The sequence below is a fragment of the Peromyscus eremicus genome, chromosome 7, assembly GCF_949786415.1.
Source record: "Peromyscus eremicus chromosome 7, PerEre_H2_v1, whole genome shotgun sequence".
Taxonomy (NCBI): Eukaryota; Metazoa; Chordata; class Mammalia; order Rodentia; family Cricetidae; genus Peromyscus; species Peromyscus eremicus.
In genome coordinates, this window is record NC_081422.1 from 102,523,505 (window position 1) to 102,665,995 (window position 142,491).

At 45.1% G+C, this 142,491-nt stretch overlaps 5 protein-coding genes across 14 annotated transcripts in view; 3 read left to right on the top strand and 2 right to left on the bottom strand.

Annotated features, from left to right (window-relative positions):
• Nucleotides 1-8,734: 8,734 nt before the first annotated feature.
• Dag1 (dystroglycan 1) lies at nucleotides 8,735-75,902 on the bottom strand. 5 transcript variants are annotated; one of them, XM_059268638.1, is made up of 4 exons: nucleotides 75,819-75,902; nucleotides 62,790-62,841; nucleotides 29,862-30,258; nucleotides 8,735-13,549 (listed from the first exon to the last, which is right to left on the bottom strand). In XM_059268638.1, exons 3-4 carry the CDS (start codon nucleotides 30,144-30,146, stop codon nucleotides 11,147-11,149), a joined length of 2,688 nt encoding a protein of 895 aa, XP_059124621.1. In that variant the 5' UTR covers nucleotides 30,147-30,258; nucleotides 62,790-62,841; nucleotides 75,819-75,902; the 3' UTR covers nucleotides 8,735-11,146. The 5 variants fall into 5 exon arrangements, with proteins under 5 accessions (XP_059124621.1, XP_059124619.1, XP_059124620.1 ...); XM_059268636.1 differs by having other exon boundaries at nucleotides 62,785-62,841; XM_059268637.1 differs by having other exon boundaries at nucleotides 75,675-75,873.
• A 34,431-nt stretch (nucleotides 75,903-110,333) lies between these two features.
• Nucleotides 110,334-114,860, top strand: Nicn1 (nicolin 1, tubulin polyglutamylase complex subunit). 2 transcript variants are annotated; one of them, XM_059268642.1, is made up of 6 exons: nucleotides 110,334-110,600; nucleotides 112,488-112,658; nucleotides 113,228-113,341; nucleotides 113,730-113,801; nucleotides 114,196-114,300; nucleotides 114,374-114,860. In XM_059268642.1, exons 1-6 carry the CDS (start codon nucleotides 110,469-110,471, stop codon nucleotides 114,413-114,415), a joined length of 636 nt encoding a protein of 211 aa, XP_059124625.1. In that variant the 5' UTR covers nucleotides 110,334-110,468; the 3' UTR covers nucleotides 114,416-114,860. The 2 variants fall into 2 exon arrangements, with proteins under 2 accessions (XP_059124625.1, XP_059124624.1); XM_059268641.1 differs by having other exon boundaries at nucleotides 110,341-110,600; nucleotides 112,482-112,658.
• Nucleotides 114,861-116,027: 1,167 nt separating this feature from the next.
• Amt (aminomethyltransferase) lies at nucleotides 116,028-121,584 on the top strand. Of its 2 annotated transcripts, none has more exons than XM_059268643.1 (9): nucleotides 116,028-116,461; nucleotides 116,546-116,728; nucleotides 117,181-117,261; nucleotides 118,091-118,222; nucleotides 118,820-118,898; nucleotides 119,194-119,339; nucleotides 119,773-119,953; nucleotides 120,292-120,447; nucleotides 120,546-121,584. In XM_059268643.1, exons 1-9 carry the CDS (start codon nucleotides 116,372-116,374, stop codon nucleotides 120,722-120,724), a joined length of 1,227 nt encoding a protein of 408 aa, XP_059124626.1. In that variant the 5' UTR covers nucleotides 116,028-116,371; the 3' UTR covers nucleotides 120,725-121,584. The 2 variants fall into 2 exon arrangements, with proteins under 2 accessions (XP_059124626.1, XP_059124627.1); XM_059268644.1 differs by having other exon boundaries at nucleotides 116,029-116,461; nucleotides 116,561-116,728.
• A 487-nt stretch (nucleotides 121,585-122,071) lies between these two features.
• On the bottom strand, nucleotides 122,072-125,593 carry Tcta (T cell leukemia translocation altered). Of its 3 annotated transcripts, none has more exons than XM_059268647.1 (4): nucleotides 125,045-125,593; nucleotides 124,628-124,926; nucleotides 124,108-124,203; nucleotides 122,072-123,366 (listed from the first exon to the last, which is right to left on the bottom strand). In XM_059268647.1, exons 1-3 carry the CDS (start codon nucleotides 125,470-125,472, stop codon nucleotides 124,139-124,141), a joined length of 792 nt encoding a protein of 263 aa, XP_059124630.1. In that variant the 5' UTR covers nucleotides 125,473-125,593; the 3' UTR covers nucleotides 122,072-123,366; nucleotides 124,108-124,138. The 3 variants fall into 3 exon arrangements, with proteins under 3 accessions (XP_059124630.1, XP_059124629.1, XP_059124628.1); XM_059268646.1 differs by lacking the exon at nucleotides 124,108-124,203 and adding an exon at nucleotides 124,244-124,298 and having other exon boundaries at nucleotides 125,045-125,582; XM_059268645.1 differs by lacking the exon at nucleotides 124,108-124,203 and having other exon boundaries at nucleotides 125,045-125,590.
• Nucleotides 125,282-142,491, top strand: part of Rhoa (ras homolog family member A) — a 32,897-nt gene continuing 15,687 nt past the window's right edge. Inside the window, exons 1-3 of one of the 2 annotated variants that reach the window (XM_059268650.1) lie at nucleotides 125,282-125,458; nucleotides 134,656-134,732; nucleotides 139,490-139,691. The gene's annotated coding sequence lies outside the window, so the exon portion shown is untranslated. The remainder of the gene's footprint in view (nucleotides 125,459-134,655; nucleotides 134,733-139,489; nucleotides 139,692-142,491) is intronic. The other variant, XM_059268648.1, reaches the window with a different exon arrangement.

Here is a 142,491-nt window from a genome sequence, read left to right on the forward strand (position 1 = left end):
GTTCATGGTTTCCTTACCGTGGCTCAAAACCACTCCAGCTCCAGGGAATCCAATGCCTTTTCAGACACTTGCACTCATGTACATATATCCCTACACAAACACAAACCCATACAGATAATAAAAAGTTATAAAAATAAAAATTTTTAATTAAAAAATGGTGGTGCTGGGCAGTGGTGGCGCCCACCTTTAATCCTAGCACTCAGGAGGTAGAGGTAGGTAGATCTCTTTGAGTTCCAGGATCACCAGGATTACCTACAGAGACCCTGTCTCAAAAAAAAAAAAAAAAAAAAAAAGGAAAAGAAAAAGAAAAGGAAAAAATAAAAAAATTAAAGATGGGGAAGACTGTAACTCCAGTCCTAGGGGATCTGATGCCCTCTTCTGGCTTCCTCAGGCTCTGCATGAATGTGATGCACAGACATACATGCAGGCAAACCCTCCTACATTAATTTAAAAGATTAAATGGGGTAGGGGGGCTAGAGAGATGACTAAGTGGTTAAGAGCACTGACTGAAGCCAGGCGGCGGTGGCGCATGCCTTTAATCCCAGAACTCTGGAGGCAGAGGCAAGTGGATCTCTGTGAGTTCGAGGCCAGCCTGGTTTACAGAGCGTGTTCTAGAACAGCCAAAGCTACACAGAGAAACCCTGTCTTGAAAAACAAAACAAACGAACAAAAAAGAGCACTGGCTGCTCTTCCAGAGGACCCAGCTTCAGTTCCCAGCACCCACCTGGCAGCTAGCAACTGTCTGTAACTCCAGTTCCAGAGGACTTGAAACTCACGGTAAAACACTAATGCACATAAAATAAAAATTAATTAATTTTAAAAAAGAAAAAAATTTAAATGGAAAAAGAAAAAAACATATATATACAAAAAGAAAGACTGGCTGAAGACAACTTTGGGTGTTAGGGAGCCACAGATACTTTGGCCTGTTTCAGAGAGACTGGGAAAGCTCACACTTACCTATGAGACTCCATAAACCCCTTTCTGGGGCGTCTTGCTAAGGTTTGTCATACCTCCCGAAGACGTGCAACTCCCCACCCCCACTCCTCCCCTAGGTGAGAGAAATAGAATCCGAACTGAAAAGGAAAGAGGGAAGTCTGGAGGGGAAGATTGCCTTCCTGGCTTAAGTTTGCTAGCACTGCCCACAGACAAAGGGAAGCCGGTAGCTCCTAAGTAAGCAGGAGGCAACACGGGACCTTAGCCTTGCCTTGCCCAGGTGCGGGGGCCGCCGCCACTCCCCCCACTCCCCCCACCCCGCACCCCATAGCCTAAACAAGCTCATTTGTATAGTATAGTCTTCAGCTGGCCATGGTTCCTGGAAGAACAGGAATAAGAAGAAAGCTAGAAACTATAGAATTCACTCAATGTTTTGCCTTCCTATTGCACTATGCAAATCTTTTTTCTGGGTTTCTCTGGAATCATTTCTCTGGGTAGCTTTGGAGCCTGTCCTGGAACTCGAATCTGTAGACTAGGCTGACCTCGAACTCACAGAGATCCTCCTGCCTCTGCCTCCTGAGTGCTGGGATTAAAGATGTGCACCACCACCACCCGGTGGCTTGCAGTGTACAAATCTTTACTTGAATTATGAAGAGGCATTTAAAAAAAAAATCATCAAAAGAATTTGCCACCAGCATAACCCCACCGCCCCTGCACACTGTTCCAAGAAGGCTAATTAAGCCCCATTGCCATTAGAGTTACGCACTTTCGAAGGCTTGTTATGACAAGAAAAAATAATGAAGCTGTGGTTTCTAGAAGTTGTAAGCATCCAAGTCAAAACATGCTTCTCTCCTTGCCCCTCTGCACTCCCCCAGGCGGGCCTCTGGGCTGACTCTGCCTATCTCATTAATGCTCACCACATTCATCCTCCCCCATGCCTACTCCACTCCTCAGTGCCAGGCCCGGAGAGGCCCATGGGACCAGTCTTTGAGGAGCTGTGTTTGTAGGAGAAAGACAGACATACAAATCTTTACTAATAAACTACAGACAATGCCCAGCCTGAATCTCTATTTTGAGTTTTCTCCCCAGAACCCCAGTCTCCATGTAGTGCCCATCACCACAGGCAGCGTAGAGCAGGCCTCAATGAAAAGCTAAGTCCAACAGAGGTTCAGACGTGACTCATGCTAGCGGGGAGACAGCTTACTTGGCAGTCTCTTTCACACTCTTTCAGGAGGGTTTCTGCCCCCTCACCTCCCTTACACTTTCCTAATACAAAGCCAAGGCCATTACTGGGAATTACCCTTCCTACACTGGCAGTAGGCTGTAGGATAAAGCCACTCTCTTCAGAGGTCCACCTGTGTCTAATCAGAGTGGTTGGATTGCCCTGTTATCTTTACTGAGTGCTAGGAAGCTCCCAGGAACTGCCAAAAGAACTCCTGCCTTCCAGGACAGATGGACAGAATAAGGCAAGGATTAAAGTCACTGACAGCAAAACCGAACCCCAGGGGCAAGCAGAAAGATTCTAAGACCTTCATGGCAAAGATGCCCTAGGTCTCTGCCAGGACGGGTGATTTCTATCCGTTCAATGGGACTATCCTCGGAGTCAGGCTCTAGAGAAACAACAGAGAATCGAGACTGTTGAACCCAGTGCCTTCACTTCGGCTTGTGAACTCCAAGTCTGGCCTTTGCCAGTCTGCTGCTCAAACCAAGCCCTGGCCCTCCCTGCTGGACCACTGTCCTGACCTACAGTATAGCATAGCATCAGCAGACCAGACAGCGAGGGCTGACACCACACTTGGACAACGGGGTTGTCTGAGGAGACGCTTTCCTGGCTGCCCCAGAATCTGCGCTGGGTGGGAGCAGGTATCCGCTGGACAACATCTGGGTTAGCACTGCTATTTCTGTGTTGCTAACGCCTTGAGCTGGGAGGCCTGGTGTGGGCATCAGCGTCCTTTCTGACGAAGAGCTGACAGGGCAGACTGAGAATTCCAACAGACTCCATCTGCTATGAACAGAAAGGCCAAGTGTAACAGAATTGCCTTCCCCATTTTTACTAACACTAATTCTATACATGCTCACCCCTTCCCATTCCCAACTCTGCTCCAAGGATCTTCTTGGGACTCATCAGGTGTGTGCATTCTCTCCTAGTCCGCCCTGAGCTGAAATCTCTCTGAGAGGGCTGGAGTTCCAAGAGTGTGCTGTCTTAGGACCCACAGCAGGGTTCAGGGGAACAATGGTTACAGAGCCCAAGGAATCAGCAGTGCTTCCTCAAACTCTCATTTGCACTGTATTTCTCTTTTTTAAGACAGGATCTCAGTCGGGTGGCAGTGTCACACGCCTTTAATCCCAGCACTCATGAGGCAGAGGCAGGCGGATCTTTGTGAGTTCGAGGCCAGCCTGGTCTACAGAACGAGGTCCAGGAAAGGCGCAAAGCCACACAGAGAAACCCTGTCTCCAAAAAAAAAAAAAAAAAAAAAAAAAAAAAGACAGGATCTCATTATGTAGCCCTGGCTGGCCTGGAACTTGCTATGTAGACCAGGCTGGCCTCAAAGCCACAGAGCTCCACCTGTCTCTGCTTCTTGAATGCTGGAATTCAAGATATGCACCACTTACACAGCAGGGTAACCTTGAACTTTTCCTGTATTCACTAGTGCAGGGAGCGTAGGTGTTCAGCACCACATCTGATTTATGTGGCACTGGGGATGGAACCCAGGGCTTTATGCATGCTGGGCAAACACTCTACCAGCTGACCTACATCCCCAGGCCTCACTCTAATCACTGCACTGGACATGGGAAAACAAAGTGTCCTCACCTCATCCTCACACCTCCCACCCCACACTGCAGGCCATGTGCTCCTCCCTCCCTCAGCAAAGGACTACATCTACTTCAGAATCCCCTAGGGCCAGTTCCTTTGCGAGTTGCAACCTGAGTTCCCTGAGAATGAGTTCATCCAAAACAAAGCTAGCTTCCTCCCAGAAACAGGCCTAGAGATCGGTCATTTTCATCCCTCAGAGGTCCACCCACCCCCTGCTGTCACTGATTGGACCAGCTCCTTGCTCCACCTCTCTCCCAAGACTTTACAAGAGAAGGTCTAAGGCAAAGATTCTCATCCTGTGGGTCGCAACCCCTTGGGGGTTGAATGACCCTTTTACAAGGGTCTCATATTAGATATCCTGCATATCGGATATTTACATTATAATTCACAACAGTAGCAAAATTATTTATGAAGTAGCAACAAAAATAATTTTATGGTTGGTGGTTACAACATGAGAAGTGTATTAAAGGGCCCAAGCGTTAGGAGGAACCACTGTTCTGAGGGAAGTGGGGAGTGATCCTGGAGCACTAGGTGAGTCACTGCAAAGGTGGCAGGCTGACCTGGCTTGCTCCCATTTTGGCAAACTTAGGCTTTACCCTGTATATCCTGGGACCCTGTGGACAGAAGACAACAGCCTTCCTTACCTATAGATCACCTGTTTTCCCAGCATGTGTCTGGAGCTGTACTTTGTTTGTTTTCTTTTTTTTTTCTTTTTTTTTCTTTTTTTTGGTTTTTCGAGACAGGGTTCCTCTGCGTAGCTTTGCGCCTTTCCTGGAACTCACTCTGTAGCCCAGGCTGGCCTCGAACTCAGAGATCCACCTGGCTCTGCCTCTCGAATGCTGGGATTAAAGGCATGCACCACCACCGCCCGGCTTGTTTGTTTTTCGAGACAGGGTTTCTCTATGTGGCCCTGGCTGTTGTGGAATTCACTCTGTAGACCAGGCTGGGCTGGAACTCGGAGATCCACCTGCCTCTGCCTCTTGAGTGCTGGGATTAAAGATGTGCACCACCACCTGGCTAGGAGCCGTACAATTTGAGGAAGGGCGTTCTCTGGGGTTCCAGGGCACCCAGGCTCCAGGGTCCACTCAGAGAGTAAGTCACCAGTTGCCCTGTCCTCACTCGTTTCTCGTGTAGTGTCCTTTGCCCCGGAGTACAGACTAAGGGAACCCAACGGCACAGCCAGATGTGCCTCGCCACTAGCCAAGACTCTCCCAGATCCCACAGTACCCTATTAGGCTACCTCCCTGCCTCGGATGCTCTCGGGCTCGAGAAAGGAGAGACGAAGAATCCAACAAACCCACATCGTGGAAGTTAGACTCCATGGGGACACGAGGTCTAAAAGTAAGAGAGAGCTAGGAGAGGAGAGCAGGCAAAGGATGCGGTCTCCCCCTCCCCACCACCCCCATTTATTTGTTAGTTTAAATCAGAGAACAACTTGCAGGAGTCGTTCTCTTTCCAACATACGCATCATGGGATCGAATTCAAGCAAGCGCCTTTATCAACTAAGACATCTTGCTAGGACGGGTAGTTACAGATTCCCAAATCCATAATACACCAGAATTCAAAGTTTGCAGGCTGGAACCCTGCAGGCGGAAAGCCAGGGCCTGAATTTGCCACGCCCATTTCCCTGCAGGTTTCCTTTTAGGAGGGAGAATGGTGCACGCGAATAGATACACTTGCCTGAATCCCGCAGGTAAGCCTGTGCACCACGCACAGACTCGGCTCCGCCCGCCTCTCTGCTCCAGTCCTGCCCACATGGGGGATGGGAGAAAACTCCCCTCCCAGCTAGGCTGAGCAGTTCAGACCCTCCCTCCCTAAAAGGCATTTCCTTCCACAGCCCGAATCCCCTATGCTTGCATCATTCGTGACCCACCCACAGTTCACCTCATCAGCCCCGCCCTCTCTTAGCCGTTCAGTCCTATAGCGCCACCTCCTGGAAGTCGGCGACATTGTTCCTCTTTGGGGGCTGGGGCTGATCCACTCCCCGCTGGCTCCCTTGTTCTGCTTGCTGAGCCACTATCAAAGTGAGACCTAACTCTAGCCCTGACCCTGACCCTTCCTAGAAGCCTAGGCTTCACAGAACCCGCTGGAGACGTGGTCTCAGCTGAGATTCGAGTCACTTTCAGCAAATAAGGAGGCACTGGAGGACAGTGGGGCAAGTCTCCATGCTTAGGTGTCAGTGTTGCCCATACCCCAGGATGTCCCAGCACATGGGCACCCCACCTTTAAACTACTGTCTCCTCTGCATCTTCTAGAGTCCTCACAAAGAAGTGGCAGGACCATCCCTCCTTAGGGGACTTATTTAAACCCTTGCTCTTCTACCACATGAACAAATAATAGTGTTTGGGTCACACTTAGGGCTGCTGGAACCCGCCTTACTAGCTCCAAGTTTAGCCAACTTCCCACCTTCTGTGACGCGTCAGAGTGGTCTAGAAAGTGAAGTACGTCACTTTTCTTTTTATTTTGGCTTTTCAAGACAGGGTTTATCTGTGTAACAGTCCTGGCTGTCCTGGAATTCACTCTGTAGACCAGACTGGCCTTGAACTCACACAGATACACCTGCCTGGGCCTCCGGAGTCCTGGGGTTAAAGGCATGCACCATTACACTCAACATCTTTTCTTCTTAATGTTTAAAGATTTGTTTTATTTATGTGTGTGTGTGTGTGTGTGTGTGTGTCTATGTTAAGTGTATGCCATGTGTGTGAGTGCCCATAAAGACTAGAAGAGGGCATCCAGAACATGGTGAGCCACCAGATATGGGTGTTGAGACACTGAATTTAGGTCCTCAGGACAAACAGCAAGTGCTCTTAACTGCTGAGCCACACATCTTTCCTGATAGCCACCTACCTCCATCTTTTGAGACAAGATCTTGCTATGTAGTCTTGGCTGGACTGGGACTCCCTATGTAGACCAGACTGGCCTCAAACTCATATAGAGATCCATCTGTCTCTGACTCATGAATGCTAGATTACAGGTGTGTACCACATCTGGTTTTTTGTTTTATTTTTGGTTGTGAGCATAGCCTTTAATGGCTGAGCCATCTCCCCAGCCCGGTTGTTTTCTTAAGACCAAGTCTAATGTAGCCCAGACTAACCTCGAATTTGCTCTGTAGCCAAGGTTGTTCTTGAACTCCTGCTCCTAATACCGCCACATGACACAGGCCAGGGTTACAGGTATGTACCACTGTGCTGGGCTGATCTGAATTTTTAGGATAGCAATACTGAGACTGAAACTTAGACATGAAAGACTGGCACTTGAGATGGGCCTTCTGTCTGACAGGAAGCAGGGAAGAGCTTCTCCTAGGAGATCATTTGGTTGGAACGCGAAGAAACAAGCTAGAAGCTATAACTTGGCAAGTAGTGTGAAACCTCTAGAAGGTCAGGCTAGCCACAATTCCTAACCACACAAGGCTCTCCAGGATCTTGGCTCTCAAGTCAACGCCTTTACGTGAGATTGGTAAGAGTTCAGACCCCTCCACTTTGCTTTCTTCTCTCTTTGCAGGCTGGCTCAGTGACCATGATCCATTGTCTCAACTCCATTCCCTAGTTCATTGGGCATCCTAGAGTCCTGTGGAGACAGCACCGTCCTTACCTCAACACCACACTGGAAAGCCATGATGGAGGGGTCCCAGGAAGTGGCCCTGAGCCAAATCAAGTAGAAAAGCAGGTTCCTGAGTCCCTTTCTGCCTGTCCCCCACCCCCTTCTGTCACTTTGTGTCTAGCTCAGAAGACATAGGCAGACTCACCTCCATCAAGAAAAGATCACAGGGACTTGGCTGGAGTGCTGGGAAGCAGACGTCTACCGGGCTCAACAGATACTCACCTCCTGCAAAGGAGGCAGGGAGCAGCAGGCAGATCCGTCTGCAGCCTGCAGCGTCTCTTCTTCCTGCTCTACTGTCATCCCGAGTTAGACATTAAATTGGGCTTTCTGAGGGTCAGCTTAACTGAGAGCAATTGTAGGGTCATTTCCCGTGCTCCTACTGCTAGGTCTAGAAGGTTGAGGTACCGGTCTTTGAAGGCATGTCGGAACAGTCTTAACTGAGACAGTGTCTTTAGACAAATCTCAAATCCCAGGCTGGCCTCAGACTTACTACGTAGCTGACTTTGTCTTTGAATTCCTTGTACTCTAAGCTCCACCTCCCAATTCTGGGGATACAGGTATGCAGCACCCGGCCTGCTTGAGACAAAGCCTTTGTGCCCAGGTTTGCTTTGCCTGGGTACTTTCAACATGCTACACATTTAGGTCCTAACTCCCACCATTGCTGGAGCATCAGGGAAAAGGAGTGCAAATCTGATGGTGAGCTGACAGAGGCAGAGAGAAGTCAGGAGAGGCATCAGTTTCTCTGTAACCAATGGCCCTCTGGCAACAACTGTTCTGTCTCCACTTCCCACACGTAAGCACTGTTCCAGGAAAACACACCTGCCTTTCCTAGATCCTGAGTATGCTCTGTCTACAGAGATGCCTGTCTATATCTGGACAGACACCTAGGGTTAGCCACCCAGAATCCAGAAGCTCAAGAACAGAACACACCCTGGCTAGTGGCCGGCCAACCCCAAGCCTATAGGCAGTTTTGGGTAGAGGCTGGAGTGGAAGCTTGTCAGCATACCTCCACCCCACTCTTCAGAGGGTTCAGCCCGAAAGAGACCTGCCCAGAGCTGCCCCTTCTGAGGCAGGAAGTCTTTCGCATCCTCCTCCTCTCCACTCAGTCTCACCAGAGTCCAAGCCACACCCTACCCTTGGAAATGAAGAAACTAAGGACCAAAATTAGTCTTAACTGGCTCAGAGGCAGGAGGAGTGCCAAAAGGAGCCTCCATAGTGGCAGAGTTCCTGGAACACAAACCCAGCCTTTCCATGGGTACAGAAATGCTTGAGCTTCTGTGCAGACGGCTGGGCTGGCTGAGTCATTCTTTGACATATCCCCTCCTATCCTTCATTCCCAGGAACCTTAAGAGATCAGGTATAAATAGACAGTCAAAGGCAATGGCATTGTAATAAAGACACTGCTTTTATTTAGTTTGATATGTTTCTATACAGAATGCAGAAAACACATCTTAAAATCATATAGAAGGAAATAAAAACACATCAGTGGTTGGTGAACACTTGAATGTGAGATTGGCTCTCCGTCTCAGAGTCCGATGGCCATCGCCAGCTCAGGGCTCAGGGAGGAGGCTGCCTGCAAAGGCATTGTTGCTCTTGTTATTCTGTTCACTGCCCCATTGCCTCCAGTTGCTATGACAACAGGCCACTCTGGGCCAGCCTCCTCTCTACATGGCAATGCCCAATGGTGGGGTTGCTAAGAGCAACAGAACTAACTATCTGGAAGGCTTTCCAAAGCCTTCACCTGGAATATTGGGATTTACTTATTATTTATTTTTGATGAGGTCACCAGAAATAATTTCATCAGGCTAGATCCCTGTTCCTGACTCTGGGACATCAGGGAAACTCCAACTTGGACCAGAGCGTGGAGGCACAAAGGCCCAGTTACCAGCCACCCGTGAAGCACTCATCTGCAGACTCCCCCATGGGGCACTGTTCACTGTAGAGAACCCTGCTGGGGGCTGAACAGGAAGGGTAGACCCTGTGGAGAATGCAGGGGGAACAACCCTTTGGAAACAGCACATCCCTCCTACCGGCTTTCCCTTCCTGAGACAGCATACCCTCTGCTAAACAGTCGATATGGCTTAGAAGTTACTGCTCCGTGTGCAAAGGGAGCCTGGGTCCACCCACCCGCCCTCCATCAGGGAAGGGATACATTATTGCAAAAGGCATTCCTCCCTAAAAGGTACCCGAAATAACTCAGACATCAAGAAAAGGCATGCTCAAAATGGTTTCTTCCAAAGGAGGAGAATCAAAGCAGAGTGGGTGCCCCTGAGTCATGGGACAGAGATACAGATGGATGGACGGTGTTCTGCTAAAAAAAGGCAAAGGAAGCCTCTATGTAACCCAGAATTAAACCCATTAGGAAAAGAAGGGGGGGGGGGTCAAAATGAGCAAAGCCATCAGTTCCATGGAATCAACACTAGGAGCTTGTACAAACTGCTGTTAAGCATCACCGTTTTTTAATCTTTTTTTGTAATAAAACAATTTGAGGCTGTATAAAAACTTTAGTAAAAAATTAGCTTTGAGAGCCCACAGATTTTTACTATGAACTATTGCTGGCACTCCTCCCCAGCCACCAGACCTTTTCCAGTTGTTCAGGCCCAAGGCCCAGGACTGGAGCGCCAGAAGAGGGGATGGGGTGCATGGGGTGGGGCTGTGGACTGGGGACAAAGTGGCCAAGGTCAAGTGAGGAAAGATCATCACATGACATAAAAATATTGCATCTTCACCAAAATGTCCCCCACTGAGTGTTTCAAAGACCATGATACTCCTTTTAAGAGGGAAAAAAAAAGAAAAACAAACAAAACAAAAACCCACGGAGAAGGAAAAAAAAGGTTGATGTGGTCGAGTCCTTCGACCTTCCCAGGTGCCCCTACGAGCAGCTGGCCCACCTTGGAGCACCTAGGTTGGGGGCCACAGCCACCAATGCCTCTTGGAGTCCCTTTTCCACAGAAATGAAGACCCCTTCAGTGGTAGGCCACTAGCGTGCATGGGGTAGAGGTCAGGATGTCCATGGCCCAAGAGGCCCCTCCAGCTTCCAGCCCCTGGCAATAGCGGGAGAGCAAACCCAGCACCAGGGCCCTGGCACCAGAACCAGGGCCAGGAGGCCCTCAGTCAGGCTCTGGGGTATCAGAGCAACCAAGTTGACATAGTGTGAAAAAATAGGATTCCTTTGATAAAAAATACTGTCCCTTGGTCTTCTCTAAGTTTGAAACACCCTGGGAGCTTATTTTTAGCAAAGCAATTCCCCATACCCACCCAAAAATTATACGTACAAGTTTAGGTAAACAGCAGATTAAATGTAAAAACTTAACCTTAACTTCTGAAAGTCCTTTGAATTTAATCTTTAGCTACTGTTTTCCATGTTACATCCTGCAGCTAGACACACGTGAATAGAAAAAACAGTACAGTTAGTGTTAAAGGCAAAATGCAGAGAGCTGGGGGCCACCCAGCACTGCCTGCGAGTTCATTCACGGTTCCTCGCTCCCTCCTCCTACCTCTACTCAAACAGTGCTTTCAGAGCCAGCCATCAAAACGCAGCGAAGAATTTTCTATGAACAAACAAAAAGCTGTTAGGCAAAAAATAAAAATAAAAAAGTCCCCAAAGTCTCTCCAGCAGCTTTGGGGTTTGGGAGGACCAGAGAGGGCGGGCTTGTCCAGGCCCTGTGTGTCAGTGTGTGCTAGGTCAGGTGTTGGCTACCGGTAGGCAATGGTCTGTGGGCCACCGGTCTCTACAGACAACACCGAGTTGTCTCCAGGCCCCTGCCCTACCCCTGCCTCCACCCAGGCGCTTGTGGGTTAAGGGGGGACATACGGAGGGGGTGACCGGTATGGGGTCATGTTCTTGGGACGAGAACCCTTGCCCTCCATGGGAGCCGTGAAGGGTGGTGGTGGCTGGTAGGGAGGTGCATTAGGATCCTCATCCCGCAGAGGTGTGTACTCTCCCACAGTGTCCTGGTTCAGAGGAGTGGTCTCGGGCACGCTCTGGTTGGGGTATTCAGGAGGTGGGAGGGGAGCCTTCTCTTCCTGCAAGATGAGTGGCATGCTGGAAGAGGGTGGGGGCTTGGAGTCATCCAGCTCATCTGCAAAGATGATAGGCACCCCCTTTTTGATAAAGGTGGCCTGGTCCTCAAGGGTCAGCTTGCCCTTCCGCTTCTTACGATAGCAGATCATAGCAATGATTCCAGCAATGAGCAGGATGGCTGCAACCACAACAGCTGGAATGACTGTGTGCAGGTAAACATCATCCTCACTGCTCTTCTCTGGGTCCCTGTCTGGAACCTCTGTGGCTGGTGCTGCTGAGGTTCCAGGAGAGGGTGGTGCCACAGGGATAAACTGTAGGTGCCTACAACTGCCAGAGCCTGTCACGGCAATACTCACAGCCTTAAAGTCAGGCTCCAGAGCATTGGAGAAGGCAGGCCGAGGTTTCCCGTTTTCATCAGCAATCCTGCGGCTCAGCCCTATGATCTGCTCCTTGGGGCAGGGCTCCAGGGGCAGTGTGTTGTTGGTCCATTCCACCACAATAGAGCCACGGGTGATGTTCTGAAGGGTGATACTGCTGCAGTTTCGGTCCCCAAAGGCAAAAGCTAGCTTCTTCACCAAAGCAATTTTCTTGTGGATGTCATTCACCACTGGTGCTGGGTCACCTGTAAACTTGGCCTTGAACCTCGCAGGAGCTTTGTCCCCTTGTGGGCGCTTGTGAACATGGATCTCGAAGGCGTCCACAGCAGAAAGGCCCCCTTTGTCTGTGGCATGCATGAAATACTCATGCTTTCCCACATGGCTGCTATCAGGCAGGCCGTACATGAGCTGGCTGTTGCTGTTGAACTGAACCCAAGACTTCTCGCCTACCAGCTGCTGCTCCCGCAGCTTCAGGGTCAGCTTGAGCTTGTCAGTAGTGGTGTCCTCATTGTCATAGAAGGTGTCTGATGGGATTTTCACCTCAAAGTAGGTACCCACCCAGGCATCGACCCTGTCAATGTGGTTCTTGAGCTCTGGCCGCTGGTTAGGCTCTCCACCACGGGGCACTCCACTGGTGGTAGTACGGATACGAGTAGGTGGGGAAGCTGTCTCCAATCTGGTGATGGGTGCTTTGGTGGTGACCCGGGGTACTGGTCGGGGTGTCCGTGGTTTTTTGGTTGGCCTTCGAGTTGTGGTGGTTGAGGAATCAGTTGAAGGCGTTGCTGGTTTTGGCGTGGATACTCGTGGCTTCTTGGTGGTAGTTGTTGGAGGTGTAACAACTGCTGTGGGCTCTACATAGCCAGGAATGGTCAATGTTGGCCGAATCTGGCCAGGAACTGTGGTGCCAGCTTCTGACACCCGAGTAGGCTGGATAGGGCCCAGGGTTGGGGTCTGAATGATGGCACCTCGAGTCCGAGTGGTGACCGTGGGCTTCCCAGGAATAGGATCCCTGACAGGAGGAGCCATGGTCTCTGTTGGGGGTGCAATGGCTGGAGATGTGGGGGTAGGCACTATCCTGGATGGTGGCTCCTGGATGGCCGTGGTTGGGGGCCCAATGGCAGTAACAGGTGTAGGTGTAGCATGGATCTGCCTCCGGATTCGTTTGGGGAGAGCTGGCTTCTTATTGGCAATGTGCCAACCCACCACAGGATAACCAAGTTGGGCAGACATAGCACCCTCCCTAGCAGGAGTTTCTACACCACGAATGTCAGGCACACTATTCTGGTTCAAGGAGCAGCCTAGCTTCCATGAAAGCAGAGCTCCATTCTCTACCACTTTCTTTGCATTTCCTGGGCCAGCCATGAAAGCTGACATGTCAAATAGTCTATTATTTACTACAGGTACCAACTTCATGTTGTGAAGTTCTACTTCTGAGAAGCTCTGCATTCTGTTCAGGAGATCAATCCTTTCCTTTGGGGTCATCTTGGTGAGGTCAGCATCCAGTATCACTGTAAGGACAGTCACTGGCTCGTCAGCAGCACAGGCAGATGACGCTACTTCACCAGGGTCTGATGAGGCTGCCCGCACAGACTGTGGTTCATTGTGGTCTTCAGGGTAGACCTCGATAGCGAACACACTGGAAGTCTGGGGTACATGGCTCCCATTGGCTCCCAGCCGTGCAGCGCTCACTGAGATGTAATGGACACCTTTATCGGTGTCCAGAGGGAGGCCTTCCAAGGTGTGACTGTGTGGGTCCCAATGCAGCCAAGACGGCAAAGCTTCCTTCCCTGCTGCAGACACCTGAAAGAAACATAAGTGTGAGCTATAAATGCTATCGTTGTTGCATAATCTAAAATGATCACTACAGTAAACCACTGGCCTACTCTGAGTTATGTGATAGACTGAAGGAATAATTTAGGATTCTTGCTGGGAAATCCTACTCATCACCTCCAAAGGAGAGCAATAATGTCCTGTTACATGACACGGAAGACTGGGACACATTAACACACACAAACAGATTAGGATGCCATGGGCCTTAAGAATGTATGGATTCTGACTGGGAATGACAGTGCACAGCTGTAATCCCAGAACTCAGGAGGCTGAGGTAGAAGAACGAGTTGAAGGCCAGTCGGGGTACAGTTTGAGACCCTATCTCCACAAACAAACAAGGCTAGAGAGAGGGCTCAGCAGTTAAGAGAACAGAGTGCTCTTCCAGAGGACTGGGGTTTGGTTCCTAGCACCCACACTGGGCAGCTGTAACTGCAGCTCTGTAACCTCCTCTGGCCTCCTTTAGCAACCGCACACATGTGGTGCACATAAACTCCTGCAGGCAAACGTTTAGATACATAAATTTAAAAACATCTTAAAAAATAAAACCGGTGAAAACATGTAATTTAAAAAACAAAGATTCTTGTGGACTTTCATGAAAGAGATATACCCTACCACCAACTTGCCTGCTCTTACCTGTACAATCAGGTTGGAACATCTTATTCCAGCCAGAAACACCCTTTCCAATCCTCTCTACTACTCTTTGCAGACACATGCTTCTGCTCAGGTCATACCTAGCTTAGAGTACCTTGCCTGCACACAAAAAAATCCTGCACATAAATAGGAAGTGCATGCAAGTCTGGAGATAAAGCAAGTTGATACCCTAGAATAACTTGTTTGACAATCATCACTTAATGCACTACGATAGAAGACACAATTTTTATAAAATAGTTAAGTGTAATATGTGTTAGTTTAAATGTAATTGGCCCCATAATCTCAAAGGGAGTGGCACTATTAGGAGGTGTGGTTTTGTTGGAGGAATTGTGTCACTGTGGGGTAGTGTCTCAGTTGACTTCCTGTTGCCTGCAAGATGTAGGGCTCTCAGCTACTACTCCAGCACCTCGTCTGTCTGCACTCCGCCATGCTCTGTCATGATGATAATGGACTGAACCTCTGAAACTGTAAGTGAGCCACCTCAATTAAATGTTTTCCTTTTAAGAGCTGCTGTGGATGCCGGGTAGCGGTGGCTCATGACTTTAATCCCAGCACTCGGGAGGCAGAGCCAGAGCCAGGTAGATCTCTGTGAGTTTGAGCCCAGCCTGATCTACAGAGGGAGATCCAGGACAGGCACCAAAACTACACAGAGAAACCCTGTCTCGAAAAAACAAAAAACAAAAATCAAACAAACAAACAAAAAAAGAGCTGCCGTGGTTATGGTGTCTCTTCACAGCAATAAAAACCCAAGACGCAACAATTGTCTAAATTAATCCCACTTCTCAAGAACTGTGGTACCCAGGGTAGAAGGACTAAAAACAAATATTCTAGAACAATGTCTGCCAAAAGAGTCTCAAAGAATGCTTGCCTAGATTGCACTAAGTCCTGGGCTTAATCTCCAGTACTGAATAAACTGGGTATGGGGATACACAGTGATTTTGATTTAATGTGAGATACATGAAACCCCGTCTCAAAAAAAAAAAAAAAAAAAAGGAAGGAAGGGAAAAGAATCCTCTCTAGTCTCTAAAGTAGGTTTCAGAGTGAATCAGGTAAGGGAAAGAAACATACACAGCCTGCTTCTGCCCTTGACACAGAAGAGACCTAAGGCGTTCAATTCTTTATTATCCCCAAAAGAATCGTTCAAACTTCTTTCAATGTGCAAGTCCTTTTCCACAGTGACATAAATGGAAATACTCAGAGCACCCAAAGGAATTTCAACGCAGAAACTTCTATCAGCTGGCAAGAGAGAAGTTAACACTTGCTTCTTGCCTAGGCCCCATCTTTGGCTCTGCTCACCTTTGTGAAACACATACTCCTGCCCCTGATGTAAGAAAGGTCACTCATTCTCTGCTCTGACTCAAGATGCTTTCAGCCTCAAGTCCAGAAACACAATGGCCAACAGAGGGCACATATTCAACACCACTCAGGGACTGTTCCTAATTTAAGGCCACAGCTGCTGCTGCTTCTTCTTTTTTTCTTTTTCTTTTTTTTTCTTTTCTTGAGACAGTTTCTAGGTATAACCCTGGCTGTCCTGGAACTAACTCTGTAGACAAGGCTGGCCTCAAACTCATAGAGATCCACCTGCCTCTGCCTCCTGAGTGATGGGATTAAAGGCATGCACCACCACTGCCTGGCCGGCCACAGCTTCCCATGGAAAAGGAGTTAAAGCCATGCCTGCTGGGCACGAAACTGGCTGCCTAGGTCTTCTTCCTGCCCAAAATCCAGGAACCTGAGTATTTAAAGTGGACTCTAGTTCAAACCTAAGATTTGTACCCAGGACACATTACACCACAGATTTTTTACTTTCTACACTTCAAACTGGTTCAGACTTGTTACATCCAACAAAAAACCCAAGAAGCCAACTGACATTATGAGGAGACACCACTAGGGGGATGCTCTCTTCTCAGAACTCTGAACTACCACTGAAGAGTTAGTTCATGAGTGATACTTGTCTGCTTTCTCATGAAACTGTAAACTCTACAGTGTACCATCAGCTAATAAATGCACCACAAAGAATCACCAACCCTGTCATGCACCAAACAGAAATATTAAGAAATCCATAAACATGACTGTTTTCCAATCCATGAAAACCACTACATATTTCCTTAAAACCATCTAGTTATAATATTTTTTCAAACTTCTTCTGACATCCTGACCACAGCCTTCCCTCTGCCCAGTCTCCCTTGCTGTGGGATGTATGGCAAATGTGTTGCTAATTAATCAATAAAACACTGATTGGCCGTTGGCTAGGCAGGAAGTGTAGGCGGGACAAGGAGGAGAATAAAGCTGGGAAGTGGAAGGCTGAGTCAGAGAGACACTGCCAGCCACCACATGAGAAACAGCTTGTGAAGATGCCGGTAAGCCACGAGTCATGTGGCAAGGTATAGATTAAAGGAAATGGATTAATTTAAGCTGTAAGAACAGTTAGCAAGAAGCCTGCCACGGCCATACAGTTTGAAAGCAACATAAGTCTCTGTGTTTACTTGGTCGGGTCTGAGAGGCTGTGGGACTGGCAGGTGAAAGAGATTTGCCCTGACTGTGGGCCAGGCAGGAAAACTCCAGCTACACTCCCTCTATTTCCCTCTCCCAGACCCACTGCTCCTCCATTTGCCTTCAGAACAACAGGCCTCCCAAGGACATCAGCTGAGGTGTTGTTCTGCTGCCGTATAAGCCTGGGCACCGTCTGCAGGCAGGACCTGTCGAGGCCAGAAAAGGGTGTTGGATCCCCTGGAAATGGAGTTAGATGGCTTTTAGCCAGCATGTGGGTGCTGGGAATCAAACCCAAGCTCCAATAATAAATATTTCAAGTGTTTCAGATGAAAAGTCTAAGCCTGAAATTTTTTTCAGTTCATTATGAAAGATATGAGAGTAGTTATGTAAGCACACAAAAAAGTCTTGGGCGGGAGGGGGGAGAACAAGGGAATCCGTGGCTGATATGTGGAACTGAATTGTATTGCAAAATAAAAATTAAAAAAAAATTAAAAAAAAAGTCTTACTTTGTAAAATAATTAATTAAAAAATAAAAATAAGGGGCTAGGCAAATGGATGGAACTAGAAAATATCATCCTGAGTGAGGTAACCCAAACCCAGAAGGACAAACATGGTATGTACTCACTCATAAGTGGATACTGGATATAAAGCAAAGAACAATCGGACTGCAACCCACAGATCCAGAGCGGCTATATAATATAGCAGGGGGGACCCTAGGATGACTGTGGCTTATAGTAAGTTTTGGTTTTACTCAATTACTGGGTAACCCTCAATGAAACATTTCACTATTAGGATAAGAATTTATATTGTATCAAGCTGATAATAGAAAAATAAATAAATAAGTAAATAAGTAAATAAGTAAATAAATAAATAAATAAATAAATATGAAAATGAAATAAAATAATAAATCAGGGGCTAGAGCAATGGCTCAGTGGTTAAGAGCACCAACTGCTCTTCCTGAGGACTCAGATCCAATGCCAGGCACCCACATGGTGGCTCACAATCATCTGAAACTCTAGTTCCAAGGATTCAACACCCTCTTCTGGCTTCCATGGGTATCAGGTATACTCATGGTGCACAGACGTAGGCAAAATACCCATACACATAAAAATATCTTTTTAATTAAAATAAGTGATACAAAGATTTAAGGCTGAAATGGTGTGTTCATAGAACCATGAGATTGTTTACAGGGATTGTTGGGAGTAGGGGAGCTTAACAGAGGGACAGCTGGTGAACTGAACACCTGAGGGTGTTTCCTAACCCACTCCATCCCAATGGCCACTACTGGAATAGCTGCTCGCTTAGGACACAGGGAAGACAGAAAACAGGGTGACAAAAGGCCTGGAAAGGAGAAGCCATTGAATGAGTAGAGCTGGCAGCTGGCAGGACAGACTCTAGGAGATCCACAGGGCACGTCTGAGTGTTTCAGGAGCATGGATGAGCGAACAGCACGTGCTTCTGCTAGTCTGTCTCCAACTACACAAAACCAGAAAGGGTCCACTTCCTCAAAGCTTCTCAGTCTAGCTATTCTACTGACCCCCAACAGTCCAAGTTTTGACGTCAAACAATTCCTATGGAATAAACTTAGGCCACTCTATGGCCAAGATTCACGTATTCTCAGCCCTGGAAGCTGTGCTGGCTTAAGTTCTCTGTCAACTTGACACAGCTAGAGTCATCTGGGAAGAAGGAATCTTCATGGAGAAAATGCCTCTAGTGGACTGGCCTGTTGGCAATGCCACCCCTGGGCTGCAGTTCTGGGTACTATGAGAAGGTAGGCTGAACAAGTCATGAAGAATAATTCAGTAAGCAGCACTCTTCCAGCTCCATCGGTTCCTGCCCTGACTTCCTTCAATGACAGACTGTAAGATGAAGTGTAAGAGCCAGGCGGTGGTGGTGCACACCTTGAATCCCAGCACTGTGAGTTCGAGGCCAGCCTGGGCTACAGAGCAAGTTCTAGAACAGCCACAGGCTATTACACAGAAACCCTGTCTTGGAAAAAACAAACAAATAAAAAAAAACCCTAAATAAGATGGAAGCCATACACTTAATGATGCCAAGTAACATTAAAATACATTAATATCATATAACATATGCAACAAAGATGAACAAAAACCTGCTTTTTAACTCCACCCCCAACACTGTACATTTTACCAAATCAACTATACCACTCAATTTCAAATTGGTAAACATTAATGAGAATTGCTGGCTTTAAACCAGGTGAGTTGGCTTAGGCCTATAGTCACAGCTGCAAGCAGGAGGATCACTTGAGCCCAGAAAGAAGTTCAGGACAGTATGTGGAGGGACATCTCAAGGGAGAAAAACATTTACAAAGAAACTGGTAGGTATATTGAGAACAAATTATTTCACTATTATTTCCAGTATCCTTTGTTTGTTTATAGGCAAGGTCTCAGGTAACCCAGGCAGGTGGGCCTCAAATTCTACATAGCTAAGGATGACCTTGAAACTGTTACTGATCATCCTGTCTCTGCCACTCTTAGGTGCTGAGATTACAGGCATGCACCACCACCACGGCCTCTCTTATGCAGTGCTGGGAATGGTTTCATACATGCTAAGCAAGCATCCTACTCACTGGGCTCTCCCATATCTCTGATAGACTTACAGACCAAACCACATCAGAAAAACAGCCAAGCCTCTCCAACCTGTCTGGCTACTTTCCTTTCTGAGGGCTTTGACTTCTCAGTGCCCTGGAAGCCTGCCCACTTGCTATAGGAGGCCAACCTGGATCTACAGCCCTGAAGCAGACATTGTGCTGGGTCCTGGATGCTCCTTAGTTAGGAAAGGAGGGTACTTCTTTATGCTAGAAAGCCCAAGCAGCACTTTCAATAGCAACAATTTGTTTTAACCTAAGGTCCAAAGACACCTGATATCTATAGGAACTTGGCTCAGTCGGGCAAGCTGGCAACTTTGCTTTTTCCAGGCCACTTAGGGAAAGGTTCAGTATGTTTGAAGGGCTAACAGTGCCCACAGCCCCCAGAGTCTTCTAGTACAATGCCATCCTGAGGACATGTGTCTTGGGGCCTGGCTTACCACAAAGGTGCTTAAGGATGAAACATATACTCTAGGGAGAGATAGAGGGCCCAGTGATTAAGAGCATTTGCTGCTCTTCCAAAGGACCTATGTTCAGTTCCTAGCACCTACATCAGGTAGCTCACAGTGCATGTAACTCCAGTCCTTTTCCGAACTCTGTGAGTATCATCTCACACAAATACACACACACACACACACACACACACACACACACACACACACACATACACAAATAAATCTAGAAAGAAAAGATCTGTTCTACCCTAACAAAGCAAGAGCCACTTGTCTATAAGACAGTTCCTGGCAGGCTGAAGCTTTACCCAACCCATGTCTGTAATCTGTAAGATGGGGGGAAAGAATTCTACCCTAGTATGATTACAGGGCAGATCCATGCTAGACTCTGCCAGTACTGGTTTCCCACCTGCTCCTAAGACTGTGAAGAGATCCAGCAAACAATAAGGTTTCTGCTTAACGGCCCCAAACCAAGGCTCCACTCCCCAGTCCTCCTTCCCAGTTGGCTTTGAACCCAGTGTAGTGAGGCCTTGATTCCCTATTCACACTTCAAAGCATCTAAAGGGTACAGAAATGCTGTAGGCAAGGCAAAGCCAGGGACCTAAGGCAGCCAGACAGAGACTCTTCAGAAGCTACCTGCCGTCCAAGATTCCAAGTGAGGATGAGGGTGGGAAGGGGAGCTTGCTCTAGTTGAGAGCCCAAGACTAACATTCACCTTTTAAAGTTTAAAACCAGTATCCTTGCCAGGTGTCATGGCTCACACCTTTAATCCCAGCACTCAGGAGGCAGAGGCAGCTGGTTCTCCATGAGTTCAAGGCCAGCTTGGTCTACAAAGCTAGTTCCAGGCTAGCCAACACTACCTAGTAAGACACTGTCTCAAAAACAAAACAACTAAAGACAAACAAACAACACTGGTGTCCTCCACAGACTTGGAGGAACTGAGCTAGAACTGACCTTCTCCTTATAGACTAGCTCACACAGTATCCAAGGACGCTGTGCAAATTGTCAAGGGAGAAAAACAATTAAGTCCTACCTAGCTGTAAACCACAAATATGACCAGCATGGCAAGGTATATCCAAGGGAATAATAGTAGAACTTAGGGGTTACTAACAGCCATCAAATTGGACTTAAGGCACTCTCAATAGGTGGGAACTCATGCATGGTACTAGAAGCCTAGTCAACTATCCATGGCTGGTAAAGTCATGAACCCTAGAGAAGAACCTAGTACTGACATCTTCCTAAACAGGTGGAATTCCCAACAGCATTCTAAATACCTATCCTTATGCCCACAGGTGAGTGTGGTTCTCACTTCTCATCATGGAAGCTTCTTTCTGCAGCAGTCAGAGAAGAAATCTACAACTGGTCAAAATGCAGAGAACAATTGACCAGGGGGTGCCAGTCCCCAACTGAAACATCTACAGCCACAACCCCTATATAAGGCTCAGGTAACATCGTGGAGAAGGGGTAGGAAAGAGTCTAAAAACAAGGGGACCGGGATTCCTGCTGCCAGATGGTGTCTATATACACAAGTAAAATCTGAATAATATGGTTACCTAAACAAGACCTATACAATAACATTAGTTGATATTCCAACAGAGAAATCACAAGGCCCCACCCCTAGATGAAGAGCTACAGCCAATGAATACTAAGAGAGGGAGAATCAGTTTTCTCCAGGAACGAACCTTGATAGATTATCCAGTCCCCAGTGGCAGCACTAAACATGTGTATGAACTTCACTAAATGGACTCAGTAGATTATATTTATATATACGTGTGTGTATTGTAACAATAATAATTAAGGAAGTCATGAATTTGAGAGGGAGTGGGGGTACATAAGAGGGCCCAGAGAGGGAAAGCTGGGGTGAAATAAAGTAAATACTGAACTTTATGTATAAAATTTTCAAATAAATAAATGTAAAACAAAACAACTGATATCCTATATCCTGTACATTATATGTGAAATTCTGGCTATCTGCAGATTCCTGGGTTTACTCAGTATAAACACCTCTGCCTTGGGACTGGAGGTGTAGCTCTGGGACAAAGTGTTTACCTAGCAGATATGAGACCATGAATTCTAGCCCCAGCACCACAGGAAAATAAAAATCTGGCCTAGCTATGCAATAGCTCTAACTAAAGGCAGACAGGAAAGGCAATGATCAGGCTAGGGAAAGGACTACACAGCAGCAGTAGTGTTCAGGGGTCACCAGCTGGTCCCTGCCAAGGAATTCTTCCAATTTCCAATCACTTGACCCTCCATGACAAACATCAACACTGTCCTGGAGCTGTGGAAAGCAAAGTCTGCTGATCTTGCAGCAGCCATCTTGAAAAGGATTCTTTGCAGGTGGTGGGTGCATCCACAGGAGGCAGAAAGTGCAGAAGGAAGCCCAATTTGAGAGATTACGGGCCACCATAGCCCACCTAAAAGTACATAAAGCTTTTTACAGTTCAGCAACAGTTGGATACCATATTTCATCATTGAGATGAAAGGAGAGCCCAGCACAGACGAAAACCAGATCTCAAGTGACCATACACCCAACTCAGAAATCTTAACCCATAAAGTTCACCCCAAAACAGGGGCAATCAAGGGTCTAGAGAGATGACTCAGCAGTTAAGAGCACTTGCTGCTATTCCCGAGGACCTGGGTTCAATTTCCAACACTCATGCAGAGGCTCACAATCTATAACTCCTCTTCTAAGGAATCCAACACACCCTCTTCTGGCCTCCACAGGGACTGCAAATACTTGGTGCACAGATATACAAGCAGGAAAAAATCCCCAAGTATGTTCAAAACAAGCAAACAAAAACATAGAGACTGAAAACCACAAAACGGAGATAGCCCCGTAGAGTTCCAAATACTATCAGCAATGTTGACAAAGAGTCACTCTAACTAGGGAAATGACAGTTTTAAAGAAAACTTTTTTACATTTACTTTTTTTTTTTTTTTTTTTGGAGACAGGATTTCTCTCTGTAGGCCTGGCTGTCCTAGAACTTGCTCTGTAGACTAGGCTGGCCTCAAACTCAGAAATCCACCTGCCTCTGCCTCCCCAGTGCAGGGACTGAAGGCTGCACCACCACCGTCCGGCTAGTTACCTTTTACTGAATGTGTGAGTGGTTTGCCCGCATGTGTGCGTGTGCACTACTTGCATATGAGGCGCCTCCTGAGTTCAGAAGAGGGTGTTGGATCCCCCGGGGACTGTAGTTATAGATGGTTTGAACCACCATGTCAGTGCTGGGAACTGAACCCAGCCAGATTCTCTGCCAAAGCAGAAAATGCTTTTTACTACTGAGCCATCTCTTTACCCCAGAAATGCCAGATTTAAAATTCTAATTTCTTAGCCAGGCATGGTGGTGCACATCTTTAATCCCAGCACTTGGGAGACAGGGGCAGGTGGATGGATCTCTTTTGAATTTGAGGCCAGCTTGGTCTACAGAGTGAGTTCCAGGACAGCCAGAGCTGTTACACTGACTGAGAAACCTTATCTTGTGTGGGGTGAAGGGAGGGGTAATTGATCCCCTTCAGTCACACTGTGAGATGACTAATAAGCTCAGGTCTAAGACACTGCCTCCAGATTATCTTTATCTATGCCTTCTTATATGTAGAACAGGACTCAGAAAATTGAGAATTTGAGGACAGATGGACAAGGGGGCGTAGTAGAGAAGTATCCATATGCACTAAATGCCAGGAAACACAACTAAAGGCTCTTACTCTCAACCCCGTACCCTTCAAGACATGGAGAAAGAGCAATTGAGTAGGAGTTTCCATTACTTATTCTTCATCAAAAAGGTTTCATTCACAGTCTGAGCAAGCCAGTCAAATATAGCAAAAAGGACAAAAACTAAAGAATTAGGCTCTTGCTAAGACTTAATTAATTTTAATGAGCTTCTGAACCCAAAAAACACATGAGTGCTATCATTCAGGGCCTGCAAGATACACCCATGCAGGAGCTGCAGGGGAGCATACTTGAGACGTGAACTAGCACTTTTACTGCTAACAGTAGCTTGCAAAAAGGAATCTTGGTGTCAATTCCTTCAATATCAACAAACCTTCTGGTCAGTCCTTTGGGTCACTATGGTAGCATCTTCCAATAAATATCTCTGTACACATCAAGCCCTGGGGTATACTCTGGGCCTTTTCCAGTGTTCCCTTACAGACATGCCAGGTGCTTTTTTTTCCCTGGTCGATATCAAAGCCTACAAGGAAGGTCCCTACAATCTTCCCTCAGACCTGGTCACGGTCCTTACCTTCAGCTCTTTCCCCTTAATCAAGCCACTGAGCTAGGCCAACCTGCAAGGAGTCACAGAAAACACTCTGAACCACTCCAAAAGGGGTGACCATAAGCCTTTGTTTTCTCTGCTCAGGGAGGCAGAAAACAATGCCTCTGATGGAGTCTGAGCCTGGGGCCATCTCACACTCAGAGCTGACCTGTCTGGACCATGAACTACAACAATAAACTAAATCTATCCTGTGCCCTTCTGCAAATGATAAGTATGGCAGTCCCAAGGCAGAGCTACATACAGGGAGATACATAGTTCTAGCTTGAGGCCAGAGGGTCAGACACCAGAAGTGATAAACCATGATGGAGAAGATACCAAGAGGCTGTTTCTCTGCCCAGTACAACAGAACCACAACTGCTGGGGATAATCACTGGTCCCACTTCTATCTACATGAATACTAAAACTATAGTTGGTTCCTCCCACAAAGACCAGGACCACAACACCACATTCCCACGCAGCCAGTCCCCTTCTGATCTGAGCCATGAAGTACTTTATCTAATACTAATTATTCTCCCCTAAAAAATAATCCTTGGGGCTGGAGAGATGGTTCAGTGGTTAAGAGTACTTGCTGTTTGTACAGGTGGTTCACAACTGCCTATCACTCTAATTTCAGGGCATCTGATGTCCTCTTCTGGCCTCTGCAGGTGTGTGCACACATGTGAGGCAAATACAAACACTCAGGCATGGACACATACACATAAATGGATCTTTTTAAAAAATTAGTCATCTCCCCAAGAGAGCAGCTAAACATAGTTATAGCCACTCAAAAAATTCCCCAAATCAGTCTTCCTATCCTAAGCGCTGACGTCTATTTTTACTTTATCATTTTATGTTTCAGCTTAAGCTCTTGTAAAATTTAAAAAAAAAAAAAAAAAAAAAAAGGCCTATATTGTCAATAAGTATTTGAGTTGGTAAGTCTGGACAAATACCATTCTAGCAGCCCACTCCCAAGGATGCTTTCCTTTGCCAACCCCCATTTCCCGGTGTGCCATGCTCACAAGGGGTCCATTCAGAACTAGGGAACACCCACTCGAGGCAGGAAGAAACTGCAGTTCATCTCACGTGCCACAAAGCTCTCAAGCATCCAAAAAAAAAAGCTCCTTTCATGAACTCTTCTTCCTGGCAAAAAAGAGTATCCATTGTTCTCAGGGGAACAATGAGGTAACCCATGCCAGCAGCTGAGAGCAGTCTCTGCCAGGGCTGTTCCCAGCCTGCCGACATCTTGGGCTGAGGAAAAGTCTACATTGTCTGCAAGCAAGAAAGCTGAAGAAAAGTGGGGATGAAAAGCCACCCTCAGAGGCTGTAGCAGTGAGCTATCTGAGAGGGCTCTACAGGGGTAGCCTTGTCTTTCAGGTGACAGAAAGGTGTTTCTTCCCTGCTATCCTTTTTGTTTTGTTTTTCCAGACAGGGCCTCACTCGGCAGCTGAAGCCGACCTCAAACTGAAGGAACTCTTCCTTCCCATTAGGATTAGAGTCATGCTCCCTACCACACCACACTGACTCCTCCCCAGTTATCCTAAAGAGGAGGTACTAGGCCTAGGTGCTGCAGGATATGCAGGACTACCACAATGGCGGGCTGGGCCCACAGAAAGACCTGGCAGCTGGAGACTCTCCGTGATGGGTCTGGAGTGGCCCGGCCCCAACACCTGTGCCACTGTGCAGAGGCTTTGAGAGTCCAAACAGGTTGGAGGTGGAAAGGAATCTTTGCTCCCTCTGCTAGCTCCTAAACATTTAAAAGTTTACTAGGTGAGAGGAGGCAGCATACAAAATAACAAAATGTGAGAATTTCAAGCATGTGTTCATTACTGAGGATCTGTTTGTTATATTCTGTTTTATAGACACTCTATAGCCCAGGCTGACCTTAAACCAGTCTCAGCCTCCCAAAGTGCTGGATCATAGGCAAGTACTATGCTTGGTGCCCAGGACAGACATTTAAGAAGACAGGGTTTGTGGAAGGAAAAACTGCTTTTACCAGATGGAGAAAGAGGCTCAAATAGTTGAGATGATGTTCATACTGGATCTGAAAGAGGACAGCACCAAGAGGGGAGGAGGAAAGAAGGAGCCGAGGCCTGGAGTAGGCCCTACGCCAGGAATAATTAGAACAGAAAGGGGCAGTAGATGAGGCTAGGGTAAGACACATAGAGCAAAGGGGAAAGAAAGGAAACCTCAGGACAGATCACAGGGGTCTCCAACCTAAATACAGATCAATAATAGGGGGTGGGTTTGAGCAGATTCCAAATGATTAAAACGTCTCTTGCTTTAGTAGAAATGACTGAGAGGGTCAAGAACATAGATAAGGAACCCTGAGAAGCAATGAGCAAAGGATACTTGGGAAACGGGCAGTAGGTACTATTGTCAGACATGATTTGGAGGTTATCCTAAACAAGCATCTTTGGCAGTAAGATCTAAAATACTATTGTTGGCTGTTGTTTGTTTGTTTGTTTGAGACAGAGTCTCATGTATTCAAGCTGGCCTCAAATTTACTATGTTAGCCAAGGATAAGCTTGAATTCCTAATCTCCCTGCCTCCACCTCCCAAGGACTGGGATTATAAACATGTGACAACATACTTGGTCTAAAATGTTCCTTATGTAAGGCATGGTGATGCCCCACTTTAACTGGAAGACAGAGGCAAGCAGATCTCAGCTGAGGTTGAGGCTATCCTGATCTACATAGTGAGACCCTGTTTCATACAAAGGAAAGAAAAATGACCTTATAGGCAACAATACTACACTGGACAGCCACTAAAAATTACATCCACAATGAGTACTAAAAATTATGGGAGAGCGGGCGCCTTTAATCCCAGCTCTGGGGAGGCAGAGGCAGGTGGATCTCTGTGAGTTGGAGAGCAAGGCTGCTCTACAAAGAGCATTCCAGGACCAGATCTGTTACACAGAGAAACGCTGTCTTGAAAACAAAACATGGGAGAAAACTCAAGCTACGACAAATGAAAAAAGGTTAAAAATACACAATCAGAGCCAGAGAGATGGCTCAGCGGTTAAAGATTATTGTCTTGCCACTACACCTGATGATCAGAGTTTGATCCCCAGGACCCACATGGAATAGAGAACAAACTCCTTTGATTTTAACACAAGATCCATGTCATACATGCCCCCGACACACACACAAATGTAATTTAAAAATAAGGGCTGGAGAGATCAGTTGAGAGCACTTTCTTCTTCCCATCATTTGGGAGGCAGAGGTGGATCTTTGTGAGTTCGAGCCAGCCTGGTCTACACTGTGAGGTCCAGGCCAGCCAGTGCTACATAGTAAAACCCTATCTCAAACACAAAACAAAACAAAAAACCCATAAAATCTCACCAATGTAACTGACCAAATGTGAGCTGAACAGGGACACCACCAATGGACATCCCAAAAGTGGATGGGGAAAAGTCCAGGAGGCCTCAACTCTGTACAAAGAACTAAAGTCAACTGAGGAACTGGTGGTCTAGTGCCAAATGGTCAGCCCTGAAAATGTTTATATAAGTAACATTATACATCCTGAATGGGTTATATTTAGGAATATATATGCACATACATATACATATACGTATGTAATAACAATGAGTGAAAGGAGACCACGAATTTGAAGGAGTGGAGGGAGGGGTGTATGGGATGGTTTGGAGGGAAGAAAAGGAAAGGAAAAAATACTGTAATTATTTCACAACTCAAAAAAGGAAAAAAAGAAAAACAAACAAAAGGACACCTTATTTCTCTTACAGAGGACCCAAGTTCAGTACCCAGCACCCATGTTGAATGGCTCACAACCACTTCTAACTCCAGCTCTTACGGATCCAACACCCTCTTCTAGCCTCCTCCAGCAGCCCCACACACTTGGTATTCACTCACACAGACACATATGTAAAAATAAGTAAACCTTGGGTCTATCTAAAATATCTGTTTATATGTAGTAAGTCCACCTCTTAATAAGCAAAGAAAATGGTAGAAACCACAAGAAAGTTTTCTTTCTCTTCCACATACTTTGCAAGTCTATGTAACTCTTAAAAAATGTTTTTAGGGGCTGGAGAGATGGCTCAGAGGTTAAGAGCACTGACTGCTCTTCCAGAGGTCCTGAGTTCAATTCCCAGCAACCACATGGTGGCTCACAACCATCTGTAATGAGATCTGGTGCCCTCTTCTGGCCTGCAGTCATATATGCTGTATACGTAATAAATAAATCTTTAAAAAAAAAAAAATGTTTTTAGACTTATTTATTTACTTTATTTTATGTGTATGAGTGCTCTGCTAGCATGTATGTCTATGCACCACGTGCATACCTTGTGCCCTCAGAGGTCTGAAACTGAAGTTACAGAAGGTGGTTGTAAGCCGCCGTGTACGTGCTAAGAATTTAATGCGGGTCCTCTGCAAGAACGAGTGCTCTTAAGTGCTGAGCCCATCTCTCAACCCCTATGCTAGTTATTATAATGAAAAACAATTCTTTTAACGTAGACTTTTCAGCCAGGTTGGTAGACACTTATAATTCCACCACGCAGTAGGCAAAGGTAGGGGGATCATAGTTCAGAAGCCAGTAAGACTGTCTCAAAATAAGTAGTAAATACTTTTTCAAGCTTGTTTTATACCGGCCAGGAAGTCACAGCTCCAAGAATAAGGTCAAGCAAGCCTTGCATTTCCAAATCCTCAATCCATAGAGCCCTGGTTCTTAAGAGTGGGATGGATTTTCTTACTGTTGTTCAATGCTAAGGAGTAAAAACTAGAGTCTCATGTGTGCTAGACAAGTGTTCCATCGCTGAACTACACCCCCAGCCCTTCATGTGTTTTCCTACAGGCTAATCAGCTACTAAATTGTCTGTTCTCCACAGATAAATATGCTCAGACATAATCCTGTTTTCCCAGTAAAAGCTCTTTATGTCCCTGGTGAGTAAGCTTGTTACATGTCTCTACCAGCTACTGCAAGTATCTAGCTCACTGTATCAGTTCAAGACACTTTTGATCAAAATTAATCCATGTAAAACATTCCAATAACCGTTGGAACAAAGGCAACCAACTGCAGGGTTTGGACATTCAGAGGGTCCTAGCAAAACCTAGGCAACAGTGTATCCTTCAGAACTGCACTCCTTGCTGGAGTAGGAAGAGTTCTACAGAACTCATCTGTTACATGACTAGAGCCTTCAGAAGTACAGAGAATGAGTCCAGAGCGGAAAGACAGCACAAAGGGGGTGAAGGAGACTAGGGACACCCAGATCAAAGGGAAAAGAGCAACAGACCCACCTCTCTATGGGACACTCAACCTAGAAGCCTGGGTTTGTGTGTCGGAAAGGACACACCTGAATTTGTCAAACTTTCAACCGAAAGCCTACGGTGACAGTGACAGTGGGCTGTGGTGGAGAGATGGCCCAGTAGTTAAGTGCACTTGGTATTTCTTCCAAGCTCAGTTACTAGCATGCACATGGCAGCTCATAACCATCTCTAACTCCAGTTCCAGGGAAACCAACATTCTCTTCCGATTTCAGTGGGCACATGGCACATACATGGTGCACATGCATACATGCAGGCAAAACATACACATAAAATTTTTAAAAAGAAAAAAAAAAGTGCTACTGGGCAGGTTTCCAAGCACAGGCCTTAAGAGACTAATAGTTCCAGGTGGGAGTGATGGCCCAGTGAATCTGACAGCTGCTTTTAACCTCTGCAGGCACCAGGCACACATGTGGTACTCACACATGCATGTGAGCACTTAAGCCAGCCCCATCTCAATAAATAAATAAGATACAACAGGAAAGGAAAAGACATCAAAGCGAAAACGGAAGACGGACTCTTCCTCACTCTTGTTTTCATATGCAGTCTCACCTTGATCACTTCTCCACTGGAGGCAATTAAATCTGTTGGAATGCTCACTCGAAATGAGCGCCCAACAACAGCCGTGCCATCGGGAATGCCAACCACAGTGGGAACAGTCTCATGGAAGTCTGAGAGTACTGAGTGCATGGATGCCTCAAGCTGGTTCTTCCAGTCCCTCACAGCCTCTGAGGGTTCGCTGGGCCAGTGGGACTGAGCCATAGCCACAGAGAGTAGGAGAAGAAAGGTCCTTCCCCAGAGGGGGTGCAGGAGCCAGATGCCCACAGACATCCTCATCCCAGGTTGGTGTTTGCTCAAGCCAACAGTCGCTAAGGAGGGAAGCCAACGATGCGGTCCCAGGTTGGGTCCTCACCCTCTGCACACTCGCTCCATCCCAGAGCACCCAAACCTGAAAAAGAAAAAGAACAGATTCAGACGGCAGCAATGTTGCTGATTTCAAGACTGCACACTTCCAAGTGTTCTGCTGAAGGAGAAGCCGCTTCCTCCTGGGCTCTTCAGCAACATGCAGCTACTTCACTGAAATGACTGGTTTATTAAGTGTAAAATAACGTTGAAGTTTGAAATTTTATATAAAAACAAAATGTAAAACACCTCATTAATAGTTTAAAGGGATTGATACATATTGAAACCACAGAATGTTGAATCATATACACTATTAAGTCAAATGAATTAATATAAAAATCTACAAAGTACAAATTACTGAAATTAATTTCACTTGTTTATTTTGTTGTGGGAGAAGAAAAAAATTAAATTTCTAAAGACATTTGGTTCCCATTATCTGTCTGCTAAGCAGCACTGCTCTTCTGGACTTTCCTCCAGGTTGACAGTAAATAAAGTGAGCTGAGAACAAACACATGCCCAATGTGGACACTCCACAAGACAGCTGACCCAGACTCTCCCACACCAACATCCCGAAGGGCCACTGCCCGGGTTCAGAGACAGTTACTATATGCTATGTGCATCCTGACTGAATTCCAGAATAACTTCAAAAACAACAACAAACCACAAACAAACAAACGCCCAAAGCTGAACTGGAGAATTTGCATATTGGCTGAAGATTAGCTTTACTGTTATTCTGTAGGTGACAAGATGATGATGGTGTGGCTCCATAAAGAGCCATCCTAAATCCTAAATCTTCTGAGTAGTATTTGGAAGTATTTATGGATGAAATGTCACAAAGATTCTTTACTCACTTTGAAGTGCTTCAAGGGATAAAAATGTTCACCTGTATTTATAGAGATGAACCATATAACAAATTAAAGGCATAGTGAGTTCTAGAAGATAAAAAATTAGCTTTGAGGTGGGTGGTGACGAAGGCCTTTAATCTCAGCACTCGGGAGGCAGAGGCAGAGGCAGATAGATCTCTGTGAGTTTGAGGCGAGCCTGGTCTACAGAGCGAGATCAAGGACAGCCAGGGCTATCTATCCAAAAAAAAACTGTCTCAAAAAACAAAAATCCAACAGTTTTGAAAAGATAAACACTTAAGTATCTACAAAAAGTAATGTAGCGAGTGTCAACTCTCAAATGCCAAAAATTACCGACAAGACTTGTTTACTGAGTGCCTACCTGCAGCCCTGTGCCAGTGAACAAAACTTCCTGGTCTTTCTTCCCCTCCATTCCTAGTAGTCACACTGAAAACCTGTATGCTGTCCTCCTCGCCTTCCTTAGAGGCTTCAGGAGCTTAGGACCTACTTTCTCTGAGCTAGCAGTCACACAGATGACACCTTGTGGGACCTGGTGGGTGCTCTCAGGTGACCACAGGCGTGAGCAATTTCCCACTAGAGACAAAGAGTAACACCTGCTGCTAACACCATGCTGGGGGTGGTCTATCCATGCATGCTCCTGTGTGTGCAGGTGTGTGCGGCACTTTTCAACCTAGGTAATGCACAGTCAATAAACAAACTTGTTATGGAAAACAAGGCCACTGACAAGGAGGTACACTGAAGGCAAGGCAAGTGGGGTTTCTGCTAGTTTAAATTTTGCTATTAATTTCTTATCCTACATCTTTTAGCTAAAATTAAAGAGATATCAAGTCCAAACCCCTGCCCTCAAATGAAACAAAGCTGGGAGTCATATCCAGTTAAACATAAAGCTAGGATGTTTAAGGATGTTAGACAATGGACTAGAACCAGAGAATCTCAAACAAACTTGCAAGGCACCAGGACAAGCAATCATCTAAGCAAACAACCAAAGTTAAGTTCCTCCTTCAGTTCTCTATACACACAAGATAAACAAATACGCTGGGGGGGGGGGCAGCACGCCTTTAATCCCAGCACTCAGGAGGCAGAGCCAGGCGGATCTCTGTGAGTTCGAAGCTAGCCTGGGCTACAAAGTAAGTTCCAGGACAGGCTCCAAAGCTACACAGAGAAACCCTGTCTCGAAAAACCAAAAAAAGAAAAAAGAAAAAAAGAAAAAATAAACAAATACAATGTAAAAGGAATGACTTAAGAACCTTTAGAACACAGTAAAACACCATGGAAGGACTTCATTTAAAAAGAACACAGTAAAACACCATGTAAGGACTTTATTTAAAAAGACATTAGACTGCATAAAACATTTTAAAGGACAATTAACTGGGACTCCTCCATGAAGAGCACTTGTTCTTGCAGAGGTCCTGAATTTGGTTCCCAGCACCCACATGGTAGCTTCCAACCATCCATAACTTCCATTCCAGGGAATCTGACACCCGCTTCAGGCCTTCACGACATACCAGGCATACACATGGTGTACATACATACATACATGCAGGCAAACATCCATACATGTAAATCCTTTTGTTTGTTTGTTTTGTTTTGAGACAGAGTTTCCCTGTGTAGCCCTGGCTGTCCTGGAACTGCTCTGTAGTCCAGGCTGGACTTGAACTCAAGAAATCCACATGCCTTTGTCTCACAAATGCTGGGACTAAAAGTATGTGCAACCCCACCCCATCCCACCCCGCTACACAACCAAATACCCAGGCTTATATAAATCTTTTTTTTTTTTTAAGATAATTAATTGGATCTCTGGGGAAATGGAGTAGACATTGTTTTCCCCAATACTTCCCACAAAATACAATTAAGAATCCTGTATGTTACATGTAAAATCAATGAGCCTAACAAGTGAACAAAGGGCAAAATCAGTTACAGAACTCAGGACTCAGGATCCCCAGAGTGGTGGGAGCCCTTGAGTTTTCTACTGCCCTGTGTATTTTTGTTTTTCCTGACAGTGGAACTCAAACAGTCAGAAGCTTTGGGGGTTGGGATTTTTTTCTTCCTTTGGTCCTTCCAGGAGTCGGACACAGGCTTTGCACATTCCTGGAAGGTGTTTCACTGCTGAGCCATTCCGCAGCCCAGCAACACTAGACCCAGGCCTGGACCACCACATTCAACTTTTCTTTTTCTTCATTTTTATTTTCACCTTTATTCATTTTATTTTATTTTATTGAGATAGGGTTTCTCTATGTAGCCCTGACTTTCCTAGAACCAACTATGTAGATCAATCTGGCTAGCCCAGAACTCACAGAGCTTCTCCTGTTTCTGCCTCCTGAGTGCTGGGATTTAAGGAGTGCACCACCACACTCAGCTGATTTATTTTATATGTATGAGTGGTTTGCCAACATGTATGCCCTTCCTTGAAGGTCAGAAAAGGACTTCAGATCCCCTGGAGCTGGACTTATGGATAACTGTGAGCTGCAAGAGCTACAAGTGCTTTAAATTACTAGTCCTTCCAAATTTTTTTAAATCATAAAAATATGGAAGAATATGTGGTGTTGACAAACCTGGATGGCAGATACTCAGGTATGTGTGACATTAGTCTGGTTTCTACTGGTTCGTGTGATGATACAAACTAAATCTTCAGTTGGGTGTGGTGGTGCACTCCTTAAATCCCATCACTCAGCAGATAGGAGAGGAAAGAGAACAGGCACAAGTTCAAGCCCAGCAAATCTGCCAGTGCTATGCAGCAAGACTCTCAAAGAACAAAGCAAGGGCCAGTGAGATGCCTCAGTGAGTAAAGATTCATGTCACCAAGCCTAATAACCTGAGTTCAACTCCCAGATCCCCTATGCTAGGAGAGAACTGACACACACACACACACACACACACACACACACACACACACACACACACGACCATGCGGTGAGGTGAGGGATTAATTACTTAATTAAAAAACATAGGCTAGGCATAGTGGCACAGGCCTCTCCCAGCACTGAGAAGGGGAGCCGGAGGACTATAGAGTTATCCTTGACTATACAGGGAGTTGGAGGCCAGTTTTGTTTATTACCTTTAGCCTTGAATCTCCCATTTTTGTGTGAGTATTGGGAAAATTTTGAAATGGTAACTAAAACCCAAAACCCAAATCTCAACATCTGGATCTTCTGGCCTATTTATTCCCCTTCCTTATCATCCTGTCTCTCTGTCCACTTTCTTCCTTTGTTCCCACTCTCCTGCCCTAACCCTGCCCCAGTTGCTGGGCTGGTGTGCTGGCTCAGCAGTCAAGTTCCTGTCTAGTACTCGCAAAGCCTGTGCTCAACTTCTGGAAGCACCCAGGGGAAAACTCAGGACTGGGCGTGCACCTAGTGGGTAAGTGGGGAGGAGAGAAGCCTTCTTATTTTTATTTTTCCGACTTTTCTCTTTAATTTAGTTCATTTACTTTTCCATCTATTAAGTCCAATTGATCTTTTACTTTCCTAATCTGATTCTCAATTTTAAATTCTTTTAATTTGAAAAGAGCACTGCTTATAAGTCACACCCTTCCCCACTAAAAGCATAAGCTTAGTCTACTATCTGTGGTCCCATGACGACATGGGGTGTGTGTTTCACAGGCATGACTAAGTGCTCTGCATTTAGCAGTCAGGCAATGTCCAGGGCACAACTCCAACTACTATGTGCTGATTTTCCATGCTCTAGGGAGAAAAGATAGTTTCTGCAACTTGGAAAAAATCAGCCTGTGTCTCTCTGATGCTGGCTTTCTATAAGCAAGGGTCATGCCTGCCTGCACTAGACACCTCCTAGATTACAGCTACCTATCTAACGAGACAGGGTTTCTGCGAAACAGTCCTGGCTGTCTTGGAACTCACTTGGTAGACCAGGCTGGCCTCAAACTCACAGAGATCTATCTGTTTCTGCCTCCCAAGTGCTGAGATTAAAGGTATGCGCCACCACCGCCAGGCAATTATTATTATTTTTTTTTAATATTTCTTTATTGAGGAGAGGGTATATGCCACAGCATGCATATGGAAGTCAGAAGACAACTTTTTAGAGTCTCCTTCTATCATGTGGGTCCCAGGATTCAAGATTAGTCAGATTGACACCAAGTGCCTTTACCCATCAAACTATCTTACTAGCTCTAGAAAAAAAATGTATACATTCCTCACTCACTCACTCTTAGTCACTACAGAGATCCTCTCCCTTCCTGCAGGGATCAAAGCCCAAGGATCAGTAAACATCAACCACTGTCATACAGAGCCTGGTGGCTAGACTCTGTTAGAAGAAGGATGCTCAGTGTTCATGGCAAGGCCCCACTGTTAACACTTCATCTGTATTTATACCTTCTGTGACACCAGTACTCAAGGATGCCTGAGAAGGTATCTCAACTGAACTCACCATTGTCTCTAGACGCCAGAAACTTTCCAAGCTCTCCTCCTAAGAGATGAGTGGTGGAAACAGCGATGCAGCGCAGCGCACACAAAGAAATCTGAGCTCTCAGGGCTGCCCCTATGCTAGTGAAATCCAACTCCACCAAAACAGGTCCTCTCAGAGCCTTGACAAAGGCCCTGGCTCTCTGAACACATGTCAATCAGCCATGGTACACAGGGTAGAACACAAGTTTGCACGGCAGCAGTCTTAGACACTCCCCACCCCCAGAGACCAGAGAAACTTTAAAGGTAATGGAAGAACTGGAAAAGCCAGATATGGGTGGCAGAGGCCTAAAATCCAACAGTGGAGAAGCTGAGACATGAGGATTGCAAATTTGAGGCCAGCTTGGGCAACCTTATGAGTTCAAGGCCAGCAGGGCTACAATAGGGAAACTTTGCACTCAAAATGCTGAAGAAAGAAAGAAAGATATGCATTGGAGGTTTGGGGGAGTGGTACACACCTGAATTCCACTACTTACAAGGCCAGATTGAGCTACAAACAAGTGTTGGTCCCTACAGAACCTGGAGAAGACAAAGCCTTCTGTGACAGCAGTGTGAGAGCGGCCCCTCCAGCTGCTCACAACTGCCCTAAGAGCTGCAGTAACTGGGAAGAGCCCATGACAATCAAGATACTCTATCCCACCCCACGGCTGGCGCACATCCAGCATCTAACAGCACAATGAGGCCACATTTCCACTTGGAGGAACATGTAAAGGAGACCTCCACCCAAGCTCCTGGAAAGTGAGTCTCAAATGATGAAATAACAGTCTAGAGCAGTCTATCAGACACCTTTAATCTAAAGATGAGACATTCCCAAATGGGCAGAAGTTAAATATACCTACAAGATAACCCAAAATATCAAAAACTGCCTTGAAAGTAGGTATTATACACCAGCCGTTGAGGATACATGGGGAATCAAAACCACCACATAGTGGCTGGCAAGGACTCCAGTCAGCTGAGAGAAATGGAGGAAAGGGTCCTTCTGGCCCTTCCTACCACTGATAGAGCTCTACTTAGATATGACTGAAGCATGTCATCTGATGGGAGGGAAAGGTAGATGCCAGCGAGGCACCAAGCCCTCAGGACCCCGCTCCACTACTGTCCAGACAGCTTTAAGTGCCCAAGCAGTAGAAAGCCTTACTCCAGCAGAATTCAGGCCCGGGGAGAAAGGTAGTTCTGGCCGGCTCTGCTGCCTCCCATGTGTAATGAGTGCCTGTGCTCACAGGAGCCCAGTTAGTAAGTGCTTTCCACTCAAGTGAGTTCAATACATAAATGCACATATAGTATACTCAGTTCACAATAATCAAAACTCTGTGAATAAAACTTTTACCTACTTTAATCTAAAAACTCTTAAAAGAACTGCAATTAGTTTTTAATTTCTAAGAATAAAGGAAAAGTTGTGAGATTCAACTCATTAACCAAACACAATGTGGCAAAGGCAGCCAATTCTGTCAACTCCCAGGAGCTTCTGCTCTTCAACAGGTATGCTAACTTCAAACAGTACTTTAGCTGTCAGACTGCTACTATTCACCCTTATAATTAAAGCACTGAAGGAAAATGGGATTTTCTTTTTAAAATACGATTAAAAGAATGAAGTCCTAAGTCCCTGGTTTTTGTTTCTTTTGTTTTTGGGTTTTTTGGGGGTGTTTGGTTGGTTGGTTGGTTGGTTGGTTTTGGTTTTTCCAAGAGAGAGTTTTTCTGTGTAGCACTGTCTGTCCTGGAACTTGTTCTGTATACCAGGCTGACCTCGAACTCACAGAGATCTGCCTGCCTCTGCCTCCTAGATGCTGGGATTAAAGGCATGTACCACTACCACTGGGCCCTAAGTCCCTGTTTTAAATGGTCTTGGGAAAAGTACAAAGCAGAAATCCTAATTAAACCATCACTTTAGGCTACACTTAACAAGAAGACCTTTTTGGTCCACATATTCCAAAGTTAAAATTCAGTATTGTGAGTTCAACATTAACTAACACAAAACCTCTGGAAAGTTAACTGGTTTAAAGCAGTTCAATCTACAGGGCCAACAGGGTATCTAAACACAATAAAAAGCAACAGCGTGAAATTGTTTATTTGGTCTCCTGATATGAAAAAGACAGGCGATTTTCAGCTCCGAGTTTTAAAAAGGCCTTTTGTACTCTGTGACATCAGATAAAGAAGGTCACTGAGAGAATTTAGTCTCACCTTAAAACTACTCTTGGCTCAGGAAGCAGATGGGGTTTCTCTGCCATGGGCACCTGGCATGTTTGTGATAAGAGATGATTACAAGCACCAGGGAGGAACATCCAGGCCCAATCAATCAGACACAGCCAGGGTCACATAAACAAACACTAAAAGGTAAGAATATGTGGGAGAGAAAATTGCCACCTCTGAGCAGTAAGTACCGAATCTATCTTGTCTACCAACAAGGAAAGCTACTTTAAAAGCTTCTGTCATTTAGAGAATTTCTTGTAAATCTTCACTTATCTCAGGTACCAAAGAAAGCTACAGTGGGCAGTGATTTCTGCTGATGGTGGCTTGTTTTCTTTTCAATAATCACAGAAAGGAAGCAAAGACTTCAACCTGTATATAAATACACACAGGTACAAACATATCCTGAAGAATGGGGAAAAGATACAGTTCAAAGTCCAGAACTAAACAGCTATTCTCCACTAGACCATGGTCTGTAATCCAGGCTGATTTTTAACACCTTGTGTGAGAGAGAGGCTTACTGAACACTCCACTAAACTCCATATGCTGTGGTTAAATATTACTCACTACTAAGTGGTAACACTTAAAAACTGTTCACATGGTGAATTATATGGCATGGATTTTTGTCCTTTCTTTCCTGTTTTGTTGTTTGGGAGGTATCACGTCCAGGTTGCACTCACTATCTAGTGGGTGCTGGCCTTGAACTCCTGATTCTCCTGCCCCCACAGCATGTACAACTATGCCTGGCTGCTTCTTTCTTTCTTCTTCTTTCCTCCTCCTCCCTCCTTTTTTAACAATTAAGGTTTGTTTTTAACTCCTGCCCACAATCTCAACATTTAGGAGGCTAACGCAGGGGCTAAGAAATGATGGCTAGCCTCAACTATATATAGTGAGATCCTGTCTCCAAAATAAATTTTCTGTTTTGTTTTAAGAGCCAGGCCTATAATACTAGCTACTCAAGAGGCTGAGGCAGGAAGAATACAATGTCAAGGCCTGCCTGGGCAACTTAGTAAGATCCAACTTCAGGATTATTAGTAAATAAATAAAACATGAACAACTGGGAATATAACTCAGTGGCAGAACATTTGTCTAGCATATGTGAGGCCCTAAATTCAATCCCCAGTATACTCCACTTCCCCAACCAAAAAAAAAAAAAAAAAAAAAGGAAAGGGAAACAATTATATCAATAAGCTCAGGACTAGAGGACATGCTTACCATGGAACAAAGGTCCTGGGTTTAATGCCAAGCACTACACACATAATGTTTTTAAAAAGTAAGATGGGGCTGGAGAGATGACTCAGCAGTTAAGAGCACTGACTGCTCTTCCAGAAGGCCCGAGTTCAATTCTCAGCAACCACATGGTGGCTCACAACCATCTAAATGGGATGGGATGCCCTCTTCTGTCAAGCAGGCATACATGCAAATAGAGCACTCATATACATAAATAAATATTTTTAAAAAGAGGTTAGATGGTGGCTTTGCTGTTAAAAAAAAAAAGAAAAGAAAAGAAAAGAAAAGCTGGGGCTGGACAGATAGCTTAGTGCAGTGGGTTTGGATCCCAAACAGTTTAAAGCCCCTGTAACTTCAACTCACCTCTAACCTCTGCTTGCATGTACATTCGTATGCGCGCACACACACACACACACACACACACACACACACAATTTTTAAAAGAATATAAAAAAAGAGAAAAATTTATGCAACAGCTGGAGCATACATAGCTCACTGGAAAAAAATGCTTGTTTAGCATATAAAAGGCCCTGTGCCGAATCCACAGCACTACACAACTAACCAGAAAACATCGAGTGCTTGATCCCAGCACTGGGAAGGCAGTGGTGGAGGCAGCAGGAACACACAGCGAGTTCAAGGTCAACCAAGGACACATAGCAAGGCCCTGTCTCAGGAAAATCAAACAGAACATTCCTCAGAATCACACCATTTAGACTTTAGAAAAAAACACCACAAGGAAGCTTTAGGAGCTCATTCATGATGACAATATCCAGTCTTTTAACTGTCAATGCCTAAACGGGTCACTAAGGATAGAAAAGGTTCAACTGAGCCCAAAGACAAAAGCTAAGTCTAATCATCCATTTGGTTGAAGCAGGTAGAACAGGAGGTGTGGTGGGGGTGGGGGAGTAGGTGAGAGGTGGGTGGCCAGACTATCTAAGGGGAATGAACCCTCAAACTCATGTGATATCAAGAATCCAATTAAAGCAAACTACAATCATCTTAAGACAACATAACAATTAACACTTGAGCGCACATTTGCTGACTACTTACCCTGTAGGGCAGGTGTGAGGCTTCAATTACTCAGCAGTCTTTCTAAATTTCATACACTATTCAATTAAGATTTTATATGCATTACCAAATCACAAAACACAAGTAGTAATCCATTTAACTAGGTAATCACAGCCTCATAACAATGTTGTTATGTGGCATGTCTATGATAGTGGCCATATAAAACTACAATGAAGCTAAAAAATTCCTAAAGCCCAATCACAATACAATGCACTATTCGAATGTTTGTGGTGACCCTAGTACAAAACCTACGAGGCTGTTAGTCAAACAACAGTAGAGCACATACAATTACGTAGAGTACAGTATGTTTAATAGTAAAAACTCACTGGCTTATGAATTTACTATACTTTTCAATATTAAGAATTTACTCCTAGCCGGGCGGTGGTGGCACAAGCCTTTAACCCTAGCACTCGAGAGGCAGAGCCAGGTGTGGATCTCTGTGAGTTGGAGGCCAGCTTGGTCTACAGAGTGAGATCCAGAACAGGCACCAAAACTACACAGAGAAACCCTGTCTCAAAAAAAAAAGAAAGAAAGAAAGAAAGAAAGAAAGAAAGAAAGAAAGAAAGAAAGAAAGAAAGAAAGAAAGAAAGAAAGAAAAAAGAAAAAAGGTATTTACTCCTACTTTCGAATAAGAAAAGTGGAATTAGGGTATAGCTCTTAGGTAGAGCATTTGCTTAGCATGCACAAGGCAAAGGTTCAAAGCCCTATTTGGAGAGATGCCTCAGTGGTTAAGGGTACTGGCTGCTCTTCCAGAGATCCTAAGTTCAATTCCTGGCAACCACATGGTGGCTCACGACCATCTATAACAAGATCTGATGCCCTCTTCTGATCTGCAGACATACATGCAGGCAGAACACTGTATACATAATTAAAATAAATATTTAAAAAACAAACAAACAAACAAACAAACAAAGCCCTACTTGGAAGGGGGAAGTTAACTGTAAAACAAAACAGCCTTGCTGGAGATCCTTCAGGAAGCATTCCCAAAGGAAGCAGACAGCAGCAGGAGTGTTAGTGCCTCTGAAGACCTCAGGGTGATGGGTGGGCCCAGGCTACTGAGCATGCTTATATCTTTGTTGTCTGTTTGCTAAAGAAGTAGGGTTGGGTGAGAAGTGGGGTTGGGTGTTTGGTCTGTTGGTCCTCCCAAATGCTGGGAATAAAGGCATGAACCACAACTCCTGTCAGTTTTTAACAGGGGGGGAAAATAGGTTGTTTTTTGGGTTTTTTGTTGTTGTTGTTTTGCATGCCTTTAATCCCAGCACTCAGAAGGCAGAAGCAGATGGATCTCTGTGAGTCTGAGGCCAGCCTGGTCTACATAGTGAGTTCCAGGCCACCCAAAGTTATATGGTAAGACACTGGAGAGAGAGAAAGACAGACAGACAGACAGACAGACAGACAGAGATACAGACACAGACACAAAGAGATATCACAAGTTCAAGCCCTGCCTGGGCTACAGAACCTGTTCTATCTAGCCTGGGCACCTGTGAAAGACCCCATACCAAAATAATACTTTGAACTGGATAGAGTGCCTAGCGTAGGTGGCTCTAGATTCAACTCTTTTCACAGAGTTTTTCTGTGTAGTTTTGGTGCCTGTCCTGGAACTCACTCTGTAGACCAGGCTGGCCTCGAACTCACAGAGATCCACCTGCTTCTGCCTCCTAAGTGCTGTGATTAAAGACATGCACCACCTCTACACGGCTAGATTCAACTCTTAAAGCAAAGAAATCACATTTAGCCATACAAATGTGCAAATGATTTGTGATCTAACCTGTGTGTCAAAAAGCCTGAAAAGTTTAGAGTTTTAGCATGCTAAGATTATTGAAGAAAAAATTTAAAGCTTTTATTACTATTATTATTGTGTGTATGATCTATATATTAATACACTCATGGAGGTCAGAGAACAGTTTTAAGTTAGTTCCCTCATTCCTTTTATATATGGGCTTTGGGAATCAAACTCAAAATCAACAAGCACTTTACCAGATGCCAGACCCTGAAAGAAAAAAAATTTTTGAGTTAGGGTGTCTCTACAAAGGCCAAGCTAGCCTGGAACTCAGAGATCTGCCTGCCTCTGCCTCTTGAGTACTAGAATTAAAGACATGAGCCACCATGTCCAGCCTCTTGAAGAAATTTTAAAAATAAATAAATTTAAGTGTAATTTGAATGGGTGGTATGTGTCTATATCCCAACACTAGGAGGGTTAAGACAGAGAATCAGGGGTTCAAGGCCAGCTTGGGCTGCACTATGAGAATCTATCTCAAATAATAAAACCATAAACAAATTTAGTATAACCTAAAGACACAGTGTTCATGAAGCCAACAATGATCTATAGTAAAGACCTAGGACTTCACATTCCCTCACCATGCATTCAGGTTCACCCAGACAGTTTCCTGCAAGCAGCTCTGTCAATGCTCAGTGCCCATATACCATATGGCTGTGCCTTTTTTTTTTCTGTAATCTTCTATGTATTATTTCTACTGTGACTCTTTTCCATTTAGATATATTTAAATACAGAAAGGTCACTGTATACAATAGTCCATATTATTCATTACAGTCAGTCTCTGTAAGATTGTGGTCAGAAAGCAATAAGCCATACTCTAAAACTAGATATAAATTTATTACCTAGGTTTTCAGTATGATATTCATATTATAATTGTCTATCACATTCTCAGAATATACCCTCATCATGAAACAATGTATGATCATACTTTTCTAAGTAGGTGCTTACTAGAAACTAAAAGTTGCCTTCTAGCTTTCCAAACTCCATCCAATTACAGTAACCCCCACCTCAACTCAATACTAAGATACAGAGTAGCGCTACCCTGAGCACAAGATCATCAATTGGTTGAGAGTCAAGGTTGGGACCATGAGAGCTGCCCTGAGAAAAAAGGAGAAAGAAGCAGCCCAATGCAATAGGGTGGCCACATTTGCTGCTCTCTCCCCAACAGTACACACACTGGGCGGGGAACTCATCACATGTCTGCAAAGGGAAAGGGCTTCCATTCCAGTCCATTCCTCAAATGAATTTACCGTGCAGAACAGCAATGACGACTTGATTAATTTTCAAGTTAAAAAGCTAAGCTTCCTGGGTTTTTTCCCATTGAAAAAACCCACCACTCTAAATGTATCTTAATCTGGCATCAACGAACAGAATTTAGAAAACTTTTCTGGCTGTTGGCTTTTCTGACCTAACTGGCTAATCACATAGACCTGAAAAAATAAAATGTCAGCATGGCCCATCACTCCCAAATCACTGCCCCATTCTTCCTCCACATACCAACACATACTCCCATAGATCATTAACTGAAATCTTCGACCCTGCCAGTAGCCCTGATCCAAGGCTGGGACATCAAGTCAATGCTTCAGCATCAAAAAAGGATGTCACAGACCCTGTGTGTACACTTGCTCTAAGATGCCATGGTACCAAGTGTTTAAACAAATACTTCAACTATCAATGCTCAAAGCTGTGGCAATCGCTTCAGCTACCTTCTTTTTTTTTTAAACACATTCTTGAAGCTTGACAATCATGAACATTTTTTTCACGCCAGAAACAGCCAGATCAACACACCTTGTTTATAAACCAACCAGACAAAAGTAGCACCCACTGTCTCTGCCCAGGGAATTTCCTGCTAGAATTCTTCCCCACCCACAAATAGTTTTGTCTAACTTGCTCTTTTACTTGCTTCAGGCTTACCACAGTTGCAATTTCTGAAAAATCACTGACTTTTCTATATTAAGTTCATACTTCCAAAAGGCAGAACAAAACAGCCAGAGACAGTCTTATAGACTCTTGGGAACCCTGTTCTGCAAAACTGTCACTATGGCTAGGTAAGAAAATGGTGGTCAGGCCAATGCCAAACAGGAGGACAGAGACACCTGCCATATCTGACCTCAAAGTCAGGCTAGCCTAGAGAAGTACCCAAAAGCACAGCTTCCAGTAAACTGCAGAAGGCAAAGGTTCCCAGGTCAGGTCCTAGCAGCTCTCAAACTGCTAGTTTTCCCCAGTAGAAGATGCTATGTAGCTTATCAGAAACCAGCAATAGCACAGACCTACAGAAGTGCCCAGTAGAGCCAGGCGGTGGTGGCGCACGCCTTTAATCCCAGCACTCGGGAGGCAAAGGCAGACGGATCTCTGTGAGTTCGAGGCCAGCCTGGACTACAGAGTGAGTTCCAGGAAAGGTGCAAAGCTACACTGAGAAACCCTGTCTCGAAGAAAAAAAAGGGGGGGGGGGAGGCAGCATAGGCACCTCTATACCAAGCATGACCCAGAACACTGCTATGGCTTAAGTCTAAAACATTCCCCAAAGGCTCCCTGTGTCAGATGGCTGGCTGCCAGCTAATGGGTATAGAAAAGTGACTGGATCAGGAGGGCTCAGACCTGACCAAAAATTAACCCACTGATAATTTATAATTTGATGGTATGACTGGGAGGCAGTACAGACAGGAGGTGGGTCTGTTTAGAGGATGTGCTTTGGATGGCTAGGTCATGCTCCTGGATATGTGCTCTGCTGCTCCTTTCCTACAGTGACATCTACCTTCCTATCAGTCTGCAGAGCACTAGGACCAAGAGAACACAGACTGAGACTTCTGAAGCTGTGCATCAACTCTTTCTCACTTTAGTTTTCACAGGTATTTGTCACAGCAACATAAAATCTGACTAATGTGAACATCCAACTGCTTTCTTCCTTATAGTTCTTTTTGTTACTTAGTTGTTTGTTTTTTTTGGGGGGGGAGTATTTGTTTTTGGAGACAGGGTTTCTCTGTGTAGCCCTGGCCGTCCTGGAACTCACTCTATAGACCAGACTGATCTTGAACTCAGATCTGCCTGCCTCTGCTTCTGGAGTGCCAGAATTAAAGTACCACCGCCTGGTAGCCTCCTTGAAGTTCAAAAACCCTCCAGCTGCTGTTAGGCAAACTAGATTTACACCCAGGTTAACATTAAAAAAAAAAAATTAAATTAAAAAAAATCACTGAAGGCAGTCTTAGCACAAAGGGAAAAGATCTGCACTTTAGTAATTTAAAACCTAATCATGAATTTTAGAATCCAAAAATTAAAAACTCAAGTACACCTTTAATCTCAGCACTGAGCTCAGGAGGTGGAGAAAGATGAATCTCTGAATTTGAGGTCCACTAGATTCACATAGTGAATTCCACTAGGCCAGCCAGGGCTACACAGGGAGACTGCCTCAAAACAAAATAACAAAGCTACTTCAAGGCAAAAGAATAAAGGAATGATAAATACAAGAGATCTGTCCTATCAAAAAGATACAGCTGTGATTTACATAGCTCCAATTAGTTTGTAGCAGCAAGTACAAAGCCGTTTTTAGTGGCACCTCTAATCTGTTGAGGCATGGAGATGTGTATGCTGTTTCCTTCTTCCAAATCATCCTGGAATCTTCTGGATGTCTAAGCTGGCTCACTGTTAGACATGGATGGAGACTCTTACCATGCCCAGCTTAATTCTTTGGGTATTTCATCAATATTCCTCACTGAATCTTTAATTGGCTTTGGGATGTAGTACTAGGGCTCAAATCTAGGGCTTTGTATATGGCAGGCAAGCACTCTACTGCTAAGCTACATCCTGAGCCCTATTTTATTTTTACTTTGAAACACAGTCTTGCTAATTTACCCAGGCTGGCCTAGAATCTGTGATCTTCCTACCTTGGCCTCCTATTTTAGCCGAAGTATGTAGTCTACGTGTGCGTCAACAAGCCTGCTCCTCCTGGCTTCTAGGTGCAGCACACAGGTACCCGGCAAATTTTTATATATGTGTCTGTATGCACGGTTACAATTCTGGCACTTGGGAGATGAAGGTGGAAGGATGAGGATCTCTTCAGGGCCATCCTCTGCTATACATCAAGTATTGAAGCCAACAGGGCTGCATGTGACCAGTCTTTTTATTAACAAAACAAAAAACAAACAAACCATGCTTCTTCAGAGCTGATTTTCTTGCCAAAGAAGCAGGCAGCACACAGACTCCTGCCAGCCTTAGAGCACTCACTATCTGCTACATTCAACAAACACTCAGGAGGAACCACACTCCTCTGAAACACAGAACTAAACAGTCACCAGTTACTAAAAGATCAGACAAGAGGAGAGCCTTTTTTTTTTAAACTAAGTCCCTTCTATAAATTGATAATCCACAAAGATACCTCCAAAAGTCAGGATGAGACTTCCGCAGAGGAAACACACAGAAGAGCCGAGGAGCAGCAGTTCTCCAGTACACATCTGAGCTCCATTCTGCCCTTCTAGGTGGACAATAGTCCATTCTGTGAAGTCAAGCCAGAGCTAATTCAAAGAAGGCAAGTATTGAGTTTGCAAACCTACTTCTCACATTACCTGTAACTCATCCAGGGATCTAAAGCATAATTTGCTCTTATAGACTGATTAATTATCAAATAGTTGCTTGGTTTCTCTGTTCTGTCTGATGTTTTCAGGTGTCTGAACCCAAGGTCTCATACATACTATGTAAAGGTTACACCACTGAGTTATACTTTTTGCCCCAACACATTAAACTTGACACAGATCATGGGGTCACAAGCAAGAAGCCTCCAAACTCCACAGTCTCTACAACAGCACTCAAATAGAATTCCCATGCACCTGTATTCATCACTTTCTCACAGCTCATGTCCCATCTGTGTGATGTCACAGTACAAGTACAGAGGCTAGGCACAAACCCTCTGAATAGATGATACAAATTTACTTTATTTAATATAAGTGAGATAGTTGATATTAAATCATTTCTTAAAAGTACAAGGTATCTGGTAGGTGGTAGCACTTCCTTTAAACCCAGCACTCAGGAGACAGAGGCAGGTGGATCTCTGTGAGTTCAAGGCCAGGGCAGCCAGGGCTACACAGAGAAACCCTGTATCAAAAAAATGAAAACAAAAAAGAAAGAGACAGAGACAGAAAGAAAGAAAGAAAGAAAGAAAGAAAGAAAGAAAGGAAGGAAGGAAGGAAGGAAGGAAGGAAGGAAGGAAGGAAGGAAGGAAGGAAAAGGAAGGCAAGAAGGAAGGACAAGGACAGGAAACAAGTAGTCCCTACCTAACAGAACTTCAGGAATGGCTGTCTTCTGGTATAGGCAGACAAGGCTAAGTGATCACCAAGGATTCCAACACTCCAGACAGCAGAGTGACAGTGGGCACAAGAATATAGGGAAACAGCAAGTTTTCTAGCCAGGATTTGTTTTTATATATCCAAGTCTGGCCTCAGAACCTCATTTTCTAAGTAAATACAGAGTAAGAGCAGCTACAACAATAATCAATAGCATGAACAGAGAAAACTTGGGCAAATGACAAAGAACACCAGGCCCAATATTGCTCTCCACCTCCTGCCTGTGGATCAGATGTAAGCTGCTCAGCTACTGCTCCACTGCCATGCCCACCTGCCTGACGCCTTGCTCCCTGACATGATGGTCATGGATTCAACCACTGAAACTGTAAGCAAGCCCCCAATTAAATGCTTTCTTTTATCAGTTGCTTTGGTCATGGTTTCTCTTCACAGCAATAGAAAAGTAACTAAAATAGAATGAGACCCTGCCTCTCAAAAACAAACAACTCCCTCCCCCTTTGTTTTGGACGATGAGTCTTCCTTCTACCTCTGACCACAGCCCTTCCCTAGGGTAGCAACCATAGTCCCTTGTTCCACTAAGATTTTGTATCCGAACTCAAATACCTGAAGCTACTGCCTAAGCTAGCTTTCTTATTACTTATTCTAAACTTCACAGGGCCATTGTCAGAATAGACTGAAAGCAACAGATCAGCCATTCGTCTGGTGCCTGTACAGACTAAGTGCTCCACTGCTTGTTCCAAAGACTGGCTCACCCTGCACTCAACAGCCACAACGAGGAATATTATGTTCTGGATGTGACATAAGGTTGGCATGAGACCCAAGATACTCCTAGCAACCCTGCTGAACAGCTAATGCCTCCTATATAATATTAAGAACTGAGAGCCACAGCAAGAGGCAGAGAGGACTAGAAGCCCAGTTCCCTAAGTAAACTTGCTAGAGCCACCACTGATACCAAATGGGTCCAGCAGCTCACAACTGCTATAGCATCCGTTAAGCAGGTTGTTTTTTTTCCTAAACTGGTCACTTACCTGTGTAGATCTCAGCCTCCTAAATGCTGCTTCCTCAAGAAACCTACCCAATGGGGTCCTCCATTATCCAACTCCTTTTTCCATAAAATTATCAGAACAGTCATAGCAGTGGCCAGATCTAAAATGTTCAGATAATCTAATGATGACAAAGCGAAGGCACAGGTGAGACACATAGTACCAGCACCTACCTCAGGAAGAATTGTATCCCCACATGCATGTTACAAACACACATACATAACAAATATATAAATGAATAATAAAAATCAAGGACTAGACATCTACTGGTTTTGATTGCTGTAATCCCAGAGCTCAGTGGCTAAGTAAGACACAAGGATCATCCGTTGAGGCCAGCCTAAGTAACGCAGTGGATAGTGAATATAGTTGAGTTATCTTTAAAATGAAAAAAAGCCGGGCGGTGGTGGCGCACGCCTTTAATCCCAGCACTCGGGAGGCAGAGCCAGGCGGATCTCTGTGAGTTCTAGGCCAGCCTGGGCTACCAAGTGAGTCCCAGGAAAGGCGCAAAACTACACAGAGAAACCCTGTCTCGAAAAACCAAAAAAAAAAAAAAATAATAATAATAATAATAAATAAAATAAATAAAATAAAATGAAAAAAAGTTAGACTCATGAAACATCTGTATTCAACAACAACACAATTAACTATCTCTTGTTAAGAGATCAAGCCCAGCCGGGCAGCAGTGGTGCACGCCTTTAATCCCAGCACTCGGGAGGCAGAGCCAGGCGGATCTCTGTGAGTTCCAGGCCAGCCTGGTCTACAAGAGTGAGATCCAGGACAGGCACCAAAACTACACAGAGAAACCCTGTCTCAGAAAACCAAGAAAAAAAAAAAAAAAAAGAGAGAGAGATCAAGCCCAAAGAGCCACATGTGCTAAGCAAGCACTCTACTACTAAGATAAACTCTCAGTCTCTGTTAAAAATAAACAAAATAAAAAATAAAAATTTATTTTTTAGAAGTCTCAGCAAATGAAAACATGTATCATAGACCCATATCTAGATTTCTATGTGCTATTCCAACTAAAAGAAACTTGGTAGACTAAAGCAAAAGGATCACTTGAGCTAAGAGCTAAAAATGAGGCTAAGTAATAGAGACCTGCCTCAAAATACACACAGAAAGTAAAAAAGAGAAGCAAGGTTCACCGTGCAAAGGGTATAAAATACAAGGCTGGAGCAAGATGCTTGAAATCTTGTTGCATCAAAAAGCATTCAAGAAATAATGAAGCCATTCAGATGAGGGCAGGGACCTACCAGAAGTTCCTACTGACCAAATCTGGGATAATCTGAACATCAAAATGAAAACTGCTGAGCTAGGGTGTAGCTCAGACTGAGTGTTTGGGTTCATCCCCAACATAGTGCAAAGCCAGGCCTGGTGGCACACATCTGCAATTGCAGCACTTGGGAGGTGACTCAGAAATTCAAGGTCACCCAAGTGCAGGAATTAAAGGTGTATGCAAATAATAACTAATCTAGGTATATAGATACATGTCTGTAACACCAACACATGGGAGGCTGGGATGCAAGAAGAGTCAAGCAGAAAAACAGTAACAACAACAAAAACAGGGCCAGCAAGACAAATTGGTGGTAAAGGAACTTGCTGCCAAACCCCATGCTGGGAGTTTGATTTCTGGGACCCAAAAGGTCAAAGTAGAAAACCAATCCTGAAAAGTTATAATTTGGCCTCTACATGGCCCTCACCCCAAATAAATAAAATAAAAACTTTTAAACAAACAAAACCCTGACAGGAACATGCATCACTAAGTTATTGAAATGAATATAAGGAAACCAATAAATGTAAAAATAGGACATGAAAAATTCTTCCTTTAAATAAGATGACAGGGGCAGGAGAGATGGCTCAGGGGTTAAGAGCACTGGCTGCTCTTCCAGAGGTCCTGAGTTCAATTCCCAGCATCCACATGGTGGCTCACAACCATCTGTAATGAGATCTGGCGCCCTCTTCTGGCCTGTAGGGATACACACCGACAGAACACTATATACATAATAAATAAATATTAAAAAAAACAAAAAAAAATAAATAAGATGACACACAGTCTTAAAAAAAAAAAAAAACAGGCAGCGGTGGTGCACATCTTTTTTGTTTGTTTGTTTTGTTTTGTTTTTCAAGAAAGGGTTTCTTTGTGTAGTTTTGGTGCCTGTCCTGGAACTCGCTCTGTAGACCAGGCTGGCCTCGAACTCACAGAGTTTTGGCTGGCTCTGCCTCCTGAGTACTGGGATTAAAGGCGTGCACCACTGTTTACACAGAGAAACCCTATCTCAAAAAGAAAAAGAAAGAACAATATATTAACAAGCAAATGACGCTTGTTCTAGCCAGAAGAAATGAGAGTTGGAAGCATCTAGAAGCATCCACAGATACTGAAGCTGAGGATCAAGGTCTCACGAAGAATAGGATGTTACATAGTTTCCAGTGTCCCTCACCCCACAGTATTTATTAAGCACTATGAATAGAAAAACAACAACTTTACAAAGGAGAAAACTTCAAGGTATCTCCTCAATCAGAGCTGACTGGGATAATCTAGCACCTTCTGTGTTACTAAAGATGTTACTGAACAAACTAAGACTAATTATGAACTGTAACTAGGTAACGGTGTTAAACTAATGTTTAACACTGTAATTAGGTAACAATGTTAAAACAATGTTTAATTTTCTGATGTTACCTGGACATGGTGGCTCACACCTATAACTCCAAAACTTTGGAAGGCTGAGATAGGAAAATCCTAAGCTAAAGGCCAACCAGAGCTACAGAGCAAGTTTTAAGGTCAGCCTGGCTATACAGCATGACCTTGTCTTAAAAATAAATAACAGGCTGGAGAAGTGAATTAGGGGTTAAGTGCACTTGACACTCTTCCAGAAGACCAGAATTCAGTTCCCAGCACCTATGTGAGTAGGCTCAAAAATGTGGGCAACTCCAGCTCGAGGATCCATCTGGCCTCCATGAGCACCTAAACACCTATCTCACACATTTCTCTCTCTCTCTCTCTCTCTCTCTCTCTCTCTCTCTCTCTCTCTCTCTCTCACACACACACACACACACACACACACACTTTCATACACACACACACACACACACACATTTTTTGGTTTTTCGAGACAGGGTTTCTTTGTGTAGTTTTGGTGCCTGTCCTGGATCTTGCTCTGTAACACCAGGATGGCCTGGAACTCATAGAGATCCACCTGGCTCTGCCTCCCAAGTGCTGGGATTAAAGGCGTGTGCAAAAAATAACTAATCTAGGTATATAGATACATGTCTGTAATACCAACACATAGGAGGCTGAGACAGGGCTGAGATAAAAAACAACGCCCTGTCCAAAAACTATTTAAAAATTATTATTTCCTAACTTTGATTGCTAACAGAAAAAACTATTCTCATTCTTAGAAAATATATAATTAAGTACTTAGGAATAAAGAGGCATATCTCCTAATTACTCTCAAGTAGTTCAGGAAAAAATGTACAGATAGAAAAGAGAGAATTGGCCAGGCGGTAGTGGCGCACGCCTTTAATCCCAGCACTTGTGGGGCAGAGGCTCGGAGGATCTCTGAGTTTGAGGCCAGCCTGGGCTACAAAGTGAATTCTAGAACAGCCAGGGAAATCCTGTCTCAAAAAAAAGGAAGAGAAGAAGGAAAAATCAAAACAAAACAGTTTTCCTTTCTAGGACCCAGGAAGGGCTAGGTTTCTGCAGTCAGTCTCCACATTTAAAGGGCAGGCTCCACACACAACAAATACATCTCTTTTCTGCATCAGTTTTTGACACAAGGTCCCAGGTTGGCCTCAAATGCTCAGCAATCCTTTTGCCTGAATGTCCCATGTACTGGGATTACAAGAGAACAAAATCAAACCAGCTCTTTTTATTTTTGTTTGTTTTAGTTTTTTCAAAGTTTCACTACGTAGACTAGGCTGGTCTCAAACTCAGAGATCTCTGCCTCTGAGTCCTGGTATTAAAGGCATATGCCACCTTGCCTGGCTTTTACTATCATTCTCAAAGCTCAGTCATACACTTCCTAACTCTTCCTTTCCATGTGTGCATGCACTGCACACAGAAACCCAGCTAACTTCACTTCCTCCTTGCTCTAGCAGTATGCACCCCTAAGTCAAATGTTTACATGTTTTTTTTCAAGAGTCATCTCTCATACACATTCTTGCATTCTTCTATAAACAAATCTGAAGATAAAAATCCTAGCTGTGGGACTGACAGATTCCGACAAAAGATCTTTCCATTCATATTCCAACTTAAGGGTTTAAGTTACTTTTCCCTTACTTTTACTGATACTGAGTTATTGTCAAACACTTCACTAATAATTTGAACAGAAAAAGGCAAGGAAATGAAGCAAGTTGAATAGCTTGAGAAAGAAGTTGGCCCTTCTCATATGCTTGATTAAAGAGCATGGAGGGGATCAAGTACCATAAATTCAGGCTGGGAGTAATGGGTCTGCAATAGTTATGAGACTGTGGGAGGGTGAGTTTCCAGACAACTAATGAATCTAAACACGGAACTGTTTTTCTAGCCAAACTTGACTACCTGGAAGGAAAATTCCTATGGAGAATTATGGGCTGATTAATTACTCCAAACAGTAACATTTCTGTGGTGCGCTTTGCTTCTGTGTTTGCTTCCCTGTGTTGGATCCTCCAAGCCAGCCTGAGAAACTGAGCCGCCTTGTAGCCCAATCCCCAGAACAACTCCAGGCTCAGTGAGTGAGGAACAGGCGCAGGAGAGAAAAGCCAGAGACTGCTTCTGAGCCTTCTCATCTACTCTTCATACTGTAGGCTCACTGCTCCACAAAACAGTCCCCTTTATTAAAGCCTATTTCCAAACTCTAAGTCTGATGTATACTGTCCTCCAAAAGACAGGCAATCTCTACAAGAATGTGAGAAGACGCCGGGCGTGGTAACTTGGGAGGCAGAGCCAGACGGATCTCTGTGAGTTCGAGGCCAGCATGGTCTACAGAGTGAGATCCAGGACAGGCACCAACACTATACAGAGAAACTCTGTCTTGAAAAACAAAATAAGTAAATAAATAAATAAAATAAAATAAAATCAATTACTACTAGGTTACACAGATCGGTAAAACATCATTTATTAGTAGATTTTCAAAGCCTATAGAATGAAATAACAGCCCAGGCTGGTTTGGGTTATTTTTTTGTTTTGTTTTGTTTTCTATTGGTTTTTTTTGTAGGTTTTCTTTTTTTAAAAAAAATCGAGAGCTGGAGGAGCTGCTATGTACAGCTTCCCACCTGAGATGAGGGCAGGGTCTCTCCTCTCAGGAGCAGTAAGCCAGAGCACCAGCGCCTGACTCCTGCCTTTGATGTGGTTCTGACCTCATCAAATTAAGGCGATTCAGTTTCAACACAGAAGATTCATCACCTCACTACTGCTGCTGACAGCCTAACACCGACTCCTACACACAAAGGGCTAATCAGCAATACACAGCAGCCTCTCCAGCCCTTTTTCCAGCACAGCCCACATCTCCCTGACTGAAATTGTTTACATTCTTCTCCCTGAAGGACAGCCCTCAGAAAACTTGGGTTAAAACCAAGAAAACAAAAACTAAGTGCTGAGAATTTACCAAAGCAGTAAAGAACTCTATCAAGACCTGTAGCAGGTAGGTAGTCTAGCTCCACTAAATACGGGGGCACCTAGTCTAAAGTGTAGAGGTGTATGTAGCTCAGTGGTAGAACACGTGCTTAGCACATATATAAATCCATGGAATCAATCCACTCTGTCACCAATAAAAAGAAAGAAGCCAGGCATGGTAACACACGCCTTCAATCCCAGCGCTTGGGAAGCAGAGGCCAGCAGATCTCTGTGAGTTTGAGTCCAGACCAGTCAAAAAGCAAGTTCACAGCCACCCAGGGCTATATAATGAGAACCTGTCTCAAAAGACAAAAAAACTAAAAACAACCTCAGGCTTGCATTACTATAATATACATTAAATCTGAATTATGTAGGTAGCCAGGCGGTGGTGGCGCAAGCCTTTAATCCCAGCACTTGGGAGGCAGAAGCAGGTGGTTCTCTGAGTTCAAGGCCAGCCTGGTCTGTGAGTTCCAGGATAACCTGGTCTACAAAACAAGTTCCAGGACAGCCAGGACTATTACACAGAGAAACCCTGGAGAAAAAAAAAAAGCAACACCCCCCCTCCAAAAAACAAAACCAAAAAAACCAGAATAAATAAATCTAAAAATATTTTAAGTAAATTAATAATTAATTAAATTAAAAAAAGAATATTTTGGAGATCAGCTAGGTAGGGTAAAGGTGTTTGACACCAAGCTTGACAACTTCACCTGATCCCCCAGCACCCACATGATGGAAAATAAAACAACTTCTACAAGCTATCCTCTGGCCTCTACACACCTACCGCGTACACAAACATACACACACACATAAATGTCAGAAAAAAAAAATTTAATTTTAAAAATACTTGCAACTAGCCACAGTAGCCCACACCAATAACTCCCAACATGTGAGAGAACAAAGCAGGGAGATTCTGTGTTTGGGCCAACTTGGTCTACAATAGAAACAATGTCTCCAAAAACAACTCATAACACTTAAAGTGGATGAAGCAGGAGGATTGTGGGCTCAAACCCAGCCTGGGCTACATAGTGAGATTCTGTTTCAAAACAGAAAAGTATTTATAAAATATAAAATAGTCTTAATCCAGTCACCCACCCTGGAACACTGTATCTTTAGGGTAAATGAACATATGACATATACTGTGATTTCCAGAAGCAGACAGAGGCCATCTACTCTTTCCTCCCCCAGGAGTATTGGCTTCAGGAAGTCAGATGTATGACTTGCTATTGTGCTTAATCAGATTCTGTGGAAAAATGAGTATGCTAAAAGGTGTGGGAAGAGGAAGAGGTTGGAGAAACCAAACTTGAGTCCTCTGGAAAAGCAGCAAGCAAGCTAGCTCTCGCTCTCCCCACCCCCCCACCCCCACCCCACCCCGTTTGTTTTTGAGACAGGGTTTCTCTGTGTAACAGCCCTGACCATCCTAGAACTCACTCTGTAGACCAGGCTGGCCTCCAACGCACAGAGATCTACCCACCTCTGCCTCCTGAGTGCTGGGATTGAAGTTCTGCACCACCACTGCCCAGCTGCAACAAGCTCTCTTAACCACTGAGCCACCTCTTGAGGCCCTGCTTGTTTCCTTTTTCTTCAAAACTTATTTATTGGCCTCGAGGTGGTGGAGCACGCCTTTAATACCAGCACTTGGTAGCCAGAGGCAGGTAGATCTCAGTGAGTTTGAGGATAGCCGGGTCTACAAAGCAAGTTCCAGGACAGCCAGGACTATATTAAACAGAGAAACCCAACCAACCAACCAACCAAACAAAATTTATTTATTATTTATCTTAGGGCTGCTGTGCTAGCACATACCTTTATTACCAGCACTCAGGAAACAGAGGTAGATGGAGCTCTGTAAGTTCTTGGCAAGACTGGTCTATATATTAAGTTCCAGGGCAGCCAGGGCTACACAGAGAAACTCTATCTTGAAAAACCAAAAAAAAAATAAAAAAATAAAAATTTAAAAACAAAACAAAAAACAACAACAACAAAAAAAACCAACAGATTTTATGTGTGTGAGTGTTTGCCTGCATGTATATGTATGTGTGTCACAGGCATGCTTACTACTAAGGAAGATCAAAAAAGGGCTTTGGATCCCCTGGAACTGAGTTACAGATGGCTGTAAACCATCATCTGGGTGCTGAGAATCCAACCCAGGTCCTCTGTAAAAGCAGTAACTGCTCTTAAGCACTGAATCATTTCTCCATCTCCCAATCTACAGCTTTTATTAGATATCTCATAATTTATACAAAATAAAAAGGGGCAAATAACAAGTATCAATTATCAGAAAGATGCCAGACATCATTCAGATCACACTACTGAGCACATTCAAGGACAGCCAAGGCTACATAGGAAAACCCTGTCTTAGAAAACAAATAAATAGCAACAACAACAACAAAAAAAGTCAAAGGCCTTGCCTAAAGTCACATTAGGGAGGATCTTAGGGTCTATTTGGAAGATTTCTTCCTCAAGCCCAGGTTTCTACTGTTGAGGGTACTGCTATCACTGTCCAAGGTAATGATGCTCATGCCATAAATCCTGCCTGTCTTGCCCAACAGCAGCAGCCCTCACCGGGTAGGCAGACCTAATCTCTGAGAAGTCATGACTCAACCCCACAGTCTCACCAAGCCCTATACAGATTTCTCCCTTAAAAACTCTCCTTGTAACAAGTGCCAGCGTTTGCAAACTTAGCTCACATGGTACATATGTTTTATTCCTTCATTTGGCAAAAATGATATGGTGCTTTTAATCCTATAACAGAAAGAAACAATATTTTCTGCTCAGGCAGAGGATAAAACAGGTTGAGTTGGAGTAGAACAGCCTGGGGGTGTTATCTCATTGTTTAAACACTTGCCTAGTATTTTACAAAAGGGAGAAAAGGAACAGAGAGGACACTAGAGAGGCAGAGGAGAGATACCAGGAAAGACAGACTGGAATCTTTTACTCACAAGATCAAGAAGGAATTCCAGGACCATTCCAAAGCCTACAGGTATTCCAAAGCCTCACCAGGTATCTGCAATCACAGAGCAAAGCCTTCAGCCTCTTCCTCTGCCCCCTTTCCTACATGCTCATCTACCCTTCACAGAACCCAACAAAGTACAATAGGTCACACATCTATCTCTCTATATGAACCCAATAATCCTGAAGAAAGACAGAAAGAGACAGAGAAAACGTCATACAATTTCCCCAGGGACACAGCGGCCCAGGGTCAGGAACAGAAGTTACTAAGGTAAGCTGATCTCAGAGAAAAACATTCATAACCAGAACAAACCTGGTTTTGGGGTTTTGTTTTTTTGCTGCTGTTGTTGTTGCTTTTTGTTTTTTTGAGACAGGGTTGCTCTGTGTAACAACCACGGCAGCCCTGGAACTTACTTTGTAGACCAGGATGGCCTCGAACTCACAGAGACTCACCTGTCTCTGCCTCCCAAGTGCTGGGATTAAAGGTGTGTTCCATCATGCCCAGCACAAATCTGTTTTTTAAAGAAAACTACGTATGCCTTTAGTCCCAGCACTCAGGAGGCAGAGACAGGAACTCAGTGAGTTCAAGGCCAGCCTGGTCTACAGAGCAAGTTCCAGGACAGGCACCAAAACTACATGGAAAAACCCTCTCTCGAAAAACAACAACAACAACAAAAAATGGGGCTAAGGGTGTACCTCAGTGGTAGGGTATATGCTTAATTAACATGTACACAGTTCTGGGTTCAATTCCCCTCCAACATCAAACCAGAAAAAAAAGTTTCTGTTCAAGGCCTCTTGCCTACTTCCATATCTAGAGAACCATAATCTAGCATTTAACATCTTCAGTGAGTTTTAGCATCCATAAAAATCAAAATAATTAAATAAATAGATTTAAACGTGCAATTTCATCCACAAATAAATCAATCCTATGTGTTACGGAAGATTTGAAACACATCTGTGAAAGCCCAGGGGAGGGTCCAACCTCCTGTGATCACGCACTCAGCCACCCTGGGAAGCAGCAGACCTACTTCTCCCAATACAGCCTCAGATCTGCTACAAGGCTCAGGCCCACTAGGGCTTCACAAGAATGTTTATCAAGAAGCAGGGTGTGGTGGCGCACGCCTTTGATCCCACAACTCAGAAGGCAGAGACAAGTGGATCTCTGTGAGTTCTAAGTCAGCCTGGTCTACATAGTGTATTCCAGGACAACCAGGACTATGTAGAGACTCTGTCTCAACAAAACAAAAGGGAATGTTTATCAAGATACGTGGGGCTGGAAATGTAATAACACTCTTGCTTAGCATGGGCAAGGCCCTGGATCTGAATCCTCAGCACCTCAAAAACAAAAATTAAAACATGGCATAAACTTAAAAAAAAACAAAAACAAAAACAAAAAAAACTGGGCAGTGGTGATGCACGTTTTTAATCCCAGCACTCAGGAGGCAGAGGCAGGTAGATCTCTGTGAGTTCGAGGCCAGCCTGGTCTACAGAGTGAGTTCCAGGACAGCCACAGCTACACAGAGAAACACTGTACTGAAAAACAAAAACAAACAAACAAACAAACAAACAAACATGGCATAAACTAAGTGTGATGTTATACTTGAAGGCAGGAGTCTTTCAAGTTCAAGGCCAGCCTGTACTACAAAGTAAGACCCTACCCCCGCCCCCGCCCCCCAAAAAAAGAAAGCACAACAAAATATCCCGAGTGCAGAGCCAGGGTCAAAGTATAAGCATCATCTTCCAGAACCCTCCTCAACAGCAACACAGCATGGTGAGACAAGTCTAGCCCCACAACACCCCGTTACTACAGCAGCCCAGACACAGAGGCCACAGAGCGGCTGACACTGAAGGAGGGCACAGCCCACAATAGACCCTATTATCCCTGGAACCCCATGACAGGATGGAAGAGGGTAGGCCAGGACATTCCTCCACCCCCACACACCACAGAGGGAAAGGGCACTGGCAGCCTGGGGCACTAGGGGCCTAAACAGGAAGAAAGTCATTTTCTTCTTCAGCTGTTAAGATCAGAGAGAACCCCCTCCTCTTAAAAAAAAAAAAAAAAAAAGAATTAGAAAGGTGACCTGAGGTGCAATCAATTAAATCAGGAAAACTAGATGGCCTATAGAGGAGGCCTTTCTACTCAGTAATGCCCAAATAGAAGGAAAAGAATAACTAAGGCCTTTGGGAATACAAGTTACCCGGCAAGCCCTGTCTGTTCAAGAATGACAATGAGACAGAACAATCAACTTCTGCTAAAGATTTCCTCCTGTCCCAAGGATTTCAGTCATTTTCTCCTTTTTTTTTTCTTTTTTTTTTTGAGTCAGTGTCATGTTGTAACCCTAACCCAATCAAACTACGACAGAAATCAGAGCTTCAGATCGGCTGCAGGTCTACACAGAGTGGCATCCTCAGTGCTGCATGCAGGTCTACACAGAGTGGCATCTTCAGTGCTGCATGCAGGTCTACAGGGACTGGCATCCTCACTCAGTGCTGCTTGCGGGTCTACACGGAGTGGCATCCTCAGTGCTGCATGCAGGTAGGTCTACACGGACCGGCATACTCAGTGCTGCATGCAGGTCTACACGGACTGGCATACTCATTCAGTGCTGCATGTAGGTCTACATGGACCAGCATACTCAGTGCTGCATGCAGGTCTACACGGACTGGCATCCTCACTCAGTGCTGCATGCATGTCTACAGGGACTGGCATCCTCAGTGCTGCATGCATGTCTACAGGGACTGGCATACTCAGTGCTGCATGCATGTCTACACAGACTGGCATACTCAGTGCTGCACGCATGTCTACATAGACTGGCATACTCAGTGCTGCACGCATGTCTACACGGACCGGCATACTCAGTGCTGCATGCAGGTCTACACGGACTGGCATATTCATTCAGTGCTGCATGCAGGTCTACATGGACCGGCATCCTCAGTGCTGCATGCAGGTCTACATGGACCAGCATACTCAGTGCTGCATGCAGGTCTACACGGACCGGCATACTCAGTGCTGCATGCAGGTCTACAGGACTGGCATACTCAGTGCTGCATGCAGGTCTACACAGACTGGCATACTCAGTGCTGCATGCATGTCTACACGGACTGGCATACTCAGTGCTGCATGCATGTCTACACGGACTGGCATACTCATTCAGTGCTGCATGTAGGCCTACACTGTTTAACCTACTGGCAAAATATTGTTATCTTCTGCAGGTAAGCAGAGGAAACAGCTGAGAGCATTAAACCTAGTGCAGGAAAGGGTGAGACAGAAATCCTACTGTTATCTGTTTGTGACTTTAATGAATTCTATTTTTAGATCTTTAATAAAGAGCTTCTCTTCTTTTCTCCTACCAAATTTTCCCATTCAGGCAATTCAATCTTTCCAACACCGCTCAAAGATCTAAAAATACAAGACACTTACAATCGACTTTATTTTTCCCTATCCAGAACCTAGCCCTGCTCAAGAGGTGCTCAATAGGCTGGACTCTACTATAAAGCACAGTATTTAGCAAGGCTACCTGAGCAAGTGGCACATTTGATGCAAAGCTGATAGCCCAGCTCAAGGAAGAGAGTATACACAGACCATTTATAGTGAAGAAAAGGATGTTTTATGTAAATATTCCATAGTAGATTAGTGTCCAAAAAATGGATGATGTCCAAATTTTAAAAATGCCATTTAGAATTTGATTATTTTCATAAAGGCAGTGGTGGCACACGCCTTTAATCCTAGCTCTCAGGAGGCAGAGGTAAGTGTATCTCTGTAAATTCAAGGCCATTCTGATCTACAGAACTAGTTCCAGGACAGACCAGAGAAACCCGGTCTTGAAAAACAGGGAAATCAATAAATAAATAAATAAATAAATAAGAATTTGACTATTTCCTGCATTTTTCTTGACAAAATTTTGCTGGAGACCAGGGGTGAGGACTCACCTGAAATCCTAGAATTTAAAGATTTCTCTATTTTTAATAACTTTTATGGGGAGGGGAATGTGCACATAAGTGCAAATGCCAGGCTAAAGGTATTGGATTCACTGGAACTGGAATTTTTTTGTTTGTTTTTTGAGACAGGGTTTCTCTGTGTAGCTTTGTGCCATTTCTGGAACTCGACCAGGCTGGCCTCGAACTCACAGAGATCCGCCTGGCTCTGCCTCCCGAGTGCTGGGATTAAATGCGTACGCCACCACTGCCCGGGAGTGGAACTGGAATTGTAAGTTGTTCTGAGCTGCCTGATGTGGGTGCTGGGAATCAAACTGTCCTCTGGAAAATCAGTACAAATTCTTAACTACTGAGTCATTTCTCCAGCCCTTGTAATCCCAGAATTTGGAAGACCAAGGTAAGTTAAGTTACAGGTTGCCTGGGCTGTAGAGAGACTTGGAAGCTAGACCTGGGAACTTACCAGGATCTTGTCTCAAAATATAATTTAAAGAGGCTGGGTATCCCAGTGGTAAATCTCTTGCCTAGCATGCTCAAGCCCTGGCTCAATCCCCAGTAATACACGTGCAAACTAGCTGGAGAACCAATCCAGCCTTAGAGAATAATCTGAGTTAATTAAGAGAGGTATTTATGACAACCGATGCAGAACTTCATCTCTACCATAGAAAATTACAATCATTTTCATTGTTTTTTGTTTCTTAATTTTAATTTTTATTTTATGTGTAAGGGTGTTTTGCCTGCATGTATGTCTGTACACCACACGCATTCCTGTTGCCTGCGGAGGCCATGAGTTGGATCCTCTAGAACTGAAGTTCTGGATAGTTGTGAGCAACTGTGTGAATAATAGAAACCAAACTTGGATGTTCTGAAAGAGTAGCATGTACTCTTAACTGCTGAGCCATTTTTCCAGCACCCCCACTTTGGAATCTTCTTAAGCAATCCCCTATGTACCCTTGGGATGCCTGAGGGGAAGATATTACCAGGGATAAAACAGAAGATAACCAGAACACTTGCAAAATCAAAGGAGTAATGTCTTCAAACCTCATTATTTTGAAACCCATACTATTTATATTAACCTAAGAAAATTACCTTCTTTTGTTTTGTTTTTCAAGACAGGGTTTCTCTATGTAGCCCTGACTGCCCTAGAACTCATTCTATAGACCAGACTGGCCTCAAACTCAAGAGATCCACCTGTGTCTGCCTCCTGAGTACTGGGATTAAAGAAAGGCGTTCGTAACCACTGCCCAACAAAAATTCTTTAAAAATTTCAGGACTGGGCTGGAGAGATGGCTCAGAGGTTAAGAGTACTGGCTGCTCTTCCAGAGGACCTGAGTTCAATTCCCAGCAACGACGTGGTGGTTCACAACCACCTATAGTAAAACCTGGTGCCCTCTTCTGGAGTGCAGGGACACACGCAGGCAGAACACCGTATACATAATAAATAAATAAATCTTTTTAAAAAAATTTTTTTTCAGGACCAATGTGATGGTACACTCCTTTAATCCTAAAGCTTGAGAGTTTCAGGCCAGCATGGTCTATACAGAGTTCCAACCCACCCAGGGCTGCATGAGACCCTGTCTCATAATAAAAAAGAAATAAACAAAAAAAATCAATTGTTCCAAAACATATATACCAATCAGTAAAAAGAATTCTGTAAGGGGAGTTTGGTGTAGACGTCCACATTTAGGTACAAAATAACATCAGCAGCAATGAAGAGAAAATGCCAAAAAAGGCAACCAAATTGGGCACTGGCCACTGCTTCTCCGAATATGACACACCCTTTCCAAGTGTTTCACTTGCCCTTGAGCTCCCCTCTAACTGGCACACTCCCCAAGGGCTGTGACTGTCTCAAAAAAAGAAAAGAAAGAAAGAAATCTGTGGCAGCACATACCCTTAAAGATGGGGGGAGCATTTGGACTTGGTCCACAAAAATTACAAACCCTTGGGCCCTTGGACCAGCCCTGGATAAAGGCCCTACAACACTCCGGATGATCTGAGCCTGATTCCCCAGGACCCACATGGTGAGAGGAGAATGCAGCTCAGGGAAACAGTGCTGCTCGCCTGACACACTTGAGACCCTTGGCTCCACCCCAGAAGCCACTGAATAAATAAAGGTGCGCATGACAGAGCCCTCTCCTCACTGCTGCTGCCTCCCAGTGGAATGGTCAGTCGTGTTGCCAAGAAGCTCACTCTCCTTCCTCTCTCCTTTGCAGAATTTTTTCTTTTCAAGTGTCTTACCTCACCTTCCAGTGCCAGCCAGCTTTGGAAGCTTTATCTTCCTGGAGAGCAGAGGCCCTGCTGGAACAGAAAAGAAGAATACTGGTGAGCACCCAAACTGAAATAGAATTACACCATACTAACCAACACTGAAGGAGTGGACAATGTCACTTCAGTCTGCTGCCCATCTCACCCATTAGTCACCTGCTTGTCAAAAGACCACTGTAAGGAAATGAAATGTTTTATGCAGTCCATTCAAGACCAAAACTTATGAAGTTTCAGATAGCAAAGATGTAAAATTAATTCCAACATCTACTTTTTTCTTTGTAGGTGTACAGTGCAGATAGATGTTGGGGGAAGTGCTGTGCTGTGCTGTGCTGTGCTGTGCTAAGCTGTGCATGTGCAGCCAGTCAGCACCCCTGAGTGCCATTTCTCAGGAGATGCTTGCCTTGTTTTTGGAGACAGGATCTTTCACTCAGACATGAGGCCTGACAGTTACTCTAGGTTATGGCCAGTGAGCTTCAGGGACCCACCTGTCTCTCCCTTCTGGACATTAGGATTTGTAAAGCCCTTACCACCGTAACCAGCTGTTGACGGAGGCCAGGGATCAAACTCGGGCCTCACGCTTATACAGCAAGTACATTATTAACTGAGCTACCTCCCCAGTCCTTATGCTTTGTTTTGATTTTCTGAAACAGGGTCTCCTGTTGCCCAGACCACTCTTGAACTCAAATCCTCCTGCCTCTACCTTCCAAGGGCTGAGATTGTAAGTGTGTGGCACCATTCCCAGTTTTGTTTTGTTTTTCTCAGTGCCCGCACCCCACTTTGACTTTTTGAGACAAGGTCTTTCTATGTATCCCTGGCTAGCCTGGAACTCTCTATGTAGACCAGGCTGGCCTTGAACACACATAGATCTGCCTGTCTCTGCCTCCCAAGATTGAAGGTGTACACCACCATGCTCAGCTCTGAGTTTTTTGAAACAGGTTTTCATATAGCCCAGGCTGGCCTCTAACTCAGCTACGTAGCTGAGGCTGGCCTTAAACTTCTAATCCTAATGCCTCCACCTCACAAGTGTTGGGAATATTTTGGACAACAGTGTTCATTTTTCATTTAGGGTTTCTTTTTTCCTATTTTTATATTTATTTATGTGTATGAATGTTTGACTGCATGTATGTATATATGTATGTACACTGTATGTGTGCCTAGTGTCAGCAAAGGTCAGAAGGATCAGATCCCCTAGAACTGAAGTTATGGATGACTGTGAGCCACCATGTGGTTTCTGGGAGCCTAACTAGGATCTTCTGCAAGAACAGTAAGTGCATGCTGCCATCTCAGCTCCATCGTTTTGATGATGTGTGCATGTGCATCTGTGTCTAAGACTCAGGTTGGCATCATCCCTGGTTTATGTAGTCCTGGGGATTGAACCCCCAGGGCTTTATGCATGCCTAGCAATAAGAATTCTCCAAACTGGGCTACATCATCAGCCTCCCTATGATTATTTTAAAAACCATGAGTCTAGTGGGAATGATCTTCTGGATACTTTTCTTTTTCTTCCTTTTTTTGGGGGACTGTTTCTGAACAAGGTCTCAGTTGGTAACCTAGGGTAACCTGGAATTCACTAAGTAGCTCAGGTTTGTCTTAAACTTTAGGGCAATTCTCCTACTTTAGCCTTCCCAGTACTGAGATTACAGGCTTGAGCAACTACACCTGACTCGAGTTTTGTTTTTGTTTCTTAAGTTTTTTTTTTTTCCCCCCGGGACAGGGTTTCTCTGTGTAGCTTTGTGCCTTTCCTGGATCTCGCTCTGTAGACCAGGTTGGCCTCGAACTCACAAAGATCCGCCTGCCTCTGCCTCCCAAGTGCTGGGATTAAAGGCATGCACCACCACCGCCCGGCTATTTTTATTTTTTATATTTATTTTTATTTATATTTATGTGTACAGGTGTTTTGCTTTGTTATGTGTATGGGTGTTTTACATATATATATAAAACTTGTCTGTTCCCAAGTTTGTAGTACCCATGAAGGCTAGAAGAAGGCAATGGATCATATGGAACTAGAGTTCTAAATGGTTGTTAGCTGCCATGTGAATGCTAGGAACTGATCCTGGTTTCCCCACTGCTCTTAACGATTGAGCCATCTTTCCAGTCTCTTCAATTGAGCTTGGGTTTGTTGCTGCTGTTGTTCTGTTTGGATAGGGTCTCACTACATAGTCCTGACTGGCCTGAAGCTTTCTATGTAAACCATGCTGGCTTAGAATTCTCAGGGATCCACCTACCTCTGCCTCCAAAGTGCTAGGATTAAAAGCATGTGCCTACTCCTGGCTCCAGTTGAGCTATTTCTTTAAAAAAAAGGTTTATTTTGTTTTGCTGGTGGTGGCACATGCCTTTAATCCCAGCAGTTAGGAGGCAGAGGCAAGTGGATTTCTGTGAGTTCGAGGCCACCTTCATCTACAAAGCAAGTTCCAGGATAGCCAGAGCTGTTACACAGAGAAATCCTGTCTCTAAAACAAAAAAGGGGAGAGGGTTTACATTTGCTTGGGAAGGAGATACCACAGTTTATGTGGAGGTCAGAGGACAATTTGTGGGAGTCAGTTTTTCCTTCCACCATGTGGGTCTTTGGGGATAAACTTAGGTTGTCCAGTTTGATGGCAAGTATCTAACTGCTGAACCATTTCACAGACCTTTTCAGCTATACCTTCTTAGTCTAATTGTTTCTTAAAGTATTGATTCTGTCCAAGCTGGAAATGTAGCTGTTTGTTGAGTGCTTACTGAACATGTGCGAGCCCCACGGTTTGATCCCCAGCACTTATGAACTGAGTGTGGCAGTGCACACCTGCAATCCTAGCACTTGGGAGATGCAAGCAAGAGGATCAGGAGTTGAAGGTCACCTTCTGTTACTTAGCAAGTTTGGTCCTCCAACAGTGAGTTTGAGGATACATGACCCTGACTCATTCATAGATAGATAGATAGACAGATAGATAGATAGCCTGGGATACACAACCCTGACTCATTCATTCATAGATAGATAGATAGATAGATAGATAGATAGATAGATAGATCAATCAATCGATTGATCGATAGACAGACAGATCGATAGATCGATAGACAGATAGATAGACAGACAGACAGCCTGAGATACACAACCCTGACTCAGTCATAGATAGATAGACAGATAGCCTGGGATACATGATCCTGGCTCATTCATTCATAGATAGATAGATAGATAGATAGATAGATAGACAGACAGACAGGGATACACGACCTTGACTCATTCATGGATAGATAAATAGCCTGAGATACACGACCCTAACTCATTCACACATAGATAGATAGATAGACAGACAGATAGACAGACAGACAGACAGACACAGGCATATATGCATATATATTTATTTATGTGTATATGTATCTAGGGTAAAAATATAAATCAGTGGTAAGGTATCTCTAGAAGAAAGAACTGACTCCACAAAGTTGTCCTCTGGCCTCCATGCATGCCATGACACATGCATGCCCCCACAAACACATCATACACACACACAATTTAAAAATAGACACACGGGGACTGGAGAGATAGCTAAGGGGTTAAGAGCACTGGCTGCTTTTCCAGAGGACCCAGGTTCAATTCCCAGCACCCAAATTGCAGTTCACAACTGTAACTCCAGTTCCAGGGGAACTGACACCCTCACACACATACATATAGGCAAAACACCAATGCACATAAAAATAAATCTTTTTAAAAAATACACACACACACACACACACACACACACACACACGTATGTATACATATGCATAAAAATTTAAATCAAAATTCCAGCATATTAGCACACGCCTATCATCCTAGCACTGGAAAAGCAAAGGTAGAAAGCCAGGCCTACACAGTGAGTTCCAGACCAGCCAGGGCTACAAACAAACAAAAAAACAAATAAAAGAAAATGTGAGTCAGATGAAGTCAATATATTGCTCAAGTTTTATACAAACCGACTTCACAGAATGACTTTGTCATCGTTGCTATCTGTAGTTCCTAAGCCTGGGCCACTGCAGCCCATCCATCTCGCCACCCAAGGCCCAAATCAAAAAAAAAAAAAAAGAAAGAAAGAAGGAAAAAAATTGCTTAGTTATCAAACCCAAGCAACAGAAAAATAGGAAACACTATTCATTAAAGCTAAATTAGGCCCTCTAGCTAGTGCAATTTTGTAAACTACTCTAAATCTCTATTTATAGAAACTGCTATTTGAGCAGTATTAGTAGTGATCAGAGTAAAAGAGATGGACGCTTAGTGGAAGAGTGAGCATGTGACTCTGTGGAGAACTGCTTGCTTTGTTCCACTGGCTACCTGGGGATCTTCACTGGTTGGCTTTGGTTTTGGTGGGACGTTGTCTACATTTTGAGACAGTGCCTTACTATGTAGCACAGGCTGCCTCTGATTTAAGTCTCAGCCTGAAAGCTGGAATTACAGTACCATTACACCCAACCTAGGAAGACTGTTTGAATACCCTAAAGTATGGGCTTACAAGGACCTAGTATGACATGACAGCAGGACAATCACCTTACTCCCAGCCTGCAGTGTTGACAATGTAACAGGAGCAAAGAGAGAAAAGGATCTAATGAGAAAGGCTTGAGCTAGGTATAGTGGCACACGCCTTTAATCCCAGCACTAGGGAAGCAGAGGCAGAGGCGGGTGGCTCTCTATGAGTTCGAGGCCAGCCCAGTCTACAGAACAAGTTTCAGGACAGCCAGGGTTACAAAGTGAGACTGTCTCAAAAAACAAAAACAAACAAAAAAATGTCTTAGAGCCGAGTGTGGTGGCACACACCTTTAGTTCCAGCAGTCAGTCGGGAAGCAGAGGCAGGTGGATCTCTAAGGCTATATAGAGAAACCCTGTCTCAAGAAAAGAAAAAAACAAAAGAAAAAAAGGCTTAAAAATGGTGGCAAAGATACAGAAATGTTCTTAAGTGGAAAGAGGTGAAAAGGCGGGGAAATCCTGAACCAACACACAGCACACACTAAGAACACCCTACCTGCATTTACTCCTACTTCAAGGTCCTTTGAGGTTCAATTCTCTTTCAAGTCCTCTTGCTCTTCGATGCTCAGACAAGGTCTCTAGTTAATCTGACACTCTGGAGGTTTGTAACCCACACGCAATCACAATCTTCAACTACTCAAGTCTAAATGGCAGATAAGGAAACAAAGTTCCCATAACTGACTTCCTATCTAAGCTAGGCCTTGCTCTTGTTTTCTCTTTTGTTGTTGTTGTTGTTGTTTTGTTGTTGTTGTTTTTCAAGATAAGGTTTCTCTGTGTTGCTTTGCGCCTTTCCTGGAACTCACTTTGTAGACCAGGCTGGCCTCAAACTCACAGAGATCGCCTGCCTCTGCCTCCCAGTGTTGGGATTAAAGGCATGTGCCACTGCCGCCCCAGCTGCCCTTATTTTCAACACTTCTCCCCTTTTTTTCTCCTGTAAGGCAGTCTCACTCACCATATATATTGCCCAAACTGGCCTGGAATTTCCCAGCCTCCCAGGACAGAAAGTGCTAAGATTACAGGCATGCACCACTATGCACAGCTAAGTCGTCTTCTTCTTTTTTTTTTTGTTTTTTGAGACAGGGTTTCTCTGTGTAGCTTTGGTGCCCGTCCTGGATCTCACTCTGTAGACCAGGCTGGCCTCGAACTCACAGAGATGGCTCTGCCTTCTGAGTGCTGGGATTAAAGGCGTGTGCCACCACCGCCGGCCTCGTTTTTTTTTTTTTAACCTTTCATAAAATGGGTCTGTTGCCACTTGCAATTACATTATGTTAACTGAAGCCTTCATCAAGAAAGCTGGGCGATGGCTGTACACACCATTAATACTAGCACTTGGGAGGCAGAGGCAGGAGGATCTCTACATTCAAGGCCAACCTGTCTACAGATTGAGTTCCAGGACAGCCAGGGTTATACAGAGAAAGCCTGTCTCAAAAAACCATTAAAAAAAAAAAAAGATTTTTGTCTGAAAAAACCCAACTGAGGGATGAGAGGCAGCTATGTAGTTGGGGATACAGTTCAGTGGTTAAGTCCTTGCCTAGTATCCTTCCAGTTACAAAGGTACAAGAGTTCTTTGTGGCCAAAGTGATCACTCTTGTATTCCAAGTCTCTGCTTGGTCACTGCCTGACCTTTCCACTCAACAGGTCCCATACACTTACAAAAGCGCTACCTTGAACCTTGTTTCTCTCGACCTCGCTCTTACTACTGACTTGTTCAAGTCCACCATCTCCCCACAGAACCAAAGCAATGACTAATGCTTCTTTTCTCAAGGTTTATTTATGTCTATGGATGTTTGTACGTCTGCACACCAGAACAGGGAATCAGATTCCATAAGGCTACAGTTACAGCTGTGAGCTGCCACATGGGTGCTGGGAATTGAACTTAGGATCTCTGGAAAAACAGCCAATGCTCTTAACTGCTGAGCCATCTCTCCAGCTCTGACTAATAGAATCTCTGAGTTCAAGGCTAGCCTGGTCTACAGATGAGTCCTGGAAAGCCAGGGCTACACAGAGAAACCCTGTATCAAAAAAACAAACAAACAAACAAAAAAGCTGGGTGGTGGTGGTGCACACCTTTAATCCCAGTACTTGGGAGGCAGAGGCAGGCGGATCTCAGTGAGTTCCAGGATTGTTACACAGAGAAACCCTGTCTCAAAAAACCAAAAAAAAAAAAAAAAAAAAAAAAAAAAGAGAGAGAGAAATTGATCACATCACAGCTGTACTCCAAGACCTTCAGGGCTCCCAATTCCTCTAAGCTCCTCTATGCAGCAATCTGCTCCAACCCAACCCTCCAGAACCCTCGTGAGTGTCAAGTCTTTTGTCTGTACTTGTATCTCTCCTACCACAGACACTGACCTTCCTACCACTGCTTTCACCAGACTAACACTTCTTGAAGGTCTAGCTCAAGTTTGTTCTCCAACCAGGTCCTAGGGTGCTGTGGGATGCTCTGTATGCTGTGACTGTGTTGCTCTGATTGGTTGATAGATAAAACGCTGATTGGCCAGTAGCCAGGCAGGAAGTATAGGTGGGATAAACAGACAAGGAGAATTCTGGGAAGTGGAAGGCTGAGTCAGTAGACATTCGCCCACCACCCAGGGAGCATCATGTAAAGCACACAGGTAAAGTCACGGAACACATGGCAACATATAGGTTAACAGAAATGGGCTGAGTTTAAATGTAAGAGCTAGTTAGTGGTAAGCCTGAGCTAATGCTGAGCAGTTTTAATTAATATAAGCCTCTGTATATTTACTTGGGTCTGAGCAGCTGTGGACTGGGCAGGACACAGGAAAGCTTCAGCTACACTAGGGCCTAAGCCCTTGGCTTATTTCAACATGGTGACAGAACAACTAGCATAGGGCTTGAAAAGCTGTGTTTGTTTGTTTGTTTGTTTGTTTGTTTTTAAGGCAGGGTCTCATTGTGTAGCTGTGGCTGGCCTGGAACTCTATGGAGACCAGGCTCTGAAATTAAAGGCATGCACTACCACACCCAGCCAGGATTTTTTAATTATGTATCTGTGTCTGCACATGCAGAGGTACCTACAGAAGCTAGGAAGCTGCAACTCCCTAGAGCTGGAGTTAGACCATTGGGAGCCACTCCACATGGGTGCTGGAAACTGAACTTAGGTCCTTCACAAGAATGGCAAGTGCTTTTTTAAGTTATTTTTATTTTATGTGTATGGGTATTTTGCCTGAATATACCATGTGTATGTCTAGTGTCTAGAAAGGCCAGAAAGGGACATTGGATCCCGTCTGTAACACCAGTTCCAGGGTTGTGAGCCACCATATGGGTACTGGAAATGAAATCAGGGTCCTCTGAAGAACAATAGGAGCCCTTAACCACTAAACCACCTTTCTAGCTTCCCCCAACAAGATTTTATTTCTGTGGGCCAAACATGGTGGCAAATACCTTTAATTCCAGCATGGGGGGAGGGGCAGAGACAGGCAGATCTCTGAGTTTGAGACCAGCTTGTTTTACATAGTAAGCTCCAGGCCAACAAAGGATACATAGTGAGACCCTGTCTCAATCACCTCAAAAAAAATTTTTTTATTTCTACTGTGTATGCCTATAATCTCAGCATTTTTAGAGATGGAGAAAGGAAGAACAAGAGTTCAAAGCCTTGGGCTATCCAGTAAATTCAAGTGTAACCTGGGCTACACTAAGACCTTATCTCAACTAAGTCCTGGATTCTAAGAACGGCCCATTACATGTTCCTCAAGTTCCATGTAAGGCCCTATCACTTCTATTATCACTCTGTCCTACATCCAGACCACAAGACATGCCAGCTCAGTAGTCACCAGAGAAGACTCAACTGAGCGCCCCTTATCAGTGTAATAAAACAAATGCAGATGGAGTCAAACATTCAGCCTGGGTTTAAATCTTGATTCTAACCAAGTATGGTAGTGCATACCTGTTAACAACAGCATCTGGGAGGCTGAGGCAAGAGGATCAGAGATTTGAGGCAAGCCTGGGCTAGATAGTAAGACTCTCAGAAAGAATGATGATACAGGGCCAGCAAGATAGCTCCACAGGTGAAGATGTTTGCGTTTGCGTCCGAGCCTGACCGGGGCCTACATGGTGGGAAGAGAGAACAACTCCCACAAGTTTTCTTTTAACCTTCCCAAACACGCACACAAGCACTCACAAAATAAATACAATTAAAAGTGTTTCATGCTGGGCGTGATGACACACTTCTTTTTTTCCTTTTTTTTTTTTCCGAGACAGGGTTTCTCTGTGTAGTTTTGGTGCCTTTCCTGGAGCTCGGGGTTTCTCTGTGTAGTTTTGGTGCCTTTCCTGGAGCTCGCGCTGTTGACCAGGCTGGCCTCGAACTCACAGAGATCCGCCTGCCTCTGCCTCCCGAGTGCTGGGATTAAAGGAGTGCACCACCACTGCCCGGCGATGGCACACTTCCTTAATCCCAGCACTCAGAAGGCTGAGGCAGGAGGCATGTCACAAGTTCAATGTTATCCTGATACAAAGAGTTCTAGACCAGCCTGGGCTACGTAGGGATATCAATGCACCAAAAACCAAATGAAAAACAAAAAACAACTGAGGATCTAACTATTATACAACCCAGCAGTTGTATTCTGGGCATTTAGCTCAGAAAAATAAACAAAGATCTCTGTATGCAAATTTTTATTTTATAATGAGCCAGAACTAGAAAAAAAACACAGGTGTCCTCAAATTGGCTGTATACCTGAGGGTGGCCTTGAACATCTGATCATACCGCTTGTATTTCCAGAGTGCTGGGATTGGAGGCATGAGTCCAGATTCAGATGTTCTTGAAATTAAAAAATTATAGAATGAGTCGGGCACAGTGGCACATACCTTTGAATTAGTACTGGGAAGCAGAGACAAGTGGATCTCTATGAGTGAGGCCAGCCGAGTCTAATTCCAGAACAGCCAGGACTGTTATACTGAGAAACTCTGCCACAAAAACCACAAAAAAAGAAAGAAAAAAAAAAAGATCATCTGGGCATGGTGGTGTACTCCTGTGGTACTAGCATTCATGAGGTGAAAGCAAGAGAATCAGAAGTTCAAGGCCATCTTCAGCTACACAGGGAGTTTGAGGCCAGCCTAAACTACAGGAAACTTTCTCTCAAAAGAATAAAAAAAAGCTCAGCAGTTAAGCTCATTTGTTGCTCTTCCAAAGGACCTGAGTTCAGATCCCAGCACCCACATGGGAGCTGTAAACTGTCTGTAAATCCAGCTCCAGAGCATCAACACCTCTTTTTCAGGCATCCATATACCCACAAGCCATACACACAGACACACATGCATACAAAAAAATAAAAGTAAGTAAATAGAGAAAGCAAAACAAAAAATCCTATGTACACGGTAAGGTGTGGAGTGTGACCTGTTCTTTCTTCTGTGAGTCAATTTCCTCAACTAGCACAAAGATTTCAGGGAGCTGGAGTGATGGCTCTGTGGATTAGAATGTGTGCTCCAAGTAAGAACTCCAGAAATAACAGTATTGGGGGGGAGGGGCAGACAGGCAGATTCCAGAACTAACCAGCCAGCTACTGCTAGTTTAGGTGAAATACAAGCCTCAAGTTTAGTGAGAGACCGTGGTGAGTAATAGAGAAAACCATTCTCCTCTGGCTTCCATATGTATAAGTGCCCTCACATAATGCACACAAAGCAGAATGCAAGGCCCTCAACTGCAAAAGGTATCAGTCCATCTCATCAGTGGCCCAGGAAGCAGGAGAAACTACCTACATCTGCAGGTAAAAGACTAAGCACAGCGGGGTGGCGCACACCTTTCGTCCCAGCACTGGGGGCGGGGTGTTAGGCAGAGCCAGGCCAATCTCTGTGAGTTCCAGGCCAGCCTAGTCTACAGAGCAAGAGATCCAGGACAGGCACCAAAAACTACACAGAGAAACCCTGTCTCGAAACACCCCCCCCCCCCAAAAAAAAAAAAGAACATGCTAAGGAAGCAGAGGCAGGAGGTCTCTGAGTTCAAGGTCAGCCTGGTTACAGAATTCCAAGACAACCAGGGCTAACATAATTAGTCCCTGTCTTGGAGGAGGAAAAAAAAAAGGAAATACAATGTTCCATGTTCAAGTAGGAGATAGGGGAGGTATGTTTAGTTGGAAACGGTCTTACAACATAGTCCAGGCTGCCCTATAACTCCCAATCTTAGGGTCTTCTCCTGTCTCAGACTCCTTGAATCCTAGGATTTACAGATACCACACTCCACCAAGCTAGAAGTTTTTTAACAATCAAATGCTAGATCTCTCCTTTCCTATCAAAGTAAACTCCCTCTAATTCCTCCAAACCCCATCATTCTTAATACCTAACAGACCAGCAAATCTGTCTGTCAGTCATCCATTCAGCCGTCAAGAGTTTTAAAGGTAAGTATGGTGGCTCAGGCCTTGTCCCTGAACTTAGGAGGTAGAGGCAGAAGGCTCACTAGTTCAGTGTTAGCTAGCCTCACTACATAATGGGTTTAAAACACCTTGGGCTTCAGAAGACCCTGTCTCAACAACAAAAGGTTTGGAGGTTTGTTTTGGGGATTCAGACTTAAGGCTCCACCCACAATATGCAAAATCTCTACAACTGAGCCATACCCCCATCTCCAAAAAAGGTGGCTTTAGCTCCTTGGTCACACTTAGACTTCTGGCCTGCACATTCCTGAACTCAGGCTCCCTCCCCCATAGGCTCGCCACTCCCTGTGTACTACCTTTTCAGTCTCCCCCTCAAATGGCTCTTCCTCCCTCCTCTCAGTGGCTTACTTCACTACCAGAGGTCCTGACATCTCTCTCTGCCACTCCCTAAGTGCCACCAACATATCTTTCTAAACACAGGTCTGGATTATGCCACTCAAATGATTAAAAGCATTCCCAGGCTCCTGTACCCTCTAAAGTTGGAGCTCCTATGTGCAAAGACTGCCCAGAGCTCCCACCTGTCTAACTGGAAGACTCCCAGGTACTATTTTAGACACTCGTGTACATGTAGTTCCGGGTGTACAAGCCTTTATGTCCCCCAGCTAATTCTTGCTGACCCTGAAGGCAACAGCTCGGGAATTCTCTCTTCAGGCTATCATGTAAGCACATTCTGTAGGTAGCAGCTACTAGTCATAGGTTCTGATTCTCATTCACCAAATCCCAAAATAAGTTCTTAAGGGTAAAACAAGATGCATTACTTGGGTCTCCAAGGCCTACCCAGAAGTTGTCAGGTAGTAAAGCAAAACATTTGCTAAATGAATGCATTTTGCCAAATCAGTTTTTTGTTTTGTTTTGCTTTTTAAGAACAGTGAGGACTTGTCCCGCTGACACTCTCAACAGAGGCAAATTTCATGTTCCCACCGGGTGCTCGTCTGCATAGTGCTACTCACTCCCACCTTCTTCACACAGGACCCCACAGGCCTTGCCATGAACTCCCTAGTGAAACCTGATTTCTTCACCAGTCTCTATGTCCTGTAAGCATGCAGGCTAGGCTATGTCCCTGACTTCAAGGCAAAAAGAATTTTAATTCTTCATATTCAAACCATCGATTCCTACTCCTCCATAACCCGTTACTGTGGAATTCTTTTTCAGAACTGAAACATTCTAAAAGTATGTTTCTGACCATTAAGAACAATATAAGCTGATATAATTCCAACACCCCATCTCGATCACTCTGCAAAACATCTGGAAGCACATCCAACTCTATCCGGAGTTATGTCCTATAAACATCACCCTCACTTCACGAGTCTGGCTTCCACGCCAGGAACAACTTCTACTCGCTTATTTAGGGAAACAGCAGGCTGGACTCTTAAGTTAGACCTCCAGGCTATAAAGGTACTAGCCCCAGACTAGGTGGACCAGTCAAAAACATCGTCTTCACCATGAAAACTAATCCTGATGTAATTCAACTTAAAAGCTTCTCAAATTGTAGAGATTAAAAGATGTATTTTTAATTGCCCGTTGAGTTTGTCAATAAATGAACTTGGAATTATGGCAAAAGGACTTGAGTCGACACGGTGTTTCCTCTGGGAACATTTTCCAAATATGCTCGCAAATGAACCTGGTCTTCCAAATACCCACTGCAAAGGTAGTAAAGGAGGCTTCCAAAGAGGCGCAACTGAGGGGGAGGAAAGAACCCAAAGACGCGGAGCAGCTCAAAGCAAGAGGCGGGGGCGGCGCCCTTCCCAGCCTCTGGCAGGAGCCCCACAGCGGAGATGCCGCCTAACTGGGCCGCGACCCCCCCTGGAAATCCGGAGGCAGCCCGCAGGCCGCACACACCCGCGGCCGATGCGCAGGCCCCGCGTTCCCGGGAGCGCGGGCCGGGGCTGAGGCCTGGCCCGTCGCCGCGGCGCGCAGCTCCGGCCTCGCCGCCCAACGCTTCGAGCCTTCATCCACCGGACAGAGAGCCGAGGGGAGGCTCCGCCCGGGCGGCGGCGGCGCCGCCTCCTCACCCGCAAGGACGTCCGTGGCCGTGTCCCCGCCCCGGGCCGAAAGGGAGCAGCAGCAGGTGTTCCGCGGAAGGCTCGGCTGGAGGCAGCGGTGATCACGGCCCCAGCAGGCAAGCACACGGTGGCGGAGCCGGGCGGCGCACTCACCCGGCGCCACGGGCAGGCCGCGGCAGGTGTTCGCTCCTCCGGGCCCAGGGACACCACTGCCGCTCCCCGGGGACTCCGCGCGAAGCTGCCGCCGCTGCCGCCCCCGAGCCCCAGGAGCGCGAGCGCCGCGCCGCAGCCTCCGCGCGATCACGTACCGAGCGGTGAGAGGGCGCCGAGCGCGAGGGCGGGGCGCGCGGCCGGAGCCTAGCAACCGCCTGACACGCGAGTGCCGCAGCCAATCCCGCGGCCGGCCCCGAGCGGCGCCGACTGGCCTTCAGCGCGCGGCCCGCTTCTGCCTGCGTCGCTCACCCCGCAGCGCGCCGCACCCGCGCACAGGCCCCGCCCCGTCCCGCACCTCTCTGCCCATTGGCCTGTCACGCCCCCGCCCCCGAAGGCCACGCCCTCAAGTAGAGGCCCCGCCCCCGAAGTCGCGAGTGGGTCCCGGGACACGCCTTAGCCAGTCCGGGTGGCTGGAAGCCCTTGGTAGTTGGTGTGGGGGAGGGGCACCTTTCCCAACTTCTAAAGAATAAACCGAGGTATGGACAGGCCGGCGAACCGGTCCGGCCACAGCAGGCCGCCAGTCAACTGCCCCCTAATTTTCTTCGAGCAAAAATCAAGAGGTGTCTAAACCATTCAAACACTCAGGAAGCGCCCTCCGAACTGCAAAGGAAGAGGCCTTGTTACCCTACCCTTAACATGAATGGAGAAACTAGGGCCAGATCCGGGTGGGTGGGCAGGAAGGTAACCCATTTTTTAGTGCTTGGCATACAACAGGCCTCCCCTCCCCCTCCTTGGAAAGCTAAAATCCAATGCCTCCTCTGGCGCTCAAAATAGCTCTGACCCGCTAGCACAGGTCACTCACCCCCGGTGGCCCACATTCTTTAGATGGGTGGTTACTGCTAGAATCTGCCCTCCCTTTATGGAGGGTCCTAAAGTAACTCAGAGGTTGCCAGAGGTCCCAAACTCCAGAGACTGGAAACTTGACCAAGTTACTAAATCCGACAGTGTGTGATGGCTGTGGAAATGGAAAGTGTGGTGGACTCTGCACCCATCCTAACTCCCCACTGCTAGAATGAATCCGTTCCTCCCTGGCCTACGGCCAGGCTGGAGTTTCAGACACACGCTGTTATCAGCAAGCACGTTCTGAATACAGACCCGGCGGCTACTTTGCCTGGGATTCCTGCCTAAATGCCAAGCAGTTCTCTTCAGAAGTGTCAGGAGAAACAATTTTCAGAAAAACCAGGAAGGAATGTGCTACCTCAAATACCTGCTTGCAATTAAGTGACTAGGTCATAGAGGCTAGGAAAGAAAAAGGAACTAAAACCCAGGAGAGTGACCTCAAATCATCCCTTAGATATTAAGCTGAAGAGTTAAGGGCTTCTCAAATTCTGGCTCTAAGACTGTACTATTTTAAAAAGGCTAAGAACGAGCTGGTCATGGGGGCTCATATCTGTAATCTCAGCAGAGGCGTGAGGATTGCTGCAAATTGAAAGCCACTCAAGGGTTGCATAACCAGTTTCCAGGCCAACTTGGGCTACAGAGTAATACCTTGTCTCTAAAACTAATCAAGGGGCTGAAAGATGACTTAGACAGTAGAGTCGTTTGCCACAAAGCCTGGTGACCTGAGTTTGATCCCTAGGACTCACATGGTGGAAGGAAAAACCAATTGCTGCAAGTTGTCCTCTGACTCCAAGCACATAAATGCCACACGATAAATATTTAAGACATAAAAATCGGGAGGTGGGGGGGTGGAGTACGCCTTTAATCCCAGCACTTGGGACACAGATGCAGACGCAGGCTGATCTCTGGGTTCCAGGATAGCCTGGTCTACAGAGTGAGTTCCAGGACAACCAGGACTATGCAGAGAAACCCTGTCTTGAAAAACCAAAAAATAAATAAATAAGATGTAATTTTAAAACAGCAGTGTATAAAGCCTCAAGGATACCTTTGGGGCTACTGCCGTTTGCATAGACACCAGAGCAACTCTTCCAACCTTACTGAACACACATGGATTCCAAATAGTTCCCCTTCTTCCTTTTTCTCCATTGCTTTTGCTAAATGACCACAGAGCCTCCTTCTGGTTTCCAGGGTTACAGTGTTCTGTGCCCAGGCAAAGCTGGGACAATGGTCAAGGGATGTGCTCTACCTGACTAGAAAGTACCCAAGGGTGAGGTACACTCCTTCCTGGTCCTAGAAACAAGATCAGTGCTTGACTAAAATCCTCACAACCAAATCCTTCCAGCCCCTACCTCCCAAAGTTTGGCACTCACTGGAATGCTAGAGCCCCAGGGTAGCCCTCCCCCAAAGGCTCTTAGGCTTGGCACGTCCCACCTGTATTTCCCCCCAGCCCAGAGCAGCCTTATACTTCGGGCATCATTGCTATCTTTCCTCATTTTTGTTTGAAGGTGAGGTTTCTTCCAAAGCCCCATGTTTTCTTAGGACCTCGAGAACAGGAAGCCTGTTCTGGTTGAAGGTAACACTACCCTTTTGGGCCCTTACGGGCCATCACTAGTGCTCACACTAAAGTAAAGAGGAACAGTTCTTTTCACGGTTGTCTACGTTTGTTGGGGCTATAAAATTGGGTTTTAGTTACTTCCCTTAGTTCTGATGGTTAAAGCATTTCTCCCACTTAGGAACTGCACAACCCCTTCACCAGCTCAGCACAAGGTCCCTAGTGACTCAATCTTGGAACTCCTCTAGGGAGGGCCAAACCAAACCAAGTAATAGGGTCGCTCCCAGCCTGTAGGAAAGTACAGCCAAGAGTTAGGCCCAGGGCACACCCAGAAACAGTTCAAAGAGCCATGTTGTATGTGCCTGAAGATGACATTAAGAGACTAAGACTGAGGCTCTTCACACCTGATAGTCTGCGTCAGCACCCCTAAACCGTTAGCCAGTCACTATTCCTCCCTCCTAAGAGTTAGCCCTAGCTTAAGGCTCCAGGAAGAGGAATACAGCTGTGCAAGGTTTGTTTCTTCCATTTAAATGTGAGCCCTTGACAATTTGCTTGGCCTAACATTGCAACCATCACCTAATGGCTATATAGCTATATATCGTAGTGGTTCTGTTTTGAGGTATAACTAGCAAGAGTCTGTCTCAAAAATAAAATAAAATAAAATAAAATAAAATAAAATAAAGGCAGGAAGATCAGAAGTTAAAAATTTAACATTGGGTGCTGGAGAGATGGCTCAGCAGTTAGGAACACTGGCTACTCTTCCAGAGGACCCACATGGCAGCTCACTATTGTCTGTAACTCCTGCTCCAGGGGATCCAACACCCTCATACAGACATGCATTCCGGTAAAACACCAATGTACATAAAATACAAATAAATAATTTTTTTAAATCCAACATTGCTACATAGCAAGTTTGAGGTCAGCCTAGGTTACATGAAGCTATGTCTTTAAAAAAAAAAAAAAAAGTAAAAAGTAAAAGCTCAATTTCTGTTTGGAAGGAAGAAATTGAGTTGTGCCTGCCTGCCTTACCTCCTGGTTGGCAGTCAGCCCCAAGATCTAAGCCCTGTGTTAGGTCTGTACAAGTCAAATGTCCTGTGTTTGCTTGGGACTGATATGATTTATTAAAGCTAAGACCTTGGTTCTAGCTAGACCAAATCCAGTAAACATCTCCATGGAACAAATACTCATTCCTCTAATTTGAGGATTCCAAGGCTTTTTATTCTGGCATGTTCCTGAGGCACCAAGGGCCAATGCCTATCCTCAGACTCTTCCTATGAGAAAGCAGCTCCTGGGACTGATTCTTCCTCCAGTCCAGGGGTCAGGACTGACCAAGGGTAGCCCAGTGACTCAGAAGCCAGGCCTGCAAGAGTGCCTGGGACAGTGGGCTGGCAAACCCGTCCAGCCAAGTCAGAGCAAGGGAAGGGTCCCTTTTGTTTGCACTGAACAGAAGGGAAATTGTCCAGCAGCTTTGGCAGAAAGAAAGGGCTGGTAAGTTTATCGGAGAGAAACTGCCAGTAAGCAGGTTTTAGAGTCACCACCGGATTGCTCAGCGGCCAATTCTTTCTTTCTTCTCTTGTGAGACACTGCATTTCCACTGGTCCCTTTCCTTTCTTTTCCTTTTTTTTTTTTTTTTTTTTTTTTTTGGTTTTTCGAGACAGGGTTTCTCTGTATAGCTTTGCGCCTTTCCTGGGACTCACTTGGTAGCCCAGGCTGGCTTCGAACTCACAGAGATCCGCCTGGCTCTGCCTCCCAGTGCTGGGATTAAAGGCGTGTGCCACCACCGCCCGGCTTCTCTTTTCTTTCTCTTTCTTTTCTGGGGCTCTATAGCCCAGGCTACCCTAAAACCCATGTGTAGCCCAAACTGTCTTTGAAAAGTTCTCATGCCTCTCAGCCTGCCCAGTGCTGAGATTTGAGTCACCACCCTTTTTTTTTAAGATTTATTTATTTTTACTTATATGTATGACATTTTGCCTGCATGTACGTTTGTGAACCGTGGGAGTTTGTGCACCAAGGCAACTGAAGTTACAGATGATCGATTGTTAATTGCCTGTGTGGGCCCTGGGAATCGAACTTGGGTCCTCTGGAAGAGCAGCCAGTACTCTTAACTGCTGAGCCATCTCTCCAGCCCTAGCCACAGCCAAGGGGTGGCACAAACCTTCTACCAATCAGCTGAGCCGTAGCAGCCATACCTGGCCTCCCCAGAAACGTAAGGTTCTCATAGGGCAGGAACGCCACAGCAAGGGTAAATAGGGATTGAATAAATGAAAGCCATTATTTCCCCAGTGGACACACTGTCCACAGCCTCTCCTTCCTTACACTCCACTCTCTACTGGCTAAAGGATAAGGCTGTTCCCTCAAGGTCAACTTGGGTGGCTGTTACCAAAATACTGACCCTGTAGCCTTGAGCATTAGACTAAACACCAGATTAGGTCTAGACCTAGCCAAATGAACTAGACTCACCCAGATGCTCCTAAAGACAGAAACTGTCCTCCTCTTCCTCTTAGAGCTGGCCTGAGACCTGGGCCTGTTTCTTTCATTAGCCTGGACACCCCTCTGGGAACATCAGTATCAGAGATATTGATGAGCTGTGCCATGTTACTGGTTCTGATACGCTATTCTGGTTGGTCTGTATGCCCTTGGAACACTGAAAAATGTGGGCCTCAAGTAAACAGACTGCTTTTCCTCTAGGCTGTGTGCTGACAGGGACGGGAGGGATGGGGGATCTTCCGGCCATCTCACCTCTCTAGTCTGGGGAATCTCCAGCATTTATGAGTCGAATGAGGACTCCTCCAGACATCTGTTTTTGTGTGATTGTTCCTGCCCATAAATCCCCACCCCACTCCCAATATGGGGTCTATATTACCCTGCCTGGGCTAGAATCCCTGAGCTCTCTTGGGACTATAGCCACATGTTCCCTTCAGCCATCTGTGTGTCTATTTTTCTGTATGTTGTGATACATGTACAAGTTTATGTGGGTATGTGTATATGTACATGCATATGAACACACTGGTAAGGCCAGAGGTTGATAACATTACCAGGTGTCTTTTTAAATCACTCTCCTCCATGTTTTTTTTTTTAACTCTGTGTGTGTGTGTGTGTGTATGTTTGCCTACATTTATGTCTGTGCACTGTGTGCATGCCTGGTACCCAAAGAAGCCAGAAGGATGTTGGATCTCCTGGAAATGAAGTTACAGATAGTTGTGAGACACCATGTGGGTGCTGACAGTCCAATCTAGGTCCTCTGGAAAAGTAGCAGGGCCCCTAACCACTGAGCCATCTTTCCAACCCCTATTCTTATTATTTCCAATTATGGGAGGTATATGTGCACAACTGCAGGTACCCAGGGTCCCCTCTATAGCTGGAGTTCTTCCAGATGTGGGTGTCAGGAACTGAACTTGGCCCTCTGCAAGAGCAGTATTCACTGCTTAACCACTGAGCCATCTTTCCATCCCCACAGCCTCACCACTTCAGCACCCAGCCCCCCCCCCCCACCAGGGAGCCAGGGGAGACAGGGTTTCTCTGTGTAGTCTTGGCTGTCCTGGAACTCACTCTGTAGACCAGGCTGGCTTTGAACTCACAGAGATCCACTTGCCTCTGCCTCCTGAGTGCTGGGTCAAAGGCTTTTTTGAAGTGAGCTCATAAAGAGACAAGAAAGCTGAGTGGCAGAAGGGTTGTGAGATTGAAGCCAGATTCAATCTGCACCAGAAGGAGAGGGATGGAATTTGAGGCTAGCTTGGGCTACACAGTAAATTCCATGTTAGTGCTACATAACAATATCCTACCTTAGGAAAAATGGAGAAGGAAAAAAAAAAGCCGGATATAATCCCAGTATGAGAGGTGAAGGCGGGAAGATCAGGAGTTCAAGACCAGCAGCCTCAACTACACATCAAGCTTGAGGCCAGCTTGGGTTACACAAGACTGTGGAAATAAAAGAGCAGAAAAAGAGAGGCAGAGGCAGGTGGATCTCTGTGAGTTCGAGGCCAGCCTGGACTACAGACTGAGTTCCAGGAAAGGCACAAAGCTACACAGAAAAACCCTGTCTCAAACCCCCCCCCCCCAAAAAAAAAGCAGAAAAAGGATGAAAACCACAAAACCAATGAGCGTTGTCTCCAGTACAGTTGTGAGAGGGGTGGATTTTAACTCATCGTGAGTCTTCCAGTATATCCATGGAAGGACACATTGTGGAAGTTACTTGCCCTGAGCCTTTTGGCCACCTCATCATCAAGTGACGTCATGTGTGGCCTGTGGCCCTATCTGATTACTGGAAGTAACAGAAGACCATATATGTGAATGAGTCAAGGGCCTGGGCCAGGGCCAGGATGAAACATTGATTCATGCACCTTTCTTTTTCTTTTTTGTTTTGTTTGTTTGTTTTTTGTTTTGTTTTGTTTTGTTTTGTTTTTTGAGACAGAGTTTCTCTGTGTAGCCCTGGCTGTCCTGGAACTCACTCTGTAGACCAGGTTGGCCTCAAACTCAGAGATCTGCCTGCCTCTACCTCTTGAGTGCTGGGATTAAAGGAGTGGAGTGTGCCACCACCACGGGGCTTGTTTAATTTTTTAAATCAAAATATAATTGCATAATTTTGTCCTTTCCCTTTGTTCCTTCCAACTCTTTCCTTGTTTCCTCCTAGCTCCCTCTCCAATCCCTGGCCTCTTTTTTCTTTAAATGTTTTGTTTGTTTGTTTGTTTGTTTGTTTGTTTTTCACGACAGGGTTTCTCTGTGTAGCTTTGCGCCTTTCCTGGATCTCGCTCTGTAGACCAGGCTGGCCTCGAACTCACAAAAATCTGCCCGCCTCTGCCTCCTGAGTGCTGGGATTAAAGGCATGTGCCACCACCGCCCGGCTCTTTAAATGTTTTTATGACATATGTATATAAATGCATAAATATGTAAATGCAACCTGTTGAGTTTGCTTAGCATTGCTTATATGCATATGATTGCAGGATGGACCACTTGATATTGAATAGCCAGTTAGAAGGCTCATCCCTTGGGACAACTAATTCTCTCCCTTTCTTAGCAGTCTTCAGCAGCCTGTAGTTTTGTCTAGAGCTGGGAAGGCATCTGCTGGAAGGCAGGGCCTGCAGAAGGTGAAAGAGAACACCCTGGAATTTTCTAGGGGAAGAGTAGAACAAATAGGGAATGGTCACAGCCACAGGGAGGTCTAAGGTCACTTAAAAACCACTAAGTGGAGCCGGGCAGTGGTGGTTGCACGACTTTAATCCAAGCACTCAGAGGCAGAGGCATGTGGATCTCTGTGACGTGGATCTCTGTGAGTTCGAGGTCAGCCTGGTCTACAGAGTGAGTTCCATGACAGTGAAGGCTGTTACACAGAGAAACCCTGCCTAGAAACAAAACAAAACAAAACAAAAAAATCAATCAATCAATCAATCAATCATTAATTCCAGTCTGGTCCAGAAAGATAGCTGGGCAGGTAAGGGCACTTGCCACCAAACTAGACAACCTGACTTTATTTTATTTTTTTTCATGTATTTATTTTTTGTTTTTTGTTTTTTTCGAGACAGGGTTTCTCTGTGTAGCTTTGCACCTTTCCTGGAACTCACGTGGTAGCCCAGTCTGGCCTCGAACTCACAGAGATCTGCTTGCCTCTGCCTCCTGAGTGCTGGGATTAAAGGCGTGCACCACCACCGCCCGGCGACAACCTGACTTTAATCCTAGGGACCTACATGGCAGAAAGCAGAAGGCAGAATCAACTCTAGAAAGTTGTCTTCTGGTCTACACACACACACACACACACACACACACACACACACACACACACCACACACAATGAATGAATGAATGAATGAATAAATAAATATTTAAATAAATAAGTAAATGAAATGGGCCCTAGCAGTGAACGCAACAGTAAAAACTGGAGCAAGAACAGTTGTTGGGCAAAGAGACTCCGAGGCGCCCTTTAACCAGGCTGAGGTCTGCCAAATGGATGGCAGGATCTCCGAGCAAGGGGCACTCGGGAGGGAAAGGTGCCTCAGGCTTCTGAAAGGAATGTAGTGAGATGGGGGGCAGCAGCTGGGCTCCAGCCAGCCCCGCAGCCCCTCCCTCTCCTGATAGGTGGAAAAAGACAGGTGAGAAAACCCAGGAGGGGTGAGGAAGGGCGGCCGGCTGGGTGGGGGCACACAAGGGGGTCACGTGGGGGTGGGGCGTCAGGCATCTTGGAAATCAAGTCAGAACAAGTATTTAGAGGGGAAAGGCACCACTTTCCCTGACTCTACCTTCTTTGGAATGTGGAGTGTCTGCTCCCTTGGGGGAGGAAAATTAAGGGGGAAGGGACTCCCTGCAGTGGGAGGAAGGGCTCCTCCGGGCTTGGGCAACTCCTGGTATGTACAAGCAAGGGCTTCCGGGGAGACCCTGTCTGGCTGGATTCTTTCGAACTAGGCGAACTAGGCAGATGGGGGCATTGACTGGGCAAGATGAGAAGTGGGGAAGAGTGAGGAGCAGTGGGAGTTGCTGCTCTAAATTGGGCTCCAGTACATTCTTCACCCACCGGCCTCAGGACTGCTGACAGACACAGACACCGAAGAGCCCCTCAGGATGAGTGTAGGGTCACCTAGCAGCATGAAGCCTCAGCCAGCTTCCCCCTCACATCTCCCTCCTGCCAGCTCACTGCTGATTTAAGGCTGCTGGCACTCAAGGGCCCTCCAGCAGCTGCTAGTATCACTACCCAAACCGGACCAAAGTCCTGGCTAGGTTCCCTGTGAATAGATGCGATTCCCAGGGAAGATGCTACTTCCATTAGATAGGGTCATTGGTCTGGACAGGCCGAGGAACCGCAGGGAGTAGAAAGACCTACAGAGAGAAGGGCTGGGCCCAAGACAGGCCCTTAAAGTAAGAAAGAGAGAGAGATCCCACTTGAAACCAGGACTATGGATTGTGGAGACAGGGCATGGGGAACAGGACCACTCACGGTGGCCACTCTCTACAGAAGTGTGGCCAGCTCCCCAAGGCCATACAAAGATCCATTCATGATAGATGAAGGGGTTTTCCAGAAAAGGTGAAAAGAATTGTTTCGTCATCTCCGTGCCCCAGGCATTTGAGGGTTTATACAACTGGTACAAAGATGAGGCCATGGGACAAGAGAGAAGCCTGATCCCAAAGGAATATTCTGGGCCCGGCACCAGGACCCAATAGCTCTACCTCTCACCTTGGGGGATCCCAGAGAAAGGCTGGCCTCAGCTGACCTCTGCGTCATTTGGAAGTTAGTTCAAAGTGAGGCACTGAGACCCTAGCATTACAGGGAAAAGAAAAATGGGAATTCACTGGCCACTTTGCCACACCTACAGCCATTGGGACCAGAACCACTTCCGAGGTGAAATCTCAGGGAGCCTGAGGCCCGTTTACTTTGACAGTCAGTGGGTATGCACGGGAGACCTAGGGACCAGACACCCAAAGCTAAGTGCATAGACAGAATTGACAACCCTGGGTAAGCAAATCCCTTTCTCTGTCACCCTGATGGACCAGAGCTTTGCAACGGCTCTAAGGAATTCCAAGGTCTGTTTGCTTCCCTTTCGAGAAGGATGGAGGCATAAGTAAAGGGCAGGAGGTTGGGGGCCTGGGAGGAGATTTGGGGTGGGCTCTGAGAGGGGTCCTGGGAAGGCAGTACCTCCTAAAATGCTGGTCTTTGGAAAAGCCCTGGGAATGAAGAAAAAATAATCTGGTTCTCCTCCTAGGTCCCTGCTCCTGGCCTCGGCTTCTCCTCCCCTAAGGAATTCTAGCTGCATTTGAATGAGGACTCCTGCAGGCCTTTCCCCCTTTCTTTTCTTCTTTAAATTTTGTATTACCATATATTAATTATACATAATAATGGGTTTCATTATGACATTTTCATTCATGTACATAATGTGTTTTGATGTCCTGAATTACTCTCTCCTGTCCCCCTTCCATTGATCATACCCAAGTAGTCCCCCTACTTCTTCCATTTTCCATTTTCTTTGTGTGTGTGTGTGTGTGTGTGTGTGTATGTGTGTGTGTGTGTGTGTGTGTGTGTGTGTGAATGAGTTTTACTTTCCTCCTCCTCCTTTTTTTTTTTTTTTTTGTTCTTGTTATCATCCATTGAGACAGGATCTCCACTATAGGCCTGGCTGTCCTGGAAGTCATCATGCAGACCAGGGTGGCCTGGGATTTACAGGAATTTTCCTGCCTCTGCCTTCCCTTCAATGATAAGCATGCCCCTCAAGCTAGACTCAGAACCTTTGGTGTATAGATTTTCCGTACATTTTTCTCCAAAGTCTCTCCAGGTTCCCCTTCCCCTCCTCCCTGCGCCCTGTCCTCCCCACCACCGGTTCTTTCCCACACTCTGCAGTCAGAGGGCTTCATCACCTGCTACTGCCAGTCCCTCCCTCCCTCCCTCTTCTGTGCAGCTGTTTCTGGACAGCTGGGTCCCAGTGGGATGTTGCCCCAGCTGAACTGTAAGACTTCCTCTCCCATGCCTGATGTCTCTGCTCGCCCACCAACAGCCCTCCTTTCAGATGTCCTTGGCCCCAAATCCTGGTGACCCTGGCATCCACGAGCTACCACAGCTGTGGGATGCCTGCACCCTTACCAGGAGCAACAGCTGCGCCTGCTCCCAGTCTCCGCGGGCCAAGGTCACCTGTCTCTTATCAGCATGAGCGTGAGGTGCCAACCCTACCCTGCCCATCCCTCTTGTCTTCTTGTGGCCAGGTCTTCCTTCTGGTGAGTTCTTGCATAGAAGAAGAACAGGGGCCCCCAGAGAGGAGAGGCTACAGGGCTCTGTCCTCTGCTACAACCTCTGCTTTCAATGCTCTGCTAATCCAGCCCCTGTGTGGTAACAGAATGAGCTTCCAAACTCATATCTACCCGTGATCCTCTCTGCTCAGTGTTCTCTCTGACCTGCAGCTAACAGGGGACAAGACAGCCCCCTTTCCCCTGACCTGCCTGCCCGGTTCTGTTCTCGCCACTTTCCCTAACACCCCCCCCCCCCCCCCGCGCCTCTCCTCCCTCTCCATCTTCCTGTATGCCTTCTATGCTTCTCTCAATACCTAGCCCTGTCTCCTCGCCTCACTTTCCTTTGCATACCACCCCAGCCACGTGCACCCCCAAACACCCCAGGCACAAGGACCTCTTTAAGTTCCTGCAAACATGTCAAGCATCTGCCAGCTTCCCTCAAGCCTTCCCACATGCTGACCCTTCTGCCCACAGCATTTTTTTCTCATTTGACCTATCTCGCCCTCAGCTCATTCCTTGTCTCTGTTTTTGGCCCATCCCCACTCTGGGCCCCTACTTATCACGCTGTATTGCTGTATGTGATTTAAGATTTATGTCTAAAACAGACTGGAGAGGCTGAGTCTGTTTATTCCCTCTCTAGCCTGTGAATCTCTACTGCCTAGAGCTGGGTCTGCCACTTAGGAGTTCTCTCTTTGTTCGTTTTAGGATTTAACGTCATTATTTTTAATTGTATGTATGTGTGTGTGTCTGGCCGGAGTGTTGGATCTCCCTGGAACTGCCTGTGGGTTGCCCACCGTGGATGCTGGGAAGTGAGGTCAGGTACTTTTCAAGTACAGTAAGCTGAGCTGTCTCTCCAGCCCGATTATTTTTAGGCTGGCTGTCACTATATTACTCTAGCTAACCTGGAAGTCACTAGACCAGGCTGGCTGCAAACTTGTGGCACTCTTCCTGCATTTGCCTCCCAAGCGTCAAGATTGTAGTCATAGACCACCAGACCCGCCTACAGTCTTTTTTTTCCCTCAGTTTTTTGAGACAGGGTTCCTCTATGCAGCCCTGGCTGTCCTGGAATTCACTCTGTAGACCAGGCTGGCCTCGAACTCACAGAGATCTGACTGCCTCTGCCTCCCGAGTGCTGGGATTAAAGGTGTGCGCCACCACCGCCCTGGAGTCTGTCATTTCTCATGTACCCAATAAAGCTGGAACAGAGAAATGTAGCTCAGTGGTAGAGAAAGGCCCTGTGTTCAGTCTCCACCAGGAGTAAATAATGAACCTTTGGTTGAATGAGGTCTCCCAAAGCCTAACAGGAAATTGTTTGGAAAGATCTTTCAAAGGATCTGATTGACATTTTACAGTCCAAACCCCGTAGGCACACACTTGCTCTGTGACTTCTTTGTACCTACAGAATAAATTTGAATTCTAGCCCTATCCTATGCTAGGCTACAAGGACTTGCCTTAAAGTGATCAATACCTATAATTTGAGGACTAAGAGTAGTAAGTAGTTTGCACTACTTCTGTACTCAAGAGGCAGAAGATTGTGAAGAGTTTGAGGACTGTCTCATTATTGTATACAGCAAGCTGCAGGCTAGCCAGGGCCACATAGTGAAACCTTATCTGAAAAAAAGAAGAGGCAAGCAGAGAGGGACTGTGGCTGTGATTCAGGCCTGGCAGGCACTGAGGACCCAGGTTTGATCTTCAAAACTGGAAACCAGGTGTGGTGGCATTTGTCTGCAATCTTAACACTTAGGGGAGGCAGGAGGAGCTGAAGTTCAAGGTCATCATCTCATACATACAATTCAAATTCGAGATTACAGTTACAGGGGGTGGGAGGGGTGGGGGATGAGGGTGGCACAGGCCTTTAATCCCAGCACTCGGGAGGCAGAGACAGGTGGATCTCTGTGAGTTCCAGGACAGGCTCCAAAACTACACAGAGGAAACCCTGTCTCAAAAACAAAAGAGAAAAAAAAAGATAAAGAAAAAAAAAAAAAAGAAAAAGAAAGTTCAAAGCCGGGCGGTGGTGGCGCACGCCTTTAATCCCAGCACTTGGGAGGCAGAGCCAGGCGGATCTCTGTGAGTTCAAGGCCAGCCTGGGCTACCAAGTGAGTGCCAGGAGAGGCGCAAAGCTACACAGAGAAACCCTGTCTCAAAAAACCAAAAAAAAAAAAAAAAAAAAAAAAAAAGAAAGTTCAAGGTCTGGGGCTAGAGAGATGGTTCAATGGTTAGGAACACTGGCTGCTCTTACAGAGGATCTAGGTTTCATTCCCAGCACCCACATGACAGCTAACAACCATCTGTAACTCCAGTTCTAGGGGATCCAATGTCCTCTTCTGGACTCCCTGTGCACCAGGAAGGCATGAGGTGCTCAGACATACTTGCAGACATACATATAAAAATATAAGCCAGGCAGTGGTGGCATGCGCCTTTAATCCCAGCACTTGAGAAGCAGATGTAGGTAGATCTCTGTGAGTTTGAGGCCAGCTTGGTCTACAGATTAAGTTCCAGGACAGACTCCAAAGCTGCACAGAGAAACCCTGTCTCGAATAAACAAAACAAATAAGCAAACAACAATAATTATAATGATGATAGTAATACACCCATACACATAAAAAATACAATAAAATAAAATTGAAAAAAATAACAAAATCAAAAAAAGACAGTTTAAGACGTGACTGGATTGCATGAAATCCTATCTCAAAAAGAAAGAGCGTGTCAAAGGAACTATGAGAGTAGACAAATGAACCGAAAAGCCCTTTGCTAAACATCTACCCCATTATCAGTCACGCATGGAGGCCAAAGGCAGAGACTCTAGTGACTAAAGTCACAGTCCCCATGGCTAAGGAGTTTGCATTTCCGCTCCTGGATAGGGAAACATACTCCCAGGAAACCAGAAGGTGGGTGAGTACATCTGGAGGAAAGGTCACAGTAGTTAAGGGAGGCTTTGGGTCAAAGTTGAATTTCCTGCTAGCTTGGTGAATTCCCAGGAGGGTTTCAGCAGTAACAGGATATGCTCAGGCCAAAGGGATACAAATGGGGCAGAGGTGACTGCCCAAACAGGCCTCAACCCGACAACCTAAACTTTGCTGACACTTATGGATAGTAGATCTGAGAAAAATAACCAGCTGGGTTTTGCACTGTCTGGAAACAGAGTCATCTTCATTCTGGATTTCTCTTATGAGGGGATAAAACATGTAGGTAGTAAAAGTCAAAATGGAACCCAGAGCGACTGGAGAGATCGCCCAGTGGTTAAGAACACTAGCTGCTCTTGGAAAGGACCCAGGTTCAAACCCAACAGTGGTGGCTCACACCCGGTCTAACTCCAGTTTCAGGGGACTCCAGCACCCCTTCTGGCCTCCCAAGGCACTGCCATGCAAGTAGTACACAGACATATGCCGGCAAACACTCATACACATGAAGTCGAAAGAAATAGATCTAAGAACACTTTTTCTTTAATAGAGAGCCCAGAGAGCCAGACATGGTGCCATATTCCAGCACTCTGGAGGCTGAGGCAGGGGATCTTTGTGAGTTTGAGACCAGCCAGGTCTACATAGCAAGTTCCAGAACAGCCAAGGTTAAATAGGAAGTCCCTGTCTGGGGAGAAATAAAAAAAAAATAAAAAATAAAAAAATAAAAAAAAAAAAAAAGGAACCCAGAGACTTCAATAGCAAGACATGGGTCCCAGGAAAACCGGGGACATACAAGCATTCTTTGGCTTCCTGTTCCCAGCAGCTTCTCCAAGCCCCTAGCTCTCCACCCCCTCCCCCCGAAAGACTAGGAAAAAATCTTGTTTCCTGTCCTTCCTGATTCGACACACAGAGACCAGGATGGGAGCAGCTGAGTGTTCCATAGCAAGCCCCAGGGAGATGGTGGGGCTGTCAGCCAACGTTTGGGAAGGCGGTGTGGTGAGGGTTCAGAGACAAGGCCTGGGAAGAGATTTCATGCCTTGGGGCAGAAACCCCTCTCTGAGCCTTTTTTACTTCCATAATCTGAAAAGGCTATTGACAATTTTCACAGAAAAATAAAAACTTTCTATACATTATCTTGCCTGTAAGCCTGTAATTTAGAAGAATCTCTATATGTCCTATATACTTAAAATTTGTAGGGATTCTAGCAGTAAGAGCCCCTGAGGTCAGGGAAATTCCAGGTTGGTTCTGCCCCAACTGGCTGTGAGTCATGGGCCTCCTAGCCATTTTGCCTCACACTGCCCTCTAGAGCCTATGAAGTTAGGCTAGGAGAGCCTAAGGGAGCCTCTTGTTCCGTTTACCCTTGGTGCTACTTCACACCAGCCTCTTGGAGACAGTTGAAGAGCTTGTCCGTGGGTTTGATCCCTAGCACTGTAAAATACATTAAAAAACAAATAAAAAGGGTCCAGGTTTGGTGGCCTGTGCCTATAATCCCAGCACCCAGCCAGCTGAGACAAAAGAACATCACGTTCTAGGTTACATAGCAGGATCCTATCTCAGAAAAGCAAGCGTTACTTGGCTACATAGCAAGTTTGAGGCTAGCCTGGACTACAGAGCCCCTCTCTCTCTCTCTCTCTCTCTCTCTCTCTCTCTCTCTCTCTCTCTCTCTCTCTCTCACAGACACAGACACACACACAGACACACACAGACACACACAGACACACACACCAAAAACTAAGGCTAGGGATACAGTCCATTGGTAGAGTGCTAGTAGGCACAAGGCAGTCCTGGGGTCAATCCCTAGCAGAGAGAGAGAGAGAGAGAGAGAGAGAGAGAGAGAGAGAGAGAGAGAGAGAGAGAGAAAGAGAGAGAGAGAGAGAGCTAGTGTGATGATGGCACAGGCCTATAATCCCAACACTTGAGAGATGGAAGCAGGAGGATCAGGAGCTTGAGGCCAGCATGAGCTACAGAAGATCTTGCCTCAAAAACCAAAATTATGTGGGGCTGGAGAGGTGGCTCATCAGTTAAGAGCATTGACTGCTCCTCCAGAGGACACAGGTTCAATTCTTGGCATCCACATGGTGGCTAACAGTTAAAACTTCAGTCCCAAGGGATTCGATGCCCTCTTCTGGCCTTCTCGGACACTGTATGCACAGGGTACACAGACATACACTAAAGCAAAACACCATACACATAAAACAAAAAATAAATCTGGGGGGGAAAACCCTAAAACTATGGATCAGTGACATGGCCACACAGATTTGGTGACCTGAGTCTGATCCTCAAAACTCTTGTAAGTGTGGAAAAAGAGACCCCACACTATGAGATTTCCCTTTGTGACGGCTGGTCTTGGGTGTCAACTTGGCACACTTGGGAAGAAGGCATCTCACTTGGAAAGCTGCCTCCGTCAGTCTGGCAGGTGGGCATGTCTGCAGACTAGGAAACCCTCTGACCTACATACACATGCTGTAGCGTTCATCCCTACACATGTCTTCCACACACAAAAAAATACAGTTAAAAAAGTAGCAAAAAATCTGGGTTTGGTCTTCAGCTCTGGAAAAAAAAAAAAAAGCAAAAACCTAAGGGCCAATGAGGGGGATCAGCAGAAGAAGGTGCTTGATACCAAGCCTCAGGACCCTGAGTTCTAGCCCCAGGACCTACCTGGGGGATAAGAGAACTGACTCCCCAAGTTATCTTTTGATCTCCACATGGGCACCAGCACGTGCATCCTCACACACATACATGCACAAAATAAATACATTAAATGGAACATTAAAAAATGTAGGGACTACAGAGATGGTTCAGCAGTGAAGAGCACTGTTGGCTCTTCCAAAGGGTTGAGTTATGTTCTCAGCACATACATAAGAAGATTCACAACCACCTGTAACTGCACTTCCAGAGGAATCTGATGCCCTCTTCTGACCTCCATGGCACTGGCACACACACACACACACACACACACACACACTCACACACACAGACACACACACACACACACACACACACACTAAAAATAAAAATAAGATAGGACTAGAGCGATGGCTCAGCAGTTAAGAACACTGGCTGCAGCCAGGTGATGGTGGCACCTGTCTTTAACCCAATATTCAGGAGGCAGAGGCAGGCGGATCTCTGTGAGTTCAAGGTCAGCCTGGTCTACAGAGAGAGTTCTAGGACAGCCAGGGCTGTTATAGAAAAACTCTGTCTCCAAAAACCAAAATCAAAACCAAACCAAAACAAACCAAACCAAAAAACAAAACAAAAACAAAAGCTAGAGTTTTCCTGCCTGGCCCACAGTCAGGACAAATCTCTCTCACCCGCCAGTCCCACAGCCGCTCAGACCCGACCAAGTAAACACAGAGACTTATATTGCTTACAAACTGTATGGCCGTGGCAGGCTTCTTGCTAACTGTTCTTACAGCTTAAATTAATCCATTTCCATTAATCTATACCTTGCCAAATGGCTCGTGGCTTACCAGGATCTTCACATGCTGTTTGTCATCGTGGTGGCTGGCAGTGTCTCTCTGACTCAGCCTCCCACTTCCCAACTTTATTCTCTTCCTTGTCCCGCCTACACTTCCTGCCTAGCCAATGGCCAATCAGTGTCTTATTTATTGACCAATCAGCAACACATTTGACATACAGCCCATCCCACAGCAAAACTAAACAAAAAAACAAAAATTCCAACACTGACTGCTCTTCCAGAGGATATAGGTTCGATTCTCAGGACCAACTGGTGTCTCACAAGCATCTATGATTCCAGTTACAGGGAGTCCAATGCCCTTTTCTGGCCTCCAAAGGCATTGGATACATGTGGTGCACAGATATACATTCAGGCAAAACACCCATAAATATAAAATTAAAAATTAAACTAGGCGATGATGGCACCTGCCTTTAATCCCAGCACTCGGGAGGCAAAGGCAGGCAGATCTCTGAGTTTCATGCCAGCCTGGTCTGCTGTGGGATGGTCTGTATGTCAAGTATGTTGCTGATTGGTCAGTAAATAAATCATTGATTGGCCATTGGCTAGGCAGGAAGTATAGGCGGGACAAGGAAAAGAATTCTGGGAAGTGGAAGGCTGAGAGAGAGACACTGCCAGCCGCCATCAGGACAAGGAAGATGTAAGGTACCAGTAAGCCATGAGCCATGTGGCAAAGTAAAGATTAATAGAAATGGGCTAAATATAAGAGTAAGAGCTAGACAATAACAGGCCTGAGCTAATGGCCAAGCAGTTTAAATAATGTAAGAGTCTGTGTGTTTATTTTATAAGTGGGCTCTGGGACTGGCGGGACTTGGTGGCGGGAGCTGGAGAGAAATTCTCCAGCTACAAATGGCGCCCAACGTGGGGCAAGAGTTTCCACCTAAAAACTTAGAAAAAAGATTCTAAAACGGAGCTAAAAAACAGCTCCTAGTTGTCTCTTTTAAGCTAGCGGCAGCCTGCATGTTTGAGCTACTATGGCGGGTTCCTGGCGTGCATGCTCAACCTGCAATATGGCGGAAATGAGGCCCCTGCAAGTGGCACATTAATCTGTATGATGGATTTAGCCTTTGCTAGTACAAAACAAAAAAAGAGGTTTCTGGGCTACACGCTACTTTGGTAAAAATGTAGACCCACTATTTCTGAGAGTCATGGCTCCCAGAGCTGGCGGAAAGCGGACCGCCGCCATGTTGGGAAGCTGAAATGGGCGGAGCCAGCAGCCACTGCCCCATTTCAGGCTTAGAAGGCTGCAGTTTAAAACAATAGGCTCACGCTAATATAAAAAAATAAGCCACGTAAAGATGACTACCACACAGAAAATCTGGATTATGTTCTCTTTGATATTCGTAACTGCAGAAAAACATTTGATTATAAAAGCTGTTGAGTTATGCCAAAATATATATTTTAAAGGTACCTTGACTTCAAAATTTGGATATAAGGATATGTTGCTTTGGAAAAGAGTCTCTGCTCTTGTTTCCACAGAAAGCCAGAGACTATGGATTTGTTCCAGATTAAGATACATCAGGTTTGACCAGCCAAGACCCCCTGAAAGGTCTCCAATGACACCATGGCCCAGATGATTCAACATCCAGAATGGTTTCAAGTCAACTGGCTCAGATATACAGCCTCACGGACTACTCCATGATCCTAAAATTTTCTTTCTGTCTCCAGAAGATACAGCGCCCCCCTCCAGCAGGAAGTAGTAAGAGAAGCTACGCCCAAATTCCCAAATATACCAAGCTGGCTTTAGAGATGGAATTGGCTCACTCCCCCTCTAAACCCAGACATATTGCTCAAAAAAAAAAAAAATGGTTAAGAGATTCTTATGTCCCAAATCAGAAGAGCCCTCTGGTGTGGGACAGAGAAAAAACAATATTTTTATTTAAATCAGGTTGATTATAAATACAATCTCTTTCTAAAACAAAAAGGGGGATAGTTTAGATATGATAGGATGAAAGGGTAGATTAATGAACCTACTTTTAAAGAGTAACAACTTGTTTAAAATGTTTTACATTGCTATAGATTTAGTTTATTGATACAAATTTAAACTTAATTTTGTTATACTGTATATATATTTCTATTCTTGTTTGAGGTATTATGTTTATGTAACTCATTTAAAATTGTAATGGATAATTAAAAAATAGATTAATAGTTAGTCATCTATGATAATATTTGTAGCCATGTTAGTTAAGTCTTCTAGGTATACATAGATATATTTCAGATAGATAGGTAGTCTTCAAACACTTCAAAGACCTACAGAATATGGCATTTAAAATGTTTTAAAAGTTTAGACTTTTTGGACAGTGAGACATGTCTGCTCCTGACAGCACCGATTTACTTCAGAGAGGAGGATGGGCATCGAAGACACTCCATATGGAGTTTATCTTCACCTTGACAAAAATAGCCATTTGGGCAAGAAACTGTTCTTGCCTGGACTGCTTGATCAACTGAACATGCAGGACCCATAGAAAGGTGACCACTGAACTTTGCTTGACAAAATGGTCCTTCAGGTTCCTGCTTTGCAGAGAAAACTGCCAGACATTCTACAAGACACAGAAAAAAATGAATAAGAGACTCTAGGCCTGTGGGCCTAAGACAGATGCCCCAACTTTACAAGAAAACTTTGCATGACTGTCCAGGCTCAGCTGTCTCTGTCTACCCTACAAGACTCCTAAAAGTTGCTTATATCCTTCTCCATTTCTCAGGTAGTAGTATATCCTTCTGAGGTCTTTGATATGGTTAAAGACTAGATACTTACAATTTTCCTTAATTATAATAAAAGATAAGTTAGATATAAAACCTTAAACTTACAAATATAAGATAGATAGGATCTTTTCTTTAATATTGTAACTGTAATTCTTGCTTGATAATTGTTTTGTTATATGTAATTTTACTATGTTAAAGTTAAAACCTTCCTTTTTAAGAAAAGAAAAGGGGAAGTGCTGTGGGATGGTCTGTATGTCAAGTATGTTGCTGATTGGTCAGTAAATAAATCACTGATTGGCCATTGGCTAGGCAGGAAGTATAGGCGGGACAAGGAAAAGAATTCTGGGAAGTGGAAGGCTGAGAGAGAGACACTGCCAGCCGCCATCAGGACAAGGAAGATGTAAGGTACCAGTAAGCCATGAGCCATGTGGCAAAGTAAAGATTAATAGAAATGGGCTAAATATAAGAGTAAGAGCTAGACAATAACAGGCCTGAGCTAATGGCCAAGCAGTTTAAATAATGTAAGAGTCTGTGTGTTTATTTTATAAGTGGGCTCTGGGACTGGCGGGACTTGGTGGCGGGAGCTGGAGAGAAATTCTCCAGCTACACTGGTCTACAAAGTGAGTTCCAAGACAGCCAGGTCTATACAGAGAAACCCTGTCTCGAAACCACCCTCCAAAAAATAATTAATAGAAATAAATAAGCAGAGCAGTGATGGTGCACGCCTTTAATCCCAGCACTTAGGAGACAGAGGCGAGTGGATCTCTGTGAGTTCGAGGCCAGCCTGCCCAGGACAGCCAGAACTGTTACACAGAGAAACTCTGTCTCAGGGAGAAAAAGAAAGAAAGAAAGAAAGAAAGAAAGAAAGAAAGAAAGAAAGAAAGAAAGAAAGAAAGAAAGAAAGAAATGCTATAGGGGCTAGAGCCCTGGGTCAGAAGTTAAGAGTACTGACTGCTCTTCCCAAGGATCCAGGTTTGGTCTCCAGCCTCCACAAGACAGCTCACAACCGTCTGTAACTCTAATTCCAGCACTCTTAACCAATGAACCATCTCTCCAGTCTTCAAAAATAAATCTTTAGGTCAGGTATGATGGTGCATGCCTGACCCAGCACTCTGGAGGCAGAGGCAGGCAGATCTCTTAATTCCATGCCCACCTGATCTACATAGTGAATTCAAGGACAGCCAGGACTACAGAGAGAGAACTGTCTCAATGATAAATCTTGAAAAAGATTAGTTGTATATATATGTATCTCTGGTGTTGAGATATGCATGTGTGAGTGCAGGTGCCCAGAGAACACAGAGGAAGGCTTTTGACCCCCTGGAGCTGGAGTTATAGGTGATTATAAGCTGTCCAATGTAGGTGCTGGGAACAGAATTTGCATCCTCTGCAAGATCAGCATGCCCTTTTAACTGTTGAGCCATCTTATCTGCCTCAAAATAAATAAATCTTGTTTGTTTGTTTAAGACAGGGTACAGAGAAACCTATTCAATAAATACATCTTAAGGAGGCTGGAGAGAGGGCACAGTGGTTGAGCTCTTATTCTTGCAGAGGATGTAGCTTCAGTTCCTAGAACCCATATGGTGGGTTACAACCGTTCATCCTTAGGCACATATGTGGTGCACAAAAAAACATGCAAGCAAAATACTTATACACATAAAATAAAACAACTGAGAAAACAGCAAATTTAAATAAATAAATTTTAAAGCCTCAAAACAGGGCTTAGCAGTTACTCTCTGCTCTTCCTGAGGACCACATGGTGGCTCACAACTGACTGTATAACGCCAGTTCCAAGGGATCTGATGCCCTCTTCTGTCCTCTGCGGGAACTGCGTACATGGTACAGTGCTGTAACCCTACAAATAGATAAATAATTTCAAATCCAGCAAACAACTAGGCCTACAATAGTCAGTGATGTGATGTGCTACTCACCAGACTGCTCATGGTGATGTACTGTGCTACTTACACAGGGATGCTCATGGTGGTATGCCGTGCTACTTGCACAGGGATGCTTACGGTGATGTGCTGTGGTACCCACATTACTGACAGTATCTTCTACTCACCTGTTTTTGCCCACTCATATAGGGCTAGCAGGACTGGAGCTATGAGAGTGCTTACCCAGCATGCAAAAGGCCCTGGGTTTGAGTTTCCATCACTTAATAAAATACCATCTTTCTTACAAAACTGATTGGTACTGTAGTGTTTCCAAGGATCTGTTGACCATGATGTGAGGGTCCTATTGCACACCTTGGGAGTATTTTGCTCAATAGTAAAACACTTGTCTAGCATGCACAAGGCCCTACTTTTAATTCCTTAGCACTTTGCTGGGAGTGGGAAGACAGACATGCCTATAATCTGTAATCCGTAGTTCTCAGGAGGATCAACTTGTGTTTGAGCCAGGCAGGGCTACTAAACAAGACCCTGTCTCAAAAACCAAAGCAAAATGACCAATGAGATGATTCAATAAGTGAAGGTTCCTGTGGCCAACCCTGACGACCCAAGTTCAATCCTGGAATCCACACAGTCTAAAGAGAGAGCCAACTCCTGCAAGTTGTCCTCTGACCTCCACATGTGTACCATGGCAAGCATCCACACACATACACACATGGGCACACACCAAATAAACAATTAAAAATGTAATACAAAGAAACACCCAAATATCTGAGCATGGTGACATAGGCCAATCCACAATTCCAGCACTTCTGAGGTGAAGATGAAATCATCAAAATCATGCTCAGCCAGATGAGACCTTGTCTCAAAAGAAAAAGAAGCTGTGCAGTGGTGCATGCCTTTAATCCCAGCACTCAGGAGGCAGAGGCAGGCGGATCTCTGTGAGTTTGACGCCAGCCTGGTCTGCAGAGCGAGATCCAGGACAGCCAAGGCTAGAGAAATCCTGTCTTGAAAAAACAAAAACAAAACAAATTGTTCCTCAATGTGGACAGGATTTCTTATCTGAGGCCATTCTCTCTGGATTTATAGACTCTCCAGAATTATGAACAGGGAGTGTGTGCTCACTGGGTTTTCATCAGGCTCCAGATCAGCAGAGTGTGCTGCCTCATGCCTGAAATCCCAGCACTTAGGAGGAGGTGAAAGCAGGAGAATCAGGAGGTCAAGGTCAGCCTGACCTCCACAGCCAGACTTGGTCTTAGAAAACAAACATACTAGGACTAGCCAGGTGGTGCGGCACTTGCCACACTAGCCTGACAACCCGAGTCTGATCCCTGGAAACCGTGATGGAAGAAGGCAACTGCTGGAAATGTTCCACAGGTGCAACATGGCCTCAGACCCTGCACACCTGCGACATGGCCTCAGACCCTGCACACCTGCGACATGGCCTCAGACCCTGCACACCTGCGACATGGCCTCAGATCCTGCACACCTGCGACATGGCCTCAGACCCTGCACACCTGCGACATGGCCTCAGATCCTGCACACCTGCGACATGGCCTCAGATCCTGCACACATACATGTGCGCGCGCGCGCGCACACACACACACACACACAGAGAGAGAGAGAGAGAGAGAGAGAGAGAGAGAGAGAGAGAGAGAGAGAGAGAGAGAGAGAGAACATTAAAAACATAAACCAGGGCTGGAGAGATGGTTTAGTGGTTAAGAGCAATGACTGTACTGACTTGGGTTTGTTGGGGAATATTATTTTAAGGTATGTTACTTTTTGTTTGTTTGTTTTTGTTTTTTTGAGACCGGGTTTCTCTGTGTAACAGTCCTGACTGGCTGTCCTGGAACTCGCTTTGTAGATCAGGCTGGCCTTGAACTCACAGAGATCCACCTGCCTCTGCCTCCCAAGTGCTGGGATTAAAGAAAGGCATGCACCACCACTGCCCGGCTAAGGTGTGTTCTTTTGTCTATGTTGCCTTTGTTTAACTCTGTGAAGCTGTGTTACTGTGCCTGTCTAAAACATCTGATGGTCTAATAAAGAACTGAACAGCAAGGCAGGAGAAAGGATAGGCAGGGCTGGCAGACAGAGAGAATAAATAGAAGAAGAAATCTGAGAGGAGAAAAGAAAGAAGTAGCCAGAGAAGGAGGAGCATCCAGGAGCCAGCCACCCAGCTACACAGCAAGCCACAGAGTAAGAGTAAAATTTACAGAAGTAAGAGAATGGGAAAAGCCCAAAGGCAAAAGGTAGTTGGGATAATTTAAAGTTAAGGAACGCTGGCGAGAAATGAGCCAATATAAGGCTGAGCATGTATTTTATTTTTTTAATTAATTAATTAAAAAAAAATTTTTTTTGGTTTTTTTGAGACAGGGTATCTCTGTGTAGCTTTGCGCCTTTCCTGGAACTCGCTTTGTAGACCAGGCTAGCCTCAAACTCACAGAGATCTGCCTGGCTTTGCCTCCCGAGTGCTGGGATTAAAGGCATGCGTCACTGCCATCCAGCTAAGGCTGAGCATTTATAATTAAGAATAAGCCTCTGTGTATGATTTATTTGGGAGCAGGGTGGCAGGTCCCCAAAAGAGCAAAAACAATATCAGTTCAACTCCCAACATACACGTGGTAGCTCCTGAACTCCGGCTCTAGGGGATCTTATGCTCTCTTCTGGCTTCCTCAGGCATCAAACATGCATATGGTGCTCATGAAAATAAATAAACTTTTAATAGAAAGAAAGAGGAAGCAAAACCAAGAGCTGGGGATGGTATTACACATCTATAATCCTAGAACTTGAGAAGCAGGAGGAGTTAGGAGATCAAGGCCAGCATCTACTTCATAAAGAGTTTGGGGACAGTCTGGGCTTCAGGAGACCTTGTTGCAAAAACAAGAAAAACAAAACAAAACAAAACAATACTCACAACACAAAGGCCTGAACTCAAAGGACATTAAGTAAGGCTTGCAGAGGTTAGAGTATAAATTTTCATGCAGCCATTTCCAGAATTCATGACACAATCTCCTGGTTTGGACTACTGATGGGCTTCTCAATAGGAAATGGTACTAAGACATGAAAAGCCAATTCATTAGTTCATCTATCCATCAATCCACACATTAATTTAGTAAACACTAATGAGCCCTTATGACCTAGGCTGTATTACTATTATTAGATTTTTTTTTGAGACAAGGAACTCGATCTGTAGACCAGGCTGGTCTCAAATTCACAGATTCACCTGCCTATGCCTCCCAAGTGCTGGGATCAAAGGTTTGCACCATCGCCCAGCAATCTAGGCTTTATTCTTTTTTTTTTTTTTTTTTTTCTTTTTTTTGGTTTTTCGAGACAGGGTTTCTCTGTGTAGCTTTGCGCCTTTCCTGGAACTCACTTGGTAGTCCAGGCTGGCCTGGAACTCACAGAGATCCGCCTGGCTCTGCCTCCCGAGTGCTGGGATTAAAGGCGTGCGCCACCACCGCCCGGCTTAGGCTTTATTCTAAGTATTGGAAGTATCACCATAAACATGAGGGTCTGAGCCGGGCGGTGGTGGCGCACGCCTTTAATCCCAGCACTCGGGAGGCAGAGCCAGGCGGATCTCTGTGAGTTCGAGGCCAGCCTGGACTACCAAGTGAGTTCCAGGAAAGGCGCAAAGCTACACAGAGAAACCCTGTCTCGAAAAACCAAAAAAAATAAAAAAATAAAAAAATAAAAAAAACAAAAACAAAAAAAACCATGAGGGTCTGAGTCCTGCTATGTAGTAGACATTTGTTTATTTATTTATTGGAAGTACTGGAGATTAAGCCTGGGGCCCACCCAACACCAGGCAAGTGCTCTACTATTGAGCTATATATCCTTGGCCCCTTATTTTGTTTGTTTACTTATTTTTATGTATATGAGTGTTTTGCCTGAATGTATGTTGGTGCACCATGTGCATGAAGTGACTGGGCATCATATCTCACAGTTGTGAGCCACCATGTGGGTGCTGGGAATTGACTTGACTGGTCTAGAACTTACTCTGTAGACCAGGCTGTCCTTAAACTCACAGAGATATGCCTGCTTCTCCTCCTGAGTGCTGGGATTAAAGATGTGGCTGGCTTGTTCTGGTTTTTGGTTTGTTTGTTTGTTTGTTTGTTTGTTTGAGACAGTGTCTTACTATACAGCCATTGGCTGACCTGGAATGCCACTGTGTGGACCAGGCTGGCCTTGAACTCAGAGATTTGCCTATTTCTGCCTCTCAAATGTTAGAATTAATAGTGCTTGCCACCAGACCTGGCAATTTACTTATTCATTTTGTTTTGTTTTGCTTCTCGAGACAGGATTTCTCTGTGTAGTCTTGGCTGTCCTAGAACTCACTCTGTAGACCAGATTAGCCTTGAACTCACAGAGATCCACCTGCCTCTGCCTCCTGAGTGCTGGGATTAAAGGCATGTGTCACCACCATCTGGCTATTTAATTATTCTTATCTGTGTGTGCATGTGGAGTGTGTGTGTGTGTGGAGCATGGATATATGTTGTGTTTGTATGAAGTATGTGTATTTGTAGAGTATGCACATGTGTGTGCATATGTGTGTATGCATGTGTGTCCATAGCCAGGCACAGAAGCCAGAGGAAAGCTTCCTCTTCTAGCACTCTCTGACTTGTTTCTTTGAGACAGTATCTCCCTGAACCTGGAATGTTTTTTGGCTGGGTTGGCAGGCAGCAAACACCAGCAGTCCTCCTGTGCTCAGTGCCTGGGTTACAGGTGTGTGTAGGACCAAGCCTGGCTTTTATGTAGGTGCATGGAGCCAAGCTCTGGTCCTCATGATTGAACAGCAAGTGCTCTTAACTACGGAGCCATCTCTTCATTCCTAGTTAGTTAATTAATTAATTATTTTTTTACATGTGTGGTTGTTTTGCCTGCATGTATGTCATTGTACCACATGCTTGCAAGTGTCCTCAGGGGCCAGAAGAGGGCTAGAGCTCCTAGAACTGGAGTTATAGGCAGTTATTAGCCACCATGTGAATGCTGGGAATTGAACCAGGGTCCTCTGCAAGAGCAGCTAGGGCTCTTAACTACTGAGTCATCTCTCCAGTCCCTGTCTGTTTGTCTGTCTGTCTATCATCTATCTATCCATCTGTCTGTCTGTCTGTCTGTCTGTCTATCTATCTATCTGTCTGTCTGTCTGTCTGTTGTCTGTCTATCTATCTATCTATCTATCTATCTATCTATCTATCTATCAATCAATCAATCAATCTGAGACAGAGTCTCATTGTGCAGCTCTAGCTGGCCTGGAACTCGATATGTAGACCAGGTTGACCCAGAGATCCCCCTGCCTCTGCCTCCCCAGTGCTGAGATTTAAAGGCAAGTTCCATCATGCCCAACTTATTTATTTGTTTATTTTTATTGGGTCTCCTCTATTCTAGGCTGGCTTCAAACTCATGATTTAGAGGAAGATGACCTTGAATTTCTGATGCTTCTGCTTCAACCTTCCCAGTGCTGAGCTTACAAGTGTGCACCACCACATTAGGTTTCTGTGGCACCAGGGACTGAACTAAGTGCATAAGAAAGGAAAGCATTCTACCCACTGAGCTATACCCCTAACCCCAATGTATTTATTTTGATTATTTTTTTAAATGTATATATATTATGCTGTGGATGATTGATTGATAAATAAAACACTGATTGGCCAGTAGCCAGGCAGGAAGTATAGGCGGGACTAGCAGAGAAGAGAATTGAGAGAACAGGAAGGCAGAAATGAGGAAACGCCAGCCTGCTGTCCAGGGAGCATCATGTAGAGGCAGCAGGTAAAGCCACGGAACATGTGGCGACATATAGATTAACAGAAATGGGCTGAGTATGAGTAAGAGCTAGACAATGGTAGGCCGGAGCTAATGGCTGAGCAGTTTAAATAATATAAGCATCTGTGTGTTTATTTATTTATTATTTTTCGAGACAGGGTTTCTCTGTGTAGCTTTGCGCCTTTCCTGGAACTCGCTTTGGAGACCAGGCTGGCCTCGAACTCACAGAGATCCGCCTGCCTCTGCCTCCCGAGTGCTGGGATTAAAGGCGTGTGCCACCACCGCCCGGCTTGTGTGTTTATTTTATAAGTGGACTACGGGACTGCTGGGGCTTGGTGGGACCCAGAGAGAAAAACTCTAGCTACAATATTATGTGTAAGCGTACAATGGTAGACCAGAAGACAACTTGCAGGAATCTGTTCTCTCTTTTCACCTTTTTAGGTGAGTTCCATGGGTCAAACTCACGTCATCAGTCATGGTAACAGGTGTGTACCATGCTTTTTCTTTTGGGCCAACAGCCAGTTCCCAAATCAGGACACAGAGACTTATTATTCTTTATGGATGCTTGACCTTATCTTATGCTCATTTCTTGTTAGCTCTAATAACTTAACCTGTTTCTTTTATCTATGTTTTGCCTTGTGGCTTTTTACCTTTTCTTTCTGTTTGTCCTACTTTTTCTGCTTCTTCCATGTCTGGCTGGCTGGCTGGCTGGCCTCAGGCATCTCTCCCTTTCTCCCTCGTTCTATCCTCCTCCTTTTCTTCTCATTCTTCTTGAACCTAGATTTCTCCTCTTTATTCTCTCTGCCTGCCAGCCCTGCCTATCCCTCTTCTGCCTAGTTATTAGCCAGTCAGCTCTTTATTAGACCAGTCAGGTGCCTTAGGCAGGCAAGGTGAAACAGCAACACATCTTTACATAGTTAAATAAGTGCAGCATAAACAAATGTAACACACCTTTACATAGTTAAATATTCCACAACACAGGTATGTTTTTAACAGCTGGACCATCTCCCTAGACCTCATTCTGATTTTTCGAGATAGGCTCATCCTAAACACACTTAAGTATGGCAGGCTGACCTTGAACTCAAGGGGATACTCTTGCCTTCAGCCTCATGAATAATGGGATTACAGGCATATACACTATGCTTAGCAAAGACTTTCATTTTAGATATAAGTACAGAAAGCTGTTGCATGTAAAACGGTGGGAAATATGTTCCATACAGATACTTATAAAGCTGGGGCAGCTATATCATTGCATGATAAAGTAGATTGAAATTGCTGTGTGATGGCACATATCTCTCCCAGCACTAGGGAAGCAGAGACAGGAGGATCATGAATTTAAGGTCACCCTAAGCTATATAAGATTCAAAAACAAAACCAAACCAAAACTTAGCATAAGAGGTTGGGTTCATAGACAGAAAAGGACTGGAGAGAGTAGAAACAGAAATAAAAAGCAAGTTTGTCATTTCAAAGTTATTTTCCTTATAAAGTGATTACAGGGAAACAACAGTTAACATCATGTTACCATTTTTATGTTTGGGTTAAGGCAGATGGAATACTCTTATGCCAATTGAAACCAGTCTGTTTGGGAAAGCTGGCTGCTACTTTTCTAATCCTGACTTCTTGGAAATTCAGATAAACAGTTTAATTTCAGCTTGGTGACGTGGAACTTTAGTATGACTGACTCCATTTTTTATTTTTAGCCTAGTCTATTGGGACATAGTGTAAGAGCTTAACCCAGAAACAATTGTTTTCTATTTCTTCTTTGACACAGGTACAATTTGGTTTACATCTCTCATGCTTGCTATTTCTCAGTAATTTACACAACTAAAAAGTATATTATTTAAACGTTAATTTAAAAAATTTTTTGTGCATGTATGCGTATATGTTGTTGGTGCAATGCACATGTGTGTATATGTTGTTGGTGCAATGCGCATGTATGTGTGGATATGTGGGTGCACATGCCTGTGCTCCAACATTCGGAAGTCAGAGGAGGTCTTGGGTATCTTCTTCCATGCCTGTCTGCCTTATTCTTGTAATACAGTCTCTCACTGAGCCAGAAGCTCTCTGTTTTGGGTAGGCTGGCTGGCCACTGAACTCCCAGAATCTACTTGTCTCCACCCTCCCAAATGCTAGGGTTATAGGCATGCACAATTATGCTCAGATTTTTTATTTTTTTATTATTTATTTATTTATTTATTTATTTATTTATTTATTTATTTATTTTCGAGACAGGGTTTCTCTGTGTAGCTTTGCTCCTTTCCTGGAACTCACTTGGTAGCCCAGGCTGGCCTCGAACTCACAGAGATCCGCCTGGCTCTGCCTCCCGAGTGCTGGGATTAAAGGCGTGCGCCACCACCGCCCGGCCAGATTTTTTATTTTTTAAACATGGGTTCTGGGGATTTGAACTCAGGTCCTCAAGCTTGCAGAGCAAGTGCTTTTTCTTACTCACTGAACCATTTCCCAGGATCTCTAGCCTCCTTATAAGACAAGGTCTTAGGTAGCCGAGGTCAGCCTAGAACTTACTTGAATTCCTGATCCTCCTGCCTCTACATCCTAACTTCTGGGATTATAGGCTTATGGTGACAAAATTTTCCAACATTAAAAAAATGTGAGTTGGTGTTTAATAAAGTTTTTTTTTTCTCAAGACAAGTCTCATTATGTAGCTCCAGCTGTCTTGCAACTCACTATGTAGACCAGGTTGGCCTCAAATTCACAGAGATCTGTCTGCCTCTGCCTCCTGAGTGCTGGGAATAAAAGCCCACTACTGATGGCTAATAAAGTTTGTTTGTTTGTTTGTTTGTTTGAAGACAGGGTTTCTCTGTGTAGCCTTGGCTGTCCTGGAGCATGCTCTGTAGACCAGGCTGGCCTTGAATTCACAGAGATCTCCCTGCCTCTGCTTCCTGAGTGCTAGGATTAAAGACGTGCACCACCACCACCCAACTAATAAAGATATTTTAATAAACTATTAAACACAAGGGTTAGGAAAAAGGAAGGTACTCAAAAGGAAAGACAAGACACACCTGAGAGCATGGATGTGGGTTTCTCTAAGAAGAGCTGTGGGGGCTGGAGAGAGGCCTCAATGGTTAAGAGCACTAGGAGCTCTTCTAGAGGTCCAGACTCCAATCCCCAGCATCCACATGGTGGTTCATAATCATCTGTAACTCCAGTTCCAGAGGATCTGATGCCCTCTTTTGATCTCTACAGGCATCAGGTACCCACATGGCATATACATGTATATGCAGAAAAAAAATCTATACACAAAACTCTGTATTCTGCAAGAGCAGCAAGTGCTCTTAACTGTTGAGCCATTTTTCCTACTCCTTTCTTTCAATTTTTGGGGGTTTTGTTTTCTTATTTTTTGAGACAGGGTTTCTCTGTGTAGCCCTGGCTGTCCCTGGAACTCCTCTGTAGACCAGGCTGGCCTTGAACTCAGAGATCTGCCTGCCTCCGCCTCCCTAGTGTTGTTGGTTGTTTTTGCTCTTTGGGGGTCTGCAACCCAGCTTCCAAATAAATCACCCATAGAGACTTATTATTACTTATAAATGTCCAGCCTTAGCTTGGCTTGTTTCTTGCTAGCTCTCCTTAACTTAAATTATCCCATCTATCTTTTTCCTTGGGTCTTTTCCTATTCTCTTACTTCTGTAAATCTTACTTTTACTTGGTGACTTGCTGTGTAGCTGGGTGGCTGATCCCGGGAGTCCTCCTCCTTCTCTGGCTACCTTCTCTTTCTTCCCAGATTTCTCCTTCTATCTATTCTCTCTGCCTGACAGCCCTGCCTATTCTTTCTCCTGCCTTGCTATTGGCCATTCAGTTCTTTATTAGACTATTAGTGGGTGTTTTAGCTAGGTACAGTAATAACACAGCTTCACAGAGTTAAACAAATGCAACATAAACAAAAGTAACACACCTTAAAATAATATTCCCCAACACCCTAGTGCTGGGATTAAAGGAGTGTGCCACCATCGCCTGGCTTAATTTTAAATTATATGTATGTATGTGGGTCCATGTAGGGGTATGTGCACAACAAGTATAGATTTCCCTTAGAGGCTAGAAGAGGGCATTGTAGTTATAGGCAGCTGTGACCAGCTTGATGAGCTTAATTCTGTAAACTAAACTCAGTCCTCAGGAAAAGCTTCAAGGGCTTTTAACTGCTAAGCCATCTCTCCTACTTCATGGCCTCAAATTCCTGATCCCTATACTTCAAGTGTCTTTTTTCTTTTTTTTTTGAGACAAGGTTTCTCTGTGTAGCTTTGCGCCTTTCCTGGAACTCACTCTGTAGCCCAGGCTGGCCTCGAATTCACAGAGATCCGCCTGGCTCTGCCTCCCGAGTGCTGGGAGTAAAGGCGTGGGCCACCACCACCCGGCTGTATACTTCAGTATCTTAAATGCTCCCAAGTGTCTCAATATAAAAAGTAAAAAGAAAGCTTGGTAGATTGGTGTGGTGGTGTACACCTTTAATCCCAGCATTTAGAAGGCAGAGGCAGGTGGATCTCTGAGGTTAGCCTCATCCACATCCATAGTGAGATCCTGTCTTAAAAAACAAACAAATTCCAAACCAATTATTTGTCTTTTCCCCAACCAACATATTTATTGGCTGGTTTGCTTTCTTCCTTTCTTAGGTAGGACCTCACATAGCCCAGGCTAGCCTGACACTTGGTACATAATTGAGATTAGCCTTGATCCTCTGATCTTTCTGATTCTGCTTCCACATCCCCAATCCTAGGTTAAGTAAAGGATCACCATGCCTGGCTTCTTAATTAATTTTTTTAACTAAATTTTACAATATAGCTAGGATTACAGGAGTAAATCCCCACACACCACATGTCTGTTTTCCTTTTTCTTTTTCTTTTCTTTCTTTCTTTTTTTTAGACAGGGCTCTTTGTAGACTTCAAATTTCAAATTCCTGGTGATTAGCCTACTTCTGCCTCTGACCCCTTGGCATTGGGATTAAAAGATTGCACCATTGTATCTGATCTGGTTTGTATTTTTTAAAAGTAATTGTTCAGAGGGCCAGGGGAAGATGCCAATTCCCTTGGCCTGGAATTACAGACAATTGTGAGCCACCATGTGGATACTGTGGATTGAATCCAGGTCCTCTGGAACAGTGGTTCTCAACCTTCCTAATGCTGGGACCCTTTAATACAGCTCCTCATGTTGTGCTGACTCCCAACCATAACATTATTTTCGTTGCTACTTCATAACTGTAATTTTGCTACTGTTATGAATCATAGCATAAATATCTGTTTTCTTTTTAAAAAATATTTATTTATTTTATGTATATGAGTGACCTGTCTTCATGCACACCAGAAGAGTGAATCAGGTCCCATAACAGATGGTTGTGAACCACCATGTGGTTGCTGGGAATTGAAACTCAGGGCCTCTGGAAGAACAGCCAATGCTCTTAACTACTGAGCCATTTCTCCAGCCCAATACCTGTTTTCTTTTTTTCTTCTACTTCTTTTTTTCTTTTTGTCTAAGACAGGGTTTCTCTGTTTAGCTTTGGAGCCTGTCCTAGAACTCGCTCTGTATACCAGGCTGGCCTTGAACTCAAAGATTCGCCTGCCTCTGCCTCCCGAGTGTTAGGATTAAAGGTGTGTGCCACTACCTTCGAGTTTACACCATCTTTTTAAAAAAGTTACCTTTTTTGCTTTTATTTTATTTTGGGATAGGGTTACAGGAACTGTAACCAGGCTGTCCTGGAACTCAGAGCTCTGCCTACATTTGCCTCCCTGGTGCTGGGATTAAAAGTGTGCCCCACTACTCGGGCTAATTTTTGTTTGATTGTTTTTCGAGACAGGGTTTCACTGTCCTGGAACTCGCTCTGTAGACCAGGCTGGCCTCGAACTCACAGAGAACTACCTGTCTCTGCCGCTGAGATTAAAGGTGTGCGCCACCATTGCCCAGCTGGTTGTTCTTTTTTTTAAAGATTCATTTATTTTTATTTTGTGTGTATTGGTGTTTTGCCTACATGTGACAGCTATGTACATGTGTCTTCAGTGCCCTTGGAGGCCAGGAGAGGGCGTTGGATCCTCTGGAACCAAAGTTACTGACAGCTTTCATTTGCCATGTAGGTGCTGGGAACAGAACCCAGGTCCTTTGGAAGAGGAGTCAGTGTTCTTAACCATCACTCCAGCCCCTACAGTGTTTTTTAAGATAGGGTATCTTTTCTCTTGGAGCATTCTTGAACTCATAGCATTGTTGAAGAAGACTTTAAACTTATCCTCCTTCCTCCGACTCCAAAATAGCTGGAGTTACAGGCCTGAGGCAACATCCCTATTTTTGGGGGGGGGGGGGGGGGGGGGGATCAATCCAGGGCTTTCCGTATGCTCCTTAAGCACTCTACCAATTGAGCTATGAGCTCTTTTTTCTCTTTTTTAAAATGTATTGCCCGTTTTTTCGATTAATGTCAGGGTGATGCTCATTTGTGTTCACGGCTTTACATATCTTAACTGACTACCTGCCTAACAAAATAGCAGAATCTAAGAAAGGTTTAAGCGGGCCCAAAGCATTCTGGATCCTTTGGATAAAGAATGGCTCGACCGTTGCCGGGAGCGGCCGGGGAGCGGCTCTCAGACGCGTGGTGATTGGTTGAGGAAGAACTTCCGCAGACACTTCCGACTCTCGACCCGCCCTGAGCATCGGTGATTGGCTGGCCTGTGCAAGCGCTAAGTCGCCTGGGAGTTGTAGTTCTTTTGGTTTGATAGGTGACGCTGGTAAAAGCTAGTAGTTGGAGACAGTTAGCGGTGATTGCGTTTGATCTCTGCCGCCAGCATCATGTCTCGTGTATTGGTGCCCTGTCATGTGAAAAGCACCGTAGCCCTGCAAATGGGCGACATGAGGACCAACCAAGGTCGGCCTGGCGTGCTGGTCGTCGATGTCACCTTTCCCAACGTCGCGCCTTTCGAGGTGAGCGACCCCTAGTAGGCGCGACCAAGGGCGGGGAAGACCTAGTAACCGTTTCCCAGGCATTTACTCATTCATAACCTATGCAGTTCCCCTTGCTTTTGCGAACTGGCCCTATTCAGTAGCTTATACAGCCTTTATTAGACTAGAATTTCCTGTCCTGTTCTCTTCAGCATCTCTTCCTCGTGTCCAGGACACCACTGAAAATACAATTATGAACCTCAGTAAAAGTGAGAGGGTATTGGTTTTGATTATAGCTGGGATCCTTAAATAATGATGTAAACTTCCCCATTCCAATGGCTCTTGCCTCAGGTCAGGTGCAACTCATCCTTCATCTAGGTCTTCCTAGTGACTTGTTTCTAATCCCTAGTTGCACTTCCATCTCAGCTGACTGTGACAGGGCACTGCATGACCTCAACACAGGACAAAGCCCGCCTCTAACAGCATAGCATTCTGAGCCACCCTGTGACTGTGCCTCACCTACTCTCTTGACGTTATGTGTTTTGTGTTACAATATGTGGTTATCTCCCAAGATGTTACTTACCACTGGCCGGGGGAAACCTAATCTAACCCTGGAAAATCTGAGTCAGTGTGTTTGAGGTGGCTCTTTGACATCTATATTTTTATTTTTTAAATGTTTAATTTTATGTGTTTGAGTGTTTTGTTTGCATGTATGCTTGTATACTTTGTGCATACTTAGTACTGGTGGAGGTCAGAAGAGGGTTCTGAATCCCCTGGAACTGGAGTTATGAACAGCTGTAAGGGGCCATGTAGGTTCTGGGAACCAAACTTGACTCTCTGCAAGAGCATCAAGTGCTCTTAACTACTGAGCAATCTCTCCAGCCCCGATATCTGTATTTTTTTTCAAGTTTCATAGATGATTCTGATGGGCGTCCAGTGATGAAAACTACTGCTATGGCAGTTGATACTGTAGGTCTAGACGCCCAGCCCATTGCCTCCCCCACTGCAAGTGTGAGCAACAAACTATCCTACTATTCTTTTTTTTTTTTTTTTAATGTACACAGCATGTATGATTGCAGAAGAGGGCGCCAGATCTCATTGCAGATGGTTGTGAGCCACCATGTGGATGCTGGGAATGGAACTCAGGACCTCTGGTAGAGCAGTCAGTGCTCTTAACCTCTGAGTCATCTCTCCAGCCCCCCTATCCTACTATTCTTATTCTGGTCTTAGTATGATAATTCCTTCTTAGTTAAGAGAGAGACAGAGACAGACAGAGAGATAAACAGAAGGAGAGAACTTCTGCTATTACCAGGTTGAACTACAATTCTTTTCCATACTAGATTCTTAGGTTCTCTTACTCCGGTACTTTTAAAAATATGCTACTTTTGGGTTGGTGCGGGCGCGGGGGGTGGGGGTGGGGGGGTGGGGGGTGGGTTCTTATGAATCCCAGAATGGTCAAGAATAGCTGAGGCTTATCATGAACTTTTGATCCTCTACCTCTACCTCCCAAGCACTGGGATTACAGGTATGCATCACGAAGCTGGTTTATGCAGTACTGAGCATCTAGCAAAAAAATCTTCAAACATGCTAGATAAGGCAAGCACTGAGCAGCTGAGCTATATCATTAGCCCAAAGTATTGCTTACCTACCTTTGCTTTCCACTTAGCAAGCTCATCCTTTCAGGCTTCACATGTCCATTTTCTGCTTTCCTCAGGGTTAGGGTTCTGACCTCTGATACCATCTCATATATGTTGGCATGGTTTGTTTGCATGACTTACTGGACTGTGAGCATGTTTAGGAAAGCAAAATTATATTTGGCCCCAGGAATTGTTGACTTGCTTAGCAAAAGTGTAAATTCCAAATGAAAGATTATGTCATTGTGCCGGGTACCTCATTTCTCATGGTGGGTTGGATGTATTCTAGTTGCAGGAGATCACATTTAAGAATTACTACACAGCTTTCTTGAGCATCCGTGTTCGTCAACATACTCCACTGCACACACCATCCAAGTGGGTAACTTGTCTGCGGGACTACTGTTTGATGCCTGACCCACACAGTGAGGAGGGAGCCCAGGAGTATGTATCACTGTTCAAGCACCAGGTCAGCTGAGTCTCAGCATGGCCAGGGAATCCTAGATGAGGACTTCCTGCCTAGGGATTGGGCAGAATAGCAGGAGGGAAGAGTGGGGCAAATTTGGGCTGGGCTGTGGCGCAGGTACTTTGGAGGGACCACTGTTCTGTCCTTTCCAAAGGCTTGGGGAAGCATTTGGTTTACTTTTGATTGGGAGCTGAGTCTTCAGTGGGTCATCTTTTGTTTTCTTTTCTTTTCGAGACAGGGTTTCTTTGTGTAGCCCTGGCTGTCCCGGGACTTACTCTGCAGACCATATTGGCCTTGAGCTCAGAAAAAGAAACAGTCTGCCTCTGCCTCCCAAGTGCTGGGAGTAAAGGCTTGCTCCACCACCACTCAACTATTTTTTTTTTTCAATTTTATTTATTTTTTGTTTGGGACAGGGTTTCTCTGTGAGCCCTGGATCTCCTGGAACTTGTTTTGTAGACCATATTGGCCTTGAGCTCAGAAAAAGGAACTGCCTGCCTCTGCCTCCCGAGTGCTAAGATCAAAGGCGTGCACCACCAAGCCCGGCTCAGTGGCTCATTTTTTATGTGTATCAGATGCTGTGTGACGTGACCAGAGTACTAGAGCTGCGCCTGATACTGCAGCAGCCGTCACCACTATGGCTGTCTTTCACAGTAGAGGAACTGCAAATTTACCAGCAGGGACCGAAGGTAAGTGACTAAAACCTGCTGGCTAGCCCTTTACCTACAACGCTTCTAGCAAGCTAGGAGAGATGGGGCACTGGGGTGGGTGGTGGGGTGGATAGTGAGACTCAGAAGGAAGCCTTCATGAATGTTGGAGGAGTGTGAATGCACAAGTTCATAATCAAAGGTGGGGTTCTGTCTTAGTATCCCCTAACCTTTGAGACCACCCACTACCTTTAGGTGCTGGGATATGCTTTTTTGCTTATGTTCCTGGGTTCTCCTTTTGCGTAGCAGAACAGTTTAGCAATCTGAGCATCCCTTTGATCTTATACTGAGCTTTCTCAGTGTCTCAGGTTCAAGGGGCCTTTGCTCTCAGATTCTGCCCCACTTAGGACAGTATGCCTTTGCTTTGCAGAGTCCCTCCTTGACTTTCCCCAAGTGGCTTTCCCACCCAGTGTCCAATGAGCAGCCTACTCCCCGCCTTGAGGTAAGCTAACACTGGGTATTAGCCACATGTACTTGGTTCTGATGTCCAGAGAATGAACACAAGGGCCTCTGGCTATCCTAAAACCAGCTGGGGATGCAACTCAGTGGTAGAATACTTTAGGTAAGATAAGATCCTGGGTTTGATTTCCAAAACCACAAAAATTTGAGACTGGACTCAGGGCCCATGGTTCTTTTCTTCTTGGGTGTTCTGTGGGATTTGAGTCATCTCTGGTGTAGGCATGAATTGCTTACTGGATGAACATCAGGCCCCAATCACACATTCTGTAAGTTATTTGGAAATGTTACTGGTTCCAGCTGGAGTGCTCCATATCTTATATCTCTGAGGGCACTGTTGGGGAGAAATTCTTGACCACCATTTCTTCCTTCGGGCATAGGGTCTCCCAGACCCCAGCAGAGTATCCTCCGAGGTGCAGCAGATGTGGGCACTGACAGAGATGATTCGGGCTAGTCACACTTCCACGAGGATCGGCCGCTTTGATGTGAGTGATCTCTTCCTTCTGCTTGGCTTATTTGCTTTGCGCAGCTTGGAACTGATAGTCTCTTGTGTTGCAGGTGGATGGCTGCTACGATCTGAATTTGCTCTCCTACACATGAGCAGCAGCTTCTACTTGAGACATTGGCCTTCTGGGCTCATCCAGGCGTGGTTTGGCCACCAGAGGCTGAAATGTGTTCCCTCCACATCCAAGTTTTATCTGGGTCAAAGGAATTCCTGAGTTCACCTTGTTGTTTTAGCATGAATTCTTAGTGGGGGCACTTTCTGTCTTTGTCTGACATGCAAATTCAGTTTCTTCCTCTCAAAAGTTACAGGTTCTACTTAGAATCCTTGAGTTCGTCCTGCCTCTCCTGCCAGTATGCACACCCCTGTCTTCCTCCATTTTCCCCATGTTGAGATAAACCTGTTTCATGTAGCCTAGGAAGGCCACTGCTGTTTTGACATTTATGACCCGGGAAGCTTGAGGAAGAGATGCCCCCCATTCATTCCTCTGCTTCTGCTGGTGGCCTTTGTCGTTTGTATTATATCCATAAAAAAGAAAATGTCGCTGGGCAGTGTTGGTGCACACCTTTAATCCCAGCACTCAGGAGGCAGAGCGAGGCGGATCTCTGTGAGTTTGAGGCCAGCCTGGTCTACAGAGTGAGATCCAGGGCAGGCACCAAAACTATACAGAGAAACCCTGTCTCAAAAAACAAAACAAAACAAAAAAACCAAAAAGAAAAAAGAAAGAAAATGTCTTAGATCCTGGCATGGTGGCACACACCTTTAACCTCAGCACTTGTGAGTTCAAGGCCATCTTGGTTTTACACAGTGAATCCCAGGCCAGTCAGGGGTACACAGGAAGACCCTGTCTTTGGGGGATGGGGGAAGAAAAGAAAAAGAAAATGCTTCTCTTTAAATTTGTCTGTTACTGGCCTAGGAGGCAGAGCTAGGGTTTGGGGGACCGTGAGTGCTTGAGTCTCTGAGCTGGTTCCTGAAATGTGTTCTTCGTCAGTTCTGGACAGGTGCTTTTGGCACAGCTGGGGCCTGAGAATGAGACTTCCAGTCTACTTGTCATCAGACTCAGCAGGAAGCATGTCAATGACCCTCTTCCCAGTTGCTCCTTGCCAGTCACGCTTAGGATGATGAGAGATCTAAGAGAAGCTGAGGTCCTCCACTGCCCCAGAGCAACCACTAAATGATGAAGGCTGCTGCTCTTTCTTGTGATAAAATCCAGTTTCCCTCTAGTTCTTCCTGACAGTGCCCCTGGAAACTATTATAAAGCGGTGCTGCAAGGTGTCTTGGACCTGGAAAATTGAACATGTGTATGTGCAACAGTTTTTTGGAAAAGTCTAGCCTTTGGTAGCTACCCTTCATTCTTGCCAATCAGCCTTCTTGAAGGTAGTGTCTTCATCTGCAAGATCATTGTTTAAGCCCATTCAGTTTTTGCTGAAAGGGTGCTCACCATAGTGCTGTGTTCAGGGAACAATGGTCTGCAGTATGCATGAGTAAAGAGGATTCTGGGGTGGCAGAGAGCATGCATAATTCATCCCTGTGTTCCAAAACCCCAGCACTGGACCTACTGTGCAGCAAGATAAATAAATACTTGTAGACTACGTGACCGTGTTTGCTGCTTGTGTGTGCCCAGTGGGAGATCAAGAGACCACAATAAGAAGACAGGACATGATGGTACTGTGCCTGCCCAGAGGGTTTCACCCTCTAGTGAATGCTCCACCTCCCACGGCTATTTGACCTGAATGTGTAATTCAGGCTTTTCAGCCATTTGCAGAACTTTGACCTTCTGGAGGCTGGGAGGTCTAACCCCCAATTCTGGTTCTAGGCAGCTTGTTCTGCTCTGAACTGCCTGACTTGCTTTTATTAGCTAGAGGAAGAGCCTGAGGCCATCAGGAGTCAGCACTCTGTTTAAATCCCAGGCGGTGCCCTATGGGCTTTCCACCTCCCTTCCTATCCCCTGCAGGCTAGAAAGACCTGTCCAAGAAGGGGTTGGGACTACATCTCCCAGAGTGCCTGGCAGAGTAGTGGCCTTGGTGTGCCGGCTGCACCAGTTGCGGGTGACAATGCAGCGGACAGTGAGCGTGGTGGCCCCTCTGGGTTTTCGTCTGCAGGCACAACCCTTGGTCCAGAGCCGCCCACTCAGTTGTGTGCAGGTGGGATGAAGGGCACTGGGGTTTGTTACTGGTCTTGGAGGGTGGGGGAGGAAGCTGATGGGACTGGGCCCTGGTGGCTTTAAGCCTGGCTGTCCACAGGATGTGCTCCGCAGGACTCCACTCTATGACTTCCACCTGGCCCATGGAGGAAAAATGGTGGCGTTTGCGGGGTGGAGTCTGCCTGTACAATACCAGGACAGTCACGTTGTTTCACACCTGCATACACGCCAGCACTGTTCTGTCTTTGATGTGTCCCACATGCTGCAGGTGAGCCGGGGCGGGATCTGGCCTTCCTTCCCATCTACAGTATTGTACTCTTCAGCTTTGTGGGAGGGTATCTTAGAGTGCAGTGTTAGGAACACTGGAGGGCTGACTAACTCAGGTCTTCTGATTGTTTTTCTCTGATCTCTCCTGCCCTTGGGTTTGCTAGAGCTGTACCTACTCTCATCTGCTGTGTGGGTATTGGTTTGGAAATAGGTTGGGTATCTTAGCAAGGTGCTAGGTCCCCTTGGGTTCTTAGATTGTGCTCAGTCCCAGGAGGCTGGGAGGGATAGCGGAAATGAGAAGGTAGGACCTTTGCTATCTCCAGAACCCAAAGACTATAGTCAGTCACTTCTGGGCTGAACTATAGTATGGACAACTGAAGGACGCTTTCTTGCCTAGCAGCCTTTTAGATTGCAGATAATGCAGTGGACTGAGGCTTTCCATATTTTCCCTAGACCAAGATATTTGGTTGTGACCGAGTGAAGCTGATGGAAAGTATGGTGGTTGGAGACATCGCGGAACTAAGGCCTAACCAGGTGGGCCCATTTTATTTTTCTCAATGCTAAGTTCTTGTCTCAAGCTTAGGAGGCACAAAGATAGGTCAGATATAGCTTCTCAGGGCTTGCTATCTTGAAGGAGTCTTTGGGTCATTTCCAGATATTCAGCCAGCTTTGGAAAAGCACAATCCCAGCCTTACTACATTTGGTTTTGAAAGGCCAAAAACCAAAGTTTATATGCTTTGACCTCTCATGCTGCCCATACCTTTGACATTCATAGCATGATCCCTAAACCAGAAGCCTCTCCATTTTCTAGGACTGTCTTAGGAATATGCTTAGGCACTGCTCTCGACCTGCTGAACCAGAACCTTAGTTTTTACAAGATCTCTAGGTGGCTCACGTGACTTATCAATCTCAGGGTTTGGCCATCCAGTTGGAAGGAGAAGGCCAGCCTTACAGTGTTTTGAACCCATTGCTAAAGAATGTGATGGGAGCCCGTGGGATCATGAAGATGGTCTTTGAGGCTTTGAGGTCTGTATCCTGGAGGTTGGCACATGGGTGGAGATACTGGGATGGGGTGAAGCAGTAATTCCTAGGTGTCATAGAGCATGAAATGGATTTCTAAGAATTAAGTAGTGAGGGAGCCAAAGATCCCACTCACCTGGGAAGGTCCCCTAAAGTGGGAGGAGTAAAAATTTACTTGACAAATGAAAATCAAAGACCCTAGATTTGAGCCTTACCTTGCACACTTTACCCGGAACTGCGTTCATGAATTTATGGAAACTGAGTGAATCTAAGAATGTTTCTGGCTCACACTTGGCTTTGGCGTCCTGGACTCGGAGACAAGGATGTTCTGTTTTATTGCTAGGGAATACTGTCACTGTTTACCAATGAAGCTGGAGGCATCTTAGATGACTTGATTGTGACCAATACTTCGGAGGGGCACCTGTATGTCGTGTCCAACGCTGGCTGCTGGGACAAGGACTTGGCTCTCATGCAGGTATAGCTGCCTTTTATTCTAGGTACTTGGTATTCTTTGTTTATAAAGCAGTGCCCAGTGCAGATAGGGGCTCAGAAAATGACTTAATAAAACAACAGTCACCGGGTGGTGGCGCACGCCTTTAATCCTAGCACTCGGGAGGCAGAGCCAGGCGGATCTCTGTGAGTTTGAGGCCAGCCTGGTCTACTAAGCGAGATCCAGGAAAGGCGCAAAGCTACACAGAGAAACCCTGTCTCGGAAAACCCCTCCCCCCAAAAAATTTAAAAAAATAAAATAAAATAAATAAAATAAAAAAATAAAAGAACAGTCAATAGACTGAAGAGTAGGTACTCTCTGGTGCACAGCAGGGTTTGGGGATGGGGACTGGAGAAGGTGGGAGATAAAGCTGACCCTGACCCTAAAATGAGCATCCTCTGGTAAGGGTAGATGAGGTGACAAACAGACTTGGGCTTAGGTCATCCTTACCATTTAGCAGCTGTGTGACTTGTAAGATGGTAACCAGCCTGCTATCTAACTGGCCAGTTCTGCAGTGTCCAACCCATAGTAGGTGCTCAGTAATGGTTTCAAACACTGATATGTTCCTGTTTTTCATTTCAGGACAAGGTCAAGGAGTTCCAGAACAGGGGCAGTGATGTAGGCCTGGAGGTGGTAGATAACGCCCTGTTAGCTCTACAAGGTAAGAGTGCCAGGTTGGGGCTAGAGCCAGCCCTGGCCTTCCTGACTTTATTTGCTGCTTAACATGGATAATATCCCAAGAGAAGGTATGGATGCTGTGACATCTGTATGCCATAATTCCAAAGTTAAGTATCTTCACTCTCCTCTCTGCAAAGCTGTCCATGGGCTAGGGACAAGGGCATCCTCTCCCCTCCTGCACAGTTGGGCTTGCTTGGGACCTGTTCTGCTTCCTAAGCAAGGGCTATAGTCTAGGTGGTGTTGGGTCCAAGATCCTGGGTTATTCTCTTTGGGCCCAGGACCCACTGCAGCGCAAGTGCTACAGGCTGGTGTGACAGATGATCTGAGGAAACTGCCCTTCATGACCAGTGCTGTGATGGAGGTGTTTGGTGTGTCTGGCTGTCGCGTGACCCGCTGTGGCTACACAGGAGAAGATGGTGTGGAGGTATGTTGAGAAGTAGTTATTCCCCATGGTTTCTCACACCTGTAACCCCAGTGTTTATGGAAATAGAAGCAGGAACATCTTAGTTCATGGTGGGCTGGGTTTCCATAGTAAGTTCCAAGCTAAGCAAGGCTACATAATGAGAGCCTATCCCAGAGAAAATAAAGCCAAAACAAAATCCCAAAACAAAAAATACAGTTGTAAAGCTTGGCATGGGGTGGCACATGCCTATGATCCCAGCACCCTGGAAGTAGACAGGAGAATCCTAAGTTACAGGTCAGCCTGGGCTACCTGTCTCAGAAAGAGGGGTGGGGGTAGGGGGAAATGGGGCATATAATGCAATGGTAGAATGTTTCACTTCCGTACAACCAAAAATGGTAAAAGTACAAGATTCAAGAGGGGTGACTGCCTGTCTGCTCTCTGGTCCTTTGTGCAGATCTCAGTGCCAGCAGCAGGGGCAGTCCACTTGGCAACTGCTTTGCTGAAAAACCCAGAGGTGAAGCTGGCAGGACTAGCAGCCAGAGACAGCCTGCGCTTGGAGGCAGGCCTCTGTCTGTATGGGAATGACATTGATGAACAGACCACACCTGTGGAAGGCAGCCTCAGCTGGACACTGGGTGAGCTGGGCTAGCCTTCAAGGGGTCCTGAAGATTAGAACACCTTTTAATGAGACCAGCCAGCCCATAACTACTTCTAAGGTTGTATATGCTGGAACAAGTAACTCAGCCTTGCCCAGCCTTCATTACCTGAAGGTGCTACCGTGACTTCCCTATTATAAACTGAGGACCCTAAGTATGGCTTCCAGGGGGTAGGAGATGGTTGATTGACTGACTGTAGTGCAGGGGAAGAATAGAGCCCAAGTGATGCTTGATGGGTGACACTTGGGACCTTGGTAGTAAAGACTTTCTGTGTCCAGGGCTTTGTTATGGCTTACATCTGGTGTATTCTGTTCCAGGAAAGCGCCGCCGAACTGCCATGGACTTCCCAGGAGCCAAAATCATTGTTCCCCAGCTGAAGGGTGAGGTGCAGAAGAGACGTGTGGGGTTGATATGTGAAGGGGCCCCAATGAGAGCACACAGTCCTATCCTGAGCACAGAAGGCACTGTGATTGGTAAGTGGTCTAGGATGGGGACACTGGCTGGCAGGGTGTCCAGGGTAGGGATATTGGGCTGGCAGGGTGGTGTTAACCTATGGCCTATGCCTGGACAGGCACAGTGACCAGTGGCTGCCCTTCACCCAGCCTGAAGAAGAATGTGGCAATGGGTTATGTGCCATTCAAGTACAGTCGGCCAGGGACACAGCTGCTGGTGGAGGTTCGGCGGAAGCAGCAAATGACGGTGGTTACCAAAATGCCCTTTGTGCCCACCAACTACTATACTCTCAAGTGAAGATGGCCCATGAAAAGCCCTTCCCCCAGGAGTCTTCGAGGACAAGACATTCCATAGTGCTTAGTCAGAACAGTGAGGCAGAGCTGTCGGGGTGGGGTGGAAGCTAAATGCTGTTTGCTGTGGTCTGGTTAGGGTCGGGAGAACATCCCATCTATTCTCCTTCTCCATCAAGCCATCCTAACTTTAGGGCCCAATTTTTAAAAATACAAATCACCTTAATTAATGTTCTATTTCAGTCCGCAATCCCACTAACCTTATTCTGCCAGGTGCTGGCTATAGAACAAACATCTGCCTTTGGAGGATAACACCTGCCCAACCTACCTCACCACGGTTTCTCTAATTTCAAAGGGCTATTACTGTGGGCAGTGTGAGCTTAGGAACCTCCTCCACTCTGCTCCTCATGAATGCACACCCTGCCTTTCCTTGGATAAAAATGACTTCTGACTCAGTGTTGGCTGAGTTGTTCCTGTGCACAAACTTAGGGCTGGCTAAGCAAACACAGACTCACCCTTCCACATTCCCTAGTCAGCTCAGCCTGTTGTGAAGCAGCAAGACATGGCAGGCTTGGTACTTGGGCTGACCTTAGCTCTTGTTGTGAATAACTGTACTTTACTAACTCTGGGAAAAAAAAAAAAATCAAAGAAAGTTTCCTTCTGGGGCTGGAGAGATGGCTCAGTGGTTAAGAACACTGGTTGCTCTTCCAGAGGACCTGCTTCATTTCCCAGCACCCACATGGCAGCTTAAAATTGTCTGTTATCCAGCTCAAAGTGATTTGACATCTTCATATAGTATTAAATGCAGGCAAAACACCAATGCATATAAAATAAAAATAAATCATAAGAAAGTTTCCTTCCTTCTTCCTTGCCATGGTCTCTAGCTTTATTGTTCTTTTGTTCACTGGGTTCCTGGGCTGCCAATCCAATACTTGTCTTCTTGGCTTCCAACACAGGTTCTGAGAGGCTCTCCTTGAAAGGGGCCATGTATATAAGAACTAACAGAGATATAGAAGTGGTGTGGTGACATACCCCTGTAATCCTAGCACTTCAAGTTGGAGACAAAAGTGTTAGGAGTTCAGGATCATCCTCAGCAATATGTTGAATTGAAGGCCAGCTTGGACAACATGAGACACTAACTCAACTCTCCCAATCCCCCCCACTCCCAAATCCCAAAAAACTAATGGGGATATTGCCCCTCTTGGACAACCTACCACCACTCTAGGGAGCTGACATCAGTTCTCCACCTCTGCAAATTACTGTATTTTGGATCCTGAGGACAGCACACCCAAGATCCCTTACCATTTGCCCATGTGCACACACCCTTGTCCTGTTGGAATAACCACACAACTGATACACTTCTGTGTTTAATATGCCACATCTTCAGGTACTCCTGGGGTGGAATGTGAGACCTTGACTCTTTGTAGTGATGCCAGTGGGTGGACCTGAGGCTGTGAAGAACATCTTTCTGCCATACAGATGCATTGCTGGAGTAGGTACTTGTGCATGAGGAGCTCAGTACGGTTTCATTTATAGCACACCTGCTACAAAGTCTTTGTAGACAAAGGATGCCAGAAGGCTATGTGACATCTGACAGAGACAGTGGGACATCTGAGGTAGCTAGTAACCAGCAGAGACAGGCAGAAGTGCAACCATTAGAGAAGAAGACAGATCCAGGGCCACAGTGCTTTTAGGAACCATAGTGATCTCAGAAATTGGTGTTTTCCTGGGGACATTTGCCACCCACCCCTTTGGAACCTCTTTGACCCACTGTGAAGGGCCCAGGGCTATCTGGATTGTGGCTCACTCTTACTGATATTCCTAAGGGCTGAAAGGATACTAGCAGGCTCTTAAGATGAGGCCCTTGTCAAGACGGGAAGTGATAAGGAGGTAGGGCACAATGACTGCTTAGCACCTCCCTAGGAGGGGACCAGGTACAAACCAAAACACCCCATGGGCACTTGAGCAGTGGAGACGGCAGCTAAGACCAGGGACTCTTAGTGCACTCTGTCTTTCAGGTTCTCAACTTGCCCCCAAAGAACAGAGAAATAGGTCAGTTAGGAAATGATAACTTCCTCTGCCTGCCTCAGATCTAGAAGCCTAGTTGGGCCAGGGAGGTACATGTTTGGTGCTCTAGCCTAGCCAGGATTTGCTGGCTTCTTGCCTACAAAGCAAAGCCAAGGAAATCAGGGCTTAGGGGAGAACAGACTTGCCTTATAAATCTTAGAACTGATTATCCTCAAGATTCCTCTTAGAAGGACAAATCTCTATAAGATCATATCCCAAGGGCATGAGGAGGGCAGGAAAAAGACAGTGAAAAGGGACTGCTGACCTCCCCAACCAGAATGCTTCTCAGCTCTGACCCTTGACAGAAGTCTTAGGGCAACACACCAGGGTAGAGACGAACTTCACCTGCCCAGTACCTGGAGCTGTTGGAAGCAAGGCTGGAGGCAATGGAGGCTCACCCTGGAAGCACTGTGGTACTCCAGTCCCCCAACCCCAAGCCCTCTGCAGTTGTCCAAGGGGGTCTGGGCAGCAGCAGGATGCAACACAGGAGCCTGCAGACCCAGTGATGTCTCTGGAGAGCCTTCTGCTGCTGCCTTCCCTTATTCTCTGTGGGTTTTGAGAGGTTCATTTGCTGCCATTTCCCTGAAAATAAAGGAGAGAAGCAAGGTTACTTCATGGCTAGCAGAAGAGTCTATCCATGAATACTTGCCATTAAGCAGGCAGTCACAAAGGCAAATTAGATCAGGCCACTGTCTTGCTGAATCAGTCCTTCAACTGCTCTAGGGTCCTCCTATGCTCTAGTGTTTCCCAATATGTCTGTCACATTTGTCCTTGCAGTGGGCCTGTTTTACCCATTTTTTTTTTTCTTTTCTTTTCTTACCAGTAAACTGTGCTGTCTTCTCTCTGGTCTCAGTTTAGGTGTTATGGTGTGTGGGGGTGGGGGCTCCCCTGAGCAGCTTTGCTTTTGTACTTATTTCCCCTCTAAATCTCTTTCTTCCCCTGTGTGCAGAGTCTGGGTTGTCCTTGTTTTCTGGACCTGCTATGACCTGGTAGAAGCTCAGAGATTGGCTGAATGAAATGTCTTGATAAGTAAGCTGTTTTTTTTTTTTTTTTCCAGAGATTAGGAGGCTGACTTGATGAGGTAGTGTGCTAAGAATAGACGCTGTTAGGTTGGGAGTTATAGCTCCAATGTTACAGTACTTGCTTAGGACAGATGCTCTTGCTTTCCTAATGAAGGACTTCCCAACCAAGGGATTTATTTCCAATAGACCTGCCACTTCATCTTTCTAAAATGATGGTAGCACCACCATCCATTCCCACTGAATATGCTGATAAGAGGCTCTAAGGCACTGGTAAACACCCAACTCCAATCCTGAGCTCTACCTGCAGAATTGGAGGATTCTTGCAAAGGCCACTAAGCTGGTGCACTCACATCCTGAGAATTCTCTTCCCTGTCACCAGCACTGGAGTGTCCTCTGCCTGTCAAGCATGGGGTTGGGATAGACAGAGATTTACTCACCATGAAGGGAAATGTGTGGAGCCATCAGGTGTGGATCCATTCTGGCCACCCAGACCTGGAGGCAGGAACACACCCAGAGCTGCAGGAGGCTGAGGGTGGGGATCTGAGCAGGCATTAGCTCAGGGGCCACCAGTACAGTTTAAAAGTTTGGGGATGGGATGCTAGGGACTAGTAGTATTTTCTGGTAAGGGTTTTTGAGAAACAGTTACAATGTGATGATGGACAGCTGGGGATTCTGGTGTAAAATGATATGGGGGTGCAAGTCTGGGTACAACGAGGCTTCTGGGGGATCAGTGGCCGTTTACGCGGACACAGGAGAAACAAGTGGTACAGCTTGATGGTGGTAGGGGCAGCCAGGCCAAGGAGGTTCGTAGGGAGCCTCACCTGGACGGTGATACAACCCGGTCACTGTGTTCCCGTAGAACCCCCACGCCAGCTGGATGCCCAGGAGACTTAACACCAACCACAGCAAGAGCAGCTTGAAGAGAGTCACTCGCATGTCTTGTGTCTCCCACTCCCGCAGGAACTCGCTGCCCAGGGTGCCCAGCGCTCCGAGCACCATAGCGGGCAGAGCTTGCAAAAACTGCCCAGACCAAGGTTCCGCCATGACTGGCCAGCGCCCCACCGGGTGTACGGTCACCGTAGTTCTCACTGCGCAAGCGTATGGTCTTCCGGGGTTAGGCCTGTAGGTGCGCACGCGTAATATCAGGCAAGGAAGCTCTACTTCGCTTGCGCGAAGTGTTGGCAGTTTGGGGCAGGGCTTAAAAACGGCGCAGGCGCACCCATCCCCACCCAGCTTACTTAAAGGGTGAGTGATTCGGTGAGTATAAAATAGCAACTCGGTCTTTTATAGCCCCGGAGTTCCCGTGATGCTCCACGCGGCTGCAATGATTGGTTGAGAGTCTTGCTTTTAGGGCGTGGTTGCGCTCTTGAGCAATCGTGGATGAATTGTGAGTGTGCGCGCCTGAGCGGGGCCGCGACTGGCGCCAGCTCGAGCCCGCAGGGCGCGCGGGGGCGCGCACGTCGCTCCCCGCCCTCCCGCCACCGCCCGCCCTCGTTCGCTCGCGCTCCCCGCCCGCCGCCCGCGGTCCTCTGTCGGTTCTCTCCTCAGTCCGCCGTCTCCCGCGGAGCTGCCGGTCCTCGTCTCCGAGCTTGCGGACTCGTGGACAGGCGTCCTGAGCGCGAAGAGGCCGGACTCGGAGTCGTCGCCTTGAGGTGAGCAGGAGCATTCCCTCCAGCCGCCTCGGCTCCGGGCCCGGCCGGCCCGCCGGCCGGCACTTTTCCGGCCACCCGCCCGTCGCCTGGTCGCGGTCGCGCCCCACCTGCTGCTCTCGGCCGGCAGCCCCTGGCCCCGGCCCCTAACCTGGGGCCCCGCGCCCGAGGCGGCGGCCCCGCCCGCGCAGTCCCCGGAAGCGCGCCCCGCCGCCTCCAGTCCCCCTTCCCCCGCCCGGCCGGGCCTGGTGGAGCCCTAGCCGCCCGCCCTCCCCGTCGCTTCCTCTCAGGGCTGCGCCGGGCTGGGCGGGGGCTCCCGGCCGGCCCGCGACCGCGCTGGGGTAGCCTGCCACTGTGAAGCGCGCGTGGCTGTCGGGAGTTGAAATAGGCAAGAAACTCTTGTACAACTCCATTTTGCCTTTTACATTTAGTGTGGATCATTAATCACCGTTTTATACCGGGTGAAGACAGTGAAGCTTTAGGTGGATTTTCTGTTTTCAATGCCGTATTCTTAGAGATTGTGTAAGTAAAAGATTGTTTTGAAATCTTAGCGGTTAGGACTGTATGGGGGAAGCTATTTTCCAGTTGAAAAAACATTTTAAAAATAATTTGGAGAGGTTGCATCAAGACAGATGTATTTCTACTTAAAGTTACTACTTTAATTAAGAGTCACTTACTGATGGGTCCCCCTTTCAGGTCGTTTTCATGAAATTGCACTTTTTGCACCCAAATGTGTTTTGTTTTTTTCTTTTAAATTTACGTTCAGTAGCATAAAGTGGACAATTGGCACCGGTTTTTCTTGTTGTTCCAGTATTGGCTCTGCTTGTATTTTCTAATAGTCCTCACTAAGAATTTTACTCCGTTGGTTATTCATTTGGTTCTTTCTGTCTTCTGACATTCCTTTGAAATAAGTGTTTTCTGCAGGTTATATATCATCAGATTATAATCCCCTGGCAAACCTGGAGGGGGGGAAACTCATACTTTAGGATGTTGTATGTGGTGAGAATTTTCAACCATTTAGTGTCACATGCCCAAATGTGTATGTACTATCTGGATGGTGTTTCACCTTCCACATGGCTAGTTTGGTAGTGATACTTATGTTTTGAGCATTTAACACAAATAGCATTGTTAACTAAAAATACAAGGCTAGATATTGAATGCTGTTTTGTTTTGAGGATTTGTCTACTTACGTGGAGCAGTGATGTTTCTTAGGGACATAAAATATATTGAACTTGTTTTTTCTGTTTTATTTTCCTCTTTGGTGCTTGAAATTAAACTTGGGGCTTGGGGCATAGTGAGCAGGTGCTGTTTCTCTGAGCTTCATTCCAGCCCTATAACTAACTTTGAGTCAAAGTCCAGTGCTCAACTTACACAGCCTCTACCCAGAAATCTCCAGGAAGAAGAGAATGGGAATGTATCTAATCTGCCGATATTTTCCCACATTAGGTGTAGTATTTTCGACTGGAAAAAAAAAATCTTTAGGATTATAGGCCGACTCCATTTGTAGGTGTGGAGACTGAGCTCAGGGGCTCTTTTCAAGAGAAAGGTTTATTAGTACTTTGCAGAGAGAACATTGGGCTGATAATGACAGAACTTCCTGCCTAAGACTTAAAAGAAATGGACACAGGGTCTGACTTGAGCCCTAGCACTTACTCTGTAGATGTAGCTGGCCTCTAATTTTCATAATGTTCCTGCATCATGCTCCTTTCTGAATAGTGCTGGGATCACTGGGTGTGTGCCACCATTCCTGGTGAGACTTAAAATTTTTGAAGGTCATATGTCTGGTAGACTAGAACTATTTTTCTGTGAAGTATGCTCGTGTACTCTCAGCTAAAATCAGGAGTTGCCGTTTACACTCCTGCTCTTCTTCACCTTGCAAATTGTGCATATTTAGGGAGAATCTGGTCAGTCCATTTGCCAAATGAATTTCAAGGTGTTTTGTTTTGTTTTGTTTTTCTACATTTTTACGTAGTCCTTTCTTAGCCTTGCCTTTGAGTTTGTTAGTTTTCCTGAGGACCCAGCCTCCACTGTTAGCAAAGACAACATAATGAGGCCCTCCTAGAGTGTTTTCAGGCCACTGTAGGCACTTTTGACTCGATTTCATTTGGGACTGGTGAGAGTCTGCATGCATCAAATGAGCAGTGATCTGTGCACATGTGTGATAATGGGTTGTTGGAGTGTTTTCAGAGTCCTTATACTTCCTCTGTCCATCCTGGTCTATTAGGGGTGTAAATTATTAGAAAAGTAAACAAGTGTTTCTTAGTCCATGGGGCGGAGTCAAAGTAGTAAGAAGAGGAGGAGGTTGAGTGTTAAAACTATTATTTTGGCACATCCTAAAGAGCCAAGAGATTGGTTAACCTCATTGAAAGACTAATTTGAGATCAGTGGATTTCTATAGACAGTGCTTTTGGTTCTGCTGCATTATAACTACTAGCAATGATGACAAATTGCTCATAAATGCAGAATTTAAAAATTGGAAGCAGATCAGGTGACAAACCTATAATCAAAGCACTCCAGGAGATGAGAGGATTGTTGATTTGTGGCCAGCCTGGGCTATATTACAAAATCCTGCCCCCCCAAAAAAAGGAGGGGATTCCTAATAATATCCTCTCTTCTTTATGCTTCTGTCCAGTGGACCTCAGTTGTTACACCCAATCATTAGTGATAAATATGTTACTTACTTAATTTTGTGGTTCTGGGAATTGAATCCAACTTTGATGCTAGTCAAGCATTCTACTGCTTAGCTATACTATTAGCCTCTCTGTATTTTAATTAACGAGTTGATTACTTTTCAGCCTGAGGCTTGAACCCAGGGCATTATACATACTCGGCAAGGGCTCTGCTACTGAAGTATATCCCCCGACCCTGATTTTACTTTTGTTTTGAGATAGTCTCAATTACACTGTCAGGGTATGACCATGAACTCATCTGCAGCCTAGGCTAGATTTGAACTTTCAGCCTTCCTCAGTCTCCCCAGTAACTGGGATTACAGGCCTATGCCATCAGGCCCATATGTAACTGTATTTTATTACTTTTATGAGACAGAGTTTTCACTCTATAGGTGAGGCTGGCCTGGAAACTCACTGTGTAGCCCAGGCTGGCCTTGAACTTGTAGCAGTTCTTTGCCCTCCTAAGTGCTGGGGTTGCAAGTGTGAGCTACCATGCCTAGCTTACAACATTTAGACATGTATCTTACTGGTGTGTTTTGGTGACACTAGATATTTGTGACAATAAATTTCAAAAGTAGTTTGAAGTTAGTAGTTATTGTAAAATCCCTATCTCCCCCTGCCCACCCCCCAGTAGAGTTTCTCTGTGTAACCCTGGCTACCCTGGAACTTGTTCTGTAGACCAGGATGGCCTCAAACTCAAAGATCTTACTTGCCTCTGCCTCCCAAGTGCTGGGATTAAAGGCATTTACCATCTCCACCCAGCTGTAAAGTCCCTATTTCAAGTGACTTCTTGTTTGATTTTTGAGACAGTCTTATATGTAGCTGTCTGGCTTGGCACTCTATGTAGTCCAGGCTGGCCTCACAATTGAGATAGTTCTTCTGCTTCAGTCTCCCTAGTGCAGGGATTACAGGTGTAAGCCACCATTCCTGACTCATTTTAACCTATGATGCTGCAGTATTTTAAGCGAAGGTTTGTAATATTAATTATGCAGACCATGTGAGTGAAAACAAGGCAGACAGTAAAGCTGCTTATTCTGGATGTTGGTTTCACTTTATTGGTGTTCGCTCCAAATGATTCTAGGGGTACTTAAAATTTTTCTTCTGACTGCCCTTTTATACTAAGTGATCAAAGTATGAGATACAGCATTATTAATTGTAAGTAATATGCAATTCATACCAAACTGAACTTGATTTGGGGAAAGAGGTTGGGGTATCCTTTGAGAAAGGATCTTGCTAATAGAGCTAGGTTGGACTTAAACTCTTGTCAGTCCTTTGCTTCCACCTCCCAAGTGCTGATATTACTAGCATCTGCCCCACAATTCATTCCCCCTGTCGGGGTAGGTAGAGTAAATATATTCGAGTTTATTATGATAGTATCTTAAATTCAAGAGGAGAACAAGCAGCTAATGAAATAGTGGGAGGCAAAATGAGTTTAGAGAGATGAGCAGAGGCCAGATCATGTAGTATCTTTAGGATATAAGAAATTCTTTGGGTTTGTTATTTTATTTTTTGGGGTCGTTTGTTTTGTGTTATTTTTCAAGACAGGATTTCTCTATATCCTTGGCTGTCCTTAAAAACTGAAGACCAGGGCTGGCCTTGAACTCAGAGATCTGCTTGCTTCTGCCTCTGGAGTGCTGGGATTAAAGGCCTGCGCCACCATTACCCATCGGGTTTGTTTTTTGTTTGCAGCCCTTACACTTTACACTGTAGCTTAGGCTGGCCTAGAACTCACTGTGTAGCTTAGGCCTTTTGACCCCTGGCAGTCCTCTTGTCTTAGCCTCCCGAATGTTAAGGTTATAGACATGAGCCAAAAGGCTTTGTCTAGCTTTGGGATTGTTCTGAGATAAGATGCTTATTACGTGTTAATTTGTTGTTCTGTTTTGAAGTTGGGGAATAATATGATCTGAAAAAAAATTTTTTTGAGACAGGGTCTCATGGAACCTGGGCTGACTTAAAACTGGGTACGTAGCCAAGAATAACCTTAGATTTCTTCATCCTCGAGACTAGAGAGATGGCTCTGTGGTTAAGAGCACTGGCTGTTCTTCTAGAAGACCCGGGTTCAGTTCCCAGGAACCACATGGCAGCTCACAACTGTAACTCCAATTACAGACCAGCATTCTGGATCCAGCATTCTCACACAGACATATATGCAGGCAAAATACGAATGCACATAAAACAAATAATTAAAAAAAATCTTGATCTACCCTGCCCCTCTCTCTCCCTGGTTTCAGGCATTACAGATGTGTGTGTGTGTGTGACTATTCTGGCTTTTTGTGAGGCTGGCTTAGAATCTTCTGATTTTCCTGTCTCTTATCTCCTGAGTGGCTTGGATTTATACTCAGTGGAGTTAAAGTTACAATCCCTTTTTTGTTGTTGTGTTTTTGTTTTTTAATATAGAGGGGAAGTTGGCAGGCCGGCATGGTAATGGCTGGGCTGTTAGAAAGCACTTACTACACTTGCAGAGGATCCAGATTTGATTCCCAGCACACACATTGTGGTTCTTCGTCATCTATTTCCAGGATATCTTTTGGCTTCCTTGGGCATCAAGCATGCAAGTGGTACACAGATATACATGCAGGCAAAACATGTATACACATTAAAACAGCAACAAAACTCTTAATAGCCTGACCAGTTTTCGTGCATGCCTGCAATCCCAACTCTCAGGAGGGCTGCTGAAGCAGAAGGATTGTTCCAAATTTGATGCCAGCTTCAGCTACATATAATATTTTATCTGCTGTGATGAAACATGGGATCCAAAAGCAACTTGGAGGGAAGAGTTTATTTGACTTACACCTCATAGTCCATTGAGGGAAGCCAAGGCAAGAACTCAGACAGGGCAGGAACCTGGAGGCAGGAGCTGATGTGGAGGCCATGGAGGAGTGCTGCTTATGCTGCTTATTGGCTTGCTAAGCTTGCTTGCTTTCCTTTGTTTGTTTGTTTGTTTTTTGGGTTTTTTGTTTGTTTGTTTTTTGAGACAGGGTTTCTCTGTGTACTTTTATTTTATTTTAAATTTTCTGGAGCTGAGGACCGAACCCAGAGCCTTGTGCTTGCTAGGCAAGCACTCTGCCACCGAGCTAAATCCCTAACCCCTCTCCGCGTACTTTGGTGCCTGTCCTGGATCTCACGCTATAGACCAGGCTGGCCTCAAACTCACAGAGATCCACCTGGCTCTGCCTCCTGAATGCTGGGATTAAAGGCGTGCGCCACCTCCGCCCAGCTAAGCCTGCTTTCTTACAGAATCCAGGACCCACCAGCCCAGAGGTGTCCTCATTCACAGTGGACTGTGCCCTCCTCCATCGATTAAGAAAATGCCCTATAGGCTAGCCTGCAGCTGAATAATACCACACGCATACCCACCCACCCCAGGTTTCCCTGTGTAACAGCCCTGGCTGTCCTGGAACTGGCTTTGTAGACCAGGCTGGCCTTGAACTCACAGAGATCTGCCTGCCTCTGCCTCCCTAGTGCTGGGGTTAAAGACATGTCGCCACCATGCCCGGCTCCCTGAAGCTGAATCTTATGAAAGCATTTTCTCAACTGAGGTTCCTTCCTCTTTGATGACTCTAGATTGTGTCAAGTTGGCATGAAACTAGCCAGCACAGGGCACTTGTAAAGTGATTAAAGATTTATATAATAGGGGGACTGGAGAGACACTCAGTGATTAAGAGCACATACTACTCTTACAGTGGACTTCGGTTCAGTTACTTGCACCCATATGGCAGCTCTCAAACATTCATAACTCTAGTTCCATGAGATCTAGTGTCCTCTTCTGACCTCTCAGGGCACCAGGCACACATGTGTACATATATAATTTCAGGCAAAACACGATTGTGCATAAAAAAGAAAAGAAAAATTTTATATAACAGAGCCAGCAAAGTGGCTCAGTAGGTAAAGGTATCTGCCACCAAGCCTGACCACTGTAGTTCTGTCCTGGGGACCCACACGTTGATTTTTTTTTTTGTTTTGTTTTGTTTTCTTGTTTTTTGTTTTTTTTTCGAGACAGGGTTTTTCTGTGTAGCTTTGCGCCTTTCCTGGAACTCACTCTGTAGCCCAGGCTGATCTTGAACTCACAGAGATCTGCCTGCCTCTGCCTCTCAGTGATTAAAGGCGTGCACTGCCGCCGCTGCCACCACCCCGACCACCACCACTGCCACCAGCACCGCACCAGCTCCCACGTGCTGGAATTTAAGGGAATCAACTCCCATATGCCATACTCTGGTCTCTCTACATGTGCACTGTAGCATTTGCTCATATACATTCACATGTATGTATACACACATACAAATAATTGGGGAGAAAGTAATATTGTCATGAAACTTTGGAGTTGAATATGATAGTTCACTCCTTTAATCCCAACACTTCAGAGGCAGAGGGATCTCTTGAGTTTAAGGCTATCTTTGTATATGTACTGAGTTTCCAGGCCAAGCAGGGCTATGAAGTGAGACTCTAGTACAAAAAAGAAAAAAAAGCATTGGGTACAGACCAGTTGAGTATCTCAGCTAGTAAAGGTGATTGCCATGGGAACCCACCCTGATTTTAATTCCTGAGAACCATATGATGCAAGAGAACTGACTCTCCCAAGTTATCCTCTGACCTTCCTCACCACACAAAATAAATAAATAAATATAAAAAAGTTTTTTCTTAATTGGGGAAATTTGTATATAGAATTCATCTGTTTTACTCTAAAAGGACAGCATGTATTATATTTGAAAAATAAGGTTGATAGCAATATCAGTGGACATGCTACCATGGAAGGGGAAAAATTCATGGGGTCACACCTTAGACAAAGAACTACAGGCAGCTAATGACTGCTGGGAGAGGGAGACTTAGCCTCTTCCTTGTTGGTTGTTCATTGCAGAAGTGGCCAGCTCTGAAACAATGTCCACACAATGACAAAAAGACTCAGAAGGTTGTAGTTATATATTTGTGCATACATATACATAGATCTATGTATGTAACAATCATAAAAAAGGCTATCAACTTTAGGGGTTGTGGGGTGCATGCGATGGGGAAAGTTATGTAATTCTATTTCAGTTAAAATCTTTTCTTTCTTTTTTTTTAATCTGTTTGGGTTTTTTTGAGGCAGGGCTTCTTTTTTGGTTTTTTGAGACAGGATTTCTCTGTGTAGCTTTGGAGCCTGTCATGGAACACACTCTGTAGCCCAGGCTGGCCTCGAACTCACAGAGATCCATCTGCCTCTGCCTCAAGAGTGCTGGGATTAAGGCATGTGCCACCACCGCCCGTCAGGCAGGGTTTCTATGTAGCCCTGGCTGACCTGGAACTCACAGACATCCACCTGCCTCTGCTTCCTGAGTCTGAAATTATAGATGTGTGCCATCATGCCATGCCTTCAACTAAAAATATATTTTAAAAGTTTCTTTTCTCTCTCTCTCTCCAAGACAGGGTTTCTTTGTATAGTCCTGGCTGTTCTGGAAATCACTCGTAGACTAGGCTGGCCTCAAACTCTCAGATCTGCCCATGTCTGCTGGGATTAAAAGTATGTGTCACTACACCTGGCTAAAAGTAATTAAAAAAAAAAAGCTATGCATGGTATAAATGATATATTTTTATGATGTTTATTGGAAATTAGCTTTTCCCTTGATACCACTAAGTTGAGCAAAAGGTCCAGTGTGTTCAATATTTGGTTTCACCCACATCCTACCACTATAGCCAAGGAAAATGTTGCTTCTAGAGGTGTAATGACCTTAATACTGCTTTGCAAGAGGCGCTAAAGACTGCCTTCATCAATGATGGCTTAGCAGGTGGAATTCTTTTGGTTTTTCAATACAGGATTTCTCTGTGTAACAGCCTTGGCTGTCCTGGGACTCCCTCTATAGACCAGGCTGCCCTCGAACTCACAGAGATCTGCCTGCCTCTGCCTCCAGAGTGCTGGGATTAAAGGCGTGTGCCATTACCACCTGACTGCAGGTTGAATTCTTAAAGCTACCAAAGCTTTATACCAGTGCCAAGCCCAACTTTGTATGCTTGCATCTAATTGTGATGAGTCTCTGTGTCTCTCAAGTTAGTGGAGGTGGTTTGGGTTGGGCAGCAAATCAACTCAATTGAGGTTGATAACAACAGTAACAAAAGAAAAAAAAAGCCGTGGAATGGGTAGGCCTCTGCAGAATTGATTGGGGTGGGGCATAAAGCAGCAGTTTTCAACCTGTGGGTCTTGACCCCTTTGACAAAACTCCAGAAATAGGTACATTATGATTCATAATGGTACTAAAATTACAATGATAAAGTAGCGAAGTAGCAACGAAATAATTTTATGGTTGGGGGTCACCACAACATGGGAACGTGAGTTATGTTAGACGGTCGCAGCATTGGGAAGGTTGATAACCACTGCCATAAAGTGGTGGGCTGTAGTTGTGTCGTGGTTAAGGGCTATGGCCAAGAATCTGAGGCCGAGGATGTCGTTGAAGAGTACCTCAAATGCTGTTGAGTAGTCCTGCACATTTTCCTGTCTGGACTGACATTTACATTGTTTGTTTTTGTCATTATAAAATGAACTTATTTTTCTTAATTTTATAGCCTTGCATCTGAGAACTTCCAGGTACTTTGTACAGCCACTGTCACGGAAGCTGTGTGTTTTTCAGCATCTCTGTAAGGTATGTAAGTCAGTATTTCTTCCTGTATTTCCTTTTCTCATACCAAGAGATCATTATTAATACAAAATTTGTGGAACTGTGAGTACTATTAATAATTACTATTAGTGATTCTCTTGTCCTCCAATCTTGAGGGCATTTAAATTTTTTCTATTACTTGTATGTCAGAGGACAACTGTGGAAGTCAGTTCTCTCCTTCTACCAGGTGAGTACCAGGGATTGAATTAAAGGTCATCAGGCTTGGTAGCAAGGACCTTTATCTGATGAGCCACCAACTCCATTTTCTTTTCTATTTGTTTATATTTATTTTGGGAGGAATGTGGTAATCAGAGGACAAAATGCAAGAGTTTGCTCTCCTTCCATCAGCCTTGATGGTGGACATCTTAACCCACTGAGACAGCTCACTGGTCCTGTCTCCTTTCTTGCTTGCCTTTTGTTCCTTTTTTTAAAAAAAGGTAGAATCTTGGATAGGTCAGGCTAGTCTTGAACTCACGGTCTTTCTGCTTCAGCTGCCTAGCAGTGAACATATCTTGCTGCTGGATTTGGTTAACTTTGAAATCTTTGTCATGGGATGACGAGTGGTAAAAGTAGTTTGTGGTTTTATCTTTACTTATTTGATAAATGGTTACTAAAAAACTGTAAAAGAACACATCTGAAGAAAACAAAGACCATCTTGTCTGTTTGGAATTATAATTCCTTTATTTGCTTTTTTCTTTTTTTAAAGACATAGTTTTACTGTGTAACCCCCGGCAGACCTGGAACAGATGTGCCTGCCTCTGCCTCCTGGGTGCTGGGACTGTGTGCCAGCACACTTGGCCCTGCCTTACTGGAGCTTTCCATTTGGTGTCACTGGCTGGCCAGCAGACACCTGGGGCCCTCCTGTCTTCACTTTTCAGTTGACTGTGGGCACATGTCATGTCGTCCTTTTTATGTGGGTGTTAAAGCTTCAGATTCAGATTCTCAGGTTTGTACTGCAAGCGCTTTACTAACTGACCCATCTTACTAGCCCCTAGAAAATAAGTCTTTTCATCTCTAGGCTTCTATTTCTTGCTTACCCACTCCTTTTTTCTTTCTTCCTTCCTTTTCTTTTTTTTTTTTTTTTTTTTTTTTTTCCGAGACAAGGTTTCTCTGTGTAGCCATGGTTCTTCTGGAACTTGCTCTGTAGACCATGCTGGCCTCAAACTCAGAGATTCTCCTGCCTCTGCTTCCTGAGTGCTGGGATTAAAGGCGTGCCCCACCACCGCCCATCGGTTTTTGTTTGTTTTTCAAGACAGGGTTTCTCTGTGTAGCCCTGGCCATCCTGGAACTCACTCTGTAGACCTGGCTGACTTCAAACTCAGATTCACCTGCCTCTGCCTCTCAAGTTCTGGGATTAAAGGCATGCACCATGACCGCCTGGCTATTTTTTATTTTTGAGAAAGGATCTCTTTATGTAACTCTGGCTGTCCTGTAATTCACAGAAGATGTAGGAAGTTGATTTCCTTCTTCCATGTGATCAAAGGCAGGTCACATGCCTAGTGGTAGGCACCTCTACCTACTAATCTGCTTACTAATAACACTATTTTTACTTTTTCATTCTGACTTTTGCAAGACTTCCTGTCTTGCACTTGTGTCTTAAGACTGGATTTCCCATCGTAACATAAGCTCTCCTAGAACTCACTGTAGCCTTGCAGTCTAGGCAATCCTCCTCCCTGCCTTACCCTCTCAAATGCCAGCATTACAGGCATGAGCTACCACACCTGATTTGTCTCTCCTTTTTTTGGGTCACTGGCTACCTTTCTTATTCAATCATGTGTGGCAGTCCCCTTCTCTCTTTTCCTTTTATTGTCTTCCTTCTGCTTTCATTTATTTATTTTTGCAGTGTCTTTGAAAAGGTCTACATTTTTTATAGATTGGTGTTTTTGTCTTCATGTATGTCTTTGCACTGTTTGTGCAATACCTGCAGATGCCAGAAGAGGGCACCAGATAACATGAAACTGGAATTAGATAGTTAAAAGCTGCCATGTGGGTGCTAGGAATCAAACCTGGATCCTCTGGAAGAGCAACCAGTACTATTAACCACTAAGCCATTTCTCCATCCCCTTGTACAGTGTCTTACTGTGTATTTCAGGCTGACCTCAGACTCTGAATCTTTCGTTATCAACCTTCTCATTGTAGAATTACAGGAGTGTCCCTGGTCCGTATGCTCAGTAAAGTGCTTGCTGCATGAGAAGGCCTGAGCTCAGTCCCCAGTGCCCACATAAAAAGATGAAAATGGTTGCTTACACTTGTAATCCCAGCACTGAGGGAGGCAGAGACGGGCAGTTGTTCCCTGGGCCTCTCTGACCAGTCAGCCTTTCTAAAATGGATAAGCCCCGGGACCCAGTGAGAGATCTTGTTTCAAAACAAAGTAGTAAGACTCCCGAAGAATGACAGCTGAGGTTGACCTCTGGCCTCCACGTGCTCCTGCATACATGAACACACATATTTAAAAAAATTTTTTTTGATTGGGTCTCACTGTAATGTAGTCCTGGCTTGCCGGGAACTCTCTATGTAGACCAGGTTGACCTCAAACTCTCAGAGACATGCCTACTTCTGCCTCCAATTGCTGGGACTAAAGGCTTACACAATTACACCGAGCAAAATAAACATTTCTTTACATAATTTATTTTTGCATTTTCACTGACCCGTAATAAATTTAAAAATGAATCTTTTGTGCCATTGATTGACTATATAAGGATTGTTTGATTCTAAAACTTTGTTCATAGCTAGAGAAATAGTTCAGTGGGTAAGAATGCTTTCACAGGAAGCACAGACATACACCCATGGAAAAAAAATCCAAGCATGACTATGCTAGCCTATAACCCTAGCAGGAGGGTGAGGGGGCAGAGGCAGATATAGGTAGATCCTAGGAGCTCCTGGGCCAGCCAGCTTGATGAAAAGAGTGAGCTTCCAGTTGAGTAAGAGACCCCCGTCTCAAGGCACCAAGGCAGAGAGAGAGCAGTAAAGGAAGGCGTCCTTTGGGTTCATGCACCTGCACACTCAAGTGCACTCGACAGACACACACACACACACACACACACACACACACACACACACACAGAGATTTGTTTGATTTATTTGAGTACTGCCTATTATGTACTTGTCCAGTAATGGTGAACAAGACAGATAATGTTCTTATGTTAGTAGGAAACCCTGGAGGAACATGATATGTGAGGCTGATAGAAGTGTAAGGTGCTGCAAGAAAGCACTAAATGGCCTGATGTACATTGGGAGCTGAGGAAAGGCCTTGAAATACGATGGAGCTGTAAGCATAGGATTAACCAGTAGGGAAGGATAGATACTTTACTGTGTTGGCAATAGTAGTTATAGGCTGTGGGTTTTAGAATTCCTGAAATTAATGTCTCCAGAATTTTTGGTTATTTTCTTGTCTGCAGTCAACACTCTACCCAGAATTCAACCAAGGTGTCTTTTATTCTGTTTACATTGAGACACACAGGCAAAACACACCTACACATAAAATAAAACCAAAAAAGAGATCTTTAAAAATATTAACATTGGAGGATGGAGAGGTGGCTTGGCTGCTAAGAGCACTTGCTGTTCTTTTAGAGTGTTGGTTCTCAACCTTCCTAATGGGACCCTTTAATACAGTTCCTCAGGTTGTGGTGACCCCCAACCATAAAATTACTTTGTTGCTACTTCATAACTAATTTGCTACTGTTATGAATCACAATGTAATTATCTGATATTCAGGATGCCTAACATGCAACACCTGTGAAAAGGTCCTTCAAACAGGTTGAGAACCAATGAACCAAATTCAGTTTCCAGTGCCCACATGGAGTTTACAACCTTCTGTAACTAGGAGTTCCAGGATTCCAATACTCTCCGCTGGTGCAATACTCTCCTCTGGCCTCAGTGGGCACCAGAGGAGTGGACAGACATACATGCAGGCAAAACACCCATACACATAAAATAAAAATTAATAAATTTTAAAGGAAATTAATACTGGAAAAAACAACAACCCAGGTTTGTAAGAAGTGTTAATGTATAATATATACCAGGCTCTTTTTTGGGGGAGAGGGAGATAGGGTTTCTATGTAACCCTGGCTGTCCTGGAACTCTCTTTGTAGACTTGGCTGGCTGGTCTCAGAGGTCCACTTGCCTCTGCTTCCCAAGTGCTGGGATTAAAGATGTGTACCTCCTCACCCAGCTGAGTCATGTGGGTTTTTTTGAGGGGAGGGGGTGTTTCTCTGTGTAGCTTTGGAGCCTTTCCTGGAATTGATTCTTGTAGCCCAGGCTGGCCTCGAACTCACAGAGATCTGCCTGCCTCTGCCTCCAGAGTGCTGGGGTAAAGGTGTGCACCACCACTGCCTAGCAACTTTTGTTTTTCTTTTTTCTTTTTTTTTTTTTTTTTTTTTTTTTTTTTGGTTTTTCGAGATGGGGTTTCTCTGTGTAGCTTTGCGCCTTTCCTGGAACTCACTTGGTAGCCCAGGCTGGCCTCGAACTCACAGAGATCTGCTTGCCTCTGCCTCCAGAGTGCTGGGATTAAAGGCATGTGCCACCACCGCCCGGCAACTTTTGTTTTTCTAATAGTCATCAGCATCATACATATTTTCTTTTGATTTAGAGAAAAAAAACTAAGATGTATAGATTTTAGCATACATGTCTGAGAGATAAAGTCTCAGAATTGCATACTTGAAATAATGTCAACAGGATAAGTTATAACCTCCGTTTTTAATGTTATATCCTGTATATTAGAGGTTTCACTTTATTTTTTGTAGTGCTAAGGTTCAAACCCAAGGCTTTCCACATATGCCAGAAGGAAGCACTGCTGCTGAACTACACCCCAACCTCATTATTGAGCCCTTGAAAAATTAGATTGTTTTGCATTTTGTTTGGTGTCCAAGTGTCTAGAAATGGTAGAAAGCTTGCTGTAATCATCGCTGTTTCTTCTGTATAATTGGCCTTTTGAAGATACATGAGGTAAAATTATAATTATCTTAAGTATGCTGAATTAGTCATTTTTAAAGCTATGGTTATTTTATCTACATGGAAATTTATTCATTATCTTCCTAAAATCTTGATCCTGCAGAGGCATAGTAATTCAGATGAATTATTTCCACTTCTGCTTCTTGGCTGGAGAACTGTTTTGTGCCTGCTGATAATGTTTGGCTAATAAGTGTCTTTAATGCATTCATTACTGACTAGGACCACCTTAGATGTCTTTGTTGGCTTCTGGTATGTCAAAGATAAGCAAAAAATTATTGAAGAGATAGGCTGTCAGTGTTAAAAAGTATTAATCCCAGCATTGAGAGGCAGATACAGGCGGATCTCTGTAAGTTTGAGGCTAGCCTAGTCTCCACAAGCAAATTCTAGAACAGCCAGGACTATTACACAGAGAAACCCTGTCTGGAAAAACCAAAAAGAAAAAAGAAAAAGTATTATGATCTATGTAGAATCTAAAGAGTCATTAAAATTATCCAGCTAATAATTTAAGTTCTAGAAGAACCAGGTATGATACATGCCAGTATTCTTAGCACTTGGGGGTGGAGGTGCCAGAATGAGTAGGTCAAGGCCAGCCTTTACCCCCTGAACCATCTCCCTGGCTGTGTTTTGTAATATTTCTGTTACTGTCATCTGACAAAGGAAACTGAAACAGCTGAAAACAGCAAAGTGAGAAAGTAGGGATTACTCTCAACTAATGAGCTGATTAGCTATTGCTATAAACCACTGACATTCTAGTCTGTTGCCATCTATATGTTTATAACTAAAATCAGATTCTAGTAAAACCTAAATTGTAGCTGATCTATATTGAACTTGCTTATGCAGCTGATGTTTGGTTTTGTTGAATAGTCATGTGATAGATGTGTCCTAGTGAAAACGTGTCAGAATTTGAAATCTAAATGAAATGTTTGGTCAAGTAGAATAATGGTGGTGTTCTAGGTGGTGATGATGGAGCAGAGGAGAGTCAACCTGGACCTCTTTGTAGAAGAAGTATGTTAGCTAATCTATTCCAGATCTGCTCACATCTTCCTCCAAGTACAGTAAATTTACCATGATTATGACAAGATCAGATATAGGAATAGTAACATGATTTCCAGGCCCTTTCTCTTTTTCATAGGAATGCTTCCTACAATGCAAGAAAGAAATGTTAGAGGAAAAAAGATTGGTTTCCTTTTAAGAAAAATACCCTATTTGAGTAACTGATTCTCTTCTACTTTATGAAAAAAGTATTTGCAGTCTTCAGTGCTTAGCTGTCTTTCATAATGAACTTCATTTTGGTAAAAGCCTGCTTTCTAGAATATTCTAAGGGTATATTCATCTTACAGCCTTGCCATATCTGAGATGATAAATAGATATTCAGACTTTGTTTTAAGCCTGCTTTCTAGAATATTCTAAGGGTATATTCATCTTACAGCTTTGTCATATCTGAGATGATAAATAGATATTCAGACTTTGTTTTAGATATGACTGTAAGGACTACAGAAATTTTAATACAGTGATTGACACATACTTCCTACTTACTTGTAGGTCTTGTTTGGAAAGAAGTAATTTCCTGTTTCAGTAATGAGACTTTAGACTCAGAAGAGAAGGGCAGTAACTAAGAAGAGTAGTGTCTAACTTTATTATCTGAACATTTGATAGTGTCCTTTGCAAAAGTTAAAAGTTAAAAACCTGCGGACAGTGGTGGCACACACCTTTAATCCCATCACCCAGGAGGCAGAGGCAGGTGGATCTCTATGAGTTCTACGCCAGCCTAGGCTACAGAGTGAGTTCCAGGATAGGCTCCAAAGCTACTACACGGAGAAACCCTGTCTCTAAAGAAAAAAGCAAACAAACAAGAAAAGTTAAAAAACCATGTCTAACAAATGTACATGTGTAATACCAGTAAGCAGAAGATTGAGGCAAGAAGGCGTTGGTTTCAAGGTAATCTGGGCTGGGTATGTTCTTTTGTTGTTTTAATTTTTGGAGACAGGGTCTCTACATATCCCTGGCTGTCCTGTAATCACTCTGTAGACCAGACTGGCCTCCAACTCAGAGATCCTCCTGCCACGCACCGCCATGCCTAGTTTGTCTAAAAAAAAAGTAAGAGTAGGGATTGTAACTCAGTGTCAGAGCTCTTACCTAGCATATACAAGGTCCTTGGTTCATGTTCTAGTGTCCCCAAAACAAAACAAACTCTTTTGCTAAATGGGGTAGAGGCATGTGGATCTGAGTTCTAGACTAGCTTGGTCTACATAGTTAATTCCAGGCCATGACTACGTAATGAGACTCCTGTCTCAAAACAAAATAAAAAAACATAAAACCTTCTTCATATACCAGTAACACATTTATATCTGTTTATTTGGAAAGGCTAAGTTTCTTAATCTTATACATATCTATTCAATGCTATTTTTGACCCTGCTAAGTATTATAGGAAATATAAGAATTAAAATATAGCTCTTTGTTATTAGACCTTATAGATCAGACAGTGGTGTGTACAAAAAAGATAAGCATTAGCTGTTACAGCTTTCAAGTCAGTCCTCTTCTTCTGCTGTGGGATTCATTACGAGTCTATCTCATTTACAAAGCTCTGTGGTTTTTAATTATAATTTTTAGGTTTTTTTTGTTTTTTGTTTGTTTGTTTGTTTTGGTTTTGTTTTTTTTGTTTTTTGTTTGTTTGTTTTTCGAGACAGGGTTTCTCTGTGTAGCTTTGCGCCTTTACTGGAGCTCACTCTGTAGCCCAGGCTGGCCTCGAACTCACAAAGATCTGCCTGCCTCTGCCTCCCAAGTGCTGGGATTA

What these genes read in the sequence shown, in the direction of transcription:
- Amt (XM_059268643.1), top strand. Translation starts at nt 116,372, where the DNA reads ATGCAGCGGACAGTGAGCGTGGTGGCCCCTCTGGGTTTTCGTCTGCAG. An exon ending in AGGACTTGGCTCTCATGCAG is followed by an intron (nt 118,223 to 118,819) that starts GTATAGCTGCCT and finishes TTTTCATTTCAG; the next exon opens with GACAAGGTCAAGGAGTTCCA. An exon ending in CGCCCTGTTAGCTCTACAAG is followed by an intron (nt 118,899 to 119,193) that starts GTAAGAGTGCCA and finishes CTTTGGGCCCAG; the next exon opens with GACCCACTGCAGCGCAAGTG.
- Dag1 (XM_059268638.1), bottom strand. Translation starts at nt 30,146, where the DNA reads ATGAGGATGTCTGTGGGCATCTGGCTCCTGCACCCCCTCTGGGGAAGG. An exon ending in CCAGTGGAGAAGTGATCAAG is followed by an intron (nt 13,550 to 29,861) that starts GTGAGACTGCAT and finishes TGTTTCTTTCAG; the next exon opens with GTGTCTGCAGCAGGGAAGGA.
- Nicn1 (XM_059268641.1), top strand. Translation starts at nt 110,469, where the DNA reads ATGTCTCGTGTATTGGTGCCCTGTCATGTGAAAAGCACCGTAGCCCTG. An exon ending in CCAACGTCGCGCCTTTCGAG is followed by an intron (nt 110,601 to 112,481) that starts GTGAGCGACCCC and finishes GATGTATTCTAG; the next exon opens with TTGCAGGAGATCACATTTAA. An exon ending in TATCACTGTTCAAGCACCAG is followed by an intron (nt 112,659 to 113,227) that starts GTCAGCTGAGTC and finishes TATGTGTATCAG; the next exon opens with ATGCTGTGTGACGTGACCAG.
- Tcta (XM_059268645.1), bottom strand. Translation starts at nt 125,472, where the DNA reads ATGCTCCTGCTCACCTCAAGGCGACGACTCCGAGTCCGGCCTCTTCGC. An exon ending in CCGAATCACTCACCCTTTAA is followed by an intron (nt 124,927 to 125,044) that starts GTAAGCTGGGTG and finishes GCGCACCTACAG; the next exon opens with GCCTAACCCCGGAAGACCAT. An exon ending in CGGGTTGTATCACCGTCCAG is followed by an intron (nt 123,367 to 124,627) that starts GTGAGGCTCCCT and finishes CTTTATTTTCAG; the next exon opens with GGAAATGGCAGCAAATGAAC.